This window comes from Melanostigma gelatinosum (assembly GCF_949748355.1).
Source record: "Melanostigma gelatinosum genome assembly, chromosome: 4".
Taxonomy (NCBI): Eukaryota; Metazoa; Chordata; class Actinopteri; order Perciformes; family Zoarcidae; genus Melanostigma; species Melanostigma gelatinosum.
Window position 1 is genome coordinate 7567560 of NC_136637.1, and position 115929 is coordinate 7683488.

At 43.1% G+C, this 115929-nt stretch overlaps 2 protein-coding genes and 2 long non-coding RNA genes across 5 annotated transcripts; 1 reads left to right on the forward strand and 3 right to left on the reverse strand.

Moving 5' to 3' along the window:
• The first annotated feature begins 15499 nt into the window (after positions 1–15499).
• On the forward strand, positions 15500–76947 carry LOC306776136 (pre-B-cell leukemia transcription factor 1-like). The gene is made up of 9 exons (XM_079266738.1): positions 15500–15926; positions 16844–16917; positions 62213–62463; positions 64853–65043; positions 66917–67052; positions 68523–68682; positions 70865–70977; positions 71668–71757; positions 74030–76947. Exons 1-9 carry the CDS (start codon positions 15739–15741, stop codon positions 74120–74122), a joined length of 1296 nt encoding a protein of 431 aa, XP_079122864.1. The 5' UTR covers positions 15500–15738; the 3' UTR covers positions 74123–76947.
• Positions 76948–86957: 10010 nt separating this feature from the next.
• On the reverse strand, positions 86958–90303 carry med8 (mediator complex subunit 8). 2 transcript variants are annotated; one of them, XM_079266960.1, is made up of 7 exons: positions 90240–90303; positions 89599–89720; positions 89009–89153; positions 88749–88889; positions 88515–88602; positions 88184–88423; positions 86958–87384 (listed from the first exon to the last, which is right to left on the reverse strand). In XM_079266960.1, exons 1-7 carry the CDS (start codon positions 90243–90245, stop codon positions 87314–87316), a joined length of 813 nt encoding a protein of 270 aa, XP_079123086.1. In that variant the 5' UTR covers positions 90246–90303; the 3' UTR covers positions 86958–87313. The 2 variants fall into 2 exon arrangements, with proteins under 2 accessions (XP_079123086.1, XP_079123085.1); XM_079266959.1 differs by having other exon boundaries at positions 88163–88423.
• Positions 90304–92876: 2573 nt separating this feature from the next.
• Positions 92877–93914, reverse strand: LOC306776921. The gene is made up of 4 exons (XR_013771942.1): positions 93745–93914; positions 93371–93424; positions 93171–93272; positions 92877–92939 (listed from the first exon to the last, which is right to left on the reverse strand). It is a non-coding gene; the product is annotated as an uncharacterized lncRNA (long non-coding RNA).
• A 2774-nt stretch (positions 93915–96688) lies between these two features.
• Positions 96689–97380, reverse strand: LOC306776910. The gene is made up of 3 exons (XR_013771939.1): positions 97216–97380; positions 96842–96895; positions 96689–96743 (listed from the first exon to the last, which is right to left on the reverse strand). It is a non-coding gene; the product is annotated as an uncharacterized lncRNA (long non-coding RNA).
• Between the last annotated feature and the right edge of the window lie 18549 nt (positions 97381–115929).

Genomic DNA, 115929 nt, shown 5'->3' on the forward strand with positions numbered 1-115929 from the left:
ACCGTTATATCTATATATGTATATATGTTTTACATTTTGCAGTTGTGAATATAAAAAGTTACCTATTCATGTTTGATGAAGTGATTTTAAAGCTGCACTAATTGGTTTTTATTGTGAAAGAGCTCAGTTACAAATGCTGCAATTAACTTTCATGAACTAAAAACACACTGTGAAAGGGTTATGCTTTCAACTCCCAGACCGGACAACTCTGTGGTAGCGACCTGTCAATCACAAGGTAGCCACGCCCTAAAGCTGGCTATTATAAATAATGCATAAAGTATAAGGCACTTCAGCATCGGCTTCCTTAAAGCTCATTCTTTTGGTTTTCCAACACAAAATCTGTACAGAGGAGAATTAAGTAGCACAAAAAAATCCAGATATTTCTCTCAGGAGGTGGAGACCAAAATAGAGCTAAAGGAGAGTGAATAATGGACTAACTAAACCTAAATCAATAGTAGGCTTAAATAATAATGTTGTTTTATTCTCAAACAATCACATAAAACAGCATTATTACATTTATCCGAGGCAGAGTGCCAACGGACAGGTAGTCTTGTCAGTTAATTTACAGCATCACGACACACACACTGACCTCGTTACATCCTCTTGGTCAGCGTGTGTGCGTTTTACATTCTCAGGACAGTAAGGCAAGGCAAGGCAAGTTTATTTGTATAGCACATTTCAACGACAAGGTAATTCAAAGTGCTTCACATAAAACCATTAAAAGCATCAAAACATAAGGCAAAAGAAAAGGAGATTTAAAAACAATTAAGAACATTCATTAAAACATTAAAAAACAGTGCAAGAAATAAAATGCAGTAATAAAATGCAAAAATGCAGGAAATTGATTAGTATATGAATTGAATGTGGTTCAATTAAAGGCAGCAGCAAACAGAAAAGTCTTCAATCTTGATTTAAATGAGCTGAGGGTCTCAGCAGACCTGCAGCTTTCTGGGACTTTGTTCCAGATATGTGGAGCAGAAAAACTGAACGCTGCTTCTCCATGTTTAGTTCTGACTCTGGGAACAGAAAGTAGACCGGTCCCAGACGACCTGAGGGGTCGGGATGGTTCATAAGGTAGCAGCAGATCAGAGATGTATTTTGGCCCTAAACCATTCAGTGCTTTGTAAACCAACAGCAGGATTTTAAAGTCAATTCTTTGTTGGACAGGAAGCCAGTGCAAAGACATCAGAACTGGAGTGATGTGATCCACCCTCCTGGTCTTAGTGAGGACTCGAGCTGCAGCGTTCTGAATCAGCTGAAGCTTTCTGACGGATTTTTTACAGAGACCTGTAAACACACCGTTACAGTAGTCCAGTCTGCTGAAGATAAATGCGTGGACAAGTTTTTCCAAATCCTGTTGAGACATAAGTCCTCTAATCCTTGATATATTCTTCAGGTGATAGTAGGCTGATTTTGTAATTGTCTTGATATGGCTGTTCAGGTTGATGTCTGAATCCATAACTACACCTAGATTTCTGGCTTGGTTTGTGGGTTTTAACATCAGTGATTGAAGCTGAGCGGTGATTTTCAATTGTTCGTCCTTGGTACCAAAAACAATTACTACTGTTTTATCTTTGTTTAATTGAAGAAAATTCTGGCACATCCAGTTGTTGATTTGTTCAATGCAGTTACCCAGCCCTTGTATGGGATTATAGTCCCCTGGTGAGATAGTTATGTAGATTTGTGTGTCATCTGCATAATTATGATAACACACTTTGTTGTTTTCCATAATCTGAGCTAGTGGAAGCATGTAGATGTTGAACAGAAGAGGCCCCAGTATTGAACCTTGGGGAACACCACATGTCATTTTAGTCAGCTCTGATGTGTAATCAGCTACAGACACAAAGTATTCTCGGCCCTTCAAGTAGGATTCAAACCAGTTAAGTGCTGTGCCAGAGAGTCCCACCCAGATGTTTAGTCTTTCTAGGAGTATGGCATGGTTGACCGTGTCGAATGCAGCACTGAGATCCAGTAACACTAAGACTGAACTTCTGCCATTGTCTATGTTTAAGTGGATGTCGTTGAAAATCTTAACAAGAGCAGTTTCAGTACTGTGGTGCTGTCGAAAGCCTGACTGGAAAACATCAAAGCAGTTATTTATGGCCAAGAAGTTGGTCAGCTGTTGGAAAACCGCTTTTTCAATGATTTTACTTAAAAATGGGAGGTTTGATATTGGCCTATAATTTTTCATTGTTGCGGAGTCTAAACTAGCCTTCTTTAGGAGTGGTTTAATAACTGCAGTTTTTAGGGCTTGTGGGAAGACACCTGAGAGAAGGGATGTGTTTACAATTTGTAAAAGATCAGTGGTCATGCAGTTTGAAATATTTTTGAAAAGTGTGTTGGTAGAATATCCAAGCAGCAGGAGGATGACTTCAGATGTTGTATGATGTCTTCTAGGCTTCTACGGTCGATTGAATGAAATTGTGTCATGATATTTGAATGGATGTTATTCAGAGATCGGGACAACACATATCCTGTGGTTGGTGTGGAGGCACTGACTGCTTGTCTAATTTTCTGAATTTTGTCAGTAAAAAAGGAGGCAAATTGATTGCATGCCCAGGTGGATTGGAGCACAGCAGCTACCGACACTGGAGGGTTTGTTAGCCTGTCGACGGTAGCAAATAAGGCGCGTGTATTGTTCTTGTTTTTGGTTATGATGTCAGAGAAGAATGACTGCCTTGCATTTCTAAGTTCCAAATTATAATTGCGAAGTCTCTCTTTATAGATGTCACAGTGAACTTGGAGATTAGTTTTCCGCCACCTGCGCTTAGCTTTCCGACACTCTCGTTTCTCCATTTTGACCAGCGTAGCATTTCTCCAAGGAGCTCTTTGCTTACCCGAGACAACCTTCACTTTAGTGGGTGCAATGGCATCAATAATATTTTTAACTTTAAAATTGAAGCCATCTACAAGCTCATTGACTGAGAGGCAAGAGAGGGCTGGTGTGGAGGAGAACTTCTGAATAAATAGTTCACTGGTGTTTTCAGAGATGTAACGCTTTGTCACAACCTTGGTTTGGACATTTGTGTGCAAGGAGATTGCACTCTCAAAGAAAACACAGAAATTATCAGAGAGTGCAACATCAGTCACAGCAACCTTGGAAATGTTTACACCTTTGGTGATGATTAGGTCCAGAGTGTACCCCCTGTTGTGGGTGGGTCCTGTCACATGCTGAGTCAGATCATAGTTATCAAGGACACCACATAGTTCTATAGACTCTCTGTCCTGGGGATTATCAACATGGATATTAAAATCACCAACAACAACAACACAGTCAAAATCAATACAGATTACAGACAGCAGACAGCAGTTCAGTAAACTCATCAAAGAAGGTTGCACAGTATTTAGGCGGTCTGTAAATGTTTAGGAATAAAGCTTGAGTGGAATTCAGAGCCACATATTCAAAAGAACCAAAATGAAATGATTAAAAATGTTTTTCTTGACAGAGACCTGACATTTAATAAAGCTAAGTTTAATGTGGTTAAAGCTTTCTTTGCCCAATTTATTTGGACAGGCTGACGAGGAATGTATGCTAAGTCTGATACTAAGCCCGACTTTTCCTGGAGAGAGTCATTGGTGTCATTAGCCTTGTAGCCTGGACCCAGAAGATATCAATTATTTCCTTTATCAGGTAGGGGAGACAGAGGATGGTTGTGGTACCGTTGAGGAGTGGGGAGAGGAGTGTGTTTGGTTCCAGCAATGACCAGCTCTTTCATGTGGTCAGTGAACTCCAGGAGGGGGAGGATGGGGAGAGTGTGAGAGAGGAAAGGGACCTGGATGGAATTTGGGGGGTGGAAGTAGGTGCTGGGGAGGGAGGTAAAGACTCCTCGTCTAGGAAGGGTAGGGATGAGGTTGGAGACTCCTCCTTTTGGCTGTCGTTAGGCGGGGGCATCCTTCCCGTAAGGTCTCCATGGCGATGCTGTGTGGTTATCTCTTGTTTAGACTCCTCTTGTGTCTTGTCCTTGGCAGTAGGGACAGACGGGTGACTGCTGAATCCTTCATCTCCTCCTCTGACTGGTGGAAGAGGGCCACTGATGAACACCTCAGCCTTGACAGAGCTGACTGTGTTTAACAGATCAATAAAGTCTCGCTTCAGAACTTCAGACTGTTGTTTCACAATATCACAGCTTCCTGTATGCACGATGATGTTTTCCGCTGTGGGATAGTCAGCCACGATGTCCAGGAATTTGTCTCTCATGTCAGAAACCATATCTTTCGGAAAGCAGAGTATTTTGCTGTTCTTGCTCCATAGTTTTCTGACATCTTTTACAGCATAGTCACCAACAATCAGAGTCTCAGGCCCAGTCATTAGCTTTGCCTGCGGCCTTTTACTCTCACATTGACTCTCAGTTCTTACCCCGCTTTGAGTAGTGTGTGTGTGTGTGTGTGTGTGTGTGTGTGTGTGTGTGTGTGTGTGTGTGTGTGTGTGTGTGTGTGTGTGTGTGTGTGTGTGTGTGTGTGTGTGTGTGTGTGTGTGTGTGTGTGTGTGTGTGCCTGAGTGTCCACGTGTAGCTGGCATTTTGAGCATGGCAGTCAGGGCCCTTTTCATCTCTGTGGCGTGGAAAAGGCTCCTTATTGGTCCTGACCCGACATGAAATATTGTCTCATCAGCTGGGCATGAGTTGCCATAAGACATTAGGGCTGGCACATTTCTTCGGCTCCCCTCCCTAACATTCCCCATCCACTGGAAAGAGATCACAAATACAGTGCTGTCACTCCCTGTCCGCTCTGTTTACTTGATTTCTATCTATGGTCAAAGCAAGGATGTCAAATCAAGTCAGTCTCTATGGATGTCTTTTATATTATCATAGTTTTTACTTTATTGAACATTTCTTAAGAAGGGCTGCTTCCTTCCGAGTATACAATTGAAATGGCAAAAGTACCTGGATTAAATGTATATACACCCAGAACTTTACAGTAACACAGACTGTACTTGGGACATACAAATACAGGTGATAACTCTAATAAAAGATGACAGAAGACATAAGAAAACAAATTACCGGGTGACAATTTCCTCAGATGCTGTCACCCAAGGTTCAAATGGCAGGCACTGTGTTCTATTATTTATTGAGTTAGTTGATGAAATGTCATCTTTGATGATGTGATGTTCACAGGGAAGGCTGACGTCTAAGAAGTTTAACTGACACGCATCGCCGTAGCCTTGCCAAAAACACGTACTCTCCTTTAAATATTGAAGGCCTACATAAGGAGGAACATGGAGTCCTTTGTGCTGCCTGTCATTATTATACACATGTCGGCTGGTGTAAATGAATTGGATGGATGGCCCTTTTTTTGGAACGCTGATTAAAGGAAAGGGGTTACCTTTTCTGAGCTTACGCATTTTCCAAGAAACACACTGATATTAAACAGTTCTCTATGGTCCTTATGTGCAGTGTATTATATTGCTCTGGTTTTATGTAGTGTACATCATTTGCATCACTATGAAGCTTAGGAATCTTCTGATGTTCATCAGTTGGAAGGATTTGGATTATTTTACTTCTTGTTGTCAGTGTTTTTGGAGAAATTATGAGCATTTGATATTTCATACCACCAAATATTGACTACTCGTGTTAAACAATGACTGAAAGGAATTTGTAGTAAATGTTACAAAAATAGGCAGCAGAAGAGAGAAAAAAGCAATAGACAGCAAATACAGCACCATGCAAATTCCACAATTTACAGATATTGTATTTGTATGTTATTCATAGGAGTTTGCCCGCTGGCAACTTCACAAGCTTTAAGTCTTCTACAATATGCCGGGCCTCCTCAAAGGGCATATTAGTGTTTGCTGTTGCATATTAATTTTGCATTCAGAGTGACTGACTGGATACAACCCACCGTGCTCCTTTATGCCTTCTTCTCTCGCCCTGAAGGGGTAATATCGCAGGATTATGAGCCCTGTGTGTTATATATACATCCCCCTCTTTTTACTCCTTTTTATCTCAAGCAATTATGTCTTTCACCCCATCAATCTGTCACTCAACATCCACTTATATACCCACCACATTGTTTTGCTGGGAGACTCGTCTGTTCATTCACTGCTAAAGACTTGACTTATTGATCTGTCTTCATTTGATCTCCTGTACATAATCAGCTGTGGTTTGAAGCCACTGGAAACTCAAATCTACAATAGCCTTCCAACTATGTAATTTAGGGGCCTATGTACATAATAGTAAGCATCTAAAAAGTATTAGAAATGAGTTTTAATCCATAATTGAAATATTTACATTTTAAGATTCTGTAAATTTTCCTGATATTGAGTTTTGATTGGGTAAGGTAATGCTTGTACAATTTATTGCGAAATTAATTAATTCCACAAGCCAATTGTCAAAAATGACGTCAGTTGTCCCCAACTCGACTCTACGTAGCCTTTTGCAGTTAGCCAGCTAGCGAAATATTGGTTACACTAAAAACTGTCTTTTTACTGAAACAATGATCTTTTCTTTCCAAAACATGAAGTACTTTAGTTGTCCAAACTTAAGTTGTTGCCCTGATGGAGGTGCATAATTCCAATACATAATGTGTCACCTCCTCGTAATGCAGTGTTGAGAGGTTGTGATCATTGCACGCATTTCTGTGAGATTGAGTCGGACCTGCCACGCCTACACAAAATGAGTTGTTTTTGTAAACTCGGTTTATGTTTGTTTTTATGATTTTTGTGGATGCCGCCTGAGACACTTAAATATGCATTTTTACAATTGCAAGAGGACATTTCCAGTGGCTTTAAGTGTAAGTTGGTAAGAGTGAAATCAGATCACCTGTGGTACACTGCTGAAAGAGCAAAGCGACGCATTTCCTTTGTCGCTATTAGCCGAAAGCTACATTCAGCATTTACATCGTTCTCAACAGTCTCATTGAAGAGTTATTTTTTGCCATGTTGACGTGTCTCCATATGGCTGTACAGGTGTGAGGGGAGAATATGTGAGGAATCTATCACTACTGTACTGCAGCGGCGCCAGTTATTTTTGTTTGTCCCATCCTCTTTGGTGGAACATGAGGGGCTCAGGGAGCGCGCTGAGCGGAAAATGTGCGAGAAGAGGATCAATGGAAAAGAGGCATAAAACGTGCGTGTGCATAAAAGAAGACAAACCGCAAACAACAAATAAAACCCCTACACACCTACACATCACAGGCACACGCGCGCATGCAAACATTATAAATACACAGCATAAGCCCAGGTGGATTTGGTGCAAGCTGTTTTCACTGGCAGCAACCTCCCCCTCCCCACCACCCCCCCCCCACACCACCCCCCACCCCCCCTCCGCATCCCCATCCCAGCCCTGTTCAGCAAAGCTGTCACAGCGGCAGCACTCATAATGAAGGGTAAAATATTTTATTCAGATTTATTAATTTGAAAATGAAGCATGCCTGTCGACAGAGGGACAGTTCTTCTCAATCTGTCAACGCGGAGCCACTCGGCGCTGACACCAGGATTCATTTGTCTTGTCGGCTCTGACAGTCGGATTCTCCCAGTGCTCCACGGAGAGGGATCGCCCAGGGATTTTTTGAGCTGGATAAAACACATTCCGACAAGGAACAGCCTCTTTATTAATGCAAATTAGGCCAGAAAAATTCCAGCAACAGCTACTTGGCTCCAGAGCCCTGGCTCGATTCTCTGTTATTTTTGGAGGGGGTGGGGAGTGGGGAGTGGGGGGGGGGGAGGGGTTGTGTTAATAAAAGCAGCCTCGGAGTGTTTGTGAGAATAGGGCCTTCAGGAGGACCTGTCACACCGCAGCTGTGACACTATCCACACACATGGGACCTAGACCACATTTTCGGAGCCTTTCCTGCACTTTTAGGTCTCCTCTCCAGGTATAATATCCCATGTCACAAAAGAAAAGATTATTTCTTACATTCAAACTCTGGCTTTTGAAAGAAAATACCAGAGCCAGCAGATTAAAATCCTCACATATGGGTTAGAGTTTTATATTCTCTCACAGTATGCACTCAAGCATTAATTAGCTATTGAATAGCTGTTAACCATGTTAGTCAGACCTACTGCCCTCCTTTTTTCCATTTGTCTTTGCATTTGGATTTATAGATTTTCTTATTTTTTCCCCCTTTGCGTCTCTGTGTGTCTATTTAGACCAGAGGCCAGGAGACTCACGAACTGTGGCTGACTTGCATTTGCCTGGATGAGTGCAGGCGAGTTGTTGTTTTATTTCGCCGAGAGTCCTTTGACATTTATCTCTCTTCACCTGCTCTGTGATGGTGATGCCAAGTGACAGGCTCTCTTCTCTCTCTTCCTTCTCCGTCTTTCTGTCCGTCTTTCCTCCCCCTCGCTCCGTTCTCGCCCTCGCCCTTCTTTTTCTCTCCTCGCTGAACCTTCAGATCTGTGCATCCCTAACCCTGGTCACTGTTGGCACCGCACAGTCAAATTAAAGCCGGGGTGCTGCGGCACCCTTAAAAAGGAAACGCTGTCAGTCGGAGGCATTTGATGGGAGACAGCACGAGATTGGACGGCGAGGGTGAAGACATGCGGGATGGAAGTGCTCCCCCAATAATGTTCCTTTCCAATCCTTAAATTAATGAAACGGACATGGTAGGGAAGGAACACGTGCTGCCACTGTATCTCCACTGTAACGCTCAGCTTAGTTAATTGCTTATCCTCTGGAACAAGCTAGCGGTTGTTTTTCAGTCGAGCAGACCGGAGACATCACTTATCCAGAGTCCTCCCACTGTCAATACACGGTATCAGAGAAGGGCTTTTCTCCGGCCCCCTGCAGAGTGGGTTTACTCTTGCTGGACGATAGATGTAGCCCATATGTAACCACCGCAGACTGAAGCTATTTCTGAGAGGCAACATTGCAGTGCGTGCTGCTGCTAAAAAACAAATTGAAATAAAATGTCAGGGAAAGAGGTGGCCTTTCCAATTTGTTTTGATCCCGCGCATTGGACAGCTCTTATGGGAAAAGTCACCTTAATTGCAATTGGCTTCAATACTTGACCTCACCATCAGTTCACTAACCCGGCAATAAAAGAAGCCCTCATTCTGCCAGAACTGCACCCGGTCTGCCCATTTGAAAACCATCTCACTTCCACGGCCCCGTTTCCCCCCCCAGAGCAAACGCCAGTGCAAGCCACCCACTTTATCAATTGCCTTCATAATTTTAAAAGCCTTTTTTATGTTGTTGTTTTTCTCTCATATAGTAAATGGAGCCATAATTTAATATTTTAATGCATGTTAATGTGTTGTTTAACCTTCTAGCAACAATCAGGCGTCTCTAAAAGGTTAACCTTGAACGTGAGCCAGTGCAGACAGCAGCACAATAACGCGTCAATCTTTGAAAAACATCTCTGTCTAATGGATTAGTGGTTGATTGCACAGCCCCATCTCGAGGTAGATGCCGTATATATTGGATAGGCATTAAAACAAGCATTTCTCAATTTTCTCGCTGCCGGCCCTCAGGGTCAATGGATCGCTGGGGCAACAAAACGCTGAGTCAACGCTTGCCTCTTAATTTATCTTGGGGTTTGATTATAGCTTCGCTGAAGTCCCCAGCAGCCCAGCAGCACAAACATTAAACAGGTTGGATTTAAAAGACAGAGGACAGGTCTCTTCAAAGTTCAGTAAAGAGATCTTTTCCCTTTTATAATAGCTCATTGGTGAGAGTAGGAGGTGTGGTGAAAACACGTCAGCCTTGCACTGACATGAGGGGTAAACAATATTGTAAGAAAATGACAGGTGACTAAAAAAAAAGAAAAAAAGTGAATGAGAGAGAGGGCATGCAGCCACTGGTGTGTGAAGGGTAACTACACCGTCAGTAACCTTTATGTGATGGGTTGACACTGTATCTATCACATTAAGGATTGGTCAGGTGGAAAAGCACTGGTCGGGCAAATGCGCGAGTCAATGCATTGTATTTCTAATTATGCTGTTTGAGGCAGTTCAAGGCCTTAGCATGCTTCAAAGGAAGCGCTCGTCAGATCATCTCGGAGTGAGAAAGCCCGTTCCTCAACTTCCGTAACTTTACAAAACGGACAATCCAACAATCCCGCTCGCTAATTGCAGCGACGGGCCAATTGTGTGCAGGTGTGGCTTGGACTTCCTCCAAAGCTCTCTGTTTTCATTCTTCACACGACTACTGTATAAGGGCATCGCCACAAATTTTTCAAAACGAGCCCCATCGTGTTGACACCACACAGGTATGTATGAATGCCTTAAGAAATGGTCTCACGTCAGACGAAGAAGTTCGGTTGAAGCATACCGAGACCTTTTAGTCTTCCCCGTGTAGAGGAGCGTTATAGCTTCACCATGAAGTAAAGCCAATTCACATGAGTCTTGATCCCCTGATTTTGCTTTTTTTCTTTTCTTTGCAAATGATGATTTGATCACAGTGTTGGGGAAGCCACTTGAAAAATGGAATCAATTACTGATTACGATAACATTGTTAGTCACGTCACTTTCGGTACTGGGTAGAAATAGAAAACTAGTTTGTGGCAATAGTATGACATTTAGGGAACTTAACTTATTTACTTTGTTGCTGAGAGTTAGGTGAGGGGATCCATACCAACCTCATGTATGTTAGCTTAGCTTAGCACAAAGACTGGTTACAAAATCTGACCACCAGCACCACTAAAACTTAACTAACATGTGTCTAATTTGTTTCATGCATATGTAAAGTGTAAACATGACACGTTGTGGTTTTACTGGGGGTTAAGTGCAGGACAATTTCTTAGTGTCGCCACCGATTGCCTGGCAACGTCACAGGTATATTTCCCAACCATTACTAGGACTAATAACTGTAATGTAATCACCGAATTTGAAGTTGTAATCCCGGTTTACACTACTCATCAGTAAATAAAGCTAATCACAGTACATAGTATATAAGACAGCAACGTAGTAGCTCTGCTTGTCACAGGGGGGCTTTATCTGTCTATCTGCTGGTTGTGTCCCAGGTTTCCTCAGTTTATCCACCCGTCCTCACATCTGTCTTTATCCTCGTTCTCTGAGATGCATGTGAGATGCTTGGGATACACTGCTGTGACAGTGGTTGAGCAATGGGCCTGTCTTGTTCTGGGGCCCCTGCTGAAGCACAGTTCCTCTTTGTTCTGTGATGTATTGATCCATTCAGACCTCCTCCCGAATCTACTCCGCTGGTGCTCGCTCTGCGCAAACCAGCTTGCGCCATGGATCTTCGTGTAACGCTCGCTCACGCGCAGCAGAAAGAAACAGAAACTTCACGAAACCCAGACTATTTTCTACTCCGCTGTAATGACTTAATGAGCAATTAAAATCCTGTACATTTTCATTTTTTTAAGCTGTCCAATATAAAGCCCAGAAACTTTTTGCTGTCCTTCCTTCAGGGATTATTTGGCGAGGTCCAAGTCATCAGCTTCCACTGCATATTCTGACATGAAAAAGAAGTCCCCTCCTGCCTTTTCATAGGCTTCTGCTGTCACTGCTGCACATATATCCTGTGTTGTATATGTTCAAAAACAGAGTGGACATGGAGCTCCGTGCATTTGTTACTCAGTCCAAACGCATTAGAATCAAAGCGAGGGTTATGTGTGTGAATCCGTTCCATTAGCGCTGCCTCCACACAGACCAGAAGCCGTGCAGGATGAAAGGGAGGATTTATCTGCCCGAGCTCATCACATGGTGTGACCCGGGGCCTGGAGTAGAAAGGTCTCTCTCTCTCTCTCAGGTGCCATGGAAACCAGCCCACCACTGGCTGCTTGTCCCGCCGTCCTCCAGTCGCCCTCTGTGCTTTTCCTGTAAGGATATCTGGCCAATGCTCTGAGGAGGATTCCTAGCCCTGTTGAGTGTCTGAGTTCGTTCTCAAAGACATTATAACAAAAATGTGGGAACTTGTGCTTCTATTGGTGTGTTACAGTACTGAAATCTCAAGTAGGATGTTCCTTAAGACACTGCTAGCGTATTGTGCCACTGTGCACAGTTACATGACAACACATTTTTTTTGTGATGGCTCTCTCAGTCTCCTCTCTCTCTCAAATAGGGAACCCACGGAATGTTTGGTTCTTCTGTAAAACCACAATCCGTGTCTGGAGGGCCAAACGTGACACCGATTAAACAAATAAAGTTAGAAAAAAATGAAGAAATACATAATGGAAGAAAGGCAAGTGGGATGAATTGGCAACACTAAATTACCCGTACGTGTGAAAATGTTTATCTTTGTTTAGTACCCAATCGTAGACTGTATAATAAGTGGACGTAGTCCCTTAAACGCCAGCCACTGGTTTGTGGACTACTGTTTTGACGCCTCAAGTTCAGCCTTTCAGCAGTCGCCATTTTGGTTTTTGGACGTCGTTGCCATCTTGGCTTTTTACAACCAGAAGTGACAAAAGAGGGTGGAGCTAAGTACAACCAAACGCTGAATAAGATCATTTTCTAGGCGACCAAAAAGGTTACAATTTACTTTCATGAACTTAAAAACAAACTGTGAAATGATGAAAGAAAACTCAGACAACTCCCAGAGCCACGCCCGAGCACTTACCCTGCTTCATCGTCTATTTTACCCTCAATGGGACCATCAGTTTGATAATTACCATCATGTATTGAAGAAGACTTTAAACTAGCGATTGAGACCATAAACTCACGTTTACAATGTTTATTGAGGTAATAATTCAAGAGAGAAGTAGAGTCGTTTTCTCATAGACTTCCATACAATCAGACTTCTTTTTGCCACCAGAGCTGACCATTAGAAATAACGCAAGTTTATGGCACTTACGCAATTGGCTTCACCCTTCAGACCCGGACCGCCCGGCTAATCACAGATCAGCTCAAATCCATCAGGATCAAATCCTAACATGGAGGCAATAAATAATATCCTGTTGAATTAATATGTTTGTAGATTTTCTGAAGTCAGTTTCCTGGAAGGTTTTGTCCACTGCACAGTGTCAGTGCTCTGGTAGATCTACAGTCCAAAGCTGCTGTTCTGTCCTACACCTGGGCGTTATATTTGCCACTGCTGTTCAAGTCTGCCTTTGTTACTTTTAATAACTGTGACTGTATCACAGAATCCTCCTAATGTGGACGGTACCCTGGCATGGGGAATTGCTGCACTCAGCACTACACTCCATAATACATCGCTTACGTCTCCGCTGCCTATTAAGCGTTTTACAGGACCTCTAGAAGCATTTCCTGTTTCATCACTAGTGAGTGGCTGATCATACATCAGCCTGGCAATGAATGGATGGAGATCACTGCCAGCTCTGTGATTTGTTTGCCTTGCCATGTAGCCTGAAAGTACCAGCATATATTTAGATTTCTAAATGCCCCGCTAACATAACTTAGCAGATGTTGGGGAGTCATATGGATGTTGGTGTAACAGAGACCCCCTCAGGTATTCTCATTATTCTACAACTGAGCAGATGGCAGGGAAACTTACCACACTTACCATTTCCCATCATACATATTCTGCTTCCAATTTACATCGGCTTCACAGGAGCTCCTACAGGGAAAGTACCTAGCTCCAGGATTGCACTACAGCTCCACCTGAGGCTTAGGAAGACAGTCTGAGATGTCACTGCCACTACGCCTCAAACTCAAATATGCTAATAGTTGTACAGAGGAATTCCGATGGGTGCATCCCAGTTGTATATTTTGAATTGCAGCTCGATGATTTTTAAATAGATAAATATAAATCAGGACATGTTTTTACTATGAAACAGCCTTATAAGATGGTGAACTAGCGTTTTTATTGTATTCTGGAGTCTTTACAGCCTGTCACTTATCAGGACCTCAAGTTTCAGAACTAATACCTTTCGAAACCTTTCAAACTCAAATTAGGAAACATCATTTTAGCATCTACAGACCCTGAAAACCTATTTTCTGAACCAGCTTCTTACTAAGTCTGTGTAGCACTACGGAGCCATGTTTTTACTCTTTTACTCGTGGCTCCATGTTTTATTTGTTGTGATGCATGAGCAGAACCAAATAGGTGATGAGATACATTATGTCCCTACCATAGAGCACAACTGTGAAAACCACGCCCACCGAGGGAAAGTCAATAAGCGCCACAATATGCAACCAAGGGATGAAACGCGAACAAAATATCTGAAGCTAGCTAAAAACGTTACATATCAGCATGACAAATGGTGATTTTAGCTCCCCGTGTCTATCAGGGGAGCAGTTGATAACTAAAATGTTGACGGGATGGACAATCTAGCTGCTAAGCAAGCTAATGTTAGCTATGTGTTAGCATGGCGACTAACTCATAGCAGGGAAAATGAGGTCGCAGGTCGCAGTCATCGGCACATTTAATGCTGTTTTTCAGCTGCTCACACTAAAACACTGTGGCACTCTTAAGCGTTCACATACCTTCCTCATTATGTGAGTCACACATGTGTATACACACAGGCTGATGATTTGCACAGCACACTGTTCATTCCACACTGGAGTTTGGTTTTTAGTTGTTTTCTCTTTGTTGCCCCTCCTCCTCGTCTCTTCCCTCTGAATGGCTCTCGGTGGCGGAGGGGAGCAGCGGCAGTGAGGCAGCACTGGGCCTGACGGGCACTTTTCAGCCTGGCCAGACACACTCGGGCCTTGCTGCTTGGCTGCGCAACATGGGTCACCGCCTTACATTAGGAGGACCCTGCCAAAGTCAGCCAAGCGGAGCCCTGCAACATACCTGAAAACGAAGGAACAAAGTCGAGGCTCCGCTGCGACGAAAACAAGCGTGTTTGACCGAAATAATGTGATGTCACATCAAAAAAAAAGAAGAAAGAAATATGAATATCTCAAACATAAGCTGTCTCATCGGTGGATGGATTTTTCCAGCCATAAATCTCCAATCACATTACCTCTCTGCTAATTATAACAGATGAAAAGCGCTGGCCGGTGGTTTTGATTGGTGTGCCTTGTGTCTTGGCACAGCCTGGGAATAAAATCGTCTCCTGTGGAGCCCTTGGGTGCTCCCGCTGAGGTCACGAGGGGAGACTTAAAGCAGACCATATGTGTCAGTCGCTGTTATTTATTTGGAGTTCAGGCTCCATTCATCACCCTGCTGCCACTCCGAACCGTCTCCCCTAGCATGAGGAAGGCAGCGGCCACATCTCCTCCCCGCTTCTCCCCCTTGCATCCCACCTCCACAGTCCAATGATCGACGTTGCGAGAGAGGCACCTCAAGGTGGGGCTAAACGGTCTTATATTCCCAATCATGTCGCGTGGGCGGAGTCCGACTCTCGTGCTCATTGCTTACGCTGCTGCCTGCCCAGCCTGTACTGTATATGACGAGGGGGATGTGAGTGAGTGAAATCAATCCACACTTCTTATTTGTCACAGACACTTTTTTTGTGGCTAATTTGGCAGGAAGAGTGGAGGGGGGTGGTTTTGGATCAGTACGCCACATTACAGGAAAACGTGCCCTAGTTCGTGTCAGTAGTAGAAATCAGCAGTCTCTCTCTCTCTCTCTCTCTCTCGCTCGCGCGCGCGCTCTCTCTCTCGCTCTCTCTCTTTTCTTTTACGCACGCCGTACTCCAGTGAAGGCAGTGGCAGTTCAGATCAGATTTCACATTGAACTCCGACCAGCTGAGAGAGAGACAGCCAGAGAGCAGAGGAGGACTCGTGTCTCCGCTTTCCTCTCCGATACCCCCGCCAGAAAAAGAAGCCCCAGCGAGGAGACGGCCGGGTGCGCGGCGCAGATATTAAAAAAACACCACCGGGATTTTTTTTTTCTTCTTCTTCTTATATGTATTTTTGCAGGATTTCAGCAGCGAGAGCGCCACAGAGAATTAGATAGAGAAGCAGAAGCAGAAGAAGAAGGAGAAGAAGAGATGGACGAGCAGACGAGGTTGATGCACTCTCACACGGGGGTAGGCATGGCAGGGCACCCCGGCCTGCCGCCGCATATGCAGGAGGGCAACGGAGGGACGGACGGCGACGGAAGAAAACAGGACATTGGAGACATTTTACAGCAAATCATGACCATCACGGATCAGAGTCTGGACGAAGCTCAAGCCAGGTAAAGATTCTTCTCCTGTCTACTGGAGGCGGCGGCGGCGGCGGCGGCAAAACTAGACACGCGCTACAAAAAGGGAAAATTTAAAGAAAAATGTGGATTGCTAAATTTACAATACAGCGCGGTGAAGATGGGACTTTAAATGTGAGGGCTTTTTTTGAGCACAGCCGTGTGCAAAAGCCGATATAAAACAACGATGGCATGCCTGTAAAATTGGCTTCACATTTCAATAAGTCACTGCCGAAGGAGAAAACAAAAGTGTATGAATTCCATTACTGTGACATTCCAACGGTTCGCCCACGGAGAGTATTTATTTCCTTTTTTCTAAAGCGCTTTACACCTTAGTCAAGGTGCGTTCACGAGACCCAAAATATTACGGCTAATAATTTATTTTTGAAATGTAATGACCGACTAGCAGTTTAAAGTGTCTCACAGCTCGTTCACAGCGCGGCGAGCAGATGTAACTTTCTAACTTGTGATACACATTTCATCCATTTTGTGTCATTCACTTTAAATTAAGCGAGGACCCAAAGTTACGCATTTCAAATGTTTTGTTTTATTGACAAAAGCTGGTCAGAAAAAAAACAATATATGAATTGTATAATTTTATAATAACAGAACAACAGACGAAGCTAAATAAAATGCTGCACCAGTTACTTTGCACATGTGTACAAAGTAACACATGTGCTACTTTGTACACATAGAGTACCATATAAAGTTGCTGTTAATCTGAAGTCTGAAGAATAGCTGTGTTATTTGGGCCTGTAATTGTACTCTAGCATTTATCCGAAAGGTTAAAAAAAATAAAATAGAAATGAAAGTATAGGCAGCCTCGTTGTCCAATAATGTCGAGGATGAATAGGTGTTAGATGTAATACATGTTTCTGTGGTTTGATTCTGAAGCCACTTCTCTGTTTCAGGAAACACGCTCTCAACTGTCACAGAATGAAGCCAGCTCTTTTCAATGTCTTGTGTGAAATCAAAGAAAAAACAGGTACGTTCACGTTAAGTCTGCACCACGAGCAGGGGAAGCGAAACACTGCACCGCTGTTGTCCACACACTCTCCCACAACTGCTCCAGGTCTCCCCAACCACCTCAAAAGAATACAGTATTTGTTCACTAATGGAGCATGTGGCTCGCATGAAAACAAAAAAAGAAACACCAGAGAGGCACCAGCTCTTGTGAGGGCTATTTTATCATCGACGTGTAATGTGCTATTCAAACTCCGATTCACAAAAGGAGAACCCTGATGTTGGACACACAACACAACACAATTGGCCATATACATTTCACTGACATGTAAGACATGTGTTTCCTCCTGTAGCTATAAAGTCTGCATGTTTTTAACTCTTTCACAATGGGATCTGTGGACAATTACCTCGAGCAGGCCTTATCAATTATGGTGTCAAAATATGAATGAGGAGGGTTTTTTTGGGGGGAGGGGTTGGTTTTAAAAAAAATGTTTTATTGTGGAATAATAGAGAGTATTGAGCAAAATTGTCACAAGCGCGTTGATGTCTCCCCTCGCGAATTAACTGTCAAGTCTGGTGAAAACGTCTCTTTCCATTCTGTATTGTGCCTCTCTCTATTAAAGCAGTTGTGAGAGAGCGTGTCTGCAGAATAATTGCTCGGGGAGAAATAACATGAGGCGTAAGTCATGTTTCCAAAAAATCAACACCCCCCCCCCCCCAACCCCTCCACGTGACATTTTTTAAAATTGCCACAGATGGAATTCGGTGCACCTCAGACCGACAGCGTGCCTCTCATCTTTTTTCATTTATTTCCCCAACGCTCTGCAGGACTCCTCAAAAAGTTGCACTGCTGAGAGATATTGAGTGGCCGCAGCGTGCCGCTTTGCTTGGGAAGGCAGCGCGTTCTGTGTGCGTTTCACACTCATTAGTGCATGAAATCAAGTGGAATGGATGGGAGGATGAGGAGGGGATTCTTCTCATTGTCTCCAGAGTTACACTTGACCTCTGCGGGGGTGGCGGAGGTTTTTCTCCTGTGTGATCACACACCTCGCCTGATGCTTTCATGGATGTTTTCATTGAGGTTTTGTTTTGTTTTCCATTGAAGCTCACCTCGCTGCCTAACCCGCAAGCCCCGGCAGTTTATGTTGAGTCGGCCTCTGCCTCGGGAGAGAGCAAGGGGGCCTTTTGAAGCCTGCTGGCTCGCTCCTCTGCTTTTTTTTTTTTTTGTGTGTTGTCTTGGTAGGTTTCTTTTGGAAGGGGAGTGACACAGTTATGCATAGTGTTTTACTCCCTGGCGCTTCTTGTGAGTTCATCCAAAGTTCGGCTCTGCCGAGAGTACAAAGTAGCTTGGACCTCTTCCTGCCTGCACAGCCATTCTTCTCCCTTTCAGCTTGGCAACCTATAAATACGAGGTGCAAGCTCGCTGGGAGCTCCACAGGAGATCTGGTGCTCGTCTTGTTTGTGTCGTCTTCCTTTTCATCCAGTCGGCTTTGTTCTAAGTTTTAGTGTGGAGCGCTTCACGGTGAATCACGGTTCAAACTGTTTTCTCTAATTCTGGTATAATTTTAAGATTTTTTTTTTTTAATATCGCTTCAAATGTACTGGTATTCTCAATAAGCCTTCTGCTAATCCTGCTGGAGGTTGATTTGCTATTATGGTATTAAAAATCACCACGAGTTCAGAGTCGTCATGCTCCAAACACAACTTAACCTTCGTCACTGTCAGTTTTAGTGTAAATAAAACAAGACCGAGTCTGTCGAAAAACATAATTTCACTCACACACTGGGGAGAGAGAAAAAAGAGCCTGGGTATGAATGTTGTGCTTTACTCTTGCTTCATCAGGTCCACTCATCAAATATAGAACATAGGCTTGATGATGAATTCCATTTTAATTTATTTATGTAGCGCTGAATCATAGCAGAGGTTATCTCAGGGCACTTTTAATTAATACGAATGGTATTTTACTCTCCTGGTTGAACTCAGAGTGTTGTGGAGTCCACTTCTGCTGGCGAAACCGTCCAGATTTGGACGTTTGCAGCACTGTTTTGCTCGTGTCTCAGTAAATCTCGCTGGTTCAATATGAACCGACTTTTCTCAAACGTTGCGAAGAGGTCGCAGCTTGTTGTTGCTCCCCCTTGTGGTTTGGTCTTCTTTGGTAATTGAATTTAAACATTTATTAAAGTTGCTGACGAGGGTTAAAAATAATGCTCGTGACCTATTTCAATTCTTTTTAGTTGTGCTTTTCACTTCAGTTGAAGTTTTGATGGTCAGATGGACAGCTGTGATGGTCGGAGGCCGTTTGACCTTTGCCATGTTGGGAAGTTAGTAGTATCATGGTATTTGTAGTTTTGAAGTTGGCAGTAGTGAAACAAGTAATTTGGTTTTCTTTCAACGGGAGGCTGAAAATGAAAGAATGCATGATGCAACTCTGTTTGTTTTTGTGTTATTGTCATTATTCCCTTAGTCTGGTGAAACTGATTGGAAACAAACCTTTCTCGCCTCCTCCTTTAACACTCTCCCAGTCCACCTCTAACATCGTTTCAGAGTGTGTATAGACCGGCCGAGTCCAGCGGCTTCAGCCTCTCCTCGGAGCTGCAGTTGGAAATTCTTTGTCCCGAGTACCACGAGAGCGCAGACCCCGGTGTGTGTGTGTGTAGCCACAGAGCCGCTGAATGCTTGTGTGTGTGTATATTTTCCGTCCCCGGAGCGGCTGACAGCACCTGCAGCACACAATGCCAGTCTTGATCTAGGGCCTGAACTTCTGACCTGCTCTGTGTATTTTTACCGGGCTCAAGTGAGGGACGGCCAACAGAAATATTGTGCAGCATAAACAAGCACAATGGTGCAGCAACACCAGAGAGGAAGGGACAAGGAAAACACACTTTAGTTAACCCACTGCTATTCTTTTTCTTCTTCTTCTTCTTCTTCTTGGACCGACATCGGCTTCGTCTTTACCCGGTTTCATTCCAGGCATATTTGGGTTGTCTTTTTTACTTCAAAGGAATACTGTTTTTCAGACACAGTGCATGAGTGTGTGTGTGTGTGTGTGTGTGTGTGTTGCATAGTACATTCCTAAGAAGAGACGAAGCATTAAATACACAAAGCATAATAATTATTGTGCTCATGTGCCCAAAATGTGGAGCAAAGGTTAAAAAAAAAAAAAGGTTCTCTCAGAGACTTTTCCAAATAAATAAATCCAAATAATGTGACGCGGCTGCCATCGGCCCATGAAACCGTATCCTTCCACTAACTGAAAGCAAGTTCAGCAAAGAGAGGCACAAAATCAAATATGACACGACTTAATCCAAGTTTTCTCTCTCTATCTGTAATCTATCCATCTGTCTGCGCAGATATCACAGATGGTTTGAAGGTGGACTGCTTTCTCTTGGTCTTCACCATCAGTTCTTTTTTTATGATTGATGAAAAGGCCTCTTTAGATAAGCAAATGCTCGACAAACTGATTTGGAAAATGAGCCGCCTTGACCTCTGTAAACACTTCACCAACATCATAAATCTCAAGCGGTGTCAAACAAAACCGCTCCTCGACTGAGCTGCTCAGTAAATGCTCCGCTCTGACTGGCTGGTTCATTTGGACTTGCTTTTTTCTTCTCCCTCTCAACCTCAACAAAAGGCCGGCTTCTCTCGCGGCCCCGTGTTTGTGTAGTGTAAGGTTTCCAGCCTCGGGGATCCTCCATTTATAAAAAATGACTCGCCGAGTGATGTAATGTTATTTTTTGAAGGGTGAAAACGGGGTGTTTTACAGAGGGCGGCAGAGTTCGTGTTTGACAGGGTGAAATGAGCCAGGAGTCTGGTTATGGACGGTGCATGGGAGCCCCCACCACATCGACTTGTCAGTCCATTCAGGTGCTTGGCATCTGCCTATTTGTATTACAGCCGCCACGTCACTGTGTAAACAGAGCAGCCTTCACAGGGGATCAGGTAGCGTTTCAGAAGTAGTGCGGTCTGGTGGTGTCGTGCTGAGACAATTAGTCCTTTTCATTGATTGCAAAAATGAATCTCTGACGATTTTGATCAGTAATTAACCGATTAGGTCACGATTAAATGAACACGCCAAACATTCTCTGGTTCCGGTTGTTGGCAGATTTTCTTTGCTTTGTATCATTTAAACTGAACGTCTTTAGGGTTTGGACTGTTAGTCGGACAAAACCAGGGCTGCAACTAAAAATGACTTTTGCTGACGCTTAATCAGGCTATTATATTCTGGATTTATCAGTTGATCTATAAAACCTTAAAATTGAAACCACGTTATCCGAGTTTCCAAGGTAACTTTGTCTTGTCTCTCCGATCAACAGTTTTGCTTTTTTTGAAAGTTTTGCTTTTAAAATGATGTAAACGATTACCGTAGTCACTTTTCTAAAGAAATGCTGATTTGGCGTCTTCCTATCGACTAATCAATGAACTGACCAACCGCTGCAGCTCTAGATGAGATGTTTGACGACTGTGGAAGTTTGTGATTGACGTTCACATTTTATACAGCGAGCAACTCATCAACTAATTGAAAAAAATAATATCAACAACAACTTTATTAAAAATGAAAAAAAGCATTGAAAGGACAGCAACTAACTTCTTTTTTCAGTCCCCATCAATCTGTCTATTATTCTGCGATGTGATGACAATTCATTTAGAACATCCGTCTTAAGTAGCATCTGTATTGGGAGCGTAAACCAGCAGATAGTAAAGGTGAATGTTGACTTGTCGGCATGTAGATGTGTGCTCTGAGGGGGGGGGGCGAGAAATGGCAAAATCGCCACCACAGCTGTTTCCGCAATCTCTCTGCTTAATCATCCACTGAGAGACAGAGAGAGAGAAGAAGACCTGAAGTGTAATTCTGCTCCGAGTTTGTAGACAACACGGAAAAATGTGTATTGATCAACCGGCATCGGGCACTTTTGCCTGCATTCGACGCAGAATCCTAATCACAGGATCATCAGTGAGTGACAGCGTCGTAAATGGCGCGTTAATACCATTACAGTATAGAACAATGTGCTTACATTATACATTATGCTAATTGTCAGTCGCCTAATTGATACGTGTTAATCATATTAAGGAGCTTAATTATAGGAATCTTACTGCGCCGCCATTTGTTAATTAACACTGACATCACACGTAGACGAGCAGAGCGGTGTGATTTCTCACCAAGAGAAGTTTCTCCACCCTGAAAGCCCCCTCTCACACTTTTTAACTGTTATAGTTCCTGAACTAGTGAATGTTTTTTTGTTTTTTGTTGTTGTATCCCTCTCCTGGCGGAAGGCCACTGGAATGCAGTTTGTAGGAAACGTTTTGCTAGTTGCAAAGACAACAGAACGGAGGCGAGATCCAAGTCGACGCGTTAAAGAGCCTCAGTCTTTTACGTGAGTGTGGACTCCTGCCCTCAACGCGCCGCTATCACATCACTGTTCTTCTATTCGGCTTGTTAGAGGCTCTCTTTGAAATCTCAGTCCCTGCGGGTTTGGCCCGCCTCTTTTGTTGTTGTTGTTGTTGTTGTTTTTTAAAATACAGGCCTTCTTAATACGTTACGAATTTAATCAAGTCTGCAAATTCGTTACGCACGTTAAATTGAACATGCAATGGCACATTTGGATGTGGTTGCCATACCAACTCCCCACCTACCCACCGCGACCCTCCCCCCCAGGAGTTCATTTTCCGTAATGTAGTGTTCGGAATCTCATTTCCTCCACTTTTCTACCCCCCCCACCCACACACACACACACACCCCACACACACACACACACACACACACACACACACACACACACACACACACCCGAAGCTGCTACTTGCAGACGCCACCTTCAGGCGTCCACTGTACGTTCGCTGTGAAAGGCTGCCATGGCTTTCAGACGCTGAGAGGGAGGGAGGAAGAGAGAGAGAGGGAGAGAGGGAGAGAGGCCTCTCTCCACGTAGTGGAAATGACACAAATTAATATACACTACTTAAACCAGACCAAGATTAATGGTTCCCTTTCGCTGCAGCTTAGTCCCACTGTCAGTTGCCGGGTGCTCGTTGGACAAAATCAACACTAATCAACATTTATTCCACTTTTGCCCTGGGCTCTCAGGAGTCTGGCAGGACTGCGTGCCCCCCCCACCCCCTCTTTCCCTCCCAGCAATCCCCCCCCCCCTTTCGTCCGTCTCGCTACGCTTTTCACCTCTCATCCAGCTCCTCCATACATCACCCTCCTCACACAGCTCGGCTCCTCAGAGGAGAGTGCGCCCCCTCCTATCAGGCCACATTAGAGTCATGATAGATTTTCTCTTTTCATTTGCATCTGATATTTAACACGGCAAAGCAGTTGCACTGTCATTTAAAGTATGTGTGTGTGCGTGTGTGTGTGCACAAAGGTTTTTATTTTTTATTTGGGTCGTGTGTGTTTTTGAAACATTTCAGCCAGTAATCTTATCCGTGCTGCATTACGAGAAACAGGATATGTATTCACTCCTCACTTCCGAGTGTGTGTGTGTGTGTGTGTGTGTGGGTGTGGGTGTGTGTGTGTCAGGTGGAGTATTTATGTAACACCACGGGGAAACTGCAACAAAGGACGCGCTGTAACGCTGTAAGACGAAGTTATCACATTAGCGTTTTGCCATATGTTTTGTCCAAAAAGAATATGTTCGATTCCCCCGGTCCAAATCAGTGCGTTCGTATAAACCTTCCGTGAGGGTTCAGCAGAGGCCTCCACAGATCTGCTGACTCGTCTCTGAGCAGCAGTGGGGCCCTCCTCACAGAGCGACTTTGAGCACCAAGGCTCAGGATTGGCCGAGCTAACGCGGGACGTGATTCAACTACAGTATGTCATTCGTCCCATCGGCCGAGGGGCGATTAGGAAGAGACGTGGCTGAAATGTAACAGTGTCTGCATCCCGACTGTGGACATAGCAAACATACAGCTTGACACTATTCGTGTAGAGAAGAGCTATTGTTGACTATGTTGAGTAAATATCAGCTGTTACTCACTCTAGTTGGGTTCCCCTCAGGAGAAAAGTTTCTCATATCTCCTCATTTACACTAACATACAAAACATTCATGCTAATATGAATTCACATGTTTCATTACGTTAAGATCTGTAGCTTATCCTATCAGGGTTCCTGGATAATCAACCCATCTGATAATGTCACTTTTGTTTGATATTTGAACTACTGTACAAATGTGTGTACAAAAATTAATTCAATCCATAATCAGTTGTAAAAAATCCACAGTGTATGAATGCAACAGGTGGTGCCTTGTACTCCAGCGGGAGTTGTTTGTCAAATGCTGACGCAAAAATTGAGAATATTAGCAGAAACCATCTGACAAGCATTTGGGATTTAACATATGAAAAAGGGACCGAATTGTGGCTGAACGTGAGGCTGCTGACTTTGTAAAATGCGACCTCCTTACAGTCCGCTTATCTTGTGATTCAACACCATTCAAATGAAGTTGGAATTTGTTCAGAAAAGGCCAGTTTTTATATTCATCCCTTCTTTTCTGATCGTGGGAAGATTCGAGCCTCACCTTCAGATTTTCATTCATGCAGCTATTGTCTTACCCTGCGAGATGTGCTGGATCTATTCCCAGCATGCATTGGGCTGAAGCCAGGGAAACACCCTGATGTGGCGACCGGTCCATCGCAGCAGTTCACATTTTATTAACGTCCAGTAATCTGAGGTGGGTTCCCTCCCGCAGCAGTCTCTGATCTAGAGATTGCATGTTGCCTCATTCCCCCTCTGAGGATGAAATTGTGCAAACAGCTGATGCCTCCTCTCCTACTTTGCCAAGATATTCGGCGCAGTGTTGTCCATCTTGCAGCACCGCGCGCGGCCAGAGGCACTGTCATGGCACCAACTGGCCTCATTGAAGTGACACCGAGTGCTTTGTCAGCTCTGTGTCTCAGGTGCCAACCTGCGCTTCCCAAAATAAACTGTCATGCAGCGTGGCAGGACAGAGAAATGTCGGAGAACAAATGTTCCGTAGCAGAAAGGCATTGTGGTTTTGGACGCCTTCCCAGTGCCGACGCCAGCGACATGGCGGGGGGAGCTTAAAGCGTGGGGCGTGATCGTCTGCGGCGTCAGCGGGGGGTCGCAGCGGGCGCAACACTTGGAGTTTTCTTTGCCTTTTAAGTGGTTTTACTTCACGGCGGACCTGTTAGCTATTGACATGTCTTTGCTATTTGCAGACATCCTCCTCCAGAAATAACTTGTGCTTACTGTAGTTAGCTCCTCTTCCTGTTTTATAAATGGTCTGTCACTTTCTCTCTCCGCGGTGCAACATTACACCAGGAGAGTTGGATGTGCACTCGGCTGAAGTCACTTTCAGCGGCTGGTGTCAGGAGGTCGGAGAGAGGGCCGGGCATGTGGAAAGTCACATGCAGAGACGACTCGGCGACCTCCGGACTGTAACCACCGGCCGCATTCGTCCCCCGAGCGTGGGATTCCTGTTAGATCTCGGTGTGGCCTGTGGGCTCCGTGGCTGCCGTGACATTTTTATGACTAGCGGACTGAAGCAAAGGTGGGAGTCACAGAGGCTTGAAATGGAAGTTCAGCCCTCACCTCCATTAATGAGGAACCAGAAGCTAATCATGCAGACAGCGAGAGGAGGACAATGATGTTTCACTGAACATGGGCTGCAGAGCTGTGCAGGTCGTGATTTGAACGGTTGTTTGAGGCAGGCTTGTCTCGGAGGTGGTTGAAATGGAGCTATTACTTGTTTTTCTAGGGGGGGGGGGGCACTGCTCCATCTAAACAGGAAAATAAGCAACACTGTTCCTAGGGCTGGGCGATAAATCGATTTAATCGATTAATTCGAATGTGTGCTTTAAGGCGATGTGTTTTATTGAAAATCGAGAAAATCGCCCCCACCCCTTTTTCCCGTAGTAGAGTGCGCGCGCATTGTTTACAAACTAAAACAATGGCGGCCAGCAGCTTCACTGCTGCCGCCGCCACCTCACAAAAACAACCCAGCATTTTGGAGACATTCACCAACTGTACTCCGCATGAGAAGAAGAGTGCCCGGTGGAAAGCCATCACGGATGCAGTCGCGATGTATATCGCAAAAGATATGGTGCCCATATACACCGTGGAAAAGCCGGGGTTTATTCACCGTCTCAAAGCTTTGGACCCCAGGTACGTGCTACCAAGCCGTAAACATTTTTCTGACGTTGCCTTGCCTCGGCTGTACAATAGTACACGCCAAAGGATCTCTGCGGAGCTGGAGGGGATGTCATTCTACTCCGCAACAACTGACCTGTGGTCCAGCAGGTTGACCCAGACACCGATCCACTTGACTGGTGGAAGCGTCACCAACTTAACTTTCCAAGGCTAAGTACTTTAGCAAAGAAATACCTCTCTGTGCCAGCTACAAGTGCCCCCTCTGAGAGGCTTTTCAGTGTGTGGGGGGGGGCATTGTTACATGCCACCGTGCATGCCTGAAGCCAGAGGTAGTAGACAGGCTTGTCTTCCTGGCAAAAAATATTTAGAAAAAACATGCACTACTGTTTAATACTGTTGGTTATGTTGTGAATGCACTTGATTTTGTTTACATGCACTTATTTACTGTGCAAAATATGTTATGTTGATGTTAGATCAGATGTTGCACTTTTGAAAATGTGAATGTTAAAGGGTCATATACATTTTATTTCATGCTGTGTTTGTATCAGTGTATTCAGTTAGAAAAGCTTACTGTAAAAAGTTACATTTGCACAGTTGTTTACAATGGAAGGCTACTATTTAATGCCATTTAATGTTATGTTTAATTTAATTTTATATTTAAATGATTCAGGCAAACAAAAGAGTGACCAAATACTTTTTGTATACTACAGGCACCTTTCTACAATGTTCAGGTTTTGTTTGCACTTTATTTTTATCAACCTACTTGGGAAAATCATCACAAAATAAAAGAAAAAATTGTTTTCAACAGCTTCTGTCATCTGCAAAAAATTTTGGGGGAAAAAAATCGATTTAAATCGTGAATCGGATTTTTTGTAAAAAAATCGGAGATTTTTTTTTTAGGCCATATCGCCCAGCCCTAACTGTTCCCCAGTGGACCCACTGAGTGTTACAGAATCATGCTAAAATGAACTGTCATTTGATATAATGTAACTAGTTTCATTTTATAATACACTAAACCAATGGGAAAGGCAAACAGACATTACGTTTTGAGAGAAACGTATTTTCTTCCACGTTACGGTCGCAGTTTTAAACACGTGATTAACATCGTAAATTAAAACAGAACAAAACCGCTTGGTTAGGTTTAGTAAAACATCATGGTTTGGCTTGAAATAAGTATGTTTTTTAAGTTGCAGACTTAAATTGGAATATGTCAACACAGTGATATTTACTTTCACATGGGACACGAACAGCAGTCTCACGGGTTAAAGTCCTGGGTGTGACCCACCCATTCACACAGACCTCTCTGCTCAGAGCTTTGCGGACTTTGATGATAAACTTTACCTCTGACAAATCAAGGTAATGCAGGTCTAATAGTTAGCTCACAACTATTTAAATGTTGTAGTTTAGCTAATGCTGCGTGCACGTCATATTATTCAAAACACAATGACGACGTGCAATTTCGAGACCTAGATCGCATATTTCTGACACCGACAGTATCTCCCCCTCGGTGAAAACAAAAACTGCAGCTTGTCAACAAACAGTTGGCAGGACGGCGGCAAACGCACCATCACTGGTAGTTCCATAAAAATGAAATCCAATCTTAACACCCAACACAACAAAATCTGTTGATATGGCGTAGCTACAAGTTAGCAGTGGGGCTGGGTGTTTTTCTGTTCTTTCATCTAAAAACATTAAGTCTGCTGACAGCATTGATCCTGCCCTTGATTGTTTGGGTGACATTGGGCACAGGGAGCTGTAGTATTGGAATAGTTCATGTTTTAAGGGCTTCCCTATTGCAATGGTTGCACCCTTAAATACCAGTGGTGCTGGAACAATTTGGAGATAAAGTGATGGACAAAAAAAATGAAATCAGCAACAAATACTGGTTCCAGCTTCTGACGTTTCTATGTTTGTGAATGTAACACATTTGTGTTCCTTTAAACGGACAAGACGAGCAATTCAAAAGCATCGCCAATGTGATGGGCACCTCTTACTATTTTCTGTCATTTTAAACACCAAACGATTATGAGTCAATCAGAAGATAATAATTGGGAGATTAATTGATAGTCAAAGTAGTCATTAGTTGCCGTTCTGAAAGCCAGCTGGCCGCCCTGTCACCGCCGTCCCCGCTGATGAATGCACATTGCTCCTGCCTCGGCTGTAAAAAGGGTCGTGTTGATAAGTTAATATTCCGACAACAGAGATGAGATAAAGAGGTTTTAGGAGTTTGGAGGATAGCGTAACCTTGATAAAACGCTCATCTCAGTGACATTGATTCTCACCATCCATCTTCGTCTGATATGAAGTATGCAAATGGTGGCATCGGCTGGGAGTGGAGTACAGTGCTGTTAAATGGGCCATTTCAAATGTTCTTTGTACTATGCTGACTTCCAAAAAAATTTCACTGTCAGCCGGCTCGGCTCGTGCTGATGTCTTTCCGGAGACGCTTTTCCACCTTTATCCTATATCTTCTTCCATTTATTCCACATCTCTTAACCCCCCTCCTCCCCCTTATTTTTTTATTCCCCTCCCATCTCTTCCCTTCCCCTCTCCTTGCCTGCTACACAAATTAGGTATACTGACAGTGTCAAGAATGGCTACTCATGAAATATTAACAGCTTGTAGAGAATTTTACATCGCTACATTTCTCTTCATTTTTTGAACTATGTCAGCACGGCACTGTGGAACGTTTATTTGTGTGAGTTCAGGCAGGCTATTACCCTACCAGCTTTTCCTTTCCATGTTTTCACACGATATCCATCAACCCTCCTTCCACAAGCATGCATTCTCTCTCACCTCAAATGGAAGCGAGACAATATTCCAGTGCGTTTATTTCTACCTGCCACATCCTGGGGTACATGAGCTCGGGATACAATAAGCTGAATGTAGCGAGGGGTTTATTGCCTTATGAAAGTGGTAATTATCCTCTCATGAGTGAGATAAGACCAAATACGTTGCGTTAAACAACATATGGGTAGCTGTAAAAAATGCCTGCGTGGAAGTTAAAACCTGAAGTGACTGAGATAAACACTGAGTCCAATTAGAAGTTGTTTAGGATCAGTATTCCTCAACACTAATCTGCGTCTGAGAGGCTTCATTTTCTTTTTCTGCATTTGACTGTCAGGCGGTTTATTTTGCTTTCTTTAATCGCTGGTCTCTAAATGCATTCAACTGAGTGGGTGGGGATGGCCTCTCTCTCTGCCTCGCTCTCTCTCTGCCTCTCTCTCTCTCTCTGGCCCTCTCTCTCTGCCTCGCTCTCTCTCTGCCTCGCTCTCTCTCTGCCTCTCTCTCTCTCTCTCTCTCTCTCTCTCTCGCTCTCTCTCTCTTTGTTGGATGGCCCCTTTAAAAGATGGAGCTGTCAATCATCTGCTGGCTTCCCGAGTCCTGAGAGGCAGCATAGGTCCTCACTGAGGGACCGGAACAATGACTTTTGTTGTGACACATGTGCATTTCTGTTGAGCGTTCTGTGGACAGTGTGTTACCATGTAATTAAATTCAGCCCGTCGTTCTGAATGAAGCTAAAAGGGAGGCGCACGGACGGTTGTCCAAATAACAGAAATGATTAAATACAAATCAAATGATCCTTTTTTTTCATTTAAAGGGTAATTTCATTGAATTTATTACAACATGGGTCTTGTATAGAATTCAATGATTTAACCATGCTATAATATCAGAAAATCTAAATAACAACAACAACAACAACAACAACACAAGGCTATACAAAATCAAAGAGTACATGTATTAATCGGAGCACACACATTAGAACCTAGCACTTGTGGAGCGCTAATAGTTTTTGAACATATGAACGATTTTCTCTCTCTCTCTCTTTCTCTCTCGCTCTCTCTTTACAACCATGTGAAAAGCAAGTAGGCTAAGAAACTAAACGAAGCGGCCTATCGATCTCCTCCAACAGCTAACCGATTGCCGCGTGTATCTCGGCCACGTTTTGAGAAAAACACAGATGCAATTCAGCCTTTTAGTCACAAAAACTATTATACCAGACTCAAAAAGATACCCGAGCTGCTATTGTTGACATAATGATAATGTCTCCCAGTATATATTGCAACACTATCCTCCGACAGTTCCAAAAGAACAGCCATTAAAAGATATTTGTTCTGTGACTGCTTTGTTGCTGTTGAAAAAAATGGAGGGAAATGAGTTGATGAGGTGTATCCTCCTCTCTTATCATACGTAGCTGGGACTTGCTCTCCTCTTGACTAATGATGATGTGTGGCACAGGTAGCTGTCAGCGAGCCATGATTAATTAAAAGGGAAACTAGGCCAATTAGTCACATTGTTCTAACCGTGGTCAGTGAGCAAGGCGGGCTGCACCGGCCGATTCCTCCGCTGTACCTCCACATCCACAACGCGGCGGGTTCTGCAGCTATCGGCGGGGAGTCTCATCCCATCCGGGGGGAGTTTCATCTGCGTCCCTCTGCTCAGGCTGCCTCAAACCTGGTAACAATTAAGACGCGGTCCGCTTTTTGGAATGGGGATCAGAAATCAGTGGTGGGCCGTCAGGGCCTGCAAGGCCTTCTCTGCTGGCCTAAACATAGAATCACAAAGCTATATATATTTTAGAATTTAATCATTTTTCTTAAATACACTACATGTATTATAATTTATGAAAATATTTTTTGCATTATCTTATTTTCTCATTGCACAGCTACTGTCTTCCTCAGTTGCTCTGCTTCCAGTGCAGCTTGTTTTAAGTAGAGCTTTTATCCAATCAGATCTCACCTCTGTGTCTCTAGGTAAGAACAGAGGCAGAGGCCTGCAGAGTCTCACCTGCAGCCAGTGCAGTTTAAGTGAATGGGGACGATATTGTTGATTGTCATAGTGTTCAACCAATCAGATCTTTAGTTTGACATGTTGGGCGTATTCTTTGACGTGTCAGCGCCTGCTAGCCGGCCTATAATGACGTCAGCATTACATGCCGCTCAGTGTCCATGTACAGGCTCTGCCGCGAGGTGCAGAGTGTGCTGTGATTGGTCAGTGGGCGAGCACGTGACTATCGTGAAACAAAATTTAACAGCCAGCAGAGGCTGATGGGTAGTGAATCACATCACGTGATGCAACTCAGTCAATCAAATATGGACATTCTGACTGACTGAGATGTACCACACACCATGACACAGGGGACTGAGACGAGGAAAGACATTGCAGAGCAGTACGTACAACGTTCAAGTTGTGAAAGTAAAATCATAAGATGATCTCTGTGGGCTTGTCATTAAGGAATGATGGTGGGTCCCACAGCCAGACCAGCTGAGAACCACTGTCCTCCATGAGCACAGAAAACATTATGTTTTCCTGAATATAAGCTTCTGCATTACCCAAATGCTCTAGTACTAATCAAACGCATTGTAAGTCTTGTACCGAACGGTACGTACATAGGTACGTACATTTAATACGTACATAGTTACAGCCTTAGAAACTAATAATAACTGTGGCGCCATCATGTGGTTATAAGGTGGTATTTCAGCTGCAGGACAACAGTGAAGGCCTAGGTATAAAATGCACGGCCGTCACTGTCAGAAATATAAGCGTGCCGAGTTAGAGGCCGACATATCGTGTCTGCCGAGTTGGAAGCCTCATAGGAGTCCTTTCCGCCACTAACACACAGTTGAAACCCTCATTTGATTTTTGTGTCTGTGTCTTGGCGGTCCAACCGTGCAACAGTGATTAGCATTGTTGAGGAGCCGACGGCACGCGGCGCTGCTCTCACTGCACGCTGCCTGAGGCTTCTCAGCTGCCAGCTGCAGGGTCTCGGTGCAGGCCCAGCGAAGAGAGCAGAAGTCTTCGCTTGTGTTTGACGGCCACGCCGCTCCCAGCGTGCATTCTGGCCCCTGTCAGCGTCCCTGTCATATCTGTCTCGGGGCCTGTCCCGACGGCCAACCCGGTACCCCCGCGTCACAAAGGCGGGCTCGTCCTGGGAGAGACAGGTGTCAGCTAACCCCGGGCCCCTCCCCGCGATCGTCCGTGGGCAGATGCCCGCCGTGACGGAGCCTCACACTTGAAGCCGAGCAACTCGGAAAAGGAGGAGGGTCATCTCTGGCACCCAGTCGCAGTCGCCGCATCGCCAGAGACCCGAGCTCCATCGGCGCATGAGAGCGTCCGCGTGTCAGATACGGAGCATCCGCCAGAGGAGACCCAGTCCAACAGCATTACAGACTGTGGCTGCCTGCTGACTGACTGACTGACGCGCTCACTGACAGCTTTATTGTGTCCTTTGAGGAATGGGGGATGAAAGGCTCTCGTGAAAAGAGGCCTTACAAACACAGACCATACTCGGCCGTGCTCGGGGAGGAATTGCTCGTCCCTTTGTATGCATTGTTGTTCCATTGTGCAGAGTCCACGTCTTTTAGCTGACAACACTTTTTTTTTTTCTTATTGTTCAAAAGCAGCAATGGAGGAATCTGACATGGTGCGTTCCGACGACAAAGCTGCAGCACCAAGGGAATCGGGAATTTCATTAGGAACTCGTATTCGCTTAACTTGTTCAAGATAAAAGAAGTTTAATGATAGTAGAGGTGATTCCCCCCCCCCCCCCCCATATGGATGGAGGACACGTGCTAAGCCAAGCTACCGTCCTAACATAAGTAAAACAAAAAAGCACCAAATATGTCCATATCTTGATGTGCATAAGTATTTTACTGAGCAATTGCACTGCTAACAAAGCACGGCTAATGTCAGTTACAAGTAGATTTGAGTTTCCTTAGAGCTGTTTCATGGAACGCTTTAAAACAAGCCTTTGATACTTTCTGCTGAACAGCCAGTGTGGTCACAACGATCAATTACAGGATCAATTTCACACACACACACACACACACACACACACACACACACACACACACACACACACACACACACAGACACACACACACACACACACACACACACACACACACACACACACACACACACACACACGCGCACACACACACACACACAGAGGTTTGATTACAAGCATTTCAAAATGATGCTTTCTCTCTTGTTGCTAGCACGTTTTTTGACCCAATGTAACACCGTATTAATGCTGTGACACCAAAAAATGTCAGCCAAGTCACTCTATACAACTTGCATATGGGGGGGGGGATGCTTAAGATCTGTTATTTCAGAAGCAATTTTTTGTCGCAGCCCTACCTGTCGAAGAGCGCCATTTTTTTTATTCAAAGAAATAACGTAATAGTGAAAGCCAGGTGACTAATGTAGCCTTTCCTCTCCCTCCATGCTCTGTGGCTGTAGCATCTCTTATTTTTCTCTCGGCCTGTTATTTTTGTAGTCATCCAAATTGATCCACGGTGAAGCCAGACAGAAAGTTTGCTGTATATTTAATGTCTTTCAGCAGCCACATTAAGAGTGCAGTTTGAATGGTTTTGGGTGTGTGTGTGCTGTGACATTAATATTTAATTGCAGCCGTGTATCTGAATGCTGCAGGAGCGCCAAGTGATGGATATTTTTAACGATATGAAGAGTGAAGCCCAGAAAGATCAATGCCGGCGAGCTGCGCACACACACACACACACACACACACACACACACACACACACACACACACACACGCACACACACACACACACAGTGTCTGTCAAAGTGAATATATGGGCCTAGCGAGGATGATTGTGCTCCCACACTAATATTGTTTTGGTCCATAAGCCGTCTGGTCTGATCTTACGGGCTGAAGGTCTCCGGCCCAGATGACTCTGTCCCCTTTGCTGGTGCTGTCAGAGCTGACAGTCCTCATGTTTATTTCATTTTGCGTCTGGGCTGTCTCGTTTCCCTATCCTCCAATGTCATTAACGCTCGGAGCCAGGACCCTGCAGTGGCGCGCCTAATGAATTCCTCTGCGGCTCCTCGCTCCCCACCTAGTTACCCCAGCTCAAGGTGTCAAATTAAAACAGCCTGGGAAAAGACGGCGAGGAGCCGGCTCTTGTTTGCGCGCGCCTTTCATTGCATGTATGTCCCTCTGTTGCATTATTTAGTTTGTTTGGGGGCAGCGATTTGTTTTAAGTGTGTTAGGATCGAGAGAGTTGTTGTTGTTGTTGCGTTCGCCCCGGTCCATCGAGAAACAAACAAGCAAAAAATAAACGTCTTCATCTCGCAATTAGAAAAACCAGTCGACAACAAACGGCAGACAAAAGGCGTGGAAATGAGTTTGATCCAGAGCCGTCTCTGATGTCAGCGCGCTGCTTTCACCTCCCTTCTAGGTTTGTGCCGCCTGCGCGGTTTTGTCGCGCGTCACTCGGTGAGGGATTGCCGCTTTCAACGTTTGGGATCTCTGCGATCATTTTTTGGGGAAAAGGAATCGACAGCGGCGCGGCCGCCTGGGTGACTGCTAATTGTGCGTATTTAGTTGTCATCGTGATAAGCGTAACGAGGCCAGGCGTCTTATTGAGCTGTGAGGCTGCAGCTGTGTGTGTGTGTGGGGGGGCCACAAAAAGCCCACCATTGATGGAGCATCTGAACTTGAGCATTTTTACATTAAAGCATGTATAGCGATGCCTTTGTTAAAGCAGCAGTCTACTGTATGATTATACGGGGCGAGGTTAAGCGAGGCCGGTGCTGTGTTATGCATGATGTCCATATGCCGGTGGAGACCCTTCAGAAGTGACCACAGTGCTGCTGGCCTCGCTGTGTGGCCTCTCTCTCTCTCTCTCTCTCTCTCTCTCTCTCTCTCTCTCTCTCTCTCTCTCTCTCTCTCTCTCTCTCTCTCTCTCTCTCTCTCTCTCTCAGCCCCTGAAGATGGAAAATGGTGTCAATCAATTCATCACACCAACACGGGTGGCTGTGCAGCGAGGAGAGCTGGGGGTGGAGGGTGACGGCGGCGTGCAGGAGGAGCGCGGCACACCATTACGGCTCCCTGCCGCAACCGTTTCCCCTCATCCGCTGTAGCTGACGCTGCAGTGCCCTTAATGGACTGACTTGACTGTACGACGCGTCGGTTCCACAGCTAGCAGAAGATTCCTGTGGAGCGTCCGCTGCGATCTGTCCTTCAGTGGGAGTGTCTGAAGGGCCTCCTCCTCCTCTTCCGGCACCTCCGTGTGCTCTGTATGAGTCCCTGCCGTATTTGGGACAACTCTCCACGGCTTGTTAGACCAAAAGAATGCCACTGCGTTAATTAAAGACGTGTGAATGTGCTCGAGTGGGCCGCATCCTCGCATTAAGGGGAGATTTGCGGAATCGTCTGCGTAATCTATTTTAATTAAGGATTAATTAAAAAATAATGGGGATTTTATTTTGCCTGGCAGACTGGAATTTGGACACGATTCTGGCGTCTGCCGTGAGCTCATCAGCGGAATATTGAGCACCTCGGCCCGCTCCTTCAGGAGCACAGGGAGGCTCCCAAGGTCTCCTGGAAACAAAAGCTCTGCCCTCTCCTCTTTGGAAGAGAAAGAAAACAGCCATATTTGCTGTGGTAGGGAGTGGCCAACGCGTTGACTTAATTACATTTTTTCCCACCCACACCCCCCCCCCATCCTCCCACCTCCTATCATCTTCACCCTCACCCATCCTCTCCTCTCTTTTTCGGCTGGCAGAGCAGCAGAGTGGCTCTGAGACACGGAACACTAGTTGTGCTGGCAATTATGTTAATGGTATGCTATTAGGCCATGATTCCGTATGAGCGATCGGGGAGAAGAAGAGCCCCGGCGGCAGAAAATGATAACGGAGCGTGCGCCTCGTTGATACCGCTCCAGCAGGATCATTTGCATAATGAACCCTCCCCACTAACGAGGGGTGTGGCCTCGACACTGAGCTACTTAGAAGGCTCAGGAGTCGCAGCGTGAGGCGAGCCGACGCTGAGAGCACAATGTGACAAAAAGAGATTCATGGACTTCGCAAGTTGTTCCGAAAAAAAAAGCCCACTTTGGCACGAGTGTGACTGTGGCATGCAAATTCCACTCTACAGGCCCTGCTCAGTGTTTTCGCAGACATGACAATGCAATTCCTCTGTATAGCACGCTCCTATCTGGGAAAAAGTGAATGAGGAAGTGTGGACGTTGCGGGTTCTGTGGTCTAATTGAGTCCAACCCAAGTTGTTTGGGTTGTTTGGGTTGTGCCACACGCACTGTGTAGTGCGTATGGCACACGTCGGCTCGTCTGGCACTATACATTCTGAAACGTCTCCGGCTTCTATAATTAGTTAGAAATCAAATATTCATCATGCAGCCGTTGTCAATTCATTAATTTTCCACTTTCAACCTTTCTGCTCAGAGACCAGACTTTGCATTGCATGCATAGCAAACACAAACACACACACACACACACACACACACGCACACACACAGTGTGGCGTTCAGGGCTGTATGAGTCACTAAGCTATAAGAAGGAAACTACCTTGGGGCACCGATGCCCCGTGGATTCCCTCAGCAGCTAAAATAAAACAAGCCGAGGGACCGCTCCACTTCATTCACACCGCTCCATTTGCTAAACACGCTGCAGTCTACGGTGGCCTTTTATTGCAGTCATGCTATTGATCCCAATCCGAACAATTTGCTGTTAATTTGGTCGCGGCGACTCATTTACGCGCGCCTCCTCTGTCTTGATGTGTTATTCGTGTGTCCGCGCGGCCTGTCGTCTATAGACGCGGCCGCAGGATTTGATCAGAATGATCTGGAAGGCCCAAGGGAGGACATTAAACACCCAGAATGCCCCTCAGGCTGCTCTTGCTCTCTCCCTTCCCCAACCTTTCATTCCCCCTTAATGAGAACTCCTCCTAATTATTTCAGTGGCTGGAGCGTGGGGACATAGCCAGAGTTAGAGCCCCTGCGCTCGGACGTGACTGCGATGCTGATGAAGGCAGGGGATCAATAATTTAAGCACTAGCCTTAATGGTGGAGTGAGGAGAAAGCGATACATCTGAGTCAGAGATTACATTTAAAAAAAAAGAAATAAAAAGGCACAGCTCCTGGAGTTAACTAGAAAACCCCCCTGAATGTGTTGGCTGTAAACAGCGGACACATTTATGTTTTACTGGAATCCTTATCGCTCTTCCTCTAAAGCTAAGTCTGCGTCTAAGTGCTTGTTTACCTAGCTTTGTATATTCAATTATTGCAGTCTGCAGAGTCACTCTGGAAACGTCTCGCTCGCCAAATGATTTGCATTTGAAGTACATGGGGATATAATTGATTTAGAGGCATGAATATTGATGGTATCTTATCAGCTCGGTGCCCATCCCTCAAACCGCTCGGTGCTGGAATAATGGTCCTCCGAGCATTTTTCTGGTCATCTTGCCTTAGCGGATGCACACATAATCTTTAAGTGTACAGAGCCTCGGCTCCATGAAACCCTTCCATCTCCCTCTGGGGAGGCATCCATGCATCTTTTAAGGACTCTTCACATCAAGAAGGCCTGGGCAGAGTACCCTGCAGTCTCTCGCTCAATTATTAAAGCCGGGATTTTTGACGCTCTGTTTTTTAACTTCGCCTTGGAAGGGAGGAGGAGGGAAAGCGCCACATGCGACAGGACAGTAGCCAAGCCGAGCCTTACATCCTTCCCCTGAAAGGAAGAGAGAGATGGTGACAATTTTCCCAGGCAATTTAGTAGAATTTCTTTCTTTTTTTTAAAGGAGACTTGGAAGAAGGTTTGAAACATTCATATGGATTTCATATTGGAGACATTCCCTCTTCAAACAGAATGATTCACTGCGGGTTGCATTACAGTTTTTCCAGCGCTGCATATGCTGTCACTGTGTGATAGAAAAGAGAGAGAGAGAGAGAAAAAAGGGAGGCTGCATCCAATTATAACGGGGGGGGGGGGGGGGGGGGCACATTTGCTCACCATGTTTCCTCTGATTGATGTGCGAGGGCTGCGGTCGGAGCGCTAGCCGAGTCCAAATGGCTCGGATTGAAACGTCACTTATTGACTGGGCCCGACAAACAATAACATCAACAGCAGACGTCAGTGTGTCGGTTTGCCAAAGAGGGAGAAATGATGAATGAACTCGTCACGAGACGGGACCTCACGTTGTACTCGTCGTCGCTTGCAATGCAGTAGGATTTAGTTATGGCGTACAGACTCCAGGATCACACTCGGCCTCGATTGGATGGCATTGTTTATTATTTCATTCGAAGCGCCAAGGAAGTCGTGCGAACGCCACAAGCGGTTTAACTGGTGGCACAACGGCGCCGCGCATGAACTCGATCCATTGTCTCTGTGAATTGCGGCTGCCTTTAACTCTGATTAAATATTGATACCCATGTAAACACTCGTGCCATATTGAGCACTTCATTCAGAGTCAGGGTCTCCCTCCGCGGCGTGCAATGAGCTGCTGCTTCGCTTGAGAAATAGGCCCATTGTTTCCCGCGCTCGCCGTTGATTCATGGTCACAAAGTAAAGTGTTCTGAGACCAGAGCTGAAATGAAGGCCCCCGCTGATATCCAACCAAGGTGTCGTGAATTTGAAATGAATCCCTGTGCGAGCGCGAGCTAACATGCGCGTACCTCGTTTTTTTTGTGTTGCGACTCGCATGAACGGCGACGGCTGTCGCAGTAATTTAATATTGTCTTCCACGGGGCATAAATATTGTCTGGTTGGGAAAAGGCAGAGGATTAGTACAGCCTAATTGATAATTGACAAGATGTATTCGCCGTCCGCAATCAATCAACGCAATACTCGCTGAAGTGGTTTGTTACACAACGTCTTTGCTTATTTTGATTTGCACTTACATTTGAATTTACATTATAAACCGTGTTTTTATGTATATATATTTATATACATATACACACACACACATTTATACATATATATATTAGGGGTGTAACGGTACGCATATTCGTCTTGAACCGTTCGGTACGAGGCTCACGGTTCAGTACGCATGACGAACCGAATACGTTTGAAAACCTTTATTTAACCAGGTAGTCCCATTGAGATTAAAAATCTCTTTTGCAAGATGTAAGTAAGAATACAAGATGTAAGCAAGATGTAAGTAACAATACAAGATGTAAGCAAGATGTAAGTAACAATACAAGATGTAAGTAACAATACTACATAACATGAAGGAGCAGTTTTTCTTTTTTATGCTTATGTGTTGCTAAGAAGACACCCCAGAAGATGGGTCACTCAGGTATAGTTCCATCATTGTTCAAAGTCAAAGAATAACTTGATGATGTTAGTTGTAATGAATAAATATATTTTAAAATCAAGTACATTTCTCTGCATTTATAGTTTTCTACTGTACCGAAACGTACCGAACCGTGGCTCCACTGTATCGTACTGAACCCAACCGTGAGTTTTGTGAACCGTTACACCCCTAATATATATATATGTATATATATACGGTATATACACTCACACATACAAACAGAAAGTTTATTCAGGATAACGTACATTCCACACACAACATAATCATGCCATACGGGTCACCGCTCAGTTGACCTTTTCTTTTTCATTCCTTTATTATTATTTTTACAGTCGCTGCTGCTTTGCAGTTTTTCAGTCTGTGTTAATATATCGTCAGTGAAACCTGACTCAGGTGTTTCAAATTAAAAGCCTTTCAGTGGCTCAGGGACATCGGCGCAGATTTATGGTTTCTGCCGGGTTGGTGCTCAAAACAGTTGAATGCACCAACCCCCGAGATAAACCTCCAGAAACAACCAAAGCCTACATGACATGTTGCTGTACAGTTTTGGAAAAAGTAGTGAAACGCAGGCGTCTCTGCACTATGGAGCGACAACCGACACACACACACACACACACAATGAAACACATGGAAAAGTGATACTCAACGCCACCGAAATGACATAAAACAAAGGCAAAGTGCACAATCCACCACAATCAGACAAACACCGCTGCTGTAGTCGCCTACACCCTTAACCAAAGCAGCATAACACTCGCCAATAGGCTACAAGGAGCCCGCCTATTAATAAGCCAAATAACTTATAATAAGCTATCTAACGTTACACACGCAGAGAAAGCACACAAGCACACGCAGTAAAACGCAGTCAATTCACTGCGTAACTTTGTCATCTATCTGCCTTGTTGATATTGTTATTGCTTTTATTGTTTTCACCATGTAAAGTGCCTTTGAGTGCCTTTTTACGGCGCTATACAAAATACATGTATTATTATTATTAACTATAAGATAGGCCCACACGGCTACTAAATATTAAAATTCAATTTGTTTTTCTTTGTCCTTTACGAGGAATGTGTTGCTTGTTTTGAAACTCGAGCTGTTAAGTTTGCTTCAAAATCCCCGACTGTACGCATCCTCACAGATCTCACAGAACACAGTCACGACCTTTCCTGGCATGCAGTTCACAGGACATGATGAGTTTGATAGCACTAATTGATAGCAGTTAGTGCTCAAAATACAGCAATGTTTAAGCTATTGTAAATTATCCTTATTGCTGTTCAGCGACGAATGCGTCCTGCTCGGGTGCTTCCCATGAGAGAAAGACTTTGACAGTGATTGGGGACAACGGCAAAGTTGAAGCAATTAGAAATGAAGAGCTTTTGTGTCCAAAAGAGAAAATCCAGTCGCTTCTACTTTGCTGTTTTTTTTAGCTCACAGTTAAGTTAATGTCAGTAAAACACTTTGAAAGACTTTCAGCAGCTCAATTCTTCCCCTTTCCTCATATCGTTTTGTGTGAGACATCTGCAAGAAGTAGACGCAAAGTCGAAATAATTCGTCATTGCTGCCATTTCAACTGCCTGCCCCAAAATCCCAATGTTCCCTTTTTTTTTAACCGTTCCTGTATTAGCAACTTTATTTGTTCACGTCATTATTTGAATCCCCTTTTAGTTGAGAACTTGCTGTACTCAACCATCAGGCAAATGGAGAGACTATCTGGGGACACAATCATCTTGGATTGCATCCGCAGATTAGCTCGAGGCACAGTGGAGCTCTCCACCACCTGCGTCTTTCATCCCACGCTGCAATAGTTGCCACATACTGAGATAATACTACTGCGAGGGGAGACATTTTCTTCCCTTGTCTCCCTCTCTGTTTTTCTCTCTCGTCTTTTCTGTGAATAATAGATCTCTTGCCAGCAGAGTCTCTCTCTCTCTCTCTCTTTCTCTGATATCTCCACAGTCAACTCAATGGCTATGTGGAATAGAAACATTACAGACTCTTACTGTGAGACCGTATGAGTGCGGATGTGTGCATACGGTGTACCGCGAGCCGTGTCTGAAATGCCATGCTCCCGGGAGGGGGAAAGCTATCCACATCTAAGAAATGAATGAGGTAATGTGCCGGGAGGTAATGGGTTTATGCAACATACTGGAACAGAGAAGCTCGTTAGGAGACTGGAGCCTTAACCCCAGTGCTGCTTGCCTTTACTCCCTTTGTCATAGCAAGACTGGCGGAGGCCGGGGAATTTAGTGCCGAAGGGGGGGGGTCCCATTCTAGGAGCTGGAATTCAATACTGGGAGTCTTTGCACAGGGGCACAGGTGAGTTACTTATGCGTGGAACGGCCCATCTTCCACTGGCAAGGAAGCGCAATCAATGGTAAAGCACTCAGTATTAATACTACGGAAGTGACCTATATGTCATGTTGGATGTGGAGAAACGTCGTAGGCGGCAGGGAAACGAAACTAAATCCTAAAAGCAAGGGGCTTATGAGGCCTTGGTATTCAATTGAGGTTCCATTGAGATGCAAGAGCTCTTCTTCAGGGAGTCCTGGTCGAGTTTCACAATTCTATGCTACTTTATTCATAGAAAAGTTCTTGTAGTTGTATTTCAGAAACGTAGGCTGCTGTCGAATAGTCCAAAAAGCCACATTTTCGAATATCAAAGTTGTGTTAATGTCGAGTAAACCAGAGTGCTGCACATGTGACTCGCTGCGCAACATTATCGTTCTGTTTAGACAGTATTGAACAGTTGAAGATGTTATAGACTACGGGGTTATATCTGCTCTCAGGGGTGACAAATAAAACAATAAATGACAATATTAAATGTCTTAGTTTGAGCAGTCGCAGAAAAACGTACATTTGTATCGAGCGTGTTCCATGACAACACAAAACGCTGTCGCACGTGTTCAGTAAGGGCAGCTGGTTGTATGAGCATCAATGTAGACCCGCTGTTGGAATATTTTATTACCTTCTTCCATTCTCCACAAGTCTTTTTGGGGTGCACCTTACATGGCCAACCCTCCTGGCACAAACGGAGTGGAAATGGGTAGGCAGAGGATGTAGGGGGTTATTGGAATAGTGTCATAGTGTCAGTCCAGGCCAAGCGGATTCTTACTATTATTCTGTGCTGTATGTTTTAAGGTTTGCAACAACAATTTCCTTGTCATTTTGGTTGCTAAAATGTCACAGGCATAAGTACACATCAGCACTAATATTGCAAAATGTCAATACCTATAAAGCATAAACAGTCCTATGATTCACTGTAACTGTAAGCCTCACATCCCATCCACCCACGACAGAAACATCATTCAGTTTTGATGAGGATTGTGTTTTACAGCGAGTGTAGTGTTTCGTCGGTATCTGCACACAACACGGAGAGGAAATCCAAAGGATGGGCTTCGTGCCATCTCCGGTGTTATCATCACACATCACTGGACAGCACGTCGGCCGACCGAAGTGTGCTGCAGAATCTGCACCCACTGCGCTCAATGACGGCGTCAGCACTATAACACGGGGAATAACATGCTTCGATCACGTTTGGTTTGCGTGATTGAGATGTGGTCAGGGGGGGGGGGGATTTGTTTGGCAGCCAGGCAAGCATCACCAGGTTTCTGTTTCTGGCCCGCGCAGAGTTTCCGGTCTATTTCCAGCTGTGTTCATTGTAGGTGACTGGGGGGGGGGGGGGGGCATTAAAGGCCCGTCCTCTGCCTCTACCCAAGTGTGAAATGCGGCGCCTCTGAGATGCTGGTCTGCTTTTGTTTGTTCCACCAGTTTGACGCAACTCAGAAATCCTGGGCAGAGAGGGTCAGAGCTGCTCTCAGAGGTCAGGGACACGCTGCTCTGGTTGATTGTATTACATATATCACATATCTTCACTTAAAAGGTCCAGTGTGTAGGATTTAGGGGGCTCTACTAGCAGAAATGCAATGCAGCTTTCATTCATATATTTGTACAATCACCTGAGCTCAGAATGAATCCTTCATATCTAACTAGGGAGCGGGTCCTCTTCCCTGAGCCCACCGTGTTGCACAGTCACGTTTCTACAGTAACCCAGAATGGACAAAAAAGACCACCGTAGTTCTCAGACACGCTTGTGAAAGTGAACTTTGCTCCTAAAGTAGACGACGGTCCTTAATGACACCACGGTATTTGCGCTCGGTGGCTCCCGTTTACCGCAGTCTTGGGAAAGTGCGAGCGGTATTCAGTTGGTTGCAATCTGCAACCTCACCATAACATGTCACTAAATCCTACACACTGCTCCTTTAAGTCCCAAACTAAATATATATGAATGTGATTGATTCAGACTGTACAGGCTCACTGAGAGACTACATCGTATACTGTACAGTTTTCTCATTTACTGTCCCGCAAAGAGAAATTAGCCTTTTGGGACATATCACCATAACAATAAAGTTGGTTAATTATCCCCTTGTTGACAGTTTCCCGACCATTTTATAGTTGATTCAAAGATATAAAACTTTATCGGATAAAAAAAAAAAGATACGGGACAGAGCACTGCGTTGTTTCCTTGGCTGTGGTTTATACTATCTTTGTTATAGGTCCTTCATGACATTTAAAACTTTATTGGACAGGACTTAGAAATCTGGGGGCAGTATATAAAATTAAGAATTTATTAGACGTTGTGGCCTTTTGTGTAGGTTGCATTTGGAATGTTATAGCACAGAGAGACGGATGAGCTTGGCCTGTGTGGTTTTAATGCTGCAGTCAGTCGGTCATGATGTGCAGTAAAGAGCAGGTAGCAGATGCTGAAGTAAAAAGAACATGATATATCAATATTTAGCATAACAGATGTGACGTGGCATTTTATAATGCCATAATCCGCAGCTCACCCTGTACGTCAGTGACAGCTGAATGATTAGTAAATACAACAGTACAATGGTTCAAAACTGGCTCTTTGATGTTTATTATTTCAGTTTACCAGATACCAAGGGTTTTATTTTCATTTCCAGGGTCATCTTCTGATCACTGAGATGCATTTCCTGCACAGAGAGTGATATGTTCTACATGCGCTTCAGGGAAGGCTATAAAAGCCCCGTGCCAAGCCGGAGACTTTGTGTTTTTCTTTTTTCCCCGAGGCAGGTGCGCATCCTCAGCCACGAGAGCAGAATTTAAAAGGAGCGAGGAGGTAGGCTCTGCGGGGAAACCAAAGTAGGAAGTCAATAAGGCCTGAATCTTTTATGAAGGCAGAGGTATTCAGATCACAGCTCTGTCGACAGAAAGAGCAGCCTGCTGCTTATATGGGGAGACAGAGAGTAGAGGGTCTAAATCTCTCCCTGATTTACCTCAATCCTCATGAATGCAGGAGCTGCTGCTCGTTACGCCTCGTTCCTCACAGAGGATGAGGCGAATGTTGTGTGAACATACAGTCTCGCACTGTGATGGAACACACGAGACAGTGTCATTATAATCAGCATTGAGGAGGTTTTTTTCTGTTGTATTTTGGTTAGTTGAGAACAAACACGATTTAAACGGGACATATTGTTCTCATGTTCAGGTTCACACTTGTATTTCGGGTTTCTACAAGAACATGTTAACATGCTTTAATTTTCAGAAAAACAATTTTGTTTTCATTCTGACTGTCTGAATACACTGATATTCACCCTCTGTCTGAAACACTACGTTTTATCACCTGTCTCTTTAATAAGCCCGCCTCCCAATAAAGCCCTGGCTGCTCCGATTGGTCACGTTTGCGGTCTTCCGTCGCCCACTTCACAGCGTCACTGCAGCCGCCGGCTCACCGTGTGTGTCAGCTACGCAGAGAGTAGCGGCACTTCTACCGGTGACCGTATAGTCGCAACATCACAACAAGCCCTGACAGCTCGTCTTAAGGCACAGTTACTGAATACGAGCTGTGTGTGGCTCTGCGTGGCTTGATGAATTGGAAAATGACTTAAAGGATTAAATTCATTGCACAAATACTTACAGATATATTTTTCGGTCGATCAACTAATTCATTAATCGACTTTCCTCACGTACTGTACTCAGAATAGCAATAGCTGAGATCTGGGTTTACAGCGGCATCATTGCAACAAAGTCAGATGTCTGACCTGTTCTAAACAACCCAACAGTTTACCCAGATTATCTACAAAGCCTTTGTGCTTCAAAACTAATCAACACCCTTATGTTAACACTGGATCAATGACTGTAAAGCAGAGCGTTTTAGCATCTTTCAGCTCATTGTTTTGGTGTTACGACTCTCAACTTTACTATTTTGGTTCAGTCTCACATCAGCCCTGTTCCTGGGTAAGCGTAGTGACATAATTAGCCACTGAAGCATCAGGAGCAGGTGGAGACCAAAGCAGAGGTAAAAGGAGAGTACATGCTAAACACATACTCTAAATGAACGCTTATCTTTGTCAGAAAGATGTGTAAGTAGGCAACTGCATGCACCATATGAACTTCATTAAGTGATCATATGTCAATGTTATTTTCACAACTTGTTCCACTGCCCCCCCCCCCAAAAAAACAATAATCAGTGACTGCAGGTATGAAGAGGTTAAAGTAAACGTCCATTAAAACTAGTTTGAACAAAGAGATTCTTGGCCTTAGCTGTAAAGCTGAAATATTAAAATAATTCTTCATATTTATTTGCGGTTTAACGGATTGTTGTCGACCACATGTGAACCGTGAATTAATGACAAAGTTTAACGTAAACCATCATAGTGTGAAATTAAGTTTTACTACTAACAACTACTAATGACAACATTTGTTTTAGTCAATAAAAATACAATCTTTAATTTCCTTATCATTTGAATTGTGTGTTTTATGTAGAAAACTACAACAAAGTAAAGATACAAAGGGATCTGTATCAGCCAATATGGATCATCAATGATCTGAAATTAGTATCGTGACAAAATAACGTGACCAGGGATCTCTGACAGCTATATTTGCTCCCTTTTTTCTTTTGTGCTGATCCGTGACTCTGATCCGTGATGCAATCCGAACCGGGAATTTTATGATCCGTTGCTAATATCTACGGGAGTCTTTTCAACACCGGCACGACCCAGTTCACCCTCCATCATCACAGCCTGCTGTCCTCACTTCACTCAGACTCTCACTGAGTGTGTGTGTGAGCGTCTGAGTGGCTCTTGTTTACCCAGAGGAACGTCTGGGGGAAGTTTAAGTTTGCTATTGATTAGGAAGACAGAGTGCGTCTGAGAGCCGATGTTTTGTGAAGCGTCCGCTGAAGAATAGCCGCGTTGTGTCATTGAGAACTGAAAATAGCCCATCAGCGCCTAATCTAATTAATGCATACTTACTGCCGCCAAGATCTAATTAAGCATGCTGGTGGAATGCACAAAGACACCAAACGACGTCGGATGAATAGGGAAAATATTAATTTGAGTGGGAAACAAATATCCAGCGGGGCTTTAATAGATTCCTGCAAATGTATCGGCTGCCCTACTCGTCCGCGCTATCGCCTGAGCGCACAGGAAGGAGCAGGTGCAGCACTGCAGAAAGGTCGAGGTTGCTCTTTGTGAATGTTGGCCAGCGACACCGGGGCTGGGACATGTCCACAAAAACAGTCCTTTTTTTATGTCCTTTTTTCTCTCCCCTCTCCCAGAGATGCTCCGCTGGATCTCATTGCAATTAAAACCAAGTGTCCATCAGAGGCTATCTCGGCTCTGTGTGGCCCATATGTTTGGGTGCTGATAGAGCGTGGATTACTCTGTTTGGGACACAGATAACAGGCTGTTTATAACCTTGGCAGAGTCTGGGGCCTAATCTGGCAGGAGCATATTTCCCCTTGCTCCCCGATAAAGGCCTGTTAGCAGCTTTATCACACGGGCAGATAGAAGTCGAGCCAGAGCGAGACGAGCGCAGCACCGAGCCCAATCTGGCACCACACACAAGGTTCTGCTGCTTTATTTTTAGAAGCCTTGTCACCCCATCACACACACACACACGCACACACACACACACCAGCTACTCTTTGTCAGAAAGAGCAATTAATTTCTACATCTGCCTTCTCGGGCAACAAAAGGACCAACAAACATTTTAAAAAAGGACAATGTCCTCATTCATCATTGTAGCGTTTTGGAGTTGCGTTATTGCCTGTGCGTGAGAAAAGGAAACAACAGCAGGGAGATGGAGGCCATTCTCTCCCATACATGTCATTATGGTTGCTTGTAGTTCATTACATATAATGTGGAGTCCTCAGAGTAATTAGCCTGAGCTGGGAAGCACAATGTAACCCGAGCTGTTCCCGGGTCTGCGTGAGCTAGTCTGTTTTTTCATAATCTACAGAACGAAAGGGCATCTCGATTTATTTGACCAAATAAAAAGGGAGGTTTTATGTCTGTTTCCCTGCTCATCCCTCCGAATTGCTCTGGGATACGTGCGAGGCCGCTCTGCTATTTTCCATATCCCCATCTTGATGGCTCTGCGTAGGCACAATTAGAGAGAGCGCTCCTTTCACAGCCAGAGAAAATTGTCGCCCTCTGCAAATTGCTTTTGCCGCAGCTTAAAGAATCTCTTGTTACCCTCTCATTCCGTCTCTCTCGCCCGCCCGCTCTCCCCCCTCTTTCAGGGAAAATTGCTTTCTCGCAATCAACAGATTGCTTGCTGCACTTAGGGGTAAATACAGGTACACTGCAGCATTAGCATAACATTATTCAGACAAGTGTCAAGCTCTCGGCAGTTAGCGCTGCATCTGAGCTCAGTGTGAGGGGAAATGAAGTGCTACAGAGTTGTTGGAGGAGCCGACCGCTGAGATTTTCAGAGCGGAGCTGGAATTGGCCAAAAGCACAAGAGTAAGAAGAAGAGATGATGTACTTCAGCATTTCTGCCGCTTAAAAAGAAACATATCTCCAAGGAAGCATGGAAATAATGTGACGGCGCGTCTTGCTTCAAGGTGACTTAAAGTGTACGGTTCACTCCCTTCCAGGTGGGTGGAGGAGTTAGATCCCGGCCTCTCTGGAGGTCTGCAGCATGTAGGTCAGACCAACCTCGTCCTCCCACTGCAAGACATGCAGGAAGGGCTAGATGGGAGAGGGCTCCGTCGGTGCTCTGGTGATGTATGGTCCAGTGGCACCAGACTGAAACCGGAGCTTCATGTTGGATCCGACGGTTTCTTTTTTTGAATGATTTTTCGCTCGCGTCAGTTCGCTCAAATGAACCTCACTAGCATGACTCTAATTAAGTTTCCCCATCGAAGCCAAGCACCACTCCCCCTCCCTCTGCATATCATTTAGATACCCCTCTGTCCTGAGGGATGGGGCTGTGGAGAGCAGCAGGTGCGTTCCCTCTCACCGGGGGAGTAACACACACTCTCTCTCTCCTCCACTGCTCCGTCCTTTTCTCTTGTCTTTCTTGATTGACAACAGGGGTTCCTTCTGACCTACATCTGCATCTGCTCCCTGACCCAAATAGGACCCACGTAATGAGCCGCTCAGGCCATTTTTTGTCGAGCAGGAACTTGTGTGCTTCTCATCGTGGCTACAAGGAGGGGAGGGGGGGGGGATGTAGCTGTGCTGTGGTAGCAGTGTCCCCGGGGGGGCTTTGTGTCTGGGGCTGCACAAAGACACCGTCCCATCCGCACGCCTGCCACCCAGGCCATTCTAGGTCACCTGATTACTCCTCACAGTGATTACTAATCGGTGTGTTAATGTGCTGTATCACTGGGGGTGGGGTGCGCGGAGGCGAAAACCTTCAGCCAGATTTCCCATCTTATTTGTCAGGCGCTTTTTCATCGGTTCCTCTGAAGTGTCTCCCCCAAATATGGCAGTAAAGCCAAAATCCATTCAGAGTCCTATCGCCGTGCAGAGCGTCTGGGCTGTAATGCAATCTGACTGTGCGGTGAGGCCGTTATTGTTTCCTCCCAAACACCGGGAACAGTCGGCACTGGCAGCAGCTTGTACACATATATATATACATATAGGCGTTTGGCTCGTGTTAGTGCAGCAGCCATCACAGCAAAACCTGTCTGATGAACACAATCATCACACCGGAAATGTGAGCAGCTTCTTGGTAAAAATGCTTTGTCAAAAGAAACAACTGAAAAACACACAAAAACAGAGAAGAGTTCTGTTTCCGTGACACATTAAAGTGCATTTAGAGAACAAATCGCCTTTGTCTGTTCTTTTACAACCCTGTAAGATCTTATATGTGAGCTTTGACAATGCTTCGCTGTGTTGGACACGATCCTGACGTTGTAGCACTCATGCACGCACACACACACACACACACACACACACACACACACACACACACACACACACCATACTTAGACACGGTGAGGTGATTGAATTTCCCTCCAGCAGAAATATATAAATTTAGACTCACAGGAACAACTCTGGAACTTGTTTCCTGGTTTCATTTCCTGTCTCTTCACTGTGCGATTTTCTCTTATCAGCAAGTGTGATATTATGTGAATAATCTCATTTTCCTGCAGCTTTCAAAACGACTATTTCCCACATTCCTGATTTTGATGAACATCCTCGCCGCCGTAACTGTTAACAGTCGTGTGGGATAAAACATTTTTTAGAAAAGCGTCCCTATGGAGGGAGGAAAAGGGAATGAGACATATTCTCTCTTCATTCGTTTCACTTCCGCTTTAGTCCACCTCATTTCAGATATTATTGCTCCCATCTGTGCTGAACAATCAGAGAGGGAAGCTTTTCCAACGGCTGCATTAGATGGCCTTTCATTTTCCTCAGGCCTGCAATCATAATGACATAATGTGGTGCACGAGCCTCTGCAGCCCTCTTCTCTCCATCTCTCGCTTTGGATTCAAACTCAAGCAGCTTCCCCTTTAATATATATATATATATATATATATATATATACACACACACTGTATAAGACACCAAATCCCATCGTTTCTCCGGCTAAATAACACCAGTCCCAAAGGCGTTGTGTGATGTTTTAATGAGAACCCCGGTTCCCGACGCTCAATGCCGTCTTCTCCTCTGCATTTCCTTAAACTGCCAAGTAAGAGCCCCATTAATAATTCAGCTCATTAAAGTGTGTAATTAATCTGGAGCTGTGTAACAGGGAGAGACTGGGGCGCGGGGAGGAAGCTCTCCAGGGGGCCACAAGAGAAACATTGGGCTAAGAGGAGCAGCACACCCGCTGTGATGGAACCCGCTCCCCGGCGCATGACCAGTCCTCCTGCATCATTTATCTGGCAGGAAAACAAAGCAAAAGAAAGCTACAGACGCTACGTAGCTACACACGAGACTTCTTCAGGCAACTCAGCCAATCAACAATGCAGTGCGGGTACACACAGGGCACTGGGACTGTGTGTGTGTGTGTGTGTGTGTGTGTGGGGAATCTGATCTGGTGTCTGTTTACTGTAGATATTGAAGGTCAGTTTCTTGGTCTGTTGGAGGGCTGTTTTAGTCGCCACGGATTTCCTTAAAATGTATCTGAAGATGTGTTCAGAAATCATTTATTCATGAACCTAATCGTATTATATGCACACACACACACACATACATACATACATACACACATACATATATATATATATATATATATATATATATATATATACAAGTTATATAAATTAAATACATATACTGTATATGTATGTCTGATTTATCTTATTTATATTCCCCTATTTGTGAATTTAAGACGAACATAGTTACTCAACAGCAAAGAAATGCTGAATGTCTCATACTAAATAGTTTTATTTAGATTAGTTTCATTTTCAGTAATCCACAGCAGGCTTTAAGATATATAATATATATATAATATATATATATATATATATATGCAGCAGGTAAGATAACAGGATGCAAACCACCATATCATCATACAGAGATGTCACTCCTTCTATGCACTCATTTGTAGATTCAATTTGCTCATATTTGGGCTCACGTTTGGATGGCTAATAACACTTACGGCAGATATATTCAGCTCATCGCAGATATATAGGTATCATAGTCCAATAAGTAAATCAGTGAATAGTGCTGTACAGAAATGCTCAAGATTTAGAAACAGTGTCCATTACGTACAGATGTTTGTGTAACAGAGAACAATGTTTTTGACTCAGGACATATGTTAGTCAAATCTTTAGAAAATGATTCATAGGATCCTATCAATGTTTGCTAATGTTATGTGTTCATGCAAAAGAAAAATGAATATGTATCGGTATCAGTTCACCCATTTTGAATGTTATCACTACCGTTTTGGTTAGTGGTGTAAAGGAACACTGTTGATCCGAGATCCGTACGGATCCCCCCCTTAATTAATTAATTACACAGTTCAACGTTAACCATCACAGTGGGAAATAAAGTTGTACTGGCTATCAGTAAATATTCAGTACAATATGTAATCAGGACATCGGCATTTATGCTTTTCTAGTCGCCGATCTCTGATAATGTCACATTGTAAACAACACATTTGTGTTTTAATTGACAGGAGGGGAGCTAGTAACGATGGCAGCACCGCTAACGGCTAAGCGAAGGTTCCATTCAGTTACATTATGATGCGTTCAGGCTCTGTTCAGGGAAAATGAGTATTGGGCGAAGGTAAATTATAACGTTATCATGATGTGGTCACATGTAATCTCGAAAAATGTAGTGTTGGTGAGCCAATCTGCAGCAAATGCAATTAGTATTGGCGGATCAGGGATCTCTAAAAGTATAACAGAGAGTGAAAGAATATTTGCTCCCTTTTTTCTTTTGTGCTGATCCGATCCGTGACTCTGAACCGTGATACGATCCAAACCGTGAGTTTTGTAATCCGTTGCACCTCTAGTGCTCATGCTCCAGATGGGCCAAACTGCACCTCCCACGTTATGAAAGTGAAATTTAATGTTGTAAATTGAAACTAAACAACTTCAGGTTAAGGTAAAAAAAACTACTTGATTAGGTTCAGGAAAACATAGTGGTTGGGGTTCAAATAAGTATGCTTGCTACGTAAGCCTACGTAGTTAAGTACGCAAGTTATATGACAAATGTACAGTAAAATAAGTCAATGTTGACTTTTGGTTCCACATAGGACATGAACAGCAGTCCCCTGGGTGAAAGTCCTGTGTTTGATTGTCGGTATCGTTTACAAACAACGACAAGCTAACTGGAGAACGACACTAAAGGGATGTTTACGGCCGGATATTTGTGTGATTTCAACAGCAGTCTTACGCTTCACTAAATTTGACAAAAATAGACTTGAAGGGTAACAAAACAAGCAGGGGGTCTCTTCAGACGCACGACTCAAGAGCCAGTGTGAATTGAAACATTTAATCAAACGGAAGCATGTCTGTTCCGTGAGACACGCAAATGATGGATGTCAAAAAACTTTCTAGAAGCGCTTTTCAGCGAGGATTGGCCACAACGTGCCGACGGGTTCTGTGTTTTTGTGCTTTGAGCCGAGCTAGACCAGAGAATATTCAGATTAAATAGATGGGTGATGCTGTATTGCCCTCATTGTTCCCCCGTTAACTTTGCTGAAAGTGATGCAATGTAGCCTCGATGCGTTTTACGCACCAGACTCTGACGATGCTCGTCAGCAACCAGCTTTAAAAGTGACGCATTTTCTGTTTAAATAAGTGCTGCGCAGTGGATCTAATTTCATCACAACCTGATGAGTGGGTCATCTGGATTACAAAGAGTGCCTTATACATTTTTGGAAAAGTAACTGTTAAACATTTAAAGAAACTTTAGAAGTGTTCAATTTGAGAACAGAATTTGGTGGGGGGGGGGGGGGGGGGTGGTTGAAATGAGTGTGACTTTCTTTAGATGTTTGCAATTAACCAACACCTCTTGTCATTCACACTGACAGGCTGGTTACATAACGAATTTCAAGAAAACGGAATGTTTACATAATGTAACATGTAGTCGAGAAATGAGTTGTAGCCACTTACACAAACATAGCTGGTCTACGAATTAGGTTGTGAGGTTTTCAGCCACATAAACGGAGAAACGAAGCACAAAGTCCGAGCAGCACAGCGGAGATGAGCCTTGTGCTGTGTGTTTCAGGTGGACCTCAGTCAACGGTGGCATTCACACTCAGCATGCCTGCTGCCACTCGCGAAGCCCTCAGCTGCTCCAGATGTGGCTTAATTTACTGCGACTTGGCTAATCATGGTGATTAAGGATTAATTACTGTTAATCACTTTTACATAAACTGGTTGGCAGTAGGGGAGCTGCGCACGGTTGAAAAATGCCACACAAGTGTGTGTAGTCGGATAGACGGGAAAGGGATGGAGCTGGAGGCTGCCGGGCTTCCCGGTCGTGGGCGTTTCTCTGGGTTTACGCTGTAGCTTTTTTACTCATGAGCACACCAGTCCAATGACGTAAACCTCGAATAACTCCCTGCATCAGTTCATGCTGGTCAAACAGCACAGGCCCAATTTGTACCGAAGGTACCGCGCCGATCGCTTGAGCCTCAGCATTCCCAAACAGGAGTCGTCCCGAACATATTTTCTTGCTGACAGGAGAGACGTTGTCAATATTCAACGCAGCAGTTGTCTACTGGTCAGCCGAGGCTAAACAGACACCGCTGGGCTGTGCGACTGTCCTGCTACGGGAGATAAGAATGTGAAGGAGCGTAACCGCTGCGAGTTCCATTAACACGGACTGACAAGGGAATCACAGGGACATCAGGGGGTCCGGGATGAGGCTGACAACAAAGCCGCTGCACAAGATTGCACACATACAGACTATACTGTATTTGTGATTGAACGTGTTCTTGGTAGAATATATAGAATACTGTAATATTGTAGGATGGCAATAACATGGACACCAACTATGCAGAAAACAACAAGCATTGCCCTATGCCAGAGCAGAGTACCACAAAGAGGTCCATACTAGTCAACCCTAACCCTTAAATTACATCACAAACGTACTTATTTTAAACCAAACCTAAACAAGTAGTTTTGTTTTACTTCATAACGTCAACCATGTGTTTAAAACAGTAATCCTGGAGAAAACACACGTCCCTGGAAACACAGTTGAGTTGTATGGGAACGCTATTGGAGACAGGGTTGCAATGGATGGAGGCTGGGGAAGACCCAGAGATGTGTTTGAAAGCCTCGGGAAAAGCTAGTAAGTAGACCTTGAGCTAAGATTATTTTATCAAAGTATTATTACCAAGAACGAGGAACTTCCATGCTCAAGAAAAAAATATTTATGCAACACAAAATTGCATTATTTGTAGGATTTTCTTTTACAGTTTTTCTTTTACAGTTTTTCTTGTGAGATCATTTTCCTCTAGAAATTTGAGAAAGGAAAATCACCTTTGGTCAAATTCAAACTCATAGACGTATGCAACCCGTGTTGAGGGTACATCAAGAAGGCAGCGTATTGATTTTAAAGGGTCACTTCAAATGGCTTTGAAGACATTGACGGAACAAGAGCCTGAGGCTGATGGTGTCACTTCATCCTTAATCCTTAGTGAGATGGCGTAAAGCCGAGCATTCTTCTTTCGAAAAAAAGTTGCATTGAAACAAGTGTCAGACAGAAGTGAATGATTAGAAATGTAAAAAAAAACAACCTTTTTTTTAAATGTGTGTCCAGTGTAGCAAAGACTAAGCGTGCATTACTAGTGGCCCTCAGGCCTTGGTGGACCTAATTCTAATTACCTTCATTAGTGGTATCTGCAGATGACAGCGTGTGTGCGTGCGTGTGTGTGTGTGTGTGTGTGTGTAGTATTTCTTAACAAAAGACTACGCTGCGTCTTTCTCCTCTGAACTGGTGGTTACAAAGTGGAGGGGCCACACAGCGGATGAGATGCCAGCGCGGCGCTTTAATGTGAAGGCTGTCAGCTCCACTCCCCTTGGTTTTCACCCTCTGAAGAGCACAAGGCCTTATCGCTTTAATTGACTCTTTATCTTTTTGTTAATTTCCCCTTTCGTGCAACAGCTCCCGTTCTACCTTTTGATATGTCGTTTTACATTGGCTTTTGCATGACTTACAGGAAGTGGCTGTATAGATTATCATATTTCATAACAAAGGCAGATTTCCTTTTGAAGAACAGAGTTATTTTAAGGAGCTCAGTTGCTTCTTAATTGTCTTCATTGTCCATTAACCTCTTTGATATTGTCGGTTAACCTTTTTTCCCTAAAATGAATTACACGACTTTGTGGCTACACTTTGAAAGACAATGCGGTAAAATGATTGTATTCTTTGCACATCCCAAAGCTCTTTTTGTGCATATCTAATAAGTTGTATATCATCTTATAGTGCTGGCAGGAGTTTAAAGACTTGAGCCTTTACAAAGGCAAACAGAGGGGACTTAAGGGGAGCAGGATTTAACAGTTTGATGCCTGTCGTCTTCCTCCTGGTGTATGTTGGTTCTCTTTCCATTCCAGTACACTTGCGACTGTATAATGAATTATGCCGATGTCGAATTAGCATGTAGCTGTCGCTTCGGCGCTGGTGCCTGCCTTGTGACAGGACCACCGTAGCACAGGCTGGCGTCGAGAGAGGGGGCTTCTACTGTGATTTATTAACTGCCGAAGCCACAATGAAGTGTGCCCACTGAAGCACCAGTGCAAACAAATAGGGCCGGGGCTGTCACTGTAAATTCAAGCAGACAAGGCCGACCGCAGCCTGACCAGAAAGGGTTAATTATGCAAAAGCATTTGGCTTTCATCAGACCCGCCCGCCGGACTGTCTTTGAGGATGGACTGATTATTCGAGGCAAGATTACATCATGACTCTGTTTGGAAAAGGTATGACCACATGCCGAAGGTCGCCGTTAACACTCGCGACCAGACCCATTTATTTGAACAGAGTGCTGATTTTGTTTTGATAACTCCAAAATGTATCACTCCGCAGTGATAATAGATATCTTATGCAACTGTGTTTACTACACAGGAAGCCATGAAAGCATTAATAATTCAAGTCTGGTGTCGACACAGACAGGTTATGCACTTGAATGTTTAGTGTCAGCACTGCAAATGTCACCTTTTTTTGTGAATTCACAAACTAATGTAAAGCTAGCTACATGTTTGTACAATTGATAAAAAAAGATACTTGTCTCTGGTAAATCCACTCAATATTGATCAGTACCACAACTGATGGGGGATTCAGTAATAGTATTATTACTATCAAATAATATTTTACAATGTTTTTTTTTTTACATGGGAATATGCCACATTCTCTTTCAATCTTGTAAATATCTTGGATGTGACGAATATTATGCATTACTAGCAAACACGACTGTTGCCTGATGAATGCTAACGTCTTTTTTCCTGGAAAAAAGTGCCTTTGTTTTGCCTCACTGAGTGACAAGCTGACGTTACTATTAGCAGCACTTAACAAAGCCAGCAAACAGTCTCACCATGAGCCACCTTTTGTCCATCTATGTTAAGGAGTCCATCATGCTTCCTCACATGACTTTTTGCGGTGTTCACCATGGTGTGTTACCAAAAACAATGATAGCCTAGCCTGTAGGCTCCACTGACGTTTCATGTCCAGCAGAGCATTAACATCACATCTATTCCCCATGTTTGAACAGTAGTTTGAATTACAAATAAAAATTGACAGCCCTGTTGGGTACCAGCCTAATGTTTTTGTTTTTTGCCATGATGGTGGTTGCTGCTAATGCTAACAACCGCCCCCCCCCCCCCCCCCCAACAAAACACTTTTGCTGCTGCTGCAAACACAGGAAGCATCACTTCCTTTGCGCCAGAGGTATTTATTTTTGTTTTACAGGAAAGACCAACCTGACACAGCGAAAGTTTTAATAAGCTACGATTGGCTGATTGCTCAGCAACAGAACAGAATGCCTGATAAGAAACCATCAAAGGCTGTCACTTTAAAGTGTCGTGCCCTTTGCCTTTCTACTCAAAGCGCTCTTAGAAAATGTCAAGCCAGGCGTTGTTGATCTGCCTGGACACGCTGTCACCTGACCGGCATCGCGTGTCACTTTGGGCCGACTCTCCCCGTCCTGCTACCTGTGATGTAACACTGCGGATCACATTTCAGCGTCTGGGTGAAGAACGGAGGGCCTCACAAAAGGTGTCAGCCAGTTCGAACCGAGGTGCCCAATCTCTGTCAGAGGGCTTTATGTTTTGCCGTCCATCTCGCTAACTGTGACAGAACAGCCCAACATCATTAATTAAACATCAGGCTCCCCACCCGCCCACCCCCAATAACCCAATCGCCACGACAGGCTGCCATGCCAACAGTCCCTGTCGACATGCCTTCGAAATCTAGAAGGGGATTACATACAGTAATGGTTTTTGACAGCCTGCCATTTGCCTCCGTTAATCTGATAGGATAAGATATCTGGACTGCAGAGCATGGTGTGCTGCAACTCTTTTGAGTCGGATATTGTTATGCCACAAAAAAAAAAAGAAACTCAATCATTTTGAAGATGCAAGCAGTGTCCTGGAAGAAATCTTAATCCCCTGACAAGCTTTTGATATCATCCCAAATATTGTCTGACTCAAAAAGCGTATTTTTAGACCTGGATCTTGCTTGTACTTGCTGTCAATTCTAATATTTCTCACACTAACTTCTGTCACGTATGGCGAGAGATGATGTGACAATCTGTGACCTGTGTCCGTCCCCCAGTGACGATGTTTCTCCACAGAGGCCAGTTATGATGCTAGCCCAGGGCTGCCAACCCACTTTTATTTTGCCACGGTTCATCCCCCTCAGAGAGAGTTTATTCTATGGTCTTTGTTCAATTAAGACTCTCCCTGTATTCTGAGATGATCCATCTCCGCTGCTCGTCGTTCAATTAATATTTTAATACACACGCCCGTCTTCATATGAGGCCGCGAGCCAATCTTCTCGGATGACTAATATATGGGGAGAGTGTTACACATGTGCTTGCTAAAAACAAGCAACGGGAGGGAAGAAGGGCGGTTTAGGCAGGCTGCCATAGGGATGCAAATCATCTCCGAGCATGATATTCCGAGCTTATCCTCAAAGACCAAAAGCTTTCCCCCCTCAGTGTGGAAATGAAATAAATATTCCCAGATAAACAACCAGACATCCACCTCTCCAAAAGCCAACTGCCCCGTTCATTTTTTTCTTTTTTTGATCGATTTGATTTGTAAAAGGCCAGATGTTGTGGGGTTAAATAAACATCATGTCCTGCCACTCCGCTTTACTTTTCCTGTCCGTGACAATTTCTCTGTGTGTGTGTGTGTGTGTGTACACAGAACAGTAAACCCACCGACCAGTGCACACCCATCCTGACTCCATCCCTTGTTCGCAGAGATGCATTTGCACCGTGAAACACATGTAATGCTATGTCCTGCGTTCTGTACGTTAGTCGTGAATCCATCAGCAACCAAAAACCAAAATGTAAGAACCCCACGTTTTTTTACTCGCAGAGAATAAAGTGAAGCAATAAAGCCCGGCGCTTGCCTCCTTGCGAGAATTGCTTGTCAACAACAGGAGGGAGGAATAAGGCTTCATCTGACAACAAGCCATCTTTGAAACGCCTCCAAGAGGGAAATGGCATCCATTAGAGACATACAGAAAATATGTGTTCACTGAGGGGGAGGGGGGGAGGCGAGCATACACACAGACAATTGTTTATCCCTGGGAGAACCTTCAGTGTTTGTCTGCGGGTGGCTAAGTAAGTTCACCAGCACTATTGGACAGGGAGAGCCCAGCAGACCCAAGGCTCAGGGAAAAAACATTAGGATGAATCAATTAGGCCGCCATTAGCCAATAAAGTGGCCCTCACTGAGTCGTGTAATTATGACCCACAGCAAAGCCAATTTTATGGAGGCACATGATCCCTTTCTTTTCTTTAGTAATTTTATTTGTTTGAGATAATCCCTCCATGGTTTTAATTATGTGCTCTAGGTTCAGGGGTGGAATGAATAAATCGTTGTTTGCTTCCATCAGCAGGTCTGCAGGTTTTCTCCATGTGGGGAAACGTCCCGTCACAAAGGCGAGAGATTGTTGCCATTATGTCTGTCGTCGTTGCGAGGATCAAACTGATTAGTCGCTTAAATTAAAAAACGAAGCGCCGTCGCATCCTTTCCCGCGGGGTTCCACATTAACCCCACTCGGAGCGGATGCCCATCAGATCGTACGATAAGAGGCGGCGGGAAGGGCTGATATTATAGGCAGCAGCTACTTAGCTTGTTCGCCAGCTCAGAGGACACTGTGTAAGTGTGACAATGTGCTGTCAATGAGGGATGACAGTACACAGCCAACATGGCGTAATGCATTGTTCCTTCCTGGGTCCCTCCTGACAGATGCTCTCCAAGACAGCTGGATCAGCAGCAAGAATGGAGCTGGGAACGAGGAGAGGATGTTGATTAGCGAGGGTATACACGTGTCAACAAGCGAGGCCTGGGGATCGTGCCGGCAGTTTGTGTCAATTGTCAGTTTAAGACGCGTTTACCAAGTTATTTTGAGTCATAATGCTCGGCTTTGAATACCCAGCCCTGTTGAATGGAGTCGTTTGCTTTCCACAGCCTTTTTTTAGTCCATCTTTCTACAAAATCAAAAAACTAAAAGTTGGCCCAGTAGTGTTTTTCTCTTTGCCTTCCGAGAGGTTTCTCCTCAGAAATGACCTTCTTCTGCAGCGGGCGCTCTTATAAGACGGATGTTGGAGGTGCTTCCAGCCAAGTGAAATAAACACTTCATGAATGTTAAGGTGGAACTTGGCAGACGTGAATCCATTTTTCTTTTGTTTTTATTGGACACAGGGATTTTTTCGTGTTCCATTTTCATTTGACAGTCTCGAGGTTTTATGAGTTTGGGAAGAAATCTGGCCTCGTTGTTTTCGGTAGGAACATCTAAAACGTGCTTCCACCCTGACATTTGTGTTTTTTATCTACCTATGTGAGTTGCAGGGTCAGGTGAGCCGAATTTAGAGATCAAGATTTGAGTCTTCCTCGTGTTTAGTCCACCCTGGAATACTAAATGTAGCATCTTATTGTGGTCTTTTTGTCAGTTTTCTTCCTTCTTCTTTAAGTATGTACTGCTAGCAGCTGCTTTCCTCACGGAAAATGACTTCCAGAAAGCGCAGCTCCTTGTTTTTGCTCCATGGGATATCGTGGTGTGCTCTCATTTTAACACCCACTTTAGTCCGGTATTTATGAGGTGGTAACTATAGAGGAAAACTGCCTCTCCATACTGGTGAGTGCTTGGGAGCCAGGGTCGTTGCGGGGGCCTCTGCTGATGTACGTTAACGAGAGCGGACAGGCGGGTTTAAAGTTTCTGATGGAGCGGGTTTGATCGGGTCATGGCGCAGCTTGCAGCCGCGGAGGTGAGGTGGGTGTGAAGCCATCCGAGATTTTCCCCTCTGAGCTCGTCGATACATTACGGGAGTGATGAAGGAGTCTGGGTAATGAGACAGGATGTTTGTACAGTCCCGCCATCCTCAAGGGACCCCCCCACACACCCCCACCCTGTCCACCCAACACTCCTCCCACACTCAATCTACCTCCTGCTGAGCCGGTGGCCTGAACCCCTGACCTCTTCCACTCGCCAACAGTTGCCATATTTGCATTTCTAGCCCACTTAAAGGCAAGGAGGGGGGGGGGGGGGGGTGTGACTACAGCAGGCCTCATTCTCATCCCAGTGACCCCCTGCCCAGGCCTACCAACCCGGACAGCAGTCTGGGGTTAATGCACCAAGCGCTCCCATTGTCTCTGAATTAATGAAGTGCTCCCTGCCTGTCCCTTCTCATTCAATGACAACAAGGCAAGTGACAAATGGTAGCGTTTTAAACAGCTATCGACACACGGGGGGGGGGGGGGGGGGTTGAAGTCGCGTTAGCCCTGTGGCCGGCCGCCGTCGAGGCACTTTCGATACCCACACCGGGATAATTTGGAATAGTAGCAGCACGACGCTCCACGCAGGGGAAAGTGTTTTATATTGAAATGGATGGTTCTCAGATGGAGGAGGAAGAGTCAGAGGCTGGGAGTGTTTTCACCTCAGAAAATGGAAGGTGGGACTTGAGTCTTTTACAGAATGGCAAGGGAGACCTCTAGTGGAAGGCAGCGGTATCCACCCAGCCTATTGTTGATGGATCTCAAGATTACCGGGTTTTTTCTCACTCTGTTATAAGGATGAGGAACATTTTGTTCATCAGGTGACCCATATCAAAGCCAATAATATTTATATATATATATATATATATATATACACACACATATATATATATATATATATATATATATATATATATTTCTTTCATTTTTCAATATACACAAATTAAGTGCACTGTACGATGTGTCCACTTTTCAACTGATGAAACTAGACACGGTATTAGAGAACTTTATCTTTACATTTTCTTGTCAAATTGACTGCAAAGGATACACAAACAGCAACCACTCAGGCAGCTATAGAGGAGGAGCATGACAAATAGATGCTTAGAATAATAACTGACATGCTAACAGTAACCATTATAAAGAAGATGGAAGTAAGTAAAACAGGAGAGACAAAGAAAATAAATGGATTATGGGATCCGGCAGCACTGAGAATGGAGGAGAGAGGGAAAGACGTCCCCAAATAAATGTGAATCCCGAACACGAACCGTCATAACTAGATACTGTACCTCGTTGCATCTAGGGCTGCCACTTGCGACCATTTTCCTTAAAGATTTCCCGATTAATCAATTAATCGCTTGTTTAAAATGTCCTCAAGTACAAAGTGACATCTTTCAGCGTCTTGCTTTGTCCAAATCACTAAGATATTGAATTTACAATGATATCAACCAGAGAAAAGCATCAAATCCTCACAATTGGAAGGCACTTTAGCTTTTTTTTTTTTTATTCACTCTTCTTTGGGATCAAATCATTGATTAATCGTTCCACCACTAATTAAATCAGCCATCCGGTTAATATTGCACGGTGAATGACGCCGGAGCATCCTCATGGAGACCGGAGAGCTTTGTGTTCTGGGGTTAATTACTGAGCCTAATGCTATGGATGGAGTATTAAAGATGTATATACACACACACACAGAGAAAACTAAGTTTAGCCAAAACTGAGGAACAAAACTTCATCATCAGCCTCCGAGTTGCGTCTCCAGCAGGTAGAGATTTACCTAGTTCCCTTTTAATACACACACTTTGCACTAACGGTCTCTGCTTGTGTGTCTTTCCTTGCTACAACATACTGCATTGCTCACACTGAGCTGGTGGATGCAGTGGTTGCAGCTCTCCGGCTGACAGCTTGTTACGGCGCATCGCGCCACTGTAGGCGTGACCTTTTCACGACTGACCTCTGACCTTCTGCTCTCACCACAGTGCTGAGTATCCGCGGCGCCCAGGAGGAGGAGCCCCCGGATCCCCAGCTCATGCGCCTGGACAACATGCTGCTGGCAGAGGGCGTGTCCGGCCCGGAGAAAGGCGGAGGCTCGGCGGCGGCGGCGGCTGCAGCGGCGGCCTCGGGGGCGGGAGCGGCGGCGGCGGACAACTCCACGGAGCACTCGGACTACAGGGCGAAGCTGACCCAGATCAGACAGATCTACCACACAGAGCTGGAGAAGTACGAACAGGTGAGGACAGCAGACCTGACCGAACGAGACGCACTAATAATACCGAGTTAATAATACGGATAGGACTTTTTTATTGCGTCTTTTTGTCTCCAATTAAAGCAATGCCCTCGTCACAGATAATAGGAACAGCAACAAAAGTACTCCAACATTAATGAAGTTGAGGGACGATATTAAAATAATTTAATGATCAGAACTGATGCAGCAAAGACATCCAGACTTGGAGAATAGTTATTCCATTGTTTTAGACCGCCCTTGCCAAGTAAATCCAGAACCCGAAAGACCTTTCATGTACGATGATATAAAGAAGAGAAAAAAAGCAAATGTTTGACCCTTTCTGCTTCCATTATTTTCTTGATTCATCAACCATATTTCCAGGGTTAACTTCTAATTCTTAACGGAGCTCCTCCAGAGCCACAAAAGATAAACTACGACCGTTTTCTTCCTAATTACAACACAGACAACAAGCTTTGTTTCAGTCATAGCAGACATTTGTCTTACAGAAGGAAGACAGAAAAATGAAAAAACATGAAAGTGACGATGGGGTCAGTTGATATTAGGGGTGGGGGAAAAATTGATACAGCATAGTATCGCGATATTTTGCGTGGCAATATTATGTTGATACACCGACGCCAAGTATCGATACTTTATTATATAAACTATTTTTTTTTTTTTTTTCAAAAATCAAATCAATTGCTTTTTCAGTCCACTAGATGGCGCTGAGTTGTTTTCTGGTGAGGTCAGCAGAGGTGCCGGGTCTGCGTGCGTGATTGGTAGGAAGTTGGTCGAAACAAAGATGGAGACATCAGAGAAAGAACTCAGATAAAACATGTTGTTGACACAGTTTTCCTTTGGGGACATAATTTGAAGTTGAAAAAGTAATAAATCGCAATATATGTTATCACAATACTCAGAATATCGCAGTATCGTGAAAGTATCGCGATAATATCAAAGTATCGCAATAATATCGAAGTATCGCCATAATATCGTGACCCAAGTATCGCCATAATATCGTATCGCGAGATCTCTGGCGATTCCCACCCCTAGTTGATATCAGTGTGAGAAAGAATAAATAAAAATAAAAACTGTGGACTTCCCCTTTAACACGTCAGTGGATTTTCCGGCATCACTTCATGGTTCTTGGCTGACTGCTTCGCCATTAGGGCGTGTAATGAAAGCCAAGCATTTACAGCTGAAACTATTTTTCTAAACGTCGATTAACAGGACAATAGATCGGTGACTCTTTTAATAACCGTTTAATTCATTTTTCAAGTCAAAACACGTAAAGTTCCAGCTACTCTTTTGCGAGGATTCGCTGCTATTCTTTGTCTTATTTGATAATATCATGAGTATTTTAAAGTTGTTAGGCAAAACAAGACGCTCTTTGTTGTCACTTTGGCTTTTTGGGGAATTGTGATGGTCATTTGCTTTCACTTCCATCTTGGCATATGCTTTGACAATGCTTTTGTTCTCCACGCACCCTCTCTTTAACAACCCAAAGATGCAGTCAGAACACTTCACATACAAAGTCAGTTAATGGCTGTTTACTTTTGACATACATTTCAGACTGTTTCTATCTTCGCTGAGGCAGGATCAGCCTTAAATCAGGCCGCAACCCTTCGTAGATTCAAATGTTTCCCTCTCGGTAAGAATTCCCTTCAGATTGTGTTCTCAGCCCAGAATAGTCCAGCACATGCAGTATGCTGTGTGTCTCTGTGCGGTTTCCAAGTATAGTCTTGAACGTCTGTTGGAGTTGATTTCCTCTCATCGCCTTCATAACCGATGCATTCATGACAATGGCGTCCCTTTCAGATGCATGCGAGTAAGACAGATGAACACGCAGATAGACAGGCACAGACACAGCCTGACACGGCTAAATCCAGAGAGAGATCGACGGGGAGGAGAGGAAATAAAGAAGAGGAGACAGTAAGAGACAGAGTCGGGAGTGTAATATCGTGGCAGATTCACGCCTGGTGTCACACGGGCTGGATGAATGGAAAAAAACGTTGTGGCGTGTTCCTCTCTCAGGGTGGCTGTGCTGTGAAAGTGCGCCTGAGAAGAAGGAACAGCTGTCATTGGTTCCTCTCAACACCCTGCCATCACCACTTCTGTTAAATATGAAATATATCAGCGCTCATATTCCCCCTTGGCTCTGAGAGAGCTTGCCCCAGAACTACATTTTTTTTTCATGTGACTATTAAATACTGTAAGACGTGTGTGTGTGTGTGTGTGTGTGTGTCTCTCTCTGTGTGTGTGCGTGTACCGATGTGGGTTTCTGCAGTGGTAGATTTGATACGGCCACATTGGCTCAATTAAAGTCTTACTGTTTTTTTTAACATTTATTCCTGTGTGTTTGTGTGTTTATGTGTGTGCACGTGCATCCTCCTCACAGGCGTGTAACGAGTTCACCACCCACGTGATGAACCTGTTGCGGGAGCAGTCGCGCACGCGGCCAATTTCGCCCAAAGAGATCGAGCGCATGGTGAACATCATCCACCGCAAGTTCAGCTCCATCCAGATGCAGCTCAAGCAGAGCACCTGCGAGGCAGTCATGATCCTGCGCTCCCGCTTCCTCGATGCCAGGTGTGTGTTTCCTTTTGTCACCGTGGACAGTGCGCGCGCGTTTCCGTGCGCGGGCCGCGCTCGTCTACTGCAAAACAACCTCCCGGGCCTGATATCCATATGAATGGCCGATGTAGGAGGCCTATCATGCTATAAACATGCTGTAACACATGCCATTTTGCCACTTACACACACACGCACCGGGCTGGTTTGCATCTACAGATGCTTTTGGACCAGCATACCCAGCAACGCTGGCCAATAAGAGTTCACCGCGTGCTCCACAGCGCTAACTATTTCCCTTTTTTAATGTAATCGCTTGTTCCTTTTGATGCACGCTTTGGATTTGCATACATTTCTCCGAGGATAAATGTCACTCAAAAGTCTGAGTCGGAGGCATAACATTTAAATGAGGCATGCGCTCCCTTACAAAGCTCCCTATCTATTCTCTTGCAAATGATTGTGGCGGTGCGGAGGGGAAGGGAGAGGGAGAGGAGAGCTTCCACTGGTTGAGAGGCACCGCCATGCTCGGCGCCGCTGATTAATCTACTGGCTGCTGGAGCTCACGCTGTGCACATTTGCATATTCTCAAGCAGGCTTTGGAGTGCGGGACAGAGATTTTAGCACAAATCTCCTCACCAGTGGATACATGCACAGAGATTTTACAGGGTTCCCCTGCAGCTTATGCAAAGCCCTCTTCAGATGTGGCACATGACCTGATAGGTGCAGGAGATGGAGGGTCAGTCAACTCGTGGGCATCGGCATGTGATATCTGTCTGCTTTAAAAAGGTGTTAGTGTGTGTGTGTGGGGGGGGGGGGGGCTTTGAAAGCTTTGAAAAAATGTGTGTTAGTATTTCATGTGCGATCAATGCAGCCGTGTTCCTGTGCTGCCATGTATTTAGAGCATGCTGGGACATAAAGGATCATCTGTGTGTTTACTATTAGACACAGTTGGTCTGTACCTTTGAAGTCAAAAACAATGCTGTTGTGATACTCGCTCTAAAGCTGCTCTCGTTAATGTGTTTGCATTAAGCATGGAGAACATTACAGCATTGTTTTGGTTGCATGGGTGCCGGATATTTCTCTTCCCTTTTCGAATGCATTTATGTGTCTGCCAGATGTGTAAATAATATACATCTGTGTGCAAACCTATTCGCCACAACAACTTTACATGTCAGTGTTGTGCGCACAGCTTTGTTGCGCCGCCACCAAGTGGCCAATAAAAAGGCTGCAGGTTTAAAGAATATAAAGGAATATTCTTTTCTTTTTAACAAACCACTAACCAGACAAAGTACAAGAACTAAGAAGTACAAGAACTCTCTAAATCTAAATTGTTAATTTATTTCAAATGTAGAACCATCTGACCAAACATTTAATGTCAACCTAATGTACTTTACCTTTCAGTATATTGTGATCTGAATACGTACACCAATAGCTGTGTTCATTATTACTTAGTTTTATATATCTATGATTATCTAATTGGCACAATCTTTTCACATGTTACTTCCAGTAATAGTAGATTTTGAGTAGAATATAATGGCCCTTTTTGTGCCGTTATTGTTCCTGCCACTTCTTTTCAGTTGTTCATAAACAGCTGTAGTGAAGCAGTTCGGCGCCAAATTGTTCTCTAGAGTCCTGACAAAGTGTCTGAGAGTTAACTGCAGCTAAATGGATACGTTTCTAGTTTGGCAGTAGTTTTCAATAAGCTAACAATGTTCATCCAAAGCAAGACCGGGGAGACCTAAAGAGACCCAGTATTAGAAGACCAGTCTACTATTAGGTTAACGTTTTAGTTAGTAAAAAAAAAACACACCGCTGCCCACCCTATGCCGTTGTGATTCATGGAAACTGGCCTCTGCTCCTGTTTTTTAACTTGCTGATGCTGTTTTTTTTGCAGACGGAAAAGACGAAACTTCAACAAGCAGGCAACAGAGATCCTGAACGAGTATTTCTACTCACACCTCAGTAACCCTTACCCCAGCGAGGAGGCTAAAGAGGAGCTGGCGAAGAAGTGCGCCATCACAGTTGCCCAGGTACACCACAGATCAGTGCACGCCACACCACATCACCTGTAGGAAAGCCACCGTTACAGAAGAGCGAGACAAACACGAGTTCCATTGCGAAAGCGGCTGCGAGCGTCTTGGCAAGTACGGTAACCTAATAATACGTTTTCTGACTGTCATTGGTGCAGACAGCTCCTCTAATCTCTCAGCGGTACCTTTCAGTGAGACAACAAAGGACTCAAAGTATAAATATATGCCTTGTCATGAGTTTGTCGTTTTGTAATCCAAACCAGACAAAGCTATTTTTGACCAATGACTCTTTGTTTCTATTGAAGTAACGCAGGCTGGAGACAACACTGCTGTCAAAGCTCTTATCTAATCATATAGTGGAACAGGTTTTCTGATAATACACAAAATATACAACATCCAGAGTTAGTAAAAGTACTTCTGTGAGCTTTGACACAACGGATATACGTAGATATAATCACTTTCACAGGATTCTAAAATTTATCTTATTTTGGCTACTCATCAAAACATTTGACAAAACTATTAATTGACTAATAAAAAAAAGACCAATGTAAAAAAAATACCAATCGGTCAATCAGTCATGAAAATAGCCCCACTGTATATGGAAGTAATTAGCAAGACCATTAGCCTCTGAAAAGTAGCACTGCAGCCATTTGAGGCATGAGCAGTGCAATGACCGTTCACTATAAATCTGGCAGTAACTTACCAAACATCTAAAGACACTTGAGATCTTTGTGCCGTTGCTGCTGACAAGCAAATAGAGTCAAATATTTAGGCACCTTGTTTTGGTGGTTTTTTGGTTGTTTTTTCATCTTTGCATTCTAGCGCTCAAGTTGTTTCAATCCCGTGAGAATTGATAATAAGGGAAGCAACGCCAAGGTAAACAGCAGTTTGTGTTTTGAATCCATCATTTGGGAATGGATTGTTTTCTCAATTGGTTTCATTAATTTATACCAAATGATTTGAGGATGCATCTGGGCCTGATTGTGGAAGCTGCTCGGCGGCCGAATGATTTGTCGACGTTCCGTTTCTCGGCCATAATAAAGGAGATGTTTACCTACTCTGTGTGTTGGAAACTTTGCAGGATTGATTTGGTTTTCATTTTAATGTTGTTTATCATTAGCGCCGGGATTACCCCCCTGGCGTCATCTGGGAGTCCATTAGCAGTAATGGGTGTTAGCGGATGTTGACTGATTGGTGCGTGCGTGAGTTCTGATGATAGCTGCAGTCATGGTGACATAATGAGACTGTTATTGGCAATCATTCCATTCTGGCACTAATGTGGATTCGCAGCACCAGTCTATGTAGCCCCTACCTCTCTGCAGCGTTACATGCCATTAAGGCTAAGCTAAAAAGACGACCCTGACATCCCTGAATGCTTGCCCCCCCCCACCCTCCCCCAAAAATGTGGAGAGGCTCTGTGTGTTGAGATTTAGTGAGCATTAAACTACCCTCTCTTGTTTGTCTGCTCAGGTTTCCAACTGGTTTGGGAATAAAAGAATCAGATACAAGAAAAACATTGGTAAGTTCCAAGAAGAAGCCAACATGTACGCTGCGAGAACTGCCGTGAATGCGGCTAATGCATCCTCACATGGAAGCCAAGCAAATTCACCCTCAACTCCAAACTCTGCAGGTGAGACAGGAAGTCCCTGGCTCTGATCAGCTATTAGACATGTACCTCCTCTCTGTGCGTCACTACAACTGAATAACCATTGCAGTATATCAGTCTGAGGCTATTTCAATGCTGGTGCTGGTGATTTGTAAGGAATGAAGGAATTAGGACAAACAAAAAGGCCGTTCTCCTACAAGGGAGTATGCCTATCACCTGGTAATGCACCTTTATTATACTGAACGGGTCACCTTAACAACTATAAGTACACTTCTAGTGCAAAGCTGTGTCAGAGATAAGCCAACCTGAGCCCCATACCAAGTCTCCTCTATGCTTACTGTCCTTTTGTCTTCATCTCAATTCAGCCTATTCTTCATGTTTGACTATTTAACTCTGTATTCATCATGTTCTGCTGTACTGACATTCAGAGGATGGGTCTGGTGATTTTCTGTCCTTTTCTTGTTGTCAACAAATCACATAAAAAGACAATATCAACAATAACTGACTCTACTAACAATTACTGCCTCCTACATCTTCTTTCTCTGTGCCATAGAGCTCCGTTGTTTTCCAAAAATGAGTGAAAACAAGCAATGAGCCATTCTGTTAAACCAAATAACGAAGAACATGGCCATGTTTTTTTAACACATAAAACACAATCTCACATACATGTCATGTAAATAGTCATTAACACCAAATCTGTGTTAACAGTACCCTAAATATTCATTATTTTTTGCTTCCGTTTGGGTAATTAATTATTTTTGGTCTTTTTATGAGACTTGTTGACAGTAACAAAATATTGCTAGCCTCATCTTTTAAAGCCACAGTATTTTGAGAAGGTTGTGTATTTACCAGGAGTCAGAACAGGAAACATGTTTAGCCTAGCATGGAACAAGAATGGGAAGCAGATGCAAACAACTAGTTTAGATCCATAAAACAATGAACAAATGTGCTCTTAGACCACTCCAAAACTGATTCCTTTGCATTGTTGTATCCTGTTGAAAGGTTCCTAGCTAGGCTAATCACAGCCTGAGCCGACCACTGAATACTTAAAGGTGCTAAATTACAAATTCAGAGCATATCTACGATTGAGGGGTTGCCTCCACACAGTCCTCAACATGGCGACAGCTGAGCCGCTAACGATGCTAACGATGCTAACAGTACCAACAGCGCAAAACAACAGACCAGCTACGTAAACAAAGCACAGAGAAGCTCGCATTACAACACAGAGTATTACTCTGTTGCCTTTTTTATTCTTATTTTTATTTCTTTATTTCTGGTTCAAGAATTTCCTTTCAAGATTAATTTAATACATATTTAAAGGTCTATATTACTTTATATTAATAAGCCAGTCAGATGAAAGGCTAGCTACATAAATATGAAAATAACACAATAATATCTAGAGCTGTACTGGATAGTTCAAAGCTTCTTTGACAACGTCGACATCCCAATTCTAAAACCAACATTCAAATGCTTTTACTTTTGCATGTCTGTTCATTGTGTTCGAACCCAGTATTTGTGCACAGTTGCAAATAAAGATTTGGCTATACTTATTTTATTAGCATGAAACATTTTGTTATTATTAGTTTCCAGTTGTGGCTGCTTAGGACTGTTTCTGACTGGTGTTGAATATTAATATTTTTAGTTGCTTCATATACTACATTCCAAAATGGCTCAACACAAAGCAATTATAATTTGTATTTATTCATGAATTTCATAGGGTGGGTAAGCTGTCAAACAGGGTGAGCCTGCACACATTCAGAACCATTGGTATATCTGCCATAGCACTACACCACCACATCTTTACTTGAAACTGCATTTAGAATTAAGCACATTTAACTCTGAAATGAATCATATTAATCCTCTAAACTTGGGTTAGACAGCAAGAAAGTTCATTTGGACCGCAAGCTAGCTTTGCCATGAATAACCTCTTAAGACCACTAACATTGGAATTACTCGCTTTATTTACTGTTTCGCGGTAAAAAAAAAACGTATGCTTGACACAAACGCCCTTGTCGGGCTACAGCTGTATCTCTTCTGTCCTCGTGTGTCCATTGGCTTCCTCTAAAATGGCTGCATTGCTCTCATCTAACAGAGCCTGTCTGGCTGCTAGCTAACCTCTGCATGGCGCCTGCCTGGACCGGGCAACTTGCTTACGCTGCTTGCTCTCTGTCTCTCTGTGATGCGACTGCTCCCTCTGTCCTTTCAGGTTCTGGCGGCTCTTTTAACATGTCAAACTCTGGCGACTTGTTCATGAACGTGCAGTCTCTCAATGGGGACTCGTACCAGGGGGCTCAGGTGGGAGCCAACGTGCAGTCACAGGTAGGGCCGCGAGCTGCACAGCAGATAATATAGGTGCAGACCCACCGCACATCCCAGTAGACATTTTGACTTGTCACTCACAGGTGTAATGATTATCATTCATTAGAAGTAGTCTTATTCGAGTAATATCATAACCCAAATTTAGTCCACTAAGCTAGTTCTAAAGGCGCTACATGCCATTTGTTAGCATTCGGTTCCGCTTGTTAGAAAAGCGCTACAGGTGTAACATTTTTGAGCTAATTTGAGACTAGCAATGGTGGTAGCCATCTTGGAACAGTGTGTGAACAGTCTCAAGTAGGAATACTAGCGGGTTTGGACCTAAATGCAACAGAGCCATCATACCTGTTGGCTCTTCCTGCTATGGCAAGTTAAAATGTCTGTTGTGAAAAAAGGGCTATACAGGCTAGTACTGGCTCCACCATACAGCGTCTTCACAGTCTCAAGGGCAGGCTATTGCTCACATTGTGTCCACCATGTGAATAGTTTTTATTCCAACAAGCAGAAGGCTTTAGTTTTTTCCTCATCGAGTTCCTCTTTTGTTTGATTGGGCCTCGTCGTCTCCAAGGATATACTTGCAGCAATGTGCCCTTGTTGTCCCTCTCGTCGTCTTGTCATCCCTCTCTCTTTGCTCTTGAGCTTCCCTTGTGTTGACTCTGACCTTGCTTTGTTTGTTGTCTCTGAATGTTTCAGGTGGATACCCTTCGCCATGTTATCAGTCAGACAGGCGGATACAGTGAAGGACTCACAGCCAACCAGATGTACAGTCCGCAGGGCATCAATGTAAGGATTCTGTTTTCTTCTTCATCTTTCTTTCTCTCCCCACCAATTATTTCAAAGCCATGGGGCTCAGAATGCCACTTAGCGGGACTTGTCTCTGCTCCATGGTCACCTAGTTGATTGCCTCTGTATAGCCCGCGCCACGGGCAGCCCGCTGCCCGCCGAACGCAGGCATGTGGCCGGCCACACATACGCGGAGCCGCCGTCTGAGTCTGTCACGTCGGATCAGGTCCACCGCAGCACCTGCAGCCACGTACAGTCAGCCGCGAGCAAACTGCACAAACAGGTGACACCTCCTGCACTGGACTTCAAATCCCCTCTGACCACCTGACCCGTGATTAGCAGCCCTGGGGCCAGAAGCTCCCACTATACGCCACCGTCCCACTAAAAATAAAACCTCACGCCAGAGGAAACAACTCCTTGTGTGCCATAGGGCTGCGTTCCCCCTCGTGTTTGTCTTATTTTGTGGCAGAGTTCGGAGGGGGGGGGGGGGGTTAGGGGTGGGGGTTGGTTGGGGGAGGGGGTTGGTCGGGGCGCTGGCGCTGGAGGCTGCAAACAGTGGGGAAATTCACAGCGACAAGCCGTGTCGTAAAGGGGAAAATCGATAAGACAGACACAAGGAGAGCAGAGTGTGGACTTGGGACAGCAATCCAAGCGCATTGCTCAGATCATGTTCCTGCCACACTAATGGCCCTGACAGCGAGCCACGCTGAGAGGACGAGGACGGTCACAGCCGCGGCTGGGCTCCTCCGCTGTCGCCGTCGTGCCTCAGTGGCCATATGATAATCAGATGAAATGTCTCCCCCCCCCCCCCCCCGTACAAAAACATGTATGTGTATTCAAATAGCCTCCCCGGCTGCCTCGGAGCGCACCCCCGCAGCCAGCTGTGCTAGCCCTGAGAGGCCGCTAACGTATGCAGGCCCTGTTCTCTCTCAGTCCTTTGACCTCGCAGATACGGTTCTCCTTGGACGCCTGCTTGCTCTACCACATCTTACACTGCCACAGTGTGCTGTGTTATTCACTTTCATACCCTGTAAAGAAGCCCCGCGATGCATAATGTAAGAGCGGGATATCTGTCTCTCGGCTGTTCGACTGTGATTTATGTAGCTCAGGCTAGTAAGTTACGAGTTTTGGCCTCACTGCAATATGCGCTCCACAGTTTTGTTTGATAATAATATTTTTCCAAGTGGCGGTAATTTCTGTCAAAGTTGTCAATCTTGTAGGCGATAGCTAAATGTCATCTCAACCTTGTCTGCCTTGTTTAGGTCTTTAATTCAGAGGAGGTCCAAATGATGCTCCTATTTTATTTTATTTTTAAATTAAAGAAATAAATCTGAAAAATGCCGCTGCAACAGCCTTCGACATCTCACTCTGTGTTTTTGTTAATAATATACATGCTGCATCCAGGAAAATAGTTTTCCAGACGTCTGAAGACAGATTTTATGAGTGAAGAGTTGAGCAAATGACGAGAGAGTTAAAGAAACTATCTTATCTGAAATATAACAAAATGACTGGATAATGACTGCGCGGTTACAGAATGCATGCTGTGGATGATTACAGCCCTGATTACAATTTTGAAAGTCAGACATCCTTCGATCTGACCCCTCCACTTAATGATTACACACTACCGTCTGACATCTTAAATCACAGGCTTTTTTTTTTTTTTTAAATGAAAGGCTGTCGAGGACCATTTCCAGTTATTCTGATGGCTTTAAAACGTACTATTAATATCCTAAATGCTCTCCAACAGGCCTGCCTCCATTGCTCTTATTGTATGTTAATTCCTGCTGTCAGCGTCACAATTAGTGCACATGACGTTGATTGTACTCGTTTTGTTTCGGGGGTCTTTTCACAAAATTCACATATATTATTCATATTATTTAAAACGAAAGTGACAGGAATTTATGTCAAGACAAAAACCTTGCACAGCTTCTCCTTTCGCAGATTTTCTTTTTTTTTTTCATTATATGAATTTGAGTGTGCGGTGTATGACGGGACGGGGACTGTAATTCACTCCCTTTCTGCTTGGCTGAAAACATGATTTTATATTTCTTTACGTCAGTCGTGTTCTGAAATATTAGCTGTAATTCCAGCTCGGTTAGCTTCTCCTCCATTTGGCTTAAGGCTGCGTATATCCCAGCATTCCACGCTGCGCTCGTACACTACCGTGCCCTCAGGACCTTCATTCGTTGTACCTCACTGTGTTGTGACCTGGCTGCATTGAGTAATGAATATGAAAGTAATGCTTCTCTCCCTTTTCTTTTTATCCTCTCAGGCAAACGGCGTCTGGCAGGATGCTCCGACCCCCTCGTCAGTGACTTCACCCACAGAAGGACCCGGAAGTGTACACTCCGACACCTCCAACTGATCCTCCACCCTCACCCCTCCAGCTTCCTCCATCACTGCAACCCCCCCCCCCCCCCCAAGCCCTCCCAGCCACATCCCCTAAAACTTAAGATCAATCCCCATCAGGACTGGACGTGACGTACTGTATGTAGTCACGCAGCGGGACACAGCTGGGGTCTGGGATGACATTTACGGACAAATGTTTCACTTTTCCTATCCGGACTACCACAGCATCGTAAGCAGCCTGTGTAGGGGACTCACATCCACACTTCAGTTTGTACAGTTTCCACTCGATGTCCATGTTGCCTCTTTGTATCGCTCTTATTATTATTATTATTATTGTTATTATGTGTTCACACAGTTAGCAGCGTAACGCCCCACGTCTTGTAAATTGAAATGCTTCCACACTACCTCGATTCGAAATAACAACACGAGAATATTTCTTCGGTTTTACAAATTTTTATAATGATTGGAATTTTGCTGTACACCTCAGCACGCCCTGTCGTAACACCTCTGTCTTTATTCACAGAGCACTGTGAACTCTGTCCACAGTGCCAGAGGTCAACCCTGGAGGGGGATTTTGATACCGTTACGTTTTTATGTCCTTCCAAGTATTATTATTATGTTAGTCCAGTCATATTAGTCAGGTAATAACTCGATTTATATTCAGAACTTCTACAGCAGACAGTGACATATAAGGCATTTTATATTTTATCGCCAGAGAAGCAGGATTTCTGCTCATCTGCAGTACAATAATGCAAAGAATTCACAATTTTCACGCAAGCACTTAACAAATGGAGCGCGACTCATGAAGATATTTGACGTCCTGTCATGCTTGTTGGCTGCAGCCGCCATATTCAAAGAGAAATTGACCTGAAACACTAAATCGACGGCATCAGGATTAAAGCATTAAAGCATTAAAATGCATTAAAGCACAATAACACCTACTGATTCAACTCAAAGGGGTAACATTTGTAAATGACGAAGAGTAAACAACACAGAGGACATTTTTAACATATAGGAGCGGCATATGGAAGAGAGTGCACATATAGAATATGATCAGACATCATCAGTGTGTATCAGTAAGATCAATGTAGCCAAATACTGCTGGTAACCAAATCCAACAAAAAAAATAAAAAATGCATTTCAGATTTTTACGTGCCATGATGTTGGGATTGAACATGCCGCATGGTCTTTCTCTGAATTCACTTTTCATTTGTGGAATTATATTTGTGGGATGATCCTGAGAGCGCGATGGTGCATTCTGAGCAGTTTTTTGCATTTGCGCTCAGGTTTGTGGCACAAATAGAACTCCATATGCAGTCAGTGCTAGAAAAAACTTGCGGTTACTTATCCGGTAACCCCTGTTCTATGATAAGAAAGTAGAATAGTTGAAAGAGAACTGCAGCGTTTGTATTTCCGGTGTTAAAGAGTCCATTCACTTTTTGTTTTGATTTACGAATGACGTTGAAAACGTTACACCCTTCAACACAAACCAATCCAAAATGTGAAATAAAATTTGTGACCTCTGTTGTCTGTACAGTATAGTATGTGGTCGAACATGTATACGAGATATCATTTGCATACTTTGATACCAAAAAGAAGGCAGAATTTGTATCCTCTACATTGGCTTCAGCTTTACCGATGTTTTCTTTCTTCCTCTTTTGGTAGAGGATTGGTTTTTAGGATTTTATCATCTACGATACTAGCGAGCATCTCATCGTGCTCTATACTCTGTATTCAAAGCCAAAAAAAATGCAGTTGGAATACAGAAATGTTTATATAAATTAAAAACGGAAACAAATACACTGATGGCACACAAATCCAGATAATGTTTGGATATATTTTTATGTCTCCATTTTGTGAAAAACATTTTTTTCTTTTCATTTGATATAATGTTGGCTTTGCTACAGGATTGTTTCTTTTTTTTTCACGCTACCATTATATGTGAATTAGCCGAGGAATGCTCTATATACAGTATGTAGATATGCACCTTTACTCGTTTTGATTTTGAATCTTTTGATTTTGGACAGCAGCCATTTTAACGCAGCCTGACGGAGTTCCTGTTGGATTTAAGGCAAAGTCCTCCTCATTGTTTTCGACTAAGACCACCGACACACGCCTGCCTCCAAGATGGCTACTGTCCGAAGGAAGGCGACGTGAAAGGTCTGCGTTAACATCGCCCTTGGTATTGTTTTTTAGCTTAACCGGACCCTCGTGGAAAACAAAACTCAATCCCAACCAGTCGTTCAGCCTGAAAACACAGGTTGGTTTTTTTTAACAGTTGTCGGTGTGTTTGTATTTATTACACATGTATGAAATCATGGATGTTCCAGAGCTACTGCGTGGAAATCAACCACGGCATGATCGCACCAAACAAAACTCACTTAGATCATTCGGGGTGGCTCCCCCCCTCGACTCACCCTCTCAGAATAATAGTGTGTGTGGGGGGGGGGGGGGGGGGGGGGGTCACCGTTGAAGAAACCTACCGGTACACAGAAACCTGCCTCAATCGTGTCTCCTGAAGTCATTGGAGTGAATTGACAGCACCGGCCATGCAAGGCAAACATAAGGATTGTTTTTGCACCCCTCGAAGAAGAAGAAGAAAAAATAACAATAACCGAACTCTACTTTTCACATTGCCTGTCAAATATTATCGAAGCTTCATGTGATGATGCTTTTTAGTTCTTTTGAATATAAAAGGAAAAGAGACATGAAAAGAAAAACGAACAATTTGTAAAACATGAAATGTTTTATTTGTTGCATGTCCTTTTTGTTCTTCAATAAAATAACGTACTGCAATGTTTTGAATGTTAACTTCTTTTTTATAAGGATTTCAGAGTGAAACCATGGAGCCTTTTTTCTTGACAGGTTTGAACTTTTAAGATCTCTGCGTATGTAAAAAAGGTATCAAATGGAAAACTATTGTCTTTTTAATTCCAATTCAAAACCTGTTTTTTTTCTGTGGAGAAAAATAGCTGAAAGGTGTAGGTTTTACGGTCTCTTAATTTGTACTGCCGATGCGTATCCCAAATAAATACTTTCTTCTGTTGCATAAATAAATTGCAGTTTTAGTCATTTTTCATGTCTGCTTTTGTCAAGTTTCCGCCTACAAAGCCGAATCTCACCTCAAACTTGCGCGTGGTTTCTCCTTCAGACGTTTGTAACGGGGTCAAGGTCAGGAGTCACTGTAGGATACAAGTTAGCATGTTGTAGACTTGTCAGTCCAACACCTCTGAATAACATTGCACGCCCCACTTGCAAGTATGCCACTGCACGCAGGCATTTTCATTGCCACTAACATGCCGCCGGAGCTCGGCCGAGCTGCCGAGGGTGTGAAGGGGACATTTTCACAGTTTTCCAAGTGAGTGAAAGCTGTGCGCTCCCGGCAGACAGACACCCCCACCCCCCTCCCCCCCTCATCCAAACACCCTGCTCTCCCTCCGAGGCATGGTTAATGTGCGTTCCCTGAAAGAGGCGGAATCCACACTTATCTCTCTCCTCCAGATGAACCAGACAGGATGTCTGATTCTGCTTCTCCAATTCATCCATCCTTGGGAAATTAAAATAAAATGAAAAAGAGGAAGGGGTTGAAACATTAACTTGCGGATTAGGAAGAGGTTCCCAGGAGCATCTGAAATCGGGGAGCGTGACAGAGACAGTGGGAGTGACATTATGCAAACATGATCAAGTGTAATTACATGGAGGAGCCTCCTTGTTTCTATCAAAGGGCCACTGTTTGAGGCATGAAAGGCAAAAGGTGTTGGACGCGTTCAATTTATTCATGTGCTCCTGAGGAAACCAAAAAGACATCGTGAGGCTGATTCAGTCATTACGTGGTGAAAAGGTGTAAATCCCATTCGGAGTAAAATCGCTGTGCTTGAATTTCTGACTCCTCGAACAAACAGGCCGGATACAGTGCCACACCGGGTCATAGCAAACAGGCCGGATACAGTGCCACACAGGGTCATAGCAAGCAGGCCGGATACAGTGCCACACCGGGACATAGCAAGCAGGCCGGATACAGTGCCACACAGGGACATAGCAAACAGGCCGGATACAGTGCCACACAGGGTCATAGCAAGCAGGCCGGATACAGTGCCACACAGGGTCATAGCAAGCAGGCCGGATACAGTGCCACACCGGGACATAGCAAGCAGGCCGGATACAGTGCCACACAGGGACATAGCAAACAGGCCGGATACAGTGCCACACAGGGTCATAGCAAGCAGGCCGGATACAGTGCCACACCGGGACATAGCAAGCAGGCCGGATACAGTGCCACACAGGGACATAGCAAACAGGCCGGATACAGTGCCACACCGGGACATAGCAAACAGGCCGGATACAGTGCCACACAGGGACATAGCAAACAGGCCGGATACAGTGCCACACAGGGACATAGCAAACAGGCCGGATACAGTGCCACACAGGGACATAGCAAGCAGGCCGGATACAGTGCCACACAGGGTCATAGCAAGCAGGCCGGATACAGTGCCACACAGGGACATAGCAAACAGGCCGGATACAGTGCCACACAGGGACATAGCAAACAGGCCGGATACAGTGCCACACAGGGACATAGCAAACAGGCCGGATACAGTGCCACACAGGGACATAGCAAACAGGCCGGATACAGTGCCACACAGGGTCATAGCAAGCAGGCCGGATACAGTGCCACACCGGGACATAGCAAGCAGGCCGGATACAGTGCCACACAGGGACATAGCAAACAGGCCGGATACAGTGCCACACAGGGACATAGCAAACAGGCCGGATACAGTGCCACACAGGGTCATAGCAAGCAGGCCGGATACAGTGCCACACCGGGACATAGCAAGCAGGCCGGATACAGTGCCACACAGGGTCATAGCAAACAGGCCGGATACAGTGCCACACCGGGTCATAGCAAACAGGCCGGATACAGTGCCACACAGGGACATAGCAAGCAGGCCGGATACAGTGCCACACAGGGTCATAGCAAGCAGGCCGGATACAGTGCCACACCGGGACATATGCCATGTAGGTTTTTAAGAAGAGTACACTGATCATTATCCATGTTACGGCAAATCCAGTCAGGAACAGATTCAGGACTGTCTGAGGTGTTTTATCCATTAACAAATACGTTGGCTGAAATAGGCGAAGAGCAATAAATTACAGGTAACCTACAAAAAAACTCTTTTTGTGACATTTTGTGAAAGCTCACTCACTCTAAAATTGAACTGGCTCATGTACATTTTTAAAAACGAATACGAATCAGATGGCAGGTGTTATTATTTTTGATCTACTGCAAGAGGAGCAAGTCATTCCCACAAATCACCGATTTGCAATTCAAAAGATGCCTTGATGTCTTGGTTTGAGTGAATTTGGCTGAAAGTAATTTTTTCGTGACATGAACTGGTTTCTCGTCAGCATTTTGAGAGTTTCTATATGTATGTAGAAACTGGTTCACCTTGAAGTGTTGATATTTGAATTCAGTTGAAGCGACAGTAGCTGAAGGAAATATAGTTTGTTCTTTTCACTTTTGAGCCAAAAAAATAGAAGTAAAAATGCTTGGTCTTTTTGGACCTTTTCACACTAGGAAAGGCACAGGTGTAAATCATACAATGAACGACGGCTGCATTCCATTTAGCTGCCTCCTAGTCTTGCGCATGCTGGGCTGACTGCTGTTACCGAAGTCTTGTCCTCTATAATGGTTCTGGTAATGACATGCAGGTGAGTATATATTCTACAATATCTTGCTACGTATATGCCTCGCCTATGTTTTGAGCATCCTTTTTCTTACACTATTTCCCATAAGCCCAAGACGTTTGTGGGCTAAACATCACGGCTCAACAGAAGCTGCACGATTCATTCAATTCTATGAATATAGATTTGGGTGATATCGATTCTACACACAGAAACACAGTCCTGACTACGACTACGATCTCGTTGCGATCACAGCGGTTGAATTGGACGAGCACAATAAATTACATCAAGGGGAAATATCTTTGAGGAATGCGGGTCGAACAGCGGCCTTACGAGGTGCCGCACAAACGGTGAAGGTGCAGAATGTTTGATGTCGGCATTTGATCGTCTCAAATAACTTCAGCCTACGAATACAAAAGCAACAGCTACATTTGTAGAGCCCCGCTGTGATTTGAGATTATTCCAGCTGTGTGTCGCGCCGCTTACATATACGTACACTGGTGCCGAAAAAAGGCTTCCGCAAAGGATATGGACTCGCTTATAGCATCGCCGGCAATAGATGGGGGGGGGGGCCCACAGCTGACAGGGGCCCCTCTAGTGGGTTAATCCGGCCCTGGTTGCCACTCAGAGTGTGCACAACAACGAGGCTGTGTATATTCAATTATTTCTGGTGGAACCGCATGAGCTGAAAAAATGTACTCTTTCTGACTTGTTACATAATGATTGATAGAGAGCATCCTCGTACATTCCATTTCAAAACTTTTTAAAAAATGAAAAAAACACACACCTCAAATGGGCCACGCACACAGATTTGTCCGTATTTTAGATCTGCAAAATGCTTCATTGCTATTTTGTGGGGGATAAAGCCCCCTGTGTCTTCTTTAAACCTCGTCCTGGTTCCGTACACCTGATCTGAGCACTCTCATCACCAGAGTTTCATATCAATCAGCCTCAACCAGGCCGCAGTGCATGTGGCACGTGCAGTGGGGGCTCAGGGCTCACATTATATCAATGACAATAACAAGGCTCATATGGCCCGATATGCGCAACGCATCAGTTATGTCAACGCCTGCCAGCATGATACACACAGTGGGGCGACACACACGTGCCCGAGGGGCACTCAAGCAGACGACGCAAAAGGTCCGTGGGCACGACATAATGGAGAGGCTTTGTCTCAAGGAAACCCTGGTCTGCATTAATGTGATGAAACAAGTCTCCTCCTCCACTGATAGACCTTGTGTGAATCCTAAAATAACTCCAGTAGAGGAGGTTCTGCAAAAACAGGGTCAAGTAATTAGTGGCCGTGGGCGTGTTGCTAGATTTCCGATTTGGAAAACAGTTTAGTTTGGCAAAGACTTTTTTTTTTTGCCACCGCAGAGCCTCAGTCTCGTGTTGTCTTTATGCCACCCACAGATGTTTAATGAATTCCTCTCATCCCAACTTTCATGAAGGAGACATTCGGAGAAGATTTCACAGATCAGCGTGTGTCATCGTGGCCTTTCAAGTTATTTCAACCGTGGAACATTTGAATTAGACTCCGCAGGAAATTGGAGCATCCGGGGCGTGGGAGTTTATAAGGCTGTAAACTGGTTCTTTATATTTGCCTAAAGCTTCCATAATGAGCGAGATGTGGACCTTATCGTGTTATTCAATTATATGATGGGGAAGGGGGGAGTACCCTTTAAAACAGTGCCAGGAGATGCTCTTATTAAAGAAACGAAAAAAGTTATCTCTCCGAAACATGAATCGAAAATGAAAAACAGCGCTCATGATCAAGGACATTCAGATACACTGCTGTTGCAATAATTATGGCGCTCACATCCCACAACAAAAAGTGGGGCCGCTTCCGTGGACGCTCGTGCAGCCGTAAGCTAATCTGTTTTGAGTTTGCTTCTGTGTTTTCATCTTCTTAAATGTTTTTCCCATGCGTTTCTGGCCATGAAGTTATTTGACACATTTGGCCACTGCAGTGTGTCGCTTTAGAGGGAACTCTTGTCTGTTCATGAGATAGCAATGCTGATTATGGTGTCAGGATGCATTTACGTCTTGTAAAAAACAACATCAACAAAAAACTGCCCAGTTCCTCCTGCTGCCCTGCTACATACTGTATATTGTAATTTAGGAGGCAGCTGTCATATTGAGTTTTCCCATTATCCAGTATGTACAGCATGGCTCTAGACTCAGAATGAACACACCAGTCGGGACTGTGCCATCTCCGCCGCTCCGACACAAAAACACAATCTTGATTTATGGATCCAAATTAATATTTAGATTACTAGTCAAAACAGAAGGCGCTTTAAGGAATCTGCTTTCACAGACCGAGCCAGTGGCAGGCTGGTGCCTCCCAACAGTGAAACACTGCTGACCCCTCATGGTCTGTGTGACAGACAGGGAAGGGTTGTTCAGGCTCTTAGTCAAAATGTGTAACAGATATAGGAGTTGTGAAACCTTCATTCCAAGCCTCAGTAATGACATTTGTGGATTTTTTTGTTTGTTGATAATTTAGGCATTCCTATTATATTCAACTTTCAGTCCAGTCCAGAGCCCCAGCTTCAAAATTGTAGGTTTTATTATTTTCCACCAAATTGAGACATTTTCTTATATTTTCACTTTGGGGAAAATAAATACTATTTTCCTGCACAAACATAAATGCATCAAAATAACTTTTTTTTGCAAATCATTGACATATACCATCTACATATATTAAATATTAGGGGTGGGAATCACCAGAGGTCCTGCGATACGATATTATCACGATGCTTAGGTCACGATACGATATTATCACGATACTGTAAGAAATTTGACTGTAGAACTGTGTTTAGAAGTTATAATAAAAGTGTTTAATGATTCATATTTAAGAATTCATAATTAGTCATAATCATAAGTGTTTTGGAAATGCATAATTAAGATAAGCATGAAGTGTTTTAGGATTAGTAGCTAGATGGAGAATTTGAGACATGACGCTTTTGCCAAAAGTTGCAAAGTCTTATCTTTTACATGGAATGTTTATCATAGAAGGGTTAAGCCATAAAAGACAGTCATTGAATGTATTTAGAATGAGTAAGGGACAGATAGATTTCTAGACAGGTCATGCCTGTGCGAGGGTCCTGCGAGAAGGAGGAGCCAGCTGGATTTAGCCAATAGGAACTTTGTGGGATGTTTTTCAACTATGTAAGGCGGGAGAGAAAGAACTACCGGTCTCTTGCTCCGGTTCCACTGTGTGGGTGTAACGTTTTCGGGGTGAGCGGGTCATATTCGATGTAACTGTAGATAATGTAATTCACTATGCGACTGTTTTAGCTTCAGAAGTATTAAATACTTTTGTTTATAATTGAAACCGACTGACTCTTTGGAAAGGCTGGTCTCCCACAGTTTAAGAGGCTCTCGAACTCAACAATACTGCGATATTATCACGATACTTAGGTCACGATACGACATTATCACGGCACTGCGATATTATCACGATAACTGCGATAACATAGGCCTATATTGCGATTTATTACTTTTTTTAACTTGAAATAATGTCCCCAAAGGAAAACTGTGTCAACATGTTTTATCTAATAAGATAACGTTTTCAGTCTGTTCTCACTTCAATCATTTTTATTGCAGCAGAATATGATTGTCAAGCAGACAGACTGACCAACAATGTCACAAATGTTGCATGAACCTGACAAACTGAACTGTTTGTATTACTACACAGTCCAACTTAACTAAATGCAAACGTGTGGACTCAGTATATCAACTATAACTTATATAAGTAGGATATAAGAGCTATATAACTTAGTATAACTTGCGATGCGTGGACGTGGAGGGCAGAGAGACAGTTGTGCGCTGCACTCTCCCCATGAGCCTGCCATGGCTACTGTTGGCAGATTTAACCCCGTTGTGAGGCCAGATGTCTCTATCTTTCTTTTGTCCAACTTCCTACCAATCACGCTGACCCAGGACCTTTGCTGACCTCACCAGAAAATAACTCAGCACCATCTAGTGGACTGAAAAAGTAATTGATTTGATTATTTTTAATAGTTTATATAATAAAAGATCGATATTTGGCGTCCGTGTATCGATACAATATCGCCACGCAAAATATCGCGATACTATGCTGTATCGATTTTTCACCCACCCCTATTAAATATATGGTGATCAGGATAGATGTTGGTTAAATGAGTTAACTTAGTGAAAGTGGACAATAACAGCAATATAGAGCATTTCATCTCGGTTTTTTTTTACATGTTTTGTCCTCAAAGCTTTTTTAAAGTGAGGCACAATGGTTAAGCAGATTATTAATCATTGTCACAGATCTTACATAAACCTACAAATGCCCTTACTGCGATGTAAAAACAATGTAAAGGGCGCATAAAATACCTTCTACTTAACAAATTACTAAATGAACAATGAAATAATTACATAAATAAATCAAAAACATATAAATATATATTTTTAAAGGCAGGCTTAAGCATGGAAAAGTGGGAATTACACTATAGAGTCGGAAGATCACATCACCAGTCATATCATGAAGCTATTTGACATTATATACAAAAATAAAATGCAAAACATTTCTTTGTATCTTTGTATCAAAATTGAATCATCTGTTCTTCCTGTAAAACAAAATATGTTGTGTGCTTACGTAAACTAGTACGTCCAATAATATCATCCATCCATCCGACCATCAATCTGCAGCTTTTAACAACCATGGAGGTGTGAGCAGCGTGCTACATTCTAAGCCTGCCGCTGTTTTTTGGTGGTCAAATCAAATGCAAAGGATATTATTTAAACTGTAACTGTAAATATCCCAAATATTCTTATTCACCCAGTTTCACTGGGGAATATGTCCCAGTACTGAAGCCAACTAAAGACACTCCGACTACCATTTCACTGGGACTTTAAGCTAGGCTCATTAGCTATTAGCAGGCCTACTTTACGTGGTGTTACTCCGTTATGACTTATGCTTTAGCCTCGGGTCTTATTTATGTCGTATGACGAACTCAATCACTAAGATCCAAATATAGTTTTCAATTCAGGGAAAACAGGAAATAGTGTGTAAAACAGCTTAAGCTAATGCTATCTCACCAGCAGCTGGCCTTGGCTAACATGAGTGTGGTCACACTTTTATAGATTTTTTTCGAACCCAAATTATATATTCTCTTGTAAAATATTTTGTACGATAAGCTCAGATTCCAGTTTTTCACTCAATTTTGACCAAACTATGTAGCCTATTGCATTTTGGCTTTGTACTGAGAACGGATGGGATTTAGATCCTGGTGTGAAATGCTAGTTTTATGACACGGAGTGACTTGATATTCTAATTGCTTAGTAGAGAAGAGGCACAACTGACACATGTGGCTGTGACAGCAGTGTCAGGGCAGTGATAGTGTAACATTAGCCCGCTGTACACGCCTCTCCGGGGAGTGCAATTTAAATCACTGCCTGTGCTCTTACCGCTCTGAAAGGATGATCAGAAAATCTATGTTTTTCTTTTTTGCACGTCATTCCTATTTACCATAGGACACGGAGAACATGTCCATCAAACCTTTATATGTTTCACCTCTACTTCCTAATTCTCAATCATAAATTGTCGGGAAGATATGAACTGTTAAGAAGTGTAAGATGACGACGTATCTCGACACTGATGGGCCAAATGATCCACAGCAGACATGTTTGACTTGTCATAGCAGGAAAGGCACATGTGTTACTTACCATTCCAGTGTCCCTGTAAACCATGACAGTGTGACAAGTGTGACAGTGAGCTAGTATGCACAATACCAGGACCCCGGCACTGAGGCAGTTAAGTGTAATTCATGTGGGCATCAGTCATTTCATCATTTACACACATATTCCTTTCCCAAAATGCATTTTGGATGTTTACATCTATAGAAGTTATACAGCCACAACTCAATTCTGCTCTGCTCTTTAAAAGCAAAAAAGGCAGCAGCAAAAGTGGACCATAATTGTTTTGAGAGGATACGTTGTCATGAAATATCAATCCATCGCAGACCATTGTAAATTGAGACGTGCAAATGAAGTGTTAGTGGACCCATCTCGCGAAAGAGGTGCAATGAAAGTGGAATTCTTCCTTTATATTGATTTGGCCATATGCTCTCATTCATTTGAATACGTTGTGAAAATAACCTTGCACCCGGCTGGAAATGAGCACATGTGCTTAATTTAATTTCCATTCTATCACCAAAAGCAATACAGCATGATAAATACAGACTGGATTTACTCTGATCGTTTACCTTCCTCAGTCAAGTCTCAGTTTATGTACTTGTGTGTGTGTGTGTGTGTGTGTGTGTGTGTGTGTGTGTGGGGGGGGGGGGGGGGGGGTTGTGCTTTGGTGCAAATGGTAAAAACGTGCAAAAGCTGCATAACTCCTTTAACTCCGGGTGATAAGTTGGACAGAACCCCCCCCCCCCCCCCCTTGTTTTCCGAGCTTTGCATGATTGCTGCCAGTTAGGTCTTTGTTTATTATCTATTCTAGACCTCATCCGTGGACGCGAGTCTGACCTTGTGCAGCTTTGAGCTGTCTCAGCAGAGCGTCCGAGCACGCGGCTGACACCGTGTGACGTCTGCCTGTTTGGGGACAGAGGGTGTATGTAGGTCAGCGGTGGGCCCGCATGCTGTGCAGCAGGACGGGGATCGGAGTGGACAGAGAGCGAGAGCGAGAGCCGGGGCCCCCCTCACACGTCAGCACCGATACTTCCTCATTTGGCCTCTTAAACACTTTGACATTATCAGGCCACGCAGAGCAACGTCGGCCCTCATTATTCTCACCTTTGGTACCGCTGCGAAATGCGCAAAGAGGAGCAGGAGGAAGAGGACACCGGCAGAAATACGGGAAGGGACATCATGAGATCATGTGCGCATGTCTGAAATGTCTGGATGGTCATTTGATGGGCAGATGTTCCGTCCATGTCAAGACACATAACACGAGCGATGATCAAATACAGCAATGTTACAGTTTGGACAATACAGAGCTGTGTAAACACCACTTGATTGTAGAATTTAAATAAAATAAAAAAGAAGCTACTGGCAAAGCACACTAGTTTAAGATTAAAAATGCGAGAAATAATAGGAAAGTTGATTTATTACTTTCCTTAAGTGCATAAATATAAGAAAAAAATAAAGTGATTTAAATGTATTCGTGACACAAAGTAGTTCTTTAAGCAGATATTTTATTGAGTCAATAGTACAGTACTAAATACTTTCTAATCCCAAAACAATGATGCCTTACTGCCATCTAGTGGCGCAAACACAGAGGTGTATCAAAAATGAAAATAAAAAAGGAACCCTGATGGTTGCAAATGTTAACATTTTATGTTTGAGATCATTTTACACTGAGAATGTGAGTGAAACAGCTTCAGAGAGAGCAGAGTAGCAATAACTTCGTAGATGTTGGTCCATTCTATGAAAATAATGGGTTTGTATAAAGTTACAAATGCGACTATTACAAATTGTTGTCTTTGCTGTAGGCGAGACTGTGAAATGTAACAAATGCTTATAAACATAACCAAAAAAAAGAAGGAGCTCATCGGGTATAAGGATGCATTGAACCGGATGCAGATTTGATGTTTGTCTTGATGCTGCTTGGCATTTTTCCTGAGAAAGAAAACAGGGAGAAAATGAATGCTTTTGCTGCAATGTTTTTCCATCTGTGTACTCGGAAATCTTGAGAGTTCAGCAAACGTCAAGGGTGAAAATAAATAGTCCCTTTGAAATATTAGGCTCATTCGAGATGATTTCTGTCTCGTCTGGAAGAGGATGAGATTCACAAAGAAGTCATAAAGTTTCCAGCAGCATCATCTGACTGAATCAAATAGTATTTGTCAGATCTATCTGTTCCGCTTTTACGATCCAATAACTGCTGTTTAGATGATCTTGTGTGTGGAAGGGTATCGAAATATGGTGTAATCAAATATATAAACACTGTATTTATTACATTACTGTAATCAAATTCAAAGTAAAGACCGAAACCACCTAAAACTCATCCACATCCTAAGTACAAATATTCTCAAAATTAGACACATGCAAAGGGATATGAAGAGCAGCAAGGGCTTAAAGGGATAGTTCGATGTTTTGAAGTGGGGTTGTACGAGATCCTAATCCATACTCAGTGTTTTACAGACAGTATATGGCGGCCGGCATGCCCCCAGTTTGGAGAAACAGACAGGAACACCAACACGGGAGCAAAGTTATGTTACAAAGTAATGTTACTGCTGTGGCTTCTCCAAACTGTGGGCGTGCTGACCGTCGTCTACCGTAGGCAACACACTAACTATGGAAAAGTACAACCGAACTATCCCTTTAACATCAGTACAAATTCATTGTAAGAACACTAACGGCAAACAACCAAAAGTAGTCGTGGTGCAATACTAACCCAGCTCTCCAGGTCTCCTACCTGGCTGCCCTTGCTGCTGTGGAGCCACAGGTCCTCCCATACCTGCTTGCTGGCTTAAACCACCACCAATGGTGACCTGCTGTAAGGTTGGACCTCCACCCATCATGGGCCCTTGTCCCGGATGTCCAGGGGCCACTGGACCAGGAGGCCTACATTTGGAAAGCCCCTTTCCAAATGCAACTGCTCCCACCAACGCGCTAGTGTCAGCAGGGTTGAACGATGGTTTGTTCTGTCGTATTGCTGTGGGGAGAAAGAAAAAAACGCACAGGAGTCAAAAATATTTAAATATATTAATACATTTTAGATGACTTTCCTTGACAGTGAAACATACCTGCACTCTCTGCATCTCTGTCATCACGAGGATTGTTCAGCTTCTCCAGCAGATTGGAACAAAGTTTATTCAACGTCTGGATCTGTTTCTGTTGATGAAAAAATAACCGGGGGGCGTTTTGAACCATGCAAAAATACTCTACAGCTGTAAGCAACGCAAGGCAAATGACTGTTCTACATTTTAGCAGCGTATGAGTAAGACAGCATCGATCCACTCGTCCGATAACTAACTGACCTGTGCCACCTCTGGGCCAATTCGTGCCGCCTCTACACTCAGCTGTTTCTCCTGCTCCTCCACCTCTGGATCAGGCTTGGTCCGCAAGTAGTCCGGTACAATCTCATGGCTGAACACTGGGACACGCTGCTCTGTGAGTTTCTGTTGGGAAGGGGGGCAAGCGGGGGTGGCATGAATGAAAAGGTCAGAGAGTTTGCTAAAAGAAACAAAAAAAACACATCAGAGAAGTAGAAACGTCCGTCCGTGGTTTTGGTACTCACTGCTAAGTCCTCATCTCGGTCCGGGGACAGAAGCAGCGGTATTATAACCTGGTTGCGAAAGGACGGCGTCTTCTCGTTCTTCAGCAGTTTATTGATGGTGTTCAGCTGACCGGATATCAGCGCGAAGTTGTCCAAAACAGAGGGCCTGAATGACACAAATCACAGCATCTGAAAAGGTAAGACGAAAACACTCCGCAAAAGGACATATTTAAGTTTGTGCATTTTGATGACAAAACAGAGCATCTTGTGTCAAACATACTTATAAAGTCGTTTCACCTTTTTAGCGTTAACGCAGTAGAAAATCTCATCAACTGACAGGGTAATGTTGGAGCCAACATATTTATTCAAGGATGAAGTTGGATAGTTTGTAAACCTGTTAAATGGAGTGGATTACTGCGTTTACCTACCCTCCATCAAACAGAGGGATACAACTATAGTTTAAAAACATTAAACACTTCAATATCATATGGACAATCCACAATACAACAACATTTAAATATTGTTTCTTTCATACACACAATTAAGTCTTAACTTGAGAACTTGACCGCAGACACAAAGTAAAGATCTTTGGGGGGAATGCTTTTACTCACCATGTTAATCGCTCGTATTCATTTTCCAACTTATAAATGAAACTGTGAAGAGCGTTTTTGACGTGCGCTACACGAGAAACGAGAGACTCCACCGCCGCCTCCAACTGCTTCTCCTCTCGTTGCTGAGGGAAAGAAAAGAGAAATGCTCCACTGGTGAACAAAAAGTTATTTGCTTTGATCATCATTGTACAACGAAATGTGGATTGTAGTCCCATTTTGCTACACAAGAAAAACACACATAAAACACGTTATTTATGGAGGGAGGAGGATGCGTTTAGGATGAGTTGAGGAGTCTCAGCCAGAGGAAAGAAGCTGTTATGAAGTCTGGTGGTAAGGCAGCTGATACTTAACTGAACACACAAAACAATCCGAACAACAGTCTGCGTTCATCAAATTAATGTCAGTTTAACTTCACATTCAGGTAGACGTCATTGTGATGTTAACCTAGTTTAAACGCGAATTAACCTAACTACGTTAGCTGTTACCTATTAGCAAGCTAGCTATTGCTAGCTCTACAAATAAGTAAACTAAAAGCACCATATCCAACATATACAGGGTGAACTGCAATTAAAGGACCAGTGACTAGTATAACAAAGTACCATACCCTGAATGACAATATATGGGCATTAAAATAGCATTACCTGCATTGTTGAACTACAAGCTAACAGTAAAATGCTCTCAATCAGTCAAGCAGAAACACTTCCGGGTAACCGTGTCAAAATAAAAGCACGTGTTTTGAACACTGCATTTTCACCACACGGAAATACCCAAAACAAAAACATATAGTGGTGGAATGCAACTCCTGGTAAAATTCTTGAATTATCTATTATCACTGTGTGGCTAATTTTACTTAAGCAAAGGATCTAAATACTTCTTCCACCACTGATAAAATGCATTCCAAACATAAAATGAAGTATTTGAAATTATACCTATAAACCTTTGCTGACAGCACTAACGATATAAAGCTTGAACAAATATGACAATAATACTGCACACTGTTTTCCAACTGCAACACAGACTGTGCCATTTCTTGGCCATGTTATTAACGGGCAATAATTGCTTGACGAGGTTACTAAAGTAACAATACATATCCAATATTGACTGACCAGGGTATGGTACTTCTGCCTCATCAGCATCAGTTATAATGTAACAGGTAAAATGCACATCTGGAAGTTGGACATGTGGTATATATATGTATAGAATGTATTTTTTTGTTTTAGGGTTACATTATACAGTGACAGGTAACACGATTTGAAGTCAACTTCTGTGTCTTATCAAAATGTGAATTCAACAGGACATTGTCTGTCACTGTAATGACTTGAGTTTAAATTTCCATCACTGTCATTTAAAGCCTTATTGATGTGTTTGAATATATTTTGAAATAAAAATCTAATTTAAATTACATTTGCTCCATTCTTCCATGAATGTTTGTGTTGCAAGAACATTCTTCCCATTTAGTATTGATATTTTACTAAAAAGCATTTATACACACTATAATAAAATATAGAATATATACTATACAATTATTATTAAGGGTTAAGCCATGGTGTTGATACCAGCAAAGGACACGCAGACAAGTCGTACATTTTTCTCACCCTTTATTTAAAATAAAAGTTCCATTTACAGCAAATGTACAAATGTGGTAATACAACAACAGAAACTTTAGCTAAATAAATTGTAACGAGCAAAATACACATTTAGATAGGCTTGATCTTGAAGTGGCGGCAGATGAGACTGAATACAAGACATTTCAGATCTTTCACCAGGGAATAGAACGCACGAAGACCTTCAGGATCCCTGAAACACGGTGCAATTTTAAAAGTTAATACAAGTGACAATAGTATTAACAGTGGAGTAATCATTAGAAGCTATAACATGCATCTGAGTGAAGTGTACGATTATTGGTTCAATTGACAACTCTCTTGTTGTGGTGTTTATGTTGCAGATGGGTGACAGTATGTGTGACAAATGGGGATCATGGGGATCATTATCACGGATCCCCCCTTACCAAAGCAGCATAGAGTAGAGAATGTTATGTCATCAATATCACAGTACAGTAAGTCATCAAAAACGTGCACACGCGCACACGCTCGAAAAATCAATTGCCTTGATGACATACTAACATCCTGTCTATTTTACATTAATACAGGCTATGTTATACAACTATTACTGGATCATTATCACTGATCCCCCCGCCGCGGCAAGCCGTGTATAGTTGGCATACGCTGACAGCCAATGAAATTGCAGCATTTCATATCGCTGGTTTCAGCTCCTGGACGCAGGTTCGAGTCTCACTGGGGCAAAGCCACTCATCAATGACAAAGAGCTATTCATAAATCAAGAAATGTTTATCCAGCTTTACCTTTTACTGATTATCACTAGATTGTAGTGGCAGATAGATTATCAAGTACTTGACTTATTTTTGGCTATAAACCTATTATATTGCAGTTTTTACTGTTGACTATAATGATTCACGTATTAATGAGACATGTGAACATTAGTGAATGAAATATATTTATTAAACACAACAGGGACAGTGACTATTGAACACAGAGCCAATAATGCAAGGTCACAAATACACAACACAAATATGTTAAACAAATATAATAATGACAAAACACTCCCCTTTTCTCTTACTTTCCCTTTTCAACCTCCCATCTCTTTTTTTCTGTCTCATAAAAAGCAGGTCGTCTGCTTCTCATGCCCTGGTCTTTGTAAAAGGAAAAGACTTTACCAGGGCCGTAAATGTACTTCCCTGTTAGTCCAGGGAACCCCGTGTGAATGTGAGGACTGTTTGGATCCTGCTTCAGATCCATCTGACAGAATCGACACTTGCGACCTGTGGGCTGGGATTCAGTCCTCTTCCTCTTCTGCTGTCTTCTGTCCTCCACCCTTTTCCTTGTAGCATCCAGTTCCAGCTGAAAGAACTTTGGAGGAGGAAGATCAGAGATGCTGTGGATTCATTCTGGCTGGGGAGGGAGATGCCACAATGACACCATCTTCATGAGGTTGCGCACAGGAAAGCAGCCTGTCCAGAGACCTGTGGATTCCAGCTCTGTCTTCATCCAGGTCCTCTGCTGCTGTGAACAGGTCCACTGGCTGACTTCATGGTCGTAGCCAGGGAGCTGTGGAGGAGGACGGGTGGGGACAGCTAACGGCCTGGGTGATGGCTCACCTAGTCAGACAAGAATAAACGGAGCAAATGAGTACGATTCTGGTTGCGTCTTGATTTAATCTTTTGACATGAAAAACCTTCTAATACTAACTTTGATCTCTCTGTGCAGGTGACAGTTGAGCGGGCTCTGCAGACGTCTCAGGAGAAATCAGGGGGGCCTCTGACACTATCGAGAATATTAAACATGTTGTCATTATTATTGACAGTAAGATGAAGCAAGGATGTAACATGACAGCTACACTGTAGTCTGTGAAACTCAGCAAGCTGGACACTGGAGTGCTGCCTACCTATTGTCTCAATACAGTGCAGCAGTAACTGTATAGAATTAACAACAGTTTTGATGGACACTACATGAAGTATATTTTTAAGATGCAAATACAGGTCAAATAACACACACCAGGGACTGTGACAGTCGCCTCTGTTGCTGGACGACCCGCTCCTTCTGGCAGCAGACACGTGAGCTCCTGAGGAACAGGCACTGGTCTCCTTACAGTTACAGCTGCAAGGAGAGAAGGATCACAAAACACAATCAACGGTTTATAACAGATATGAGCACAGTGAATATGACAGATGTGTTTAAATGTTGGATGTATTTACCATCTACTTGTGAACCCTTCAGATGAGTTGGTGCAGCCAGTGTAGCAGATGGTTCTACAATGGAAAACACCTTGTCAGTAATTTATATTTTGACAAAGAAACACAACTGTTCGTATCGTTACGTCACCTTTCTCAGCCGTATCCAATGACAGACTGTTTCTCACATTAATATATAAAGAATATACTTCATTAATACACGTGTGTTTGTCTTTCAATGGGTTAATATTCAGTGTGTGTCATTGTGACGTAACCTAGGCAGGTGAAGCAACATGGCACACTTCAAACACATGCATTCAGGTGTTAGTAACACAGCAGTTTCAGACATGCATATTGTTTCTTTTTATCCATATAAGAAAACAAAGAGTGATACGTACCCTCATCATGACTGGTATCAATTCATAGTCACTGGGACAACAAGCAGAACACCTAAACATGAGACAGAACGGTTCAATGCTTCACGTGGGATAAGAAGTCATGGTCCCATGCTTGTCTGTTGACGGCAGAACGTTTTTGGTGAAAAACCTCTTTCTGTTCCCGGAGCCTGTTGTTGTCTGGCTGTTTGATGATGCAGAAACAGCTGGTAAACAAACAAAAAACATATCATATACACTGAATAGAACACACGATTAACCGGTCAGCAAACCGGCTGAACTGTAACTGATTTTAAATCTTCAGGTGGTAGAAATGAAAGACATCAAATGTTTACTCTCAGCTCTGCACGTGTTGCTTTGAAGGAGATACTCAGCATCCCTCTCTCCAGCTCTTCATCTTCATCCATCACTGAGATGCAAACAGACGAGAATTAGAACTTCATCAAATTAATATCTTCTTGCACTTCTTGTACATAAACATTATTTTAACAGTGATGGAGAAAGTCTACACATCTTGTACTTCAGTAAAAAAATATGTATTAATACCACCACATGGTGTAAATACTCTTTAAGTGAAAGTCCTGCATTCAAATCTTACTTACTCAAAGTCTGACTTAAGTAAAAGTACAAAAAAGCATGTGTTCATCACTTTAATGACTTTATATACTGCTGGTAGTTTAATCTGTAATAACACATAATTTATTAGTTGAGTATATTTTGTCTGATATCCTGAATCTGCCAAGTAACTAACGTTAATAACTAATGCTGTCAAACACACGTGGAGCAGTTAATGTACAGAACTATGAACTACATGCATTAATGACGATACGTGACGTGATACAACGGAGACGTGCATGTTTATTTAACGTTAACGTGATTCACATGAACCACCGGGTCCGGTCACAGCTTGTTGTTCTTTTGTTCCGTGTCCGTAAAGTAACAGAGTATATCTTACGTTCACCATAACCTTAACCGGCCGCTGCTCAGCCTCTGTGTTCACTGACATACGTAGTAAACGCAAACTCATTTTATTTGAATGCACGTTCGTGTTAACTTGTGATACTTTTGGTCACAAAAACGCATCAAAGTCGGACATGAATTAACCGATATGAACCGTTAACGGCTCCAGATTACGTTACGTTGTAAGGTAACGAACTCATACAGAAGTCCGACTTCGACACAATAACACAAAAAAAACACAACTAACTTTATCTTTGAAGCTTTCAAGTGAATGTCAGACAGCCCAGACTAATTGTCATGACATTTTAATTCATTGTTATTCATCTTAATGACTTACCGTTCAACGTAGTGTCCACCCAGCGAATAGATCCGGAAAATGCGGGCTGTCGATGCTCTTTCCAGGCTCCGACTGACTGACAAACACCGGAGAAAATCTTTCTCTCGCAAAACGGCACCACAGCGCTGCTGGTGCTGGTGGCCAAAGATATATTACATCCGTACTGGTTTAGGACTACCATTGAAAATGAATGGGAAACGGTTTAGGGAGTTTTAGCTAAAGAATCCCCGGGTGCCGCGCGCGGGCAAGCCGTGTATAGTTGGCATACGCTGACAGCCAATGAAATTGCAGCATTTCATATCGCTGGTTTCAGCTCCTGGACGCAGGTTCGAGTCTCACTGGGGCAAAGCCACTCATCAATGACAAAGAGCTATTCATAAATCAAGAAATGTTTATCCAGCTTTACCTTTTACTGATTATCACTAGATTGTAGTGGCAGATAGATTATCAAGTACTTGACTTATTTTTGGCTATAAACCTATTATATTGCAGTTTTTACTGTTGACTATAATGATTGACGTATTAATGAGACATGTGAACATTAGTGAATGAAATATATTTATTAAACACAACAGGGACAGTGACTATTGAACACAGAGCCAATAATGCAAGGTCACAAATACACAACACAAATATGTTAAACAAATATAATAATGACAAAACACTCCCCTTTTCTCTTACTTTCCCTTTTCAACCTCCCATCTCTTTTTTTCTGTCTCATAAAAAGCAGGTCGTCTGCTTCTCATGCCCTGGTCTTTGTAAAAGGAAAAGACTTTACCAGGGCCGTAAATGTACTTCCCTGTTAGTCCAGGGAACCCCGTGTGAATGTGAGGACTGTTTGGATCCTGCTTCAGATCCATCTGACAGAATCGACACTTGCGACCTGTGGGCTGGGATTCAGTCCTCTTCCTCTTCTGCTGTCTTCTGTCCTCCACCCTTTTCCTTGTAGCATCCAGTTCCAGCTGAAAGAACTTTGGAGGAGGAAGATCAGAGATGCTGTGGATTCATTCTGGCTGGGGAGGGAGATGCCACAATGACACCATCTTCATGAGGCTGCGCACAGGAAAGCAGCCTGGCCAGAGACCCGTGGATTCCAGCTCTGTCTTCATCCAGATCCTCTGCTGCTGTGAACAGGTCCACTGGCTGACTTCATGGTCGTAGCCAGGGAGCTGTGGAGGAGGACGGGTGGGGACAGCTAACGGCCTGGGTGATGGCTCACCTAGTCAGACAAGAATAAACGGAGCAAATGAGTACGATTCTGGTTGCGTCTTGATTTAATCTTTTGACGTGAAAAACCTTCTCACACTAACGTTGATCTCTCTGTGCAGGTGACAGTTGAGCGTCTCAGGAGAAATCAGGGGGGCCTCTGACACTATCGAGAATATTAAACATGTTGTCATTATTATTGACAGTAAGATGAAGCAAGGATGTAACATGACAGCTACACTGTAGTCTGTGAAACTCAGCAAGCTGGACACTGGAGTGCTGCCTACCTATTGTCTCAATACAGTGCAGCAGTAACTGTATAGAATTAACAACAGTTTTGATGGACACTACATGAAGTATATTTTTAAGATGCAAATACAGGTCAAATAACACACACCAGGGACTGTGACAGTCGCCTCTGTTGCTGGACGACCCGCTCCTTCTGGCAGCAGACACGTGAGCTCCTGAGGAACAGGCACTGGTCTCCTTACAGTTACAGCTGCAAGGAGAGAAGGATCACAAAACACAATCAACGGTTTATAACAGATATGAGCACAGTGAATATGACAGATGTGTTTAAATGTTGGATGTATTTACCATCTACTTGTGAACCCTTCAGATGAGTTGGTGCAGCCAGTGTAGCAGATGGTTCTACAATGGAAAACACCTTGTCAGTAATTTATATTTTGACAAAGAAACACAACTGTTCGTATCGTTACGTCACCTTTCTCAGCCGTATCCAATGACAGACTGTTTCTCACATTAATATATAAAGAATATACTTCATTCATACACGTGTGTTTGTCTTTCAATGGGTTAATATTCAGTGTGTGTCATTGTGACGTAACCTAGGCAGGTGAAGCAACATGGCACACTTCAAACACATGCATTCAGGTGTTAGTAACACAGCAGTTTCAGACATGCATATTGTTTCTTTTTATCCATATAAGAAAACAAAGAGTGATACGTACCCTCATCATGACTGGTATCAATTCATAGTCACTGGGACAACAAGCAGAACACCTAAACATGAGACAGAACGGTTCAATGCTTCACGTGGGATAAGAAGTCATGGTCCCAGGCTTGTCTGTTGACGGCAGAACGTTTTTGGTGAAAAACCTCTTTCTGTTCCCGGAGCCTGTTGTTGTCTGGCTGTTTGATGATGCAGAAACAGCTGGTAAACAAACAAAAAACATATCATATACACTGAATAGAACACACGATTAACCGTTCAGCAAACCGGCTGAACTGTAACTGATTTTAAATCTTCAGGTGGTAGAAATGAAAGACATCAAATGTTTACTCTCAGCTCTGCACGTGTGGCTTTGAAGGAGAGATACTCAGCATCCCTCTCTCCAGCTCTTCATCTTCATCCATCACTGAGATGCAAACAGACGAGAATTAGAACTTCATCAAATTAATATCTTCTTGCACTTCTTGTACATAAACATTATTTTAACAGTGATGGAGAAAGTCTACACATCTTGTACTTCAGTAAAAAAATATGTATTAATACCACCACATGGTGTAAATACTCTTTAAGTGAAAGTCCTGCATTCAAATCTTACTTACTCAAAGTCTGACTTAAGTAAAAGTACAAAAAATCATGTGTTCATCACTTTAATGACTTTATATACTGCTGGTAGTTTAATCTGTAATAACACATCATTTATTAGTTGAGTATATTTTGTCTGATATCCTGAATCTGCCAAGTAACTAACGTTAGTAACTAATGCTGTCAAACACACGTGGAGCAGTTAATGTACATAACTATGAACTACATGCATTAGTGACGATACGTGACGTGATACAACGGAGACGTGCATGTTTATTTAACGTTAACGTGATTCACATGAACCACCGGGTCCGGTCACAGCTTGTTGTTCTTTTGTTACGTGTCCGTAAAGTAACAGAGTATATCTTACGTTCACCACAACCTCAACCGGCCGCTGCTCAGCCTCTGTGTTCACTGACATACGTAGTAAACGCCAACTCATTTTATTTGAATGCACGTTCGTGTTAACTTGTGATACTTTTGGTCACAAAAACGCATCAAAGTCGGAGATGAATTAACCGATATGAACCGTTAACGGCTCCAGATTACGTTACGTTGTAAGGTAACGAACTCATACAGAAGTCCGCCTTCGACACAATAACACAAAAAAAACACAACTAACTTTATCTTTGAAGCTTTCAAGTGAATGTCAGACAGCCCAGACTAATTGTCATGACATTTTAATTCATTGTTATTCATCTTAATGACTTACCGTTCAACGTAGTGTCCACCCAGCGAATAGATCCGGAAAATGCGGGCTGTCGATGCTCTTTCCAGGCTCCGACTGACTGACAAACACCGGAGAAAATCTTTCTCTCGCAAAACGGCACCACAGCGCTGCTGGTGCTGGTGGCCAAAGATATATTACATCCGTACTGGTTTAGGACTACCATTGAAAATGAATGGGAAACGGTTTAGGGAGTTTTAGCTAAAGAATCCCCGGGTGCCGCGCGCGGCGGGTGCCGCGCGCGAAAGCAGCATAGAGTAGAGAATGTTATGTCATCAATATCATAGTACAGTATGAAATTAAAAGGACAACAAAACGTCATAGTATGTGTGACAAAGTGGGTGAGAACACACCATTTGTCCCCAAATTACATTCATCTATGAATCGAACCATGCTTTTTATTGTTTGTTTGCCATACCCACCATGTGTTCCAGAGGTTAAAGGGGAAGGGACCCAACCATTTCCTCTATTTATACACTGGATGATGTCATTGGGTCAAACCAAGTATGGGGGTATTAGAGTATATACAGGTAGATTTGTAGTTTAGGTGTGATCTGTTTTACATTGTTGCGAGTGTAAAGTAAATTATAAACCATATCAAATTGTTGGTTACCTAAAGGGGTGCTGTAAGGTATAGGTCGTGCTCAAGTTATTTTTTGCCAAATTGTAGTTGTTTTTTGCACAGATATAACTTTATTTGCATTGTTCTAACAAAGTGATTGCACATTTTATTTGTTTTTGTCTGATGGAGCAATCTGGTTTCCTTAAAAGTGATTGCAATTTTCTTTATTCTATGATTTGAAAAAGGACAGATGGAGGAGTCACAAAATGTTGTTTCAATAAAAATTCAACATAGACCATTTTGTTCCAATTTTGTTGGGGCGGTGGGGCACGAACATTTTTCTTCCTCCAAAGTGGGGCGCGACAGAACAAGTTTGAGAACCACTGAGTTAAGCTAAGTTAAACGTTTGTTTTGTTTGTAGATATAAAATGTCAAAAAAAGAATCATAGCACAGTACATGAAAATGTACTGTGCAGCAGCGCCCTTTCCTTCTTGTAAAGAGGAGGAACAAAAGTGCTTGCAGCACCTGGTATTCCCAGGCGGTCTCCCATCCAAGTACTGACCAGGCCCTACCCTGCTTAGCTTCCGAGATCAGACGAGATCGGGCGTGTTCAGGGTGGTATGGCCGTAAGCGAAGAAACTGCCTACCAAAGGGCGCTTAGAAGACACTGCTCTTTTCTTTATCTATAGCACCTGCACATCGCCCGATAAACGAGCACACGCTCGAAAAATCAATTGCCTTGATGACATACTAACATCCTGTCTATTATACATTAATACAGGCTATGCTATACAACTATTACTGGATTATTATCACTGATCCCCCCCTTACCAAAGCAGCATAGAGTAGAGAATGTTATGTCATCAATATCATAGTACAGTAAGTCATCAAAAACGTCACGGTACAGTACATCATCAAAATGTCCAAAAAGTCACAGTAAATGTCATGAAATTAAAAGGACAACAAAACGTCATAGTATGTGTGACAAAGTGGGTGAGAACACACCATTTGTCCCCAAATTACATTCATCTATGAATCGAACCATGCTTTTTATTGTTTGTTTGCCATACCCACCATGTGTTCCAGAGGTTAAAGGGGAAGGGACCCAACCATTTCCTCTATTTATACACTGGATGATGTCATTGGGTCAAACCAAGTATGGGGGTATTAGAGTATATACAGGTAGATTTGTAGTTTAGGTGTGATCTGTTTTACATTGTTGCGAGTGTAAAGTAAATTATAAACCATATCAAATTGTTGGTTACCTAAAGGGGTGCTGTAAGGTATAGGTCGTGCTCAAGTTATTTTTTGCCAAATTGTAGTTGTTTTTTGCACAGATATAACTTTATTTGCATTGTTCTAACAAAGTGATTGCACATTTTATTTGTTTTTGTCTGATGGAGCAATCTGGTTTCCTTAAAAGTGATTGCAATTTTCTTTATTCTATGATTTGAAAAAGGACAGATGGAGGAGTCACAAAATGTTGTTTCAATAAAAATTCAACATAGACCATTTTGTTCCAATTTTGTTGGGGCGGTGGGGCACGAACATTTTTCTTCCTCCAAAGTGGGGCGCGACAGAACAAGTTTGAGAACCACTGAGTTAAGCTAAGTTAAACGTTTGTTTTGTTTGTAGATATAAAATGTCAAAAAAAGAATCATAGCACAGTACATGAAAATGTACTGTGCAGCAGCGCCCTTTCCTTCTTGTAAAGAGGAGGAACAAAAGTGCTTGCAGCACCTGGTATTCCCAGGCGGTCTCCCATCCAAGTACTGACCAGGCCCTACCCTGCTTAGCTTCCGAGATCAGACGAGATCGGGCGTGTTCAGGGTGGTATGGCCGTAAGCGAAGAAACTGCCTACCAAAGGGCGCTTAGAAGACACTGCTCTTTTCTTTATCTATAGCACCTGCACATCGCCCGATAAACGAGCACACGCTCGAAAAATCAATTGCCTTGATGACATACTAACATCCTGTCTATTATACATTAATACAGGCTATGCTATACAACTATTACTGGATTATTATCACTGATCCCCCCCTTACCAAAGCAGCATAGAGTAGAGAATGTTATGTCATCAATATCATAGTACAGTAAGTCATCAAAAACGTCACGGTACAGTACATCATCAAAATGTCCAAAAAGTCACAGTAAATGTCATGAAATTAAAAGGACAACAAAACGTCATAGTATGTGTGACAAAGTGGGTGAGAACACACCATTTGTCCCCAAATTACATTCATCTATGAATCGAACCATGCTTTTTATTGTTTGTTTGCCATACCCACCATGTGTTCCAGAGGTTAAAGGGGAAGGGACCCAACCATTTCCTCTATTTATACACTGGATGATGTCATTGGGTCAAACCAAGTATGGGGGTATTAGAGTATATACAGGTAGATTTGTAGTTTAGGTGTGATCTGTTTTACATTGTTGCGAGTGTAAAGTAAATTATAAACCATATCAAATTGTTGGTTACCTAAAGGGGTGCTGTAAGGTATAGGTCGTGCTCAAGCTATTTTTTGCCAAATTGTAGTTGTTTTTTGCACAGATATAACTTTATTTGCATTGTTCTAACAAAGTGATTGCACATTTTATTTGTTTTTGTCTGATGGAGCAATCTGGTTTCCTTAAAAGTGATTGCAATTTTCTTTATTCTATGATTTGAAAAAGGACAGATGGAGGAGTCACAAAATGTTGTTTCAATAAAAATTCAACATAGACCATTTTGTTCCAATTTTGTTGGGGCGGTGGGGCACGAACATTTTTCTTCCTCCAAAGTGGGGCGCGACAGAACAAGTTTGAGAACCACTGAGTTAAGCTAAGTTAAACGTTTGTTTTGTTTGTACATATAAAATGTCAAAAAAAGAATCATAGCACAGTACATGAAAATGTACTGTGCAGCAGCGCCCTTTCCTTCTTGTAAAGAGGAGGAACAAAAGTGCTTACAGCACCTGGTATTCCCAGGCGGTCTCCCATCCAAGTACTGACCAGGCCCTACCCTGCTTAGCTTCCGAGATCAGACGAGATCGGGCGTGTTCAGGGTGGTATGGCCGTAAGCGAAGAAACTGCCTACCAAAGGGCGCTTAGAAGACACTGCTCTTTTCTTTATCTATAGCACCTGCACATCGCCCGATAAACGAGCACACGCTCGAAAAATCAATTGCCTTGATGACATACTAACATCCTGTCTATTTTACATTAATACAGGCCATGCTATACAACTATTACTGGATTATTATCACTGATCCCCCCCTTACCAAAGCAGCATAGAGTAGAGAATGTTATGTCATCAATATCATAGTACAGTAAGTCATCAAAAACGTCACGGTACAGTATATCATCAAAATGTCCAAAAAGTCACAGTAAATGTCATGAAATTAAAAGGACAACAAAACGTCATAGTATGTGTGACAAAGTGGGTGAGAACACACCATTTGTCCCCAAATTACATTCATCTATGAATCGAACCATGCTTTTCAATTGTTTGTTTGCCATACCCACCATGTGTTCCAGGGGTTAAAGGGGAAGGGACCCAACCATTTCCTCTATTTATACACTGGATGATGTCATTGGGTCAAACCAAGTATGGGGGGTATTAGAGTATGTACAGGTAGATTTGTAGTTTAGGTGTGATCTGTTTTACATTGTTGCGAGTGTAAAGTAAATTATAAACCATATCAAATTGTTGGTTACCTAAAGGGGTGCTGTAAGGTATAGGTGGTGCTCAAGCTATTTTTTGCCAAATTGTAGTTGTTTTTTGCACAGATATAACTTTATTTGCATTGTTCTAACAAAGTGATTGCACATTTTATTTGTTTTTGTCTGATGGAGCAATCTGGTTTCCTTAAAAGTGATTGCAATTTTCTTTATTCTATGATTTGAAAAAGCACAGATGGAGGAGTCACAAAATGTTGTTTCAATAAAAATTCAACATAGACCATTTTGTTCCAATTTTGTTGGGGCGGTGGGGCACGAACATTTTTCTTCCTCCAAAGTGGGGCGCGACAGAACAAGTTTGAGAACCACTGAGTTAAGCTAAGTTAAACGTTTGTTTTGTTTGTACATATAAAATGTCAAAAAAAAGAATCATAGCACAGTACATGAAAATGTACTGTGCAGCAGCGCCCTTTCCTTCTTGTAAAGAGGAGGAACAAAAGTGCTTACAGCACCTGGTATTCCCAGGCGGTCTCCCATCCAAGTACTGACCAGGCCCTACCCTGCTTAGCTTCCGAGATCAGACGAGATCGGGCGTGTTCAGGGTGGTATGGCCGTAAGCGAAGAAACTGCCTACCAAAGGGCGCTTTGAAGACACTGCTCTTTTCTTTATCTATAGCACCTGCACATCGCCCGATAAACGAGCACACGCTCAAAAAACCAATTGCCTTGATGACATACTAACATCCTGTCTATTTTACATTAATACATGCTATGTTATACAACTATCACTGGATCATTATCACTGATCCCCCCTTACCAAAGCAGCATAGAGTAGAGAATGTTATGTCATCAATATCACAGTACAGTAAGTCATCAAAAACGTGCACACGCGCACACGCTCGAAAAATCAATTGCCTTGATGACATACTAACATCCTGTCTATTTTACATTAATACAGGCCATGCTATACAACTATCACTGGATCATTATCACTGATCCCCCCTTACCAAAGCAGCATAGAGTAGAGAATGTTATGTCATCAATATCACAGTACAGTAAGTCATCAAAAACGTGCACACGCGCACACTCGAGCACACGCTCGAAAAATCAATTGCCTTGATGACATACTAACATCCTGTCTATTTTACATTAATACAGGCTATGTTATACAACTATTACTGGATCATTATCACTGATCCCCCCTTACCTAAGCAGCATAGAGTAGAGAATGTTATGTCATCAATATCATAGTACAGTATGAAATTAAAAGGACAACAAAACGTCATAGTATGTGTGACAAAGTGGGTGAGAACACACCATTTGTCCCCAAATTACATTCATCTATGAATCGAACCATGCTTTTCATTGTTTGTTTGCCATACCCACCATGTGTTCCAGAGGTTAAAGTGGAAGGGACCCAACCATTTCCTCTATTTATACACTGGATGATGTCATTGGGTCAAACCAAGTATGGGGGTATTAGAGTATATACAGGTAGATTTGTAGTTTAGGTGTGATCTGTTTTACATTGTTGCGAGTGTAAAGTAAATTATAAACCATATCAAATTGTTGGTTACCTAAAGGGGTGCTGTAAGGTATAGGTCGTGCTCAAGTTATTTTTTGCCAAATTGTAGTTGTTTTTTGCACAGATATAACTTTATTTGCATTGTTCTAACAAAGTGATTGCACATTTTATTTGTTTTTGTCTGATGGAGCAATCTGGTTTCCTTAAAAGTGATTGCAATTTTCTTTATTCTATGATTTGAAAAAGGACAGATGGAGGAGTCACAAAATGTTGTTTCAATAAAAATTCAACATAGACCATTTTGTTCCAATTTTGTTGGGGCGGTGGGGCACGAACATTTTTCTTCCTCCAAAGTGGGGCGCGACAGAACAAGTTTGAGAACCACTGAGTTAAGCTAAGTTAAACGTTTGTTTTGTTTGTACATATAAAATGTCAAAAAAAGAATCATAGCACAGTACATGAAAATGTACTGTGCAGCAGCGCCCTTTCCTTCTTGTAAAGAGGAGGAACAAAAGTGCTTACAGCACCTGGTATTCCCAGGCGGTCTCCCATCCAAGTACTGACCAGGCCCTACCCTGCTTAGCTTCCGAGATCAGACGAGATCGGGCGTGTTCAGGGTGGTATGGCCGTAAGCGAAGAAACTGCCTACCAAAGGGCGCTTAGAAGACACTGCTCTTTTCTTTATCTATAGCACCTGCACATCGCCCGATAAGCGAGCACACGCTCGAAAACTCAACTGCCTTGATGACATACTAACATCCTGTCTATTTTACATTAATACAGGCTATGCTATACAACTATTACTGGATTATTATCACTGATCCCCCCCTTACCAAAGCAGCATAGAGTAGAGAATGTTATGTCATCAATATCATAGTACAGTAAGTCATCAAAAACGTCACGGTACAGTATATCATCAAAATGTCCAAAAAGTCACAGTAAATGTCATGAAATTAAAAGGACAACAAAACGTCATAGTATGTGTGACAAAGTGGGTGAGAACACACCATTTGTCCCCAAATTACATTCATCTATGAATCGAACCATGCTTTTCAATTGTTTGTTTGCCATACCCACCATGTGTTCCAGGGGTTAAAGGGGAAGGGACCCAACCATTTCCTCTATTTATACACTGGATGATGTCATTGGGTCAAACCAAGTATGGGGGTATTAGAGTATGTACAGGTAGATTTGTAGTTTAGGTGTGATCTGTTTTACATTGTTGCGAGTGTAAAGTAAATTATAAACCATATCAAATTGTTGGTTACCTAAAGGGGTGCTGTAAGGTATAGGTCGTGCTCAAGTTATTTTTTGCCAAATTGTAGTTGTTTTTTGCACAGATATAACTTTATTTGCATTGTTCTAACAAAGTGGTTGCACATTTTATTTGTTTTTGTCTGATGAAGCAATCTGGTTTCCTTAAAAGTGATTGCAATTTTCTTTATTCTATGATTTGAAAAAGCACAGACGGAGGAGTCACAAAATGTTGTTTCAATAAAAATTCAACATAGACCATTTTGTTCCAATTTTGTTGGGGCGGTGGGGCACGAACATTTTTCTTCCTCCAAAGTGGGGCACGACAGAAAAAGTTTGAGAACCACTGAGAACCACTAAGTTAAACGTTTGTTTTGTTTGTACATATAAAATGTCAAAAAAAAGAATCATAGCACAGTACATGAAAATGTACTGTGCAGCAGCGCCCTTTCCTTCTTGTAAAGAGGAGGAACAAAAGTGCTTACAGCACCTGGTATTCCCAGGCGGTCTCCCATCCAAGTACTGACCAGGCCCTACCCTGCTTAGCTTCCGAGATCAGACCACATCGGGCGTGTTCAGGGTGGTATGGCCGTAAGCGAAGAAATTGCCTACCAAAGGGCGCTTTGAAGACACTGCTCTTTTCTTTATCTATAGCACCTGCACATCGCCCGATAAACGAGCACACGCTCGAAAAATCAATTGCCTTGATGACATACTAACATCCTGTCTATTATACATTAATACAGGCTATGCTATACAACTATTACTGGATTATTATCACTGATCCCCCCCTTACCAAAGCAGCATAGAGTAGAGAATGTTATGTCATCAATATCATAGTACAGTAAGTCATCAAAAACGTCACGGTACAGTACATCATCAAAATGTCCAAAAAGTCACAGTAAATGTCATGAAATTAAAAGGACAACAACACGTCATAGTATGTGTGACAAAGTGGGTGAGAACACACCATTTGTCCCCAAATTACATTCATCTATGAATCGAACCATGCTTTTCAATTGTTTGTTTGCCATACCCACCATGTGTTCCAGGGGTTAAAGGGGAAGGAACCCAACCATTTCCTCTATTTATACACTGGATGATGTCATTGGGTCAAACCAAGTATGGGGGGTATTAGAGTATGTACAGGTAGATTTGTAGTTTAGGTGTGATCTGTTTTACATTGTTGCGAGTGTAAAGTAAATTATAAACCATATCAAATTGTTGGTTACCTAAAGGGGTGCTGTAAGGTATAGGTGGTGCTCAAGCTATTTTTTGCCAAATTGTAGTTGTTTTTTGCACAGATATAACTTTATTTGCATTGTTCTAACAAAGTGATTGCACATTTTATTTGTTTTTGTCTGATGGAGCAATCTGGTTTCCTTAAAAGTGATTGCAATTTTCTTTATTCTATGATTTGAAAAAGCACAGATGGAGGAGTCACAAAATGTTGTTTCAATAAAAATTCAACATAGACCATTTTGTTCCAATTTTGTTGGGGCGGTGGGGCACGAACATTTTTCTTCCTCCAAAGTGGGGCGCGACAGAACAAGTTTGAGAACCACTGAGTTAAGCTAAGTTAAACGTTTGTTTTGTTTGTACATATAAAATGTCAAAAAAAAGAATCATAGCACAGTACATGAAAATGTACTGTGCAGCAGCGCCCTTTCCTTCTTGTAAAGAGGAGGAACAAAAGTGCTTACAGCACCTGGTATTCCCAGGCGGTCTCCCATCCAAGTACTGACCAGGCCCTACCCTGCTTAGCTTCCGAGATCAGACGAGATCGGGCGTGTTCAGGGTGGTATGAACGTAAGCGAAGAAACTGCCTACCAAAGGGCGCTTTGAAGACACTGCTCTTTTCTTTATCTATAGCACCTGCACATCGCCCGATAAACGAGCACACGCTCAAAAAATCAATTGCCTTGATGACATACTAACATCCTGTCTATTTTACATTAATACAGGCTATGTTATACAACTATCACTGGATCATTATCACTGATCCCCCCTTACCAAAGCAGCATAGAGTAGAGAATGTTATGTCATCAATATCACAGTACAGTAAGTCATCAAAAACGTGCACACGCGCACACTCGAGCACACGCTCGAAAAATCAATTGCCTTGATGACATACTAACATCCTGTCTATTTTACATTAATACAGGCTATGTTATACAACTATTACTGGATCATTATCACTGATCCCCCCCTTACCAAAGCAGCATAGAGTAGAGAATGTTATGTCATCAATATCATAGTACAGTAAGTCATCAAAAACGTCACGGTACAGTACATCATCAAAATGTCCAAAAAGTCACAGTAAATGTCATGAAATTAAAAGGACAACAAAACGTCATAGTATGTGTGACAAAGTGGGTGAGAACACACCATTTGTCCCCAAATTACATTCATCTATGAATCGAACCATGCTTTTCATTGTTTGTTTGCCATACCCACCATGTGTTCCAGAGGTTAAAGGGGAAGGGACCCAACCATTTCCTCTATTTATACACTGGATGATGTCATTGGGTCAAACCAAGTATGGGGGTATTAGAGTATATACAGGTAGATTTGTAGTTTAGGTGTGATCTGTTTTACATTGTTGCGAGTGTAAAGTAAATTATAAACCATATCAAATTGTTGGTTACCTAAAGGGGTGCTGTAAGGTATAGGTCGTGCTCAAGTTATTTTTTGCCAAATTGTAGTTGTTTTTTGCACAGATATAACTTTATTTGCATTGTTCTAACAAAGTGATTGCACATTTTATTTGTTTTTGTCTGATGGAGCAATCTGGTTTCCTTAAAAGTGATTGCAATTTTCTTTATTCTATGATTTGAAAAAGGACAGATGGAGGAGTCACAAAATGTTGTTTCAATAAAAATTCAACATAGACCATTTTGTTCCAATTTTGTTGGGGCGGTGGGGCACGAACATTTTTCTTCCTCCAAAGTGGGGCGCGACAGAACAAGTTTGAGAACCACTGAGTTAAGCTAAGTTAAACGTTTGTTTTGTTTGTACATATAAAATGTCAAAAAAAGAATCATAGCACAGTACATGAAAATGTACTGTGCAGCAGCGCCCTTTCCTTCTTGTAAAGAGGAGGAACAAAAATGCTTACAGCACCTGGTATTCCCAGGCGGTCTCCCATCCAAGTACTGACCAGGCCCTACCCTGCTTAGCTTCCGAGATCAGACGAGATCGGGCGTGTTCAGGGTGGTATGGCCGTAAGCAAAGAAACTGCCTACCAAAGGGCGCTTAGAAGACACTGCTCTTTTCTTTATCTATAGCACCTGCACATCGCCCGATAAACGAGCACACGCTTGAAAAATCAATTGCCTTGATGACATACTAACATCCTGTCTATTTTACATTAATACAGGCTATGTTATACAACTATTACTGGATCATTATCACTGATCCCCCCTTACCAAAGCAGCATAGAGTAGAGAATGTTATGTCATCAATATCATAGTACAGTAAGTCATCAAAAACGTCACGGTACAGTATATCATCAAAATGTCCAAAAAGTCACAGTAAATGTCATGAAATTAAAAGGACAACAAAACGTCATAGTATGTGTGACAAAGTGGGTGAGAACACACCATTTGTCCCCAAATTACATTCATCTATGAATCGAACCATGCTTTTCAATTGTTTGTTTGCCATACCCCCATGTGTTCCAGGGGTTAAAGGGGAAGGGACCCAACCATTTCCTCTATTTATACACTGGATGATGTCATTGGGTCAAACCAAGTATGGGGGGTATTAGAGTATGTACAGGTAGATTTGTAGTTTAGGTGTGATCTGTTTTACATTGTTGCGAGTGTAAAGTAAATTATAAACCATATCAAATTGTTGGTTACCTAAAGGGGTGCTGTAAGGTATAGGTCGTGCTCAAGTTATTTTTTGCCAAATTGTAGTTGTTTTTTGCACAGATATAACTTTATTTGCATTGTTCTAACAAAGTGGTTGCACATTTTATTTGTTTTTGTCTGATGAAGCAATCTGGTTTCCTTAAAAGTGATTGCAATTTTCTTTATTCTATGATTTGAAAAAGCACAGACGGAGGAGTCACAAAATGTTGTTTCAATAAAAATTCAACATAGACCATTTTGTTCCAATTTTGTTGGGGCGGTGGGGCACGAACATTTTTCTTCCTCCAAAGTGGGGCACGACAGAAAAAGTTTGAGAACCACTGAGAACCACTAAGTTAAACGTTTGTTTTGTTTGTACATATAAAATGTCAAAAAAAAGAATCATAGCACAGTACATGAAAATGTACTGTGCAGCAGCGCCCTTTCCTTCTTGTAAAGAGGAGGAACAAAAGTGCTTACAGCACCTGGTATTCCCAGGCGGTCTCCCATCCAAGTACTGACCAGGCCCTACCCTGCTTAGCTTCCGAGATCAGACGAGATCGGGCGTGTTCAGGGTGGTATGGCCGTAAGCGAAGAAATTGCCTACCAAAGGGCGCTTTGAAGACACTGCTCTTTTCTTTATCTATAGCACCTGCACATCGCCCGATAGACGAGCACACGCTCAAAAAATCAATTGCCTTGATGACATACTAACATCCTGTCTATTTTACATTAATACAGGCTATGTTATACAACTATCACTGGATCATTATCACTGATCCCCCCTTACCAAAGCAGCATAGAGTAGAGAATGTTATGTCATCAATATCACAGTACAGTAAGTCATCAAAAACGTGCACACGCGCACACTCGAGCACACGCTCGAAAAATCAATTGCCTTGATGACATACTAACATCCTGTCTATTTTACATTAATACAGGCCATGCTATACAACTATCACTGGATCATTATCACTGATCCCCCCTTACCAAAGCAGCATAGAGTAGAGAATGTTATGTCATCAATATCACAGTACAGTAAGTCATCAAAAACGTGCACACGCGCACACTCGAGCACACGCTCGAAAAATCAATTGCCTTGATGACATACTAACATCCTGTCTATTTTACATTAATACAGGCTATGTTATACAACTATTACTGGATCATTATCACTGATCCCCCCTTACCTAAGCAGCATAGAGTAGAGAATGTTATGTCATCAATATCATAGTACAGTATGAAATTAAAAGGACAACAAAACGTCATAGTATGTGTGACAAAGTGGGTGAGAACACACCATTTGTCCCCAAATTACATTCATCTATGAATCGAACCATGCTTTTCATTGTTTGTTTGCCATACCCACCATGTGTTCCAGAGGTTAAAGGGGAAGGGACCCAACCATTTCCTCTATTTATACACTGGATGATGTCATTGGGTCAAACCAAGTATGGGGGTATTAGAGTATATACAGGTAGATTTGTAGTTTAGGTGTGATCTGTTTTACATTGTTGCGAGTGTAAAGTAAATTATAAACCATATCAAATTGTTGGTTACCTAAAGGGGTGCTGTAAGGTATAGGTCGTGCTCAAGTTATTTTTTGCCAAATTGTAGTTGTTTTTTGCACAAACTTTATTTGCATTGTTCTAACAAAGTGATTGCACATTTTATTTGTTTTTGTCTGATGGAGCAATCTGGTTTCCTTAAAAGTGATTGCAATTTTCTTTATTCTATGATTTGAAAAAGGACAGATGGAGGAGTCACAAAATGTTGTTTCAATAAAAATTCAACATAGACCATTTTGTTCCAATTTTGTTGGGGCGGTGGGGCACGAACATTTTTCTTCCTCCAAAGTGGGGCGCGACAGAACAAGTTTGAGAACCACTGAGTTAAGCTAAGTTAAACGTTTGTTTTGTTTGTACATATAAAATGTCAAAAAAAGAATCATAGCACAGTACATGAAAATGTACTGTGCAGCAGCGCCCTTTCCTTCTTGTAAAGAGGAGGAACAAAAGTGCTTACAGCACCTGGTATTCCCAGGCGGTCTCCCATCCAAGTACTGACCAGGCCCTACCCTGCTTAGCTTCCGAGATCAGACGAGATCGGGCGTGTTCAGGGTGGTATGGCCGTAAGCGAAGAAACTGCCTACCAAAGGGCGCTTAGAAGACACTGCTCTTTTCTTTATCTATAGCACCTGCACATCGCCCGATAAGCGAGCACACGCTCGAAAACTCAACTGCCTTGATGACATACTAACATCCTGTCTATTTTACATTAATACAGGCTATGCTATACAACTATTACTGGATTATTATCACTGATCCCCCCCTTACCAAAGCAGCATAGAGTAGAGAATGTTATGTCATCAATATCATAGTACAGTAAGTCATCAAAAACGTCACGGTACAGTATATCATCAAAATGTCCAAAAAGTCACAGTAAATGTCATGAAATTAAAAGGACAACAAAACGTCATAGTATGTGTGACAAAGTGGGTGAGAACACACCATTTGTCCCCAAATTACATTCATCTATGAATCGAACCATGCTTTTCAATTGTTTGTTTGCCATACCCACCATGTGTTCCAGGGGTTAAAGGGGAAGGGACCCAACCATTTCCTCTATTTATACACTGGATGATGTCATTGGGTCAAACCAAGTATGGGGGTATTAGAGTATGTACAGGTAGATTTGTAGTTTAGGTGTGATCTGTTTTACATTGTTGCGAGTGTAAAGTAAATTATAAACCATATCAAATTGTTGGTTACCTAAAGGGGTGCTGTAAGGTATAGGTCGTGCTCAAGTTATTTTTTGCCAAATTGTAGTTGTTTTTTGCACAGATATAACTTTATTTGCATTGTTCTAACAAAGTGGTTGCACATTTTATTTGTTTTTGTCTGATGAAGCAATCTGGTTTCCTTAAAAGTGATTGCAATTTTCTTTATTCTATGATTTGAAAAAGCACAGACGGAGGAGTCACAAAATGTTGTTTCAATAAAAATTCAACATAGACCATTTTGTTCCAATTTTGTTGGGGCGGTGGGGCACGAACATTTTTCTTCCTCCAAAGTGGGGCACGACAGAAAAAGTTTGAGAACCACTGAGAACCACTAAGTTAAACGTTTGTTTTGTTTGTACATATAAAATGTAAAAAAAAGAATCATAGCACAGTACATGAAAATGTACTGTGCAGCAGCGCCCTTTCCTTCTTGTAAAGAGGAGGAACAAAAGTGCTTACAGCACCTGGTATTCCCAGGCGGTCTCCCATCCAAGTACTGACCAGGCCCTACCCTGCTTAGCTTCCGAGATCAGACGAGATCGGGCGTGTTCAGGGTGGTATGGCCGTAAGCGAAGAAATTGCCTACCAAAGGGCACTTTGAAGACACTGCTCTTTTCTTTATCTATAGCACCTGCACATCGCCCGATAAACGAGCACACGCTCAAAAAATCAATTGCCTTGATGACATACTAACATCCTGTCTATTTTACATTAATACAGGCTATGTTATACAACTATCACTGGATCATTATCACTGATCCCCCCTTACCAAAGCAGCATAGAGTAGAGAATGTTATGTCATCAATATCACAGTACAGTAAGTCATCAAAAACGTGCACACGCGCACACTCGAGCACACGCTCGAAAAATCAATTGCCTTGATGACATACTAACATCCTGTCTATTTTACATTAATACAGGCTATGTTATACAACTATTACTGGATCATTATCACTGATCCCCCCTTACCAAAGCAGCATAGAGTAGAGAATGTTATGTCATCAATATCATAGTACAGTATGAAATTAAAAGGACAACAAAACGTCATAGTATGTGTGACAAAGTGGGTGAGAACACACCATTTGTCCCCAAATTACATTCATCTATGAATCGAACCATGCTTTTCATTGTTTGTTTGCCATACCCACCATGTGTTCCAGAGGTTAAAGGGGAAGGGACCCAACCATTTCCTCTATTTATACACTGGATGATGTCATTGGGTCAAACCAAGTATGGGGGTATTAGAGTATATACAGGTAGATTTGTAGTTTAGGTGTGATCTGTTTTACATTGTTGCGAGTGTAAAGTAAATTATAAACCATATCAAATTGTTGGTTACCTAAAGGGGTGCTGTAAGGTATAGGTCGTGCTCAAGTTATTTTTTGCCAAATTGTAGTTGTTTTTTGCACAGATATAACTTTATTTGCATTGTTCTAACAAAGTGGTTGCACATTTTATTTGTTTTTGTCTGATGAAGCAATCTGGTTTCCTTAAAAGTGATTGCAATTTTCTTTATTCTATGATTTGAAAAAGCACAGACGGAGGAGTCACAAAATGTTGTTTCAATAAAAATTCAACATAGACCATTTTGTTCCAATTTTGTTGGGGCGGTGGGGCACGAACATTTTTCTTCCTCCAAAGTGGGGCACGACAGAAAAAGTTTGAGAACCACTGAGAACCACTAAGTTAAACGTTTGTTTTGTTTGTACATATAAAATGTCAAAAAAAAGAATCATAGCACAGTACATGAAAATGTACTGTGCAGCAGCGCCCTTTCCTTCTTGTAAAGAGGAGGAACAAAAGTGCTTACAGCACCTGGTATTCCCAGGCGGTCTCCCATCCAAGTACTGACCAGGCCCTACCCTGCTAAGCTTCCGAGATCAGACGAGATCGGGCGTGTTCAGGGTGGTATGGCCGTAAGCGAAGAAACTGCCTACCAAAGGGCGCTTAGAAGACACTGCTCTTTTCTTTATCTATAGCACCTGCACATCGCCCGATAAGCGAGCACACGCTCGAAAACTCAACTGCCTTGATGACATACTAACATCCTGTCTATTTTACATTAATACAGGCTATGCTATACAACTATTACTGGATTATTATCACTGATCCCCCCCTTACCAAAGCAGCATAGAGTAGAGAATGTTATGTCATCAATATCATAGTACAGTAAGTCATCAAAAACGTCACGGTACAGTATATCATCAAAATGTCCAAAAAGTCACAGTAAATGTCATGAAATTAAAAGGACAACAAAACGTCATAGTATGTGTGACAAAGTGGGTGAGAACACACCATTTGTCCCCAAATTACATTCATCTATGAATCGAACCATGCTTTTCAATTGTTTGTTTGCCATACCCACCATGTGTTCCAGGGGTTAAAGGGGAAGGGACCCAACCATTTCCTCTATTTATACACTGGATGATGTCATTGGGTCAAACCAAGTATGGGGGTATTAGAGTATGTACAGGTAGATTTGTAGTTTAGGTGTGATCTGTTTTACATTGTTGCGAGCGTAAAGTAAATTATAAACCATATCAAATTGTTGGTTACCTAAAGGGGTGCTGTAAGGTATAGGTCGTGCTCAAGTTATTTTTTGCCAAATTGTAGTTGTTTTTTGCACAGATATAACTTTATTTGCATTGTTCTAACAAAGTGGTTGCACATTTTATTTGTTTTTGTCTGATGAAGCAATCTGGTTTCCTTAAAAGTGATTGCAATTTTCTTTATTCTATGATTTGAAAAAGCACAGACGGAGGAGTCACAAAATGTTGTTTCAATAAAAATTCAACATAGACCATTTTGTTCCAATTTTGTTGGGGCGGTGGGGCACGAACATTTTTCTTCCTCCAAAGTGGGGCACGACAGAAAAAGTTTGAGAACCACTGAGAACCACTAAGTTAAACGTTTGTTTTGTTTGTACATATAAAATGTAAAAAAAAAGAATCATAGCACAGTACATGAAAATGTACTGTGCAGCAGCGCCCTTTCCTTCTTGTAAAGAGGAGGAACAAAAAGCTTACAGCACCTGGTATTCCCAGGCGGTCTCCCATCCAAGTACTGACCAGGCCCTACCCTGCTTAGCTTCCGAGATCAGACGAGATCGGGCGTGTTCAGGGTGGTATGGCCGTAAGCGAAGAAACTGCCTACCAAAGGGCGCTTTGAAGACACTGCTCTTTTCTTTATCTATAGCACCTGCACATCGCCCGATAAACGAGCACACGCTCAAAAAGTCAATTGCCTTGATGACATACTAACATCCTGTCTATTTTACATTAATACAGGCTATGTTATACAACTATCACTGGATCATTATCACTGATCCCCCCTTACCAAAGCAGCATAGAGTAGAGAATGTTATGTCATCAATATCACAGTACAGTAAGTCATCAAAAACGTGCACACGCGCACACTCGAGCACACTGGATGATGTCATCAGGGATGTCATTGGGTCAAACCAAGAACCTGCAGTCGGCGCTCAGGAGGGAGGAGAGCTCACTTCCCGGCAGCAGCAGCGTCTCCTCCTCCTCCAGGAGCAGAGCTTCTCCTCTCTGGGAGCAAACACCGACGCCACGCTGCTGGAGACCCAGGACGTATTGCTGGACCCGCTGGAGGGAAGGGAGGCAACGGGAGAACCAGAACCAGGACTGAGAGGGGCAGACTGTCAGTCCCTAATGCAGTAAAATTAGGTTTTCTAAAGGGAGTCTGGTGAAACACTACCACTTCAGTCCTCAGGGACCAACGGAATCAACACAAAATGA

What these genes read in the sequence shown, in the direction of transcription:
- LOC306776136 (XM_079266738.1), top strand. Translation starts at nt 15,739, where the DNA reads ATGGACGAGCAGACGAGGTTGATGCACTCTCACACGGGGGTAGGCATG. An exon ending in CTGGACGAAGCTCAAGCCAG is followed by an intron (nt 15,927 to 16,843) that starts GTAAAGATTCTT and finishes TCTCTGTTTCAG; the next exon opens with GAAACACGCTCTCAACTGTC. An exon ending in GCGCCATCACAGTTGCCCAG is followed by an intron (nt 67,053 to 68,522) that starts GTACACCACAGA and finishes TTGTCTGCTCAG; the next exon opens with GTTTCCAACTGGTTTGGGAA.
- med8 (XM_079266959.1), bottom strand. An exon ending in GAATACGAGCGATTAACATG is followed by an intron (nt 89,154 to 89,598) that starts GTGAGTAAAAGC and finishes TGTGTCATTCAG; the next exon opens with GCCCTCTGTTTTGGACAACT. An exon ending in ACCGAGATGAGGACTTAGCA is followed by an intron (nt 88,890 to 89,008) that starts GTGAGTACCAAA and finishes CCTTCCCAACAG; the next exon opens with AAACTCACAGAGCAGCGTGT.